The sequence below is a fragment of the Triturus cristatus genome, chromosome 6, assembly GCF_964204655.1.
Source record: "Triturus cristatus chromosome 6, aTriCri1.1, whole genome shotgun sequence".
Taxonomy (NCBI): domain Eukaryota; kingdom Metazoa; phylum Chordata; class Amphibia; order Caudata; family Salamandridae; genus Triturus; species Triturus cristatus.
Window position 1 is genome coordinate 1,171,512,934 of NC_140589.1, and position 144,179 is coordinate 1,171,657,112.

Here is a 144,179-nt window from a genome sequence, read left to right on the forward strand (position 1 = left end):
CCGTCCCGCATGCCCTGTGTGGTGTATTGTACTGCTGCAAACCCTGATGCCTGCCCTGCAGGGTCAGTTTGGTGCACCTCTCCATGTCCCTCCTGTCCTCTGTTATCCAAGTCCATGTCCCTACCCCATTTCCTTCCATGATCCAATGTACCATACTTGCGAACATTTTGAACTTGGTAAGAGGGAGATTTTGAAAAAAAACTGGGGTATTGATTTTCCCCTTTGAGTTACATTGAAAAAGAGGAGATTGCAGACAGGAGACAGATCAAATAAAGCCCATTTGAGCTTAAAAACATTGGACGTTTCCTGGCTGAATCGGGTCTGTTGGCATGTATGGTTGTACTACCATTGCCTCTTCCTTCTGCCCACAATGGTCTATTACATTGCCACAGCCTCTCTTGCAAGTCCTGTATTGTTGGTTTGTTGCCCCTGCCCCCCTTTCCACTGCCCTCCATAGTCTGTTGTGCTGCCACTGCCCTTCCTGCCTGCTCAGTGTGGTTAAATTGTTGCCTTTGCACCCTCCTACCTGCCTTCAATTTTCAGAGTCCGTGCCCCTGGCCTCTGCCTCTCAACAGTATCCTAATGAACAACTAGATTGCTAACATTCTATATTTATTACAAAAGTGTGGAACGCCTGACGACATCTTGATGTAATCAAAACTGTAATACCTAGAGCATTTCCTTTAGAAATTACATATATGAGAGGGTCTTATTGGCATCAAAATTATGGTTAGTGCTCTAAAAGACTAAAATAATGACATATTTTCTGAGTTTTCAAATAGCGACAAAGCACTTTTAAATTATTTGTTATCTTTATGTTTTTTTATCCAGTTGACCACTTGATTAAATGTTGCACTTAGGGGAGAGGATGTGGTGTTACTTCCAGAACTGCAGACTTTGCAACTGGGGAACCAGGTTGGAGTTTCTTTTCAGCTCGACATTCTGTGATTCTGGTCAAATTACTTAGTCTCCCCATGTCTACAACTAAAATGAATTTGTTCTTGTGTGATGTAACCAATGCTCATGTAAAGCACTCCAATACCTGACAAGTCTGCACTATATAACACTGCAAAAACACAAAATAATAAATGTTTTGCACACTTCTGTCATTGGGCTATATTTGGGCTACATCTGGGTGATTTTGGGCTACATTTGGGCTCTTTTGTCTCCGGTGGCCATCTTGGGAGATTTATTTGTTATGAAGTTTCCTAATTTCCTCATAGTCCCCTCAGTAGGAAATGCTTTCAGTTTTTTACTTTGATTCCATCATGAAGGTATTCAGATATGCCACACATTTGCCAGAAATTCTGAATGTTAGCACTCTAGTTGCTCATTAGATCACTGTAGTAAAACTACTGTTCACCATGGAAGTCTGCTCCTGGTATTAAAAGTGCATGTTTCAGTCTGCATGTCAGAATTTATTAATGAAATAGAAGAGGATTTGAGAAGTCACTCAAAATGTGCCCTCATTTTCTTTCTTCAGCATTAATCATAATTTCTATGGCAAAATGAACCCCCTCATTGTGTTCCTTTTTAAATTAAATGTTTTAAGTGTTACCATTTTATTCCAATCAAGATGGCTTCAGGTGTGCCATACTTTTGTCATAATGAAGACAGTAAGCGCTCTAGTTGGTTTTAAGAACACTCTGGGACATTCTGTCATTGGGCTATACTTGGGCTACATTTGGGCTCTTTTGTCTCTGGTGGCCATCTTGGGAGACTTATTTGATATGAAGTTTCCTAATTTCCTCATTTACTGCAGTCTCCTCAGTAGGAAATACTTTCAGTTTTTTACTTTGATTCCATCAAGAAGGCATTCAGATGTGTCACACATTTGCCATAAATTCAGAATGTTAGCACTCTTTTTGCTCATTAGATCACTGTAGTAAAGCTACTGCTCACCAGGGAAAACTGCTGCTGGTATTGAAAGTGCATGTTTCAGTCTGCATGTCAGAATTTTTTAATGAAATAGAAGAGGATTTGAGAAGTCACTCAAAATGTGCCCTAATTTTTCTTTCTGCAGCACTAATCATACTTTTTATGGAAAAATGAACCCCCTCATTTTGTTCCTTTTTAAATTAAATGTTTTAAGAGTTACCACTTTAATCCAAGCAAGATGGCTTCAGGTGTGCCATACGTTTATCATAAGTAGGACTGTTAGCACTCTAGTTGTTCTTTGGAACACTCTGGGCAGCTGCAGTAGAACACAAAGGAATCAACTGACAGTCTCTGCCCTTGTTGGATGTACATGTTTTACTGAGAATGTCAGACTTCATTCTCACATGACTGAGAAAGATAATGTGAATTTACAGAAAATAAGCTCTCAGTTTAGCTTATAGATCACCTTCCAAACCTCTGTGGGAAAAGCATGAGAAAATATTTTTCTCTCAATCATGATATCCCAGCAGAAGGCTTTTTCACATGGTGAAATCACCTTAGAACATACCACAATTCCTAAAATGAGTATGGTACCATCAACAAATGATTTATAATGTAACTAAAGTCTTAAAACCTTCTATTAACTGCAATGCTTTTTAATGAGGTGCTATCATGTATATTGGTCCCAAGATGGCTGCCAACACTTCTTGGATGAAGTGCTGACAGCCAATCAGATCTCAGGATGAGATGTGTGGTTAGGCTCCGCCCACATATATATATGATTTTACTTTTGATTTTCTCAGGAACTACTGAACAGATTAACACCAGACCTACAAAAGGCACACCCCTGAGCTGAGGATTACCTCTCTGCCAAATTTCAAGTAATTCTGTTCAGCCGTTCGGGCTGTACCTTGGACTAAAGGTCCCTATGGAAAATTGCATGGGGAAAATGTGTTTTGGGACCCCCCTGTTTTCTCAGCCCCCGCTTGACGAATCCCCCCGAGACTTTTAGGGTAGGAGCAGAGCGAAGCGCCCCACGTATTTTGAAAATTTCGCGAGGATTCGTCAACCGGCGCCAAAGTTATTCCAAATAGAATGTTGCGGATTTCCTATGGAAACACATTCCTAACTATAACTATCTACTGGCGACCGCCAGTAGATAATGTATATATGTGTATATATATATATATATATTCACTTAAAAAACCATAGGTTTCACACATGTTATAGTTAGGTGGACATTTCACTCATAAAAAACCAATGAAATTCCCCCGTTATAGTTAGGTCAGATCACTATAACTCGTGCGCCCGCAATCCAGTGCTCATGACGTCACATATTACATCACTCATGACATGGTCAGTGGCATCACTCATGACATCACTCATGACATCATCCTTGTGATAGAGTGGCGGTCGCGCGAGTTATAGTTATCTGACCTATCTATAACGGGGGAATTGGGGAATTTCATTGGTTTTTTGCGAGTGAAATGTCCACCTAACTATAAAATGTGTGAAACCTATGGTTTTTTAAGTGAATTTGCAAGGTTTTTTAAATGTTAATTCCTAACTATAACGTGTGTGAAACCTATGGTTTTTTAAGTGAATTTGTACGGTTTTTTAAATGCTTAGTTATGTATGGTTTTTTTTGTTTGTTTTTTAAGGTTTTTCACCGTGCGCGCACCGTGCGCGCACCCCGCGATTTTTATCATAAAAAAATAAAATGTTTTTTCACCCTTCGGGGTCCTTTAGGGACCCCCTGACAAAAGCTAGGGGGTCAGGAACTCTCTACCCTGCCCCCTTTTCACGTTCACCACCTCTATTTTTCACTCTCGCACCCACAACAAACAAAATGGCGGCCGACACTTCCTGATTTCGACCGATTCGAACATTGACTGACATGTAACCACCAATCAGAATTACGCTTGCGCACGTTAGGGTGCGCGCACCGTGCGCGCATATAGATATTTATGTGCTTTAACTGCAATTTTCTCAGGAAATACTGAACAGATTTACTCTGCAAAGGGCACATGCCTGACCTGAGTGCTACCTCTCTGCCAAATTTCAAGTAATTCTGTTTGACTAAAGGTCCTATGGAAAAATGCATGGGGAAAACGCGTTTTGGGACCCCCCTTTTTTCTCGGCCCCCGCTTGACGAATCACCCGGAGACTTTCAGGGTAGGAGCTGCATAGAGCGCCCCATTAGTTTTTAAACTTTCGCGAGGATCCGTCAACCGGCGCCAAAGTTATTCAAAATAGAATTTTCAGATTTCCTATGGAAACACGGTCCTAACTATAACTATCTACTGGCGACCGCCAGTAGATAATATATATATATATATTCACTGAAAAAACCATAGGTTTCAGGGGCGTTATAGTTAGCTGGACTTTTCACTCGTACAAAACCATAGAAATTCCCCCGTTATAGTTAGTTCAGCTAACTATAACTCGCGCGCCCGCAATGCACTGCTGATGACGTCACATATTACATCGCTCATGACATGGTCAGTGACATCACTCATGACATCACTGATGACATCTCAAATGACATCACTGATGACATCATCCAGTGAATGTGTGTTTTTCTGAAAATTACATATGTTTTATATATGTATATCTCAAGGTCGATGGAAGAATAAATGGGTATATAAGTGTCTAAATGGATGATTTGTTTTTGAAAAATTGATTGTATAACTGAATGATTAAGTGTATCTTAGTGAATACATGGCTTAGTGAGTAATGTTTAAATATGTAAATATCTGTATCAGTCTCTCACTTTGTGTATAAGTGGCTGCATGGGTTAGTGAGTAGCTACATGAGTGTCTATATAGGTTATTAGTTGGTTTTTTGAGTATCAGTATAAGTGTCTGATGTCTGTATGGTTCGGTGGGGGTATTAAGTAGTGCATAGGTGCATGAATGAGTGACTCACTGTTTGTATGTTTTGAAGACAGCATGTGTGCAGGACTGTATGGGTGGATGAGTATGTGCATGGGTGTGTTAGTGAGTGAATGACTGTCTCAATAGTGTCTCTATGAGTAACTACATATGTTTTAAACTAGTATATGTGACTATTGGTGTATATAAGTGAGTATATGTGAGAGTGAGAGATTGAAAGAGTTCTTGTATGAATAAGTATGTGTTTCTATAAGTGATTGTTAAAAAGACTAAGTATGTGTAAGTTTCTGTAGAAGTAAGTGTGGTGGTGTGTGTATAACTGTATATGCAGGTAAACGGATGTTTGATTCTTTATTAGCATGAGTGACTATGTGTGTGAGTAACTTTATGGATGAGTGGCGTTGTGTAACAGGATGTATAGGTGTATGAGTACATATGATGAGTGAGTACATGTATGAGTAATTGTATAGGACTGTTGATGAATGAGTGGATGTGGATGTGGATCTTACAAATACTGAATAGGTTGTTGTAACTGGTATTAGTATGTCCATTGTTTTGAAAATTTAAATTTCTATTTTTGAATGTGTGTATCAAAGGTTATATTAGGGGGAGAGGAGGTCTGCCACTCTATCACAAGGATTATGTCTTCAGTGATGTCATCAGTGATGTCATGAGTGATGTCACTGACCATGTCATGAGTGATGTAATATGTGACGTCATCAGCAGTGCATTGCGGGCGCGCGAGTTATAGTTAGCTGAACTAACTATAACGGGGGAATTTCTATGGTTTTGTACGAGTGAAAAGTCCAGCTAACTATAACACCCTTGAAACCTATGGTTTTTTCAGTGAATTTCTAAGGTTTTTTAAATGCAAATTCCGATCTATAACGTGCCTGAAACCTATGTTTTTTTCAGTGAATTTCAAAGTTTTTTAAATGCTAATTTCTAGCTATGCCTACAGAGGTAGGACATGTGAAGAAAGAAGGAAAAACGCACAGAAAGAAAAAAAAGAAATGCAGAAAGAAGCAACAGAAGTCCTCAGAGACGAAGAAAAGTGCAGGAAGAAGTATAACGTGCAGAAAGAACAAACAGAAGAGCAGAAACAAGCCTTGTTGCAAAATCATCCTGTACCCTCAACTTTTTCAGACGGACACTGGTGGTAACTGAGTCTGACTAACCAGTCCTAGAGCCAGTGCTATGTTAAAAGACACTCAGAATACAGTGAAAACACCTACATACACTAGGGCACACTATGTGTTGGGGTCCCCCTGTGATTAGCATGACCTCCTCTGTAAGCCCCTAGTATATAATAGGGCAGGGGATTAAAACTACCTCTTAAAACGCACCACAGGGCGTGTTTGAACACGTCACCTCATGCCCCGTCCCCTCCCTTCCCCACTGTGTAAACACGCCCTGTAGCCGTTTTAAGGTGGGAGATTAAGTCCCCTTGAATCCTGAGGGTCCCTAGGGTCCAACTAGACCACTAGGTACCTCCAGTAAGCGCCACAGAGCTGCGTTGCAGAGAGGTGTAAAAAGTGGCACGGCCTGCACCACCTCTCTGCAACGCAGAGCAGTGGTGCTTACTGGAAGCACCTGGTGGGCTAGTTGGACCCCAGGGTCCCTCAGGATTGAAAGGGAATTATTTCCCCAACTTAAAAAACGCCCCACAGGGTCTGTGGGCGTTCTGAGTTGAGAGATTAAGTCCCCTTGAATCCTAAGGGTCCCTAGGGTCAAACTAGCCCACTAGGTACCTCCAGTAAGCACCACAGAGCTGCTTTGCATGGAGGTGTAAAAAGGGGCGTGGCCTCAGAACACCTGTCTGCAACGCAGCTCCCTGGCGCATACTGGAGATACCTGTTGGGCTAGTTGGCCCTCAGGGACCCTCAGTATTGAAGGGGAATTAATTCCTCAACTTACAACTGGCCAGGGGGCGTGTTTGCAGTGTGCTGCAAGGAGGGGGCGTGGCCTCTGGCGCGATGCCGGTCTTTTATTTATTTATTTTTGAGAAGGAGGGCTGTGTGGCCCCCTTTCTTTTTCTAATTTATTAGCCCTGGGGACCCAATCCCCCAGGGCCTGCACCCTAATTTTTTTTGTTGAAAACAATTAATTTGGCCCTCCCAAGGCCTTAATCGGCCTCGGGGACCCCAACCCCCAGGTCATGGCCTTTTATTTATTTTTTTATTCTTTAGGGGGGGGCTGTGTTGCCCCCCTCCTCAGGCCACTTATGGTCCCGGGGACCCCATCCCCCGGGGCCGGCCTTTATTTTTTATTTTAAAAAAAATATATATATTTATAGAAACACCTAGGACATGCTGGACAAACCGTATGTACCTATCACCATGACGATTTGCGTGATATTCATTAAAAGGCGACTATGCATACAATGAATCCACATAGAATGTATTCACACCGCTAGTGAAGCTCTGACATGTCTGACACCCGACCGTGCCTAATCCCGGCACGCCCGCTGGTGGGTACTCTCCAAGTAGACACCCTTGTTGTTTATTTATACAAACATGGGTAGCTATTGATGGGCACATTTAATACACATGCACACCAAGCCATTCAAAGGGGATTCGACAAAAATTCGACCAAACTATGCAAGAAACCCCCTCACAGTTAATAAAACACACATCCACCGCCGGATGTGTAATACTTTTTATTTTACTCTCTGGAAAGGAGACAAACCTCACTTGACAGTCACAGAGTGCTCCTGGCTGAGCCCAATGCTGTGTTACACCCACCAGTGCCCGCCGAGTGCCACACACCTCTGTGTTGTATTCCACCAGCTAGTGCGTCTGCTATGACACTCTCTAGCCCATGTGCACTGTAACACCACCCCGTGAATATGTCATGCCACACTTGCCTTCGCACGGGTTATATTGCCCCATCTAACGTGCCTTCCTCGATGCCTATGTTATAAAGCACAGCGCTATGCCATACATATTACAATCTGGGATCCATATCTTTGTCACAGTGCATATGCAATGTTACACTACCCAGCACATATTTTATATTATAACTTTAGAGACTACTTAGGTTCTACAACACTGCCCTGTGCATATTACACTCCAAGGTGCATATCACATAGCAAGCGCTAGTGCCTGTGCTATCTCGCGCTCTCCAATGAATCTGTCATTGCGCACAATGTATTGCATATTATATTTCACGCCCCGGTTCATCTTATATCACACTTTTTGGTGCATAGTTTATACCATATACTATATCTAGTTTTCATTTTCAATCGTGCTCTGAGGACTATGTTCTATATAACACTGCGTCCACCTACCCTTTTCACGGGCATTACATTTTGCGATGGGGGTGGAGGGTCAGGGGATGTTTCTGCCAAGAGAGCCCAGAGTCACAGTCCCAAACGTCTTCTTCTTCCTGAATAAAAATGAGATTATGCTGCATACTTGTTCATATTTTAAGTAGTTCGCACAGACACACATTTTAAAAACAATAAAGTTCGTAATACCCACCTTCTATGAACAGTTAGCTTGCTGCCCCATCCACCTCCTCCCTATCCTCTGTTGTCTGAATCCATGGACTAGCCTCCTCCCTCCTGCCATGCATGGTCTGATGTGCTGCCACTGCCCTGCATTTAGCATGATGTACCAGTCCACTTATCCTGCCCTCCATTGCCCAATTCTATGGCCCATCATTGACCTCCTGCTTAGCCTCTGTGCTTTGCTTGCTGCCCCTATTCTCTTTCCCCCTGCCCTCCGATGTCTTTGTGCATGCCCCTGCTCCATCCTTTTTGACCACCATGTTCCATGGACCTGCCACTCCTATCTACTCTGAGTGTTCTGTTGAGCTGCCACTCCCCTACCACCTGCCTAGCATTGTCAGATGACTGTAACCTGTCCCTGCCACCTCCACCCTGCCTGTCCACATGCCATGCCCCTATCCCCTTCCTCCTGTCCTCCATGGTCCATTTTACTGCCACACCCTTCTGCCCTCCCTGGTCTGTTGTGCTGCAACTGCTCCTCCTGCCTGCCCCGCGCGGTCTGTTGTGAGGCCCCTTCCCCTGAACTCTCTTGTCTGTGCCCAGGTCCTGACCCTCCCTTCTATCCTCCATGGTCCTTTGTGCATGCCCCTGCACCCTCCTTCTTGCCCATCATAGCCATTATGCTACCACTAAACCTCATGCTTGCCATGCATGGTCTTCTGTGCTGCCATGGCCCCTCCCACCTTTCCTGTGTGGTCAGCTAGCTGCTCCTGATCCCCTCCCACCTTCCCTCCATGGTCTGTGTGTATGCTATCATAGTCTCACTGTTGCTCTCCATGGTGTGTCTTGTTTCTAGTGCCCATCCTGCCTGACCTCCATGGTCATCTTGCTGCTCCTGCCCTTCCCCCTTGCCCCCAGCCCTCTGTTTCCATGTGCAGGCCCCTATTCCCTCCCTCCTGGCTTGTCGGTTCCATTGTAATGCCCCTGATCCGTCCCTCCTGCCCTTTATGGTCTGTTATGCTGCAGCTTTCTCTCCTGTCTGTCCATTATGGTCAGCTAGCTACCATTGCCTCTTTCCCCTCTGTTGTCTGTTGTCCATGTGCATGGTCCTGTCCCCTCCCTATTGCTTTCTATGGATTGTTGTGCTGCACTCCCGTCCCGCATGCCCTGTGTGGTGTATTGTGCTGCTGCAAACCCTGATGCCTGCCCTGTAGGGTCAGTTTCGTGCACCTCTCAATGTCCCTCCTGTCCTCTGTTATCCGAGTCCATGTCCCTACCCCAATTCCTCCTGCCTACCATGATCCAATGTACCATACTTGCGAACATTTTGAACTTGGTAAGAGGGAGATTTTGAAATAAAACTGGGGTATTGATTTTCCCCTTTGAGTTACATTGAAAAAGAGAAGATTGTAGACAGGAAACAGATCAAGTAAAGCCCATTTGAGCTTAAAAACATTGGACGTTTCCAGGCTGAAACGGGTCTGTTGGCATGTATGGTTGTATGACCACTGCCTCTTCCTTCTGCCCACAATGGTCTATTATATTGCCACAGCCTCTCTTGCCAGTCCTGTATTGTTGGTTTGTTGCCCCTGCCCCCCTTTCCACTGCCCTCCATAGTCTGTTGTGCTGCCACTGCCCTTCCTGCCTGCCTAGTGTGGTCAAATTGTTGCCTCTGCACTCTCCTACCTGCCTTCAATTTTCAGAGTCCGTGCCCCTGGCCTCTGCCTCTCAACAGTATCCCAATAAACAACTAGATTGCTAACATTCTAAATTTATTACAAAAGTGTGGAATGCCTGACTTCATCTTGATGTAATCAAAACTGTAATGCCTAGAGCATTTCCTTTAGAAATTACATATATGAGAGGGTCTTATTTGCATCAAAATTATGGTTAGTGCTCTAAAAAACTAAAATGAGGACATATTTTCAGAGTTTTCAAATAGCGACAAAGAACTTTTAAATTATTTATAATCTTAGTTTTTTTATCCAGTTGACCACTTGATTAAATGTTGCATCCAAGGGGAGAGGGTGTGGTGTTACTTCCAGAGCTGCAGACTTTGCAACTGGGGAACCAGGTTGGAGTTTCTGCTTCAGCTCAACATTCTGTGATTCTGGTCAAATCTCTTAATCTCCCCATGTCTACAACCAAAATGAATTTGAGCTTGTGTGATGTAACCAATGTTCATGTAAAGCACTCCAATATCTGACAAGTCTGCACTATATAAAACTGCAAATACTCAAAAAATAAGTGTTTTGCACACTTCTGTCATTGGGCTACATTTGGACTACATCTGGGTGATATTTGGGCTACATTTGGGCTCTTTTGTCTCTGGTGGCCATTTTAGGAGATTTATTTGTTATGAAGTTTCCTAATTTCCTCATTTACTGCTGTCTCCTCAGTAGGAAATGCTTTCAGTTTTTTACTTTGATTCCATCAAGAAGGTATTCAGATATGTCACACATTTGCCATAAATTCTGAATGTTAGCACTCTAGTTGCTCATTAGATCACTGTAGTAAAGCTACTGCTCACCACGAAAGTCTGCTGCTAGTATTAGAAGTGCATGTTTCAGTCTGCATATCAGAAGTTTTTTAATGAAATAGAAGAGGATTTGAGAAGTCACTCAAAATGTGCCCTAATTTTTCTTTCTTCAGCACTAATCATCATTTCTATGGCAAAATGAACCCCCTCATTGTGTTCCTTTTTAAATTAAATGTTTTAAGTGTTACCAGTTTATTCCAATCAAGATGGCTTCAGGTGTGCCATACTTTTGTCATAAGTAAGACAGTAAGCACTCTAGTTGTTCTTAAGAACACTCTGGGACATTCTGTCATTGGGCTATACTTGGGCTACATCTGGGTGATATTTGGGCTACATTTGGGCTCTTTTGTCTCTGGTGGCCATCTTGGGAGATTTATTTGTTTCCTAATTTCCTCATTTACTGCAGTCTCCTCAGTAGGAAATACTTTCAGTTCTTTACTTTGATTCCATCAAGAAGGCATTCAGACGTGTCACACATTTTCCATAAATTCTGAATGTTAGCACTCTAGTTGCTCATTAGATCACTGTAGTAAAGCTACTGCTCACCAGGCAAGTCTGCTGCTGGTATTCAAAGTGCATGTTTCAGTCTGCATGTCAGAATGTTTTTATGAAATAAAAGAGGATTTCAGAAGTCAAAATGTGCCCTAGTTTTTCTTTCTGCAGCACTAATCATAATTTATATGGCAAAATGAACCCCCTCATTTTGTTCCTTTGTAAATTAAATGTTTTAAGTGTTACCACTTTATTCCAATCAAGATGGCTTCAGGTGTGCCATACTTTTGTCATAAGTAAGACTGTTCGCGCTCTAGTTGTTCTTTAGAGCACTCTGGGAAGTTGCAGTAGAACACAAAGGAATCAACTGACAGTCTCTGCCCTTGTTGGATGTACATGTTTTACTGAGAATGTCAGACTTCATTCTTACATGACTGAGAAAGATAATGTGAATTTACAGAAAATATGCTCTCAGTTTAGCTTATAGATCACCTTCCAAACCGCTCTGTGGGAAAAGTATGAGAAAATAGTTTTCTCTCAAATATGGTTCATGATATCACAGCAGAAGGCTTTTTCACATGGTAAAATCACCTTAGAACACACCACAATTCCTAAAATTAGTATGATACCATCAACAAATGATTTATAATGTAACTAAAGTCTTAAAACCTTCTATTAACTGCAATGCTTTTTAATGAGGTGCTATCATGTATATTGGTCCCAAGATGGCTGCCAACACTTCTTGGATGAAGTACTGACAGCAAATCAGATCTCACGATGAGATGTGTGGTTAGGCTCTGCCCAGATATGTATGTGATTTTACTTTTGATTTTCTCAGGAACTACTGAACAGATTGACACCATATATGCAAAAGGCACATGTCTGACCTGAGGACTACCTCTTTGCCAAATTTCAAGTAATTCTGTTCAGCCGTTCGGGCTGTACCTTGGACTAAAGGTCCCTATGGAAAATTGCATGGGGAAAACGTGTTTTGGGACCCCCCTTTTTACTCAGCCCCCGCTTGACGAATCCCCCCGAGACTTTCAGGGTAGGAGCGGAGCGGAGTGCCCCACCTATTTTGAAAATTTCGCGAGGATTCGTCAACCGGCGCCAAAGTTATTCCAAATAGAATGTTGCGGATTTCCTATGGAAACACGGTCCTAACTATAACTATCTACTGGCGACCGCCAGTAGATAATATATATATATATATATATATATATATATATATATATATATATATATATATATATATTACCTACTGGCGGTCGCCAGTAGGTAGTTATAGTTAGGACCACGTTTCCATAGGAAAACCTCAACATTCTATTTTGAATAACTTTGGCGCCGGTCGACGAATCCTTGCGAATTTCTCAAAATAGGTGGGGCGCTACGCTCCGCTCCTACCCTGAAAGTCTCGGGGGGATCCGTCAAGCGGGGGCTGAGATAAAAGGGGGGTCCCAAAACGCGTTTTTCCCATGCATTTTTCCATAGGACCTTTAGAACGAGCTACAGCCCGAACGGCTGAACAGAATTACTCAAAATTTGGCAGAGAGGTAGTCCCTAGGTCAAGGAAGTGCCTTTTGTAGGTTTGGTGTAAATCTGTTCAGTAGATTCTGAGAAAATAGCCTTTAAATCAATATATATATCTGAGCCCGCTTACGGTACGCTTACCGTACGCTTACGGTAAGCGTACGGTGGCGTGCGCGAGCGCGATTCTGATTGGCTCTTAGATCTTAGTAAACATTCGAATCGGCCGAAACCAGGAAGCGGCGGCCGCCATTTTCTGTGTTTCACTCTGAAAAAAAAAGAGTGAAAACAAGAAAAGGGGGCAATGAGGAGAGTTACAGACCCCCTTACATTTGTGAGGGGGTCAAAGAAGGACTGTAAAGTACAAAACAAACATTTATTGATTTTTAAAAAAAATCACGGGGTACGCGTACGGTAAGCTTACGGTAAGCGTACGGAAGAAACATGGCGTGCGCGAAGGAGATTCTGATTGGCCCATAGATCTTAGTAAACATTCGAATCGGCCGAAACCAGGAAGCGGCGGCCGCCATTTTGTGTGTTTCACTCAGAAAAAAAACAGAGAAAACAAGGAAAGGGAGCAATGAGGAGAGTTACAGACCCCCTAACATTTGTAAGGGGGTCAAAGAAGGACAGAAAAGTACAAAAAAAACATTTATTGATTTTAAAAAAAATCACGGGGTACGCGTACGGTAAGCTTACGGTAAGCGTACGGTAAAAAAAATAAAAAAAAATAAATGAAAAGCAGATTTAAGAGTTTAGAAATTAGGGAGCTCTAAAAAGAGCTGTTGTGTTTATGAAACCGTACAAATTCACAGAAAAAACCATAGATTTCACACACGTTATAGTTAGGAATTAGCATTTAAAAAACCTTGCAAATTCACTGAAAAAACCATAGGTTTCACACATGTTATAGTTAGCGGAAATTTTACTGATAAAAAACCAGTGAAATTCCCCCGTTATAGTTAGTGCAGGCAACTATAACTCACGCGACCGCAATCTTCTGCTGATGACATATGTGTCTTTATGAAAAAAAAATATTTGTAATATATGTATAGCTAAAAATGTATGGAAGAAGACATGGGCAAATAAGTGTCTAAATACAGTATTAGCATCAGCAGAGGATTGCGGTCGCGTGAGTTATAGTTGCCTGCACTAACTATAACGGGGGAATTTCACTGGTTTTTTATCAGTAAAATTTCCGCTAACTATAACATGTGTGAAACCTATGGTTTTTTCAGTGAATATATATATGAATGAATACTCCTCTCCCACCAGGAATGACGACGCCATGTCTTGACAATATGGATCAGAATTTAATCAACGGCAATGCCGTTGATTAAAATCTGATCCATATTGTCAAGACATGGCGTCGTCATTCCTGGTGTGAGAGGAGTATTCATTCATATTCCGGACTTAGTTTGCGAGGTCTGCGCGACGACGCACCTGCTGATCAGGAGCGCGGTGGCTGTTCGCAAACGTTGTGGAAATATATATATATATATATATATATATTATCTACTGGCGGTCGCCAGTAGATAGTTATAGTTAGGACCCTGTTTCCATAGGAAATCCGCAACATTCTATTTGGAATAACTTTGGCGCCGGTCGATGAATCCTCGCGAAATTTTTAAAATAGGTGGGGCGCTACGCTCCGCTCCTACCCTGAAAGTCTCGGGGGGATTCGTCAAGCGGGGGCTGAGAAAAAAGGGGGGTCCCAAAACGCGTTTTTCCCATGCATTTTTCCATAGGACCTTTAGACACAGCTACAGCCCGAACGGCTGAACAGAGTTACTTGAAATTTGGCAGAGAGGTAGTCCTCAGGTCAAGGAAGTGCCTTTTGTAGGTCTGGTGTAAATCTGTTCAGTAGTTCCTGAGAAAATAGCATTTAAATCAATATATATATGTGGGTGGAGCCTAACCACACATCTCATCCTGAGATCTGATTGGCTGTCAGCACTTCATCCAAGAAGTGTTGGCAGCCATCTTGGGACCAATATACATGATAGCACCTCATTAAAAAGCATTGCAGTTAATAGAAGGTTTTAAGACTTTAGTTACATTATAAATCATTTGTTGATGGTACCATACTCATTTTAGGAATTGTGGTATGTTCTAAGGTGATTTCACCATGTGAAAAAGCCTTCTGCTGGGTTATCATGATTGAGAGAAAAATATTTTCTCATGCTTTTACCACAGAGGTTTGGAAGGTGATCTATAAGCTAAACTGAGAGCTTATTTTCTGTAAATTCACATTATCTTTCTCAGTCATGTGAGAATGAAGTCTGACATTCTCAGTAAAACATGTACATCCAACAAGGGCAGAGACTGTCAGTTGATTCCTTTGTGTTCTACTGCAGCTTTCCAGAGTGTTCCAAAGAACTACTAGAGCGCTAACCGTCCTACTTATGATAAATGTATGGCCCACCTGAAGCCATCTTGCTTGGATTAAAGTGGTAACTCTTAAAACATTTAATTTAAAAAGGAACAAAATGAGGGGGTTCATTTTTCCATAAAAAGTATGATTAGTGCTGCAGAAAGAAAAATTAGGGCACATTTTGAGTGACTTCTCAAATCCTCTTCTATTTCATTAAAACATTCTGACATGCAGACTGAAACATGCACTTTCAATACCAGCAGCAGTTTTCCCTGGTGAGCAGTAGCTTTACTACAGTGATCTAATGAGCAAAAAGAGTGCTAACATTCTGATTTTATGGCAAATGTGTGACACATTTGAATGCCTTCTTGATGGAATCAAAGTAAAAAACTGAAAGTATTTCCTACTGAGGAGACTGCAGTAAATGAGGAAATTAGGAAACTTCATAACAAATAAGTCTCCCAAGATGGCCACCAGAGACAAAAGAGCCCAAATGTAGCCCAAATATCACCCAGATGTAGCCCAAGTATAGCCCAATGACAGAATGTCCAAGAATGTTCTTAAAAACAACTAGAGCACTTACTGTCTTCATTATGACAAAAGTATGGCACACCTGAAGCCATCTTGATTGGAATAAACTGGTAACACTTAAAACATTTAATTTAAAAAGGAACACAATGAGGGGGTTCATTTTGCCATAGAAATTATGATTAATGCTGAAGAAAGAAAATGAGGGCACATTTTGAGTGACTTCTCAAATCTTCTTCTATTTCATTAAAAAATTCTGACATGCAGACTGAAACATGCACTTTTAATACCAGGAGCAGACTTCCATGGTGAACAGTAGTTTTACTACAGTGATCTAATGAGCAACTAGAGTGCTAACATTCAGAATTTATGGCAAATGTGTGACATATCTGAATACCTTCATGATGGAATCAAAGTAAAAAACTGAAAGCATTTCCGACTGAGGAGACTGCAGTACATGAGGAAATTAGGAAACTTCATAACAAATAAATCTCCCAAGATGGCCACCGGAGACAAAAGAGCCCAAATGTAGCCCAAAATCACCCAGATATAGCCCAAATATAGCCCAATGACAGAAGTGTGCAAAACACTTATTATTTTGTGTTTTTGCAGTGTTATATAGTGCAGACTTGTCAGGTATTGGAGTGCTTTACATGAGCATTGGTTACATCACACAAGAACAAATTCATTTTGGTTGTAGACATGGGGAGACTAAGTGATTTGACCAGAATCACAGAATGTCGAGCTGAAGCAGAAACTTCAACCTGGTTCCCCAGTTGCAAAGTCTGCAGTTCTGGAAGTAACTCCACATCCTCTCCCCTAAGTGCAACATTTAATCAAGTTGTCAACTAGATAAAAAAACATAAAGATAACAAATAATTTAAAAGTGCTTTGTCGCTATTTGAAAACTCAGAAAATATGTCCTTATTTTAGTCTTTTAGAGCACTAACCATAATTTTGAAGCCAATAAGACCCTCTCATATATGTAATTTCTAAAGGAATGCTCTAGGTATTACAGTTTTGATTACATTAAGATGATGTCAGGCGTTCCACACTTTTGTAATAAATATAGAATGTTAGCAATCTAGTTGTTCATTAGGATACTGTTGAGAGGCAGAGGCCAGGGGCACGGACTCTGAAAATTGAAGGCAGGTAGGAGGGTGCAAAGGCAACAATTTAACCACACTGAGCAGGCAGGAAGGGCCGTGGAAGCACAACAGACTATGGAGGGCAGTGGAAAGGGGGGCAGGGGCAACAAACCAACAATACAGGACTTGCAAGAGAGGCTGTTGGAGGGAAGATCTATTACGGGTCAAGGAAGCTAGGGGCGGTCCCCAGAGCCCCGGGAGCCACCACAGAACTGAGCAGGAGAGTGAGTCAGGGACAAAAGGGGCACCTTAATTTGAGGCGGGGTGCCTAGGAACGCTTGCTCCAAAAATGAAGAAAACAGACATATGAGACATGGAATTGGAGGCAGAATACAATGGCAGTTTAATGAGAAGATGCAACTTCAAAGAAACCGCAGAATAGAGACATAAAGTACAAAATACAGAATCCAGATAATCATACAGCTGTCATGATATTCTCTGTATCTCAATTAATGGACTGACAGAGAGAGAGAGAAAACACATCTATAAATGCATCATGAGAAACAAGTTACACCAAGGAAAATGTTACCTAGGGACACTCACATTTACTCTTAGAGCAAGCATTCCTGCAATTACAATACAACATCTTTTAAATGCAAAAGTAAAGAGAACAATGGTTAAACATAACATGACATTTCATATAGGTAAAATAGAATAAGATACTTCAAGCAAAGCAGAGCAAGACATTTTAAGCAAAGGAAGACAAGAGCTCCCAGTTCTTGGGGAAAACCTGCACAGCCTGTTAACCTACATACAGACGGCGAGGTTGTCCGTCGATATCTGTGGGTGCTCCCTTTTTATATCATTTTGTGGGCTCCTTTGCACGCTACATCTACCTACGTATGCTACCCAAAAGCTTCGTCTGCAGATTTTACCAGACATTTCGTCATTTACCCACTTAATGCTGACAATGGACTGGGTGAAAAGGTCAGTCTCTCAGGCCAATCGCTTATCGTAAGTTCCATAGAGCAAGCAGAAAATAATGGGTGTTGTACAGGAATTCAATATATTCATGTATAAAATCTCCTCAGTTCTCCTAACTTGACGCTCTGCGGTTGCCACTTCCTTAAAAGCGGGAAACCTGCCCAGGAAGCAAGTACCAGTCCAGGATGCAGCCTACTGTATGTCGACAGCTTCAGGGGGATGTTGAACTTTGATACCGAGCACGGAGCACTCGGGTAGGGTGGGGGCTACTAGTTTGGAGCAGAAGGCCTCGCAGACCTGCCTTCAGACTGCTATACACTAAAATTGCAGAGCTATGGTCAATTTAACAAAGAGGCCTACATATTGAACAGAAGGGCCTACACAGGGGTTTTATGCTGGCTGAGTGGTAAGGATGTCTCAGGATAATTATATAGCAACACAGGACCCGCTGGTCAATTTAATACGGCCTACAAATGCGGCTGGCAGGGCAAGGACAAGGGTCTCATACTTCAGGTGTGGACAGAACGGGCCAGGGGCCCCCTGTGATACAAAATCTACCCTCCTTCAAGGCTGTGGCAATGTAATAGACCATTGTGGGCAGAAGGAAGAGGCAATGGTAGTACAACCATACATGCCAACAGACCCGATACAGCCAGGAAACGTCCAATGTTTTTAAGCTCAAATGGGCTTTATTTGATCTGTCTCCTGTCTACAATATCCTCTTTTTCAATGTAACTCAAAGGGGAAAATCAATACCCCAGTTTTTTTTCAAAATCTCCCTCTTACCAAGTTCAAAATGTTCGCAAGTATGGTACATTGGATCATGGAAGGAAATGGGATAGGGACATGGACTTGGATAACAGAGGACAGGAGAGACATGGAGAGGTGCACCAAACTGACCCTGCAGGGCAGGCATCAGGGTTTGCAGCAGCACAATACACCACACAGGGCATGCAGGACGGGAGTGCAGCACAACAATCCATAGAAAGCAAGAGGGAGGGGACAGGACCATGCACATGGACAACAGAGAACAGAGGGGCAAGAGGCAATGGTAGCTAGCTGACCATAATGGACAGACAGGAGAGAAGGCTGCAGCATAACAGACCATAAAGGGCAGGAGGGACGGATCAGGGGCATTACAATGGAACAGACAAGCCAGGAGGGAGGGAGTAGGGGTCTGCACATGTAAACAGAGGGCTGGGGGCAAGGGGGCAGGGCAGGAGCAGCAAGATAGCCATGGAGGTCAGGCAGGATGGGCACTAGAAGCAAGACACAACATGAAGAGCAACAGTGAGACTGTGATGGCATACACACAGACCATGGAGGGAAGGTGGGAGGGGGTCAGGGGCAGCTAACTGACCACACAGGGAAGGTGGGAGGGGCCATGGCAGCACAGAAGACCATGCATGGCAAGTGGGAGGGTTAGTGGCAGCACAATGGCTATGATGGGCAAGAAGGAGGGTGCAGGGGCATGCACAAAGGACGATGGAGGATAGAAGGGAGGGTCAGGACCTGTGCACAGACAAGAAAGTTCAGGGGAAGGGGCCTCACAACAGACCACACGGGGCAGGCAGGAGGATCAGTTGCAGCACAACAGACCAGGGAGGGCAGAAGGGTGTGGCAGTACAATGGACCATGTAGGACAGGAGGAAGAGGATAGAGGCATAGCATGTGGACAGGCAGGGTGGAGGTGGCAGGGACAGGTTACAGTCATCTGACAATGCTAGGCAGGTGGGAGGGGAGTGGCAGCTCAACAGAACACTCAGAGTAGATAGGAGTGGCAGGTCCATGGGACATGGCGGGCAAAAAGGATGGAGCAGGGGCATGCACAAAGACATCGGAGGGCAGGGGGAAGGAGAATAGGGGCAGCAAGCTAAGCACAGAGTTTAAGCAGGAGGTCAATGATGGGGCATAGAATTGGGCAATGGAGGGCAGGAGGAGTGGACTGGTACATCATACTAAATTGAGGGCAGTGGCAGCACATCAGACCATGCATGGCAGGAGGGAGGAGGCTAGTCCATGGATTAACACAACAGAGGATAGGGAGGAGGGGGATGGGGCAGCAAGCTAACTGTTCAGAGAAGGCGGGTATTAGAAACTTTATTGTTTTTAAAACATTTTGTCTGTGCAAACTACTTAAAATATGAACAAGTATGCAGCATAATCTCACTTTTATTCAGGAAGAAGAAGACGTTAGTGACTGTGACTCCGGGCTCACTTGGCAAAAACACCCCCTGACCCTCCACCCCCTATCGCAAAATGTAATGCCCGTGAAAAGGGTAGGTGAACACAGTGTTATATAGAACATAGTCCTGAGAGCACGATTGAAAATGAAAACTAGATATAGTGTATGGTATAAACTATGCACCAAAAAGTGTGATATAAGATGAACCAGGCGTGAAATATAATATGCAATACATTGTGCGCAATGACAGATTCATTGGAGAGCGCGAGATAGCACAGGCACTAGCGCGTGCTATGCGATATGCGCCTTGGAGTGTAATATGCACAGGGCAGTGTTGTGTAACCTAACTAGTCTCTAAAGTTGTAATATAAAATATGTGCTGGGGAGTGTAACGTTGCATATGCACTGTGACAAAGATATGGATCCCAAATTGTAATATGTATGGCATAGCACTGTGCGTTATAACATAGGCATCGAGGAAGGCACGTTAGATGGGGCAATATAACCCGTGCGAAGACAAGTGTGGCATGACATTTTCACGGGGTGGTGTTACAGTGCACATGGGCTAGAGAGTGTCATAGCATATGCACTAGCTAGTGGAATACAATACAGAGGTGTGTGGCACTCGGCAGGCAATGGTGGGTGTAACACAGCATTGGGCTCTGTCAGGAGCGCGCTGTGACTCGCAAGTGATGTTCGTCCCCTTTCCAGAGAGTAAAATAAAAAGTATTACACATCCGGCAGTGGATGTGCGTTTTATTAACTGTGAGGGGGGTTTCTTGCATAGTTTTGGTCGAATTTTTGTCGAATCCCCTTTGAATGGCTTGGTGTGCATGTGTATTAAATGTGCCCGTCAATAGCTACCCATGTTTGTATAAATAAACGACAAGGGTGTCTACCGGGATTAGGCACGGTAGAGCATCAGACATGTCAGAGCTTCACTAGTGGTGTAAATACATTCCACGTGGATTAATTGCATGCATAGTCGCCTTTTAATGAATATCACGCAAATCGTCATGGTGATAGGTACGTACGGTTTGTCCAGCATGTCCTAGGTGTGTCTATAAATATATATTTTTTAAAAATAATAAAAAACAGTGGCCGGCCCTGGGGATTGGGGTCAAAAAAATATAATTAGGAGACAGGCCCTGGGGGATGGGGTCATCAGGGCCAATAAATTAGAATAAGAAGGGGAACCACACAGCCCCCCTTCTTAAAAAAATAAAATAAATAAAAGACTGGCATCGTGCCGGAGGCCATGCCCCCTCCATGCAGCACTCTGCAAACGCGCCCCCAACAGGCATCTCCAGTATGCGCCAGGGAGCTGCGCTGCAGACAGGTGTTCTGAGGCCAAGCCCCTTATTACACCTCTCTGCAACGCAGCTCTGTGGCGCTTACTGGAGGTACCTAGTGGTCTAGTGTGACCCTAGGGACCCTTAGGATTCAAGGGGACTTAATCTCTCAACTTAGAACAGCCACAGGGCGCGTTTACACAGTGGTGAAGGGAGGGGACGGGGCCTGAGGTGACGTGTGCAAACACGCACCATGGCACGTTTTAAATTGGGGATATAATTTCCCTTCAATACTGAGGGCCCCTGGGGGCTAACTAGCCCACCAAGTGCTTCCAGTAAGCACCACTGAGCTGCATTGCAGAGAAGTGGTCCAGGCCGTGCCACTTTTTACACCTCTCTGCAACGCAGCTCTGTGGCACTTACTGGAGGTACCTAGTGGGCTAGTTGGACCCTAGGGACCCTCAGGACTCAAATGAACTTAATCTCCCAACTAAAAACGGACACAGGGCGTGTTTACACAATGGTGAAAGGAGGGGACGGGGCCTGAGTTAACGTGTGCAAAAACGCCCTGTGGCCTGTTTTAAGAGGTAGTTTTAATCCCCATGCCCTATTATATACTAGGGGCTTATAGAGGAGGTAAGGCTAATCACAGGGGGACCCCAACGCATAATGTTCCCTAGTGTATGTAGGTGTTTTCACTGTATTCTAAGTGTCTTTTAACATAGCATTGGCTCTAGGACTGGTTAGTCAGACTCAGTTACCACCAGTATCCGTCTGAAAAAGTTGAGGGTACAGGATGATTTTGCAACAAGGCTTCTTTCTGCTCTTCTTTTTGTTCTTTCTGCACGTTATCCTTCTTCCTGCACTTATCTTCGTATTTGAGGACTTCTGTTGCTTCTTTCTGCACTTCTTTTGTTTCTTTCTGTGCATTTTTTCTTCTTTCTTCACATGTCCTATCTCTGTAGGCATAGTTAGAAATTAGCATTTAAAAAACCTTTGAAATTAACAGAAAAAACCATAGGTTTCAGGCACGTTATAGTTAGGAATTAGCATTTAAAAAACCTCAGAAATTCACTGAAAAAACCATAGGTTTCAGGGGTGTTATAGTTAGCTGGACTTTTCACTTGTACAAAACCATTGAAATTTCCCCGTTATAGTTAGTTCAGCTAACTATAACTCGCGCGCCCGCAATGCACTGCTGATGACGTCACATATTACATCACTCATGACATGGTCAGTGACATCACTCATGACATCACTGATGACATCTCAAATGACATCACTGATGACATCACTGATGACATCATCCTTGTGATAGAGTGGCAGACCTCCTCTCACCCTAATATAACCTTTGATACACACATTCAAAAATAGAGACTAAAATTTTCAAAACAATGGACATACCAATACCAGTTACAACAACCTCTTCAGTAATTCTAAGATCCACATACACATCCACTCATTCACCAACAGTCCAATACAGTCACTCATACATGTACTCACTCATCATATGTACTCATACACCTATACATCCTGTTACACAATGCCACTCATCCATAGAGTTACTCACACACATAGTCACTCATGCTAATAAAGAATCAAACATACATTTACTTGCATATACAGTTATACACACACCACCACACTTACTTCTACGGAAACTTACACATACTTAGTCTTTTAAACAATCACTTATAGAAACACATACTTATTCATACAGGAACTCTTTCAATCTCTCACTCTCACATATACTCACATATATACACCAATAGTCACATATACTAGTTTAAAACATATGTAGTTACTCATAAAGACACTATTGAGACAGTCATTCACTCACTAACACACCCATACACACACTCATCCACCCATACAGTCCTGCACACATACTGTGTTCAACACATACAAACAGTGAGTCACTCATTCATGCACCTATGCACTACGTAATACCCCCACCGAACCATGCAGACACTCAGACTGATACTCAAAAAACCAACTAATAACCTATATAGACACCCATGTAGCTACTCACCAACCCATGCAGCCACTTATACACAAAGTGAGAGACTGATACAGATATTTACATATTTAAACATTACTCACTAAGCCATGTATTCACTATGATACACTTAATCAGTCAGTTACACAATCAATTTTTCAAAAACAAATCATCCATTTAGACACTTATATACCCATTTATTCTTCCATCGACCTTGAGATATACATATATAAAACATATTTAATTTTCAGAATAACACACATTCACTGGATGATGTCATCAGTGATGTCATCAGTGATGTCATTTGAGATGTCATCAGTGATGTCATGAGTGATGTCACTGACCATGTCATGAGTGATGTAATATGTGACGTCATCAGCAGTGCATTGCGGGCGCGCGAGTTATAGTTAGCTGAACTAACTATAACGGGGAAATTTCAATGGTTTTGTACAAGTGAAAAGTCCAGCTAACTATAACACCCCTGAAACCTATGGTTTTTTCAGTGAATATATATATAGATAGATAGATAGATAGATAGATAGATATAGATATAGATATATAAAGGCTCCTAGGGGTGTCCACATTAAAGCAGCACTCGAACATGGCTTAGCTTTCCCCCTGTAAAAGCTTTTTTTGGTATGCAGGCAGCTTTCCTCAGTTCACTCTTCCAAGGCACACGACCACAGCCTTACGCGTTTCGTTAGAATAACTTCCTCAGAGGCATCTAGGTCGAAAGAAGCATTGCAGGCCACACCTCCTGATTTAAACCACATCATACGCTGATATTCAGCTGCTCTAGATGAGCCTGTACGTGAGGGTTTTCTGGGAAGTGTAGTCCATTCGTAAAAGTCCTCAGATGGATGCCTCTTAAAATAAATGCCGATTAAAAAAGCTCGCCCTGAGCCCCAAGGAAAGGTGTGCTGCTAAATCCAAAAGGCGCGTTCCACTTCTGAGTCCGCATTGAGACCCGGTGACTCGCTTAAGGTATGGGGTGGTGCTCGCTTCGCGGCTGGACGGCCGCTTGTTACATAAAGGCTCCTAGGGGTGTCCACATTAAAGCAGCACTCGAACACGGCTTAGCTTTCCCCTGTAAAAGCTTTTATTGGTATGCAGGCAGCTTTCCTCAATTTACTCTTCCAAGGCACATGACCACAGCCTTACGCGTTTCGTTAGAATAACTTCCTCAGAGGCATCTAGGTCGAAAGAAGCATTGCAGGCCACACCTCCTGATTTAAACCACATCATACGCTGATATTCAGCTGCTCTAGATGAGCCTGTACGTGAGGGTTTTCTGGAAAGTGTAGTCCATTCGTAAAAGTCCTCAGATGGATGCCTCTTAAATAAATGCCGATTAAAAAGCTCGCCCTGAGCCCCAAGGAAAGGTGTGCTGCTAAATCCAAAAGGCGCGTTCCACTTCTGAGGCCGCATTGAGACCCGGTGGCCCCCTTAAGGTATGGTGTGGTGCTCGCTTCACGGCTGGACGGCCGCTTGTTACATAAAGGCTCCTAGCCTTTAGATATATATATATATATATATATATATATATATATATATATATATTACCTACTGGCGGTCGCCAGTAGGTAGTTATAGTTAGGACCACATTTCCATAGGAAAACCTCAACATTCTATTTTGAATAACTTTGGCGCCGGTCGACGAATCCTCGCGAATTTCTCAAAATAGGTGGGGCGCTACGCTCCGCTCCTACCCTGAAAGTCTCGGGGGGATCCGTCAAGCGGGGGCTGAGATAAAAGGGGGGTCCCAAAACGCATTTTTCCCATGCATTTTTCCATAGGACCTTTAGAACGAGCTACAGCCCGAACGGCTGAACAGAATTACTCAAAATTTGGCAGAGAGGTAGTCCCTAGGTCAAGGAAGTGCCTTTTGTAGGTTTGGTGTAAATCTGTTCAGTAGATTCTGAGAAAATAGCCTTTAAATCAATATATATATCTGAGCCCGCTTACGGTACGCTTACCGTACGCTTACGGTAAGCGTACGGTGGCGTGCGCGAGCGCAATTCTGATTGGCTCTTAGATCTTAGTAAACATTCGAATCGGCCGAAACCAGGAAGCGGCGGCCGCCATTTTGTGTATTTCACTCTGAAAAAAAAGAGTGAAAACAAGGAAAGGGGGCAATGAGGAGAGTTACAGACCACCTAACATTTGTAAGGGGGTCAAAGAAGGACAGAAAAGTACAAAGAAAACATTTATTGATTTTAAAAAAAATCACGGGGTACGCGTACGGTAAGCTTACGGTAAGCGTACGGTAGGAAAAAAAAAAAAAAAAAATGAAAATCAGATTTAAGTGTTTAGATATTAGGGGGCTCTAAAAAGAGCCGTTGTGTTTATGAAATGATTTTTTAGTGGTACCTACAAGTAAGTACCGATGCAGAGTCTAAGGTTCAAGAGGAAGACTCTGTTCCCTTCATCATTGAAGTGCACACCATCTCCTCTATAAATGTCTTGCATGTCATAACGCAAGTTGTTGTGGTAAATGGCACCCATACCATAGTCACGGAGGAAAGCAGAAACAGATTTGTTGACGTGCTTTCTTGCTTTGTCATCGCACTGCGTGCCCACCGTGCGTGCACGGCACTAACTGCGTAAAGTGGGCGCGCGGTGCGCGACGCGCACCGCGTGCTCACTGTGCGCGCACGGTGCGCGAAGCGCACCGTGCGCGCACGGAACGAACTGCGTTAAGTGGGCGCGCACGCCACGAATGGCGTAAAGTAACTTAGCATTTAAAAAACCATACAAATTCACTGAAAAAACCATAGGTTTCACACACGTTATAGTTAGGAATTAGCATTTAAAAAACCTTGCAAATTCACTGAAAAAACCATAGGTTTCACACATGTTATAGTTAGCGGAAATTTTACTGATAAAAAACCAATGAAATTCCCCCGTTATAGTTAGTGCAGGCAACTATAACTCACGCGACCGCAATCTTCTGCTGATGACATATGTGTCTTTATGAAAAAAAAATATTTGTAATATATGTATAGCTAAAAATGTATGGAAGAAGACATGGGCAAATAAGTGTCTAAATACAGTATTAGCATCAGCAGAGGATTGCGGTCGCGTGAGTTATAGTTGCCTGCACTAACTATAACGGGGGAATTTCATTGGTTTTTTATCAGTAAAATTTCCGCTAACTATAACATGTGTGAAACCTATGGTTTTTTCAGTGAATATATAGATAGATAGATAGATAGATAGATAGATAGATAGATAGATAGATAGATAGATAGATAGATAGATAGATAGATAGATAGATAGATAGATAGATAGATAGATAGATAGATAGATAGATAGATAGATAGATAGATAGATAGATAGATAGATAGATAGATAGATAGATAGATAGATAGATATTATCTACTGGCGGTCGCCAGTAGATAGTTATAGTTAGGACCGTGTTTCCATAGGAAATCTCAAAATTCTATTTTGAATAACTTTGGTGCCGGTTGACGAATCTTCGCGGAATTTTCAAAACTAATGGGGCGCTCTGCTCAGCTCCTACCCTGAAAGTCTCGGGGGGATTCATCAAGCAGGGGCCGAGAAAAAAGGGGGGTCCCAAAAAGCGTTTTCCCCATGCATTTTCCCATAGCACATTTAGTCGAAGGTACAGCCCGAACGGCTGAACAGAATTACATGAAATTTGGCAGAGAGGTAGTCCTCAGGTCAGGGATGTGCCTTTTGCATATATGGAGTCAATCTGTTCATTAGTTCCTGAGAAAATTGCATTTAAAAACACATACATATCTATAGCCGTGCACCGTGCGCGCACCGTGCGCGCATGGTGCGCGCACCCTAACGTGCGCAAGCGTAATTCTGATTGGTTGTTACATGTCAGTCAACGTTCGAATCGGTCGAAATCAGGAAGTGTCGGCCGCCATTTTGTTTGTTTTCAGTGCGAGAGTGGAAAAGGAAGGTGGCGAACGTGAAAAGGGGGCAGGGTGGAGAGTTCCTGACCCCCTAGCCTTTGTCAGGGGGTCCCTGAAGGACCCCGAAGGCAGAAAAAAACATTTACATTTTTTTTTTTTTAAATCGCAGGGGTGCGCGCACCGTGCGCGCATTGTGAAAAACCATTAAAAAAAATAATAATTTTTAATACGTAGTTTATTGAAAAATAAATATATAAAAAAAATAATAATACATAAATAACTTAGCATTTAAAAAACCATACAAATTCACTGAAAAAACCATAGGTTTCACACACGTTATAGTTAGGAATTAGCATTTAAAAAACCTTGCAAATTCACTTTTAAAAACCATAGGTTTCACGCATGTTATAGTTAGGTGGATATTTTACTCGTAAAAAACCAATGAAATTCCCCCGTTATAGTTACTTCAGATAACTATAACTCGCGCGACCGCCACTCTATCACAAGGATGATGTCATCAGTGATGTCAAGAGTGATGCCACTGACCATGTCATGAGTGATGTAATATGTGACGTCATGAGCAGAGGATTGCGGGCACGCGAGTTATAGTTATCTGAAGTAACTATAACGGGGGAATTTCATTGGTTTTTTACGAGTGAAATATCCACCTGACAATAACATGTGTGAAACCTATGGTTTTTAAAGTGAATATATATATATATAATCTACTGGCGACCGCCAGTAGATAAATATATATATATATATATTATCTACTGGCGGTCGCCAGTAGATAGTTATAGTTAGGACCGTGTTTCCATAGGAAATCCGCAACATTCTATTTGGAATAACTTTTGTGCCGGTTGACGAATCCTCGCGAAATTTTCAAAATAGGTGGGGCGCTCCGCTCCTACCCTGAAAGTCTCAGGGGGATTTATCAAGCGGGGGCTGAGAAAGAAGGGGGGTCCCAAAATGCATTTTCCCCATGCAATTTTCAATAGGGACCTTTAGTCCAAGGTACAGCCCGAACGGCTGAACAGAATTACTTGAAATTTGGCAAAGAGGTAGTCCTCAGGTCAGGCATGTGCCTTTTGCATATATGGTGTCAATCTGTTCAGTAGTTCCTGAGAAAATCAAAAGTAAAATCACATACATATCTGGGCGGAGCCTAACCACACATCTCATCGTGAGATCTGATTGGCTGTCAGCACTTCATCCAAGAAGTGTTGGCAGCCATCTTGGGACCAATATACATGATAGCACCTCATTAAAAAGCATTGCAGTTAATAGAAGGTTTTAAGACTTTAGTTACATTATAAATCATTTGTTGATGGTACCATACTCATTTTAGGAATTGTGGTGTGTTCTAAGGTGATTTTACCATGTGAAAAAGACTTCTGCTGTGATATCATGAATCATGTTTGAGAGAAAACTATTTTCTCATGCTTTTCCCATAGAGGTTTGGAAGGTGATCTATAAGCTAAACTGAGAGCATGTTTTCTGTAAATTCACATTATCTTTCTCAGTCATGTGAGAATGAAATCTGACATTCTCAGTAAAACATGTACATCCAACAAGGGCAGAGACTGTCAGTTGATTCCTTTGTGTTCTACTGCAGCCTCCCAGAGTGTTCTAAAGAACAACTAGAGCGCTAACAGTCCTAATTATGACAAACGTATGGCACACCTGAAGCCATCTTGGTTGGAATAAAGTGGTAACTCTTAAAACGTTTAATTTAAAAAGGAACAACATTTGGGGGTTCATTTTGCCATAGAATGTATGATTAGTGCTGCAGAAAGAAAAATTAGGGCACATTTTGAGTGACTTCTCAAATCCTCTTCTATTTCATTAAAAAATTCTGACATGCAGACTGAAACATGCACTTTCAATATCAGCAGCAAACTTCCCTGGTGAGCAGTAGCTTTACTACAGTGATCTAATAAGCAACTAGAGTGCTAACATTCTGAATTTATGTCAAATGTGTGACACATCTGAATGCCTTCTTGATGGAATCAAAGTAAAAAACTGAAAGCATTTCCTACTGAGGAGACTGCAGTAAATGAGGAAATTAGGAACCTTCATAACAAATAAATCTCCTAAAATGGCCACCAGAGACAAAAGAGTCCAAATGTAGCCCAAATATCACCCAGATGTAGCCCAAATGTAGCCCAATGACAGAAGTGTGCAAAACACTTATTTTTTGTGTATTTGCAGTTGTATATAGTGCAGTCTTGTCAGGTATTGGAGTGCTTTACATGAACATTGGTTACATCACACAAGATCAAATTCATTTTGGTTGTAGACATGGGGAGGTTAAGTGATTTGACCAGAATCACAGAATGTTGAGCTGAAGCAGAAACTCCAACCTGGTTCCCCAGTTGCAAAGTCTGCAGCTCTGGAAGTAACACCACACCCTCTCCCCTTGGATGCAACATTTAATCAAGTGGTCAACTGGATAAAAAAACTAAGATTACAAATAATTTAAAAGTTCTTTGTCGCTATTTGAAAACTCAGAAAATATGTCCTCATTTTAGTTTTTTAGAGCACTAACCATAATTTTGATGCAAATAAGACCCTCTCATATATGTAATTTCTAAAGGAAATGCTATAGGCATTACAGTTTTGATTACATCAAGATGACGTCAGGCATTCCACACTTTTGTAATAAATATAGAATGTTAGCAATCTAGTTGTTCATTGGGATACTGTTGAGAGGCAGAGGCCAGGGGCACGGACTCTGAAAATTGAAGGCAGGTAGGAGAGTGCAGAGGCAACAATTTGACCACACTAGGCAGGCAGGAAGGGCAGTGGCAGCACAACAGACTATGGAGGGCAGTGGAAAGGGTGGCAGGGGCAACAAACCAACAATACAGGACTGGCAAGAGAGGCTGTGGCAATATAATAGACCATTGTGGGCAGAAGGAAGAGGCAGTGGTCATACAACCATACATGCCAACAGATCCGTTTCAGCCAGGAAACGTCCAATGTTTTTAAACTCAAATGGGCTTTACTTGATCTGTTTCCTGTCTACAATCTTCTCTTTTTCAATGTAACTCAAAGGGGAAAATCAATACCCCAGTTTTATTTCAAAATCTCCCTCTTACCAAGTTCAAAATGTTCGCAAGTATGGTACATTGGATCATGGTAGGCAGGAGGAATTTGGGTAGGGACATGGACTCGGATAACAGAGGACAGGAGGGACATTGAGAGGTGCACAAAACTGACCCTACAGGGCAGGCATCAGGGTTTGCAGCAGCACAATACACCACACAGGGCATGCGGGACGGGAGTGCAGCACAACAATCCATAGAAAGCAATAGGGAGGGGACAGGACCATGCATATGGACAACAGACAACAGAGGGAAAAGAGGCAATGGTAGCTAGCTGACCATAATGGACAGACAGGAGAGAAAGCTGCAGCATAACAGACCATAAAGGGCAGGAGGGACGGATCAGGGGCATTACAATGGAACCGACAAGCCAGGAGGGAGGGAATAGGGGTCTGCACATGGAAACAGAGGGCTGGGGGCAAGGGGGAAGGGCAGGAGCAGCAAGATGACCATGGAGGTCAGGCAGGATGGGCACTAGAAACAAGACACACCATGGAGAGCAACAGTGAGACTATGATGGCATACACACAGACCATGGACGGAAGGTGGGAGGGGGTCAGGAGCAGCTAGCTGACCACACAGGGAAGGTGGGAGGGGCCATGGCAGCACAGAAGACCATGCATGGCAAGCGGGAGGGTTAGTGGCAGCACAATGGCTATGACGGGCAAGAAGGAGGGTGCAGGGGCATGCACAAAGGACCATGGAGGATAGAAGGGAGGGTCAGGACCTGGGCACAGACAAGAGAGTTCAGGGGAAGGGGCCTCACAACAGACTGCGCGGGGCAGGCAGGAGGAGCAGTTGCAGCACAACAGACCAGGGAGGGCAGAAGGGTGTGGCAGTAAAATGGACCATGGAGGACAGGAGGAAGGGGATAGGGGCATGGCATGTGGACAGGCAGGGTGGAGGTGGCAGGGACAGGTTACAGTCATCTGACAATGCTAGGCAGGTGGTAGGGGAGTGGCAGCTCAACAGAACACTCAGAGTAGATAGGAGTGGCAGGTCTATGGAACATGGTGGTCAAAAAGGATGGAGCAGGGGCATGCACAAAGACATCGGAGGGCAGGGGGAAGGAGAATAGGGGCAGCAAGCAAAGCAGAGAGGCTAAGCAGGAGGTCTATGATGGGCCATAGAATTGGGCAATGGAGGGCAGGATGAGTGGACTGGTACATCATGCTAAATGCAGGGCAGTGGCAGCACATCAGACCATGCATGGCAGGAGGGAGGAGGCTAGTCCATGGATTCACACAACAGAGGATAGGGAGGAGGTGGATGGGGCAGCAAGCTAACTGTTCATAGAAGGTGGGTATTACGAACTTTATTGTTTTTAAAATGTGTGTCTGTGCGAACTACTTAAAATATGAACAAGTATGCAGCATAATCTCACTTTTATTCAGGAAGAAGAGGATGTTTGGGACTGTGACTCCGGGCTCACTTGGCAGAAACATCCCCTGACCCTCCACCCCCCATTGCAAAATGTAATGCTCGTGAAAAGGGTAAGTGGACGCAGTGTTATATAGAACATAGTCCTAAGAGCACGATTGAAAATAAAAACTAGATATAGTATATGGTATAAACTATGCACCAAAAAGTGTGATATAAGATGAACCGGGGCGTGAAATATAATATGTAATACATTGTGTGCAATGAAAGAATCATTGGAGAGTGCGAGATAGCACAGGCACTAGCGCTTGCTATGCGATATGCGCCTTGGAGTGTAATATGCACAGGGCAGTGTTGTGTAACCTAAGTAGTCTCTAAAGTTGTAATATAAAATTTGTGCTGGGTAGTGTAACATTGCATATGCACTGTGACAAAGATATGGATCCCAGATTGTAATATGTATGGCATAGCGCTGTGCTTTATAACATAGGCATCGAGGAAGGCAGGTTAGATGGGGCAATATAACCCGTGCGAAGGCAAGTGTGGCATGACATATTCACGGGGTGGTGTTACAGTGCACATGGGCTAGAGAGTTTCATAGCATACGCACTAGCTGGTGGAATACAACACAGAGGTGTGTGGCACTCGGCGGGCACTGGTGGGTGTAACACAGCATTGGGCTCAGCCAGGAGCACGCTGTCACTCTCAAGTGAGGTTTGTCTGCTTTCCAGAGAGTAAAATAAAAAGTATTACACATCCGGCGCTGGATGTGTGTTTTATTAACCGTGAGGGGGTTTCTTGCATAGTTTGGTCGAATTTTTGTCGAATCCCCTTTGAATGGCTTGGTGTGCATGTGTTTTAAATGTGCCCGTCAATAGCTACCCATGTTTGTTGTTTGTATAAATAAACGACAAGGGTGTCTACCGGGATTAGGCACGGTAGGGCATCAGACATGTCAGAGCTTCACTAGTGGTGTAAATACATTCCACGTGGATTCATTGTATGCATAGTCGCCATTTAATGAATATCACGCAAATCGTCATGGTAATAGGTACGTACGGTTTGTCCAGCATGTCCTAGGTGTGTCTATAAATATATATTTTTTAAAAATAATAAACAGTGACCGGCCCTGGGGATTGGGGTCAAAAAAATATAATTAGGAGACAGGCCCTGGGGGATGGGGTCATCAGGGCCAATAAATTAGAATAAGAAGGGGAACCACACAGCCCCCCTTCTAAAAAAATTAAAATAAATAAAAGACTGGCATCGTGCCGGAGGCCACGCCCCCTCCTTGCAGCACTCTGCAAACGCGCCCCCTAGCGAATTGTAAGTTGGGGAATTAATTCCTCTTCAATACTGAGGGTCCCTGAGGGCCAACTAGCCCAACAGGCATCTCCAGTATGCGTCAGGGAGCTGCGTTGCAGACAGGTGCTCTGAGGCCAAGCCCCTTTTTACACCTCTCTGCAACGCAGCTCTGTGGCTCTAGTGGTCTAGTTTGACCCTAGGGACCCTTAGGATTCAAGGGGACTTAATCTCTCAATTTAGAACAGCCAGAGGGCGCGTTTACACAGTGGTGAAGGGAGGGGACGGGGCCTGAGGTGACGTGTGCAAACACGCACTATGGCACGTTTTAAATTGGGGATATAATTTCTCTTCAATACTGAGGGCCCCTGGGGGCTAACTAGTCCACCAAGTGCTTCCAGTAAGCGCCACTGAGCTGCATTGCAGAGAGGTGGTCCAGGCCATGCCACTTTTTACACCATTCTGCAACGCAGCTCTGTGGCACTTATTGGAGGTACCTAGTTGGACCCTAGGGACCCTCGGGATTCAAATGAACTTAAGCTCCCAACTAAAAACGGACACAGGGCGTGTTTACACAGTGGTGAAGGGAGGGGATGGGGCCTGAGTTAACGTGTGCCAAAACGCCCTGTGGCCTGTTTTAAGAGGTAGTTTTAATCCCCCTGCCCTATTATATACTAGGGGCTTACAGAGGAGGTCATGCTAATCACAGGGGGACCCAACGCATGATGTTCCCTAGTGTATGTAGATGTTTTCACTGTATTCTAAGTGTCTTCTAACATAGCACTGGCTCTAGGACTGGTTAGTCAGACTCAGTTACCACCAGTATCCGTCTGAAAAAGTTGAGGGTACAGGATGATTTTGCAACAAGGCTTCTTTCTGCTCTTCTTTTTGTTCTTTCTGCACGTTATCCTTCTTCCTGCACTTTTCTTCGTCTTTGAGGACTTCTGTTGCTTCTTTCTGCACTTCTTTTTTTTCTTTCTGTGCATTTTTTCTTCTTTCTTCACATGTCCTATCTCTGTAGGCATAGTTAGAAATTAGCATTTAAAAAACCTTTGAAATTCACAGAAGAAACCATAGGTTTCAGGCACGTTTTAGTTAGGAATTAGCATTTAAAAAACCTCAGAAATTCACTGAAAAAACAATAGGTTTCAGGGGTGTTATAGTTAGCTGGACTTTTCACTTGTACAAAACCATCGAAATTCCCCCGTTATAGTTAGTTCAGCTAACTATAACCCGCGTGCCCGCAATGCACTGCTGATGACGTCACATATTACATCACTCATGACATGGTCAGTGACATCACTCATGACATCACTGATGACATCTCAAATGACATCACTGATCAATATATTCGGCAGCTCCCGCTCCACTCAAACTGTACAATGCAAACAGCAAGCGGACCCGCGTGGCTCCGGGGGTGGAACTCCGATGTAGCAGCAGCCACACAGGAATTACCTCTTCCGCGTAGCTGACCTGTTGTACAGTGAGGCGGACAGCACACAATTATCCCATTTTGATTGTTTATAGGAGTGACTCTGACGACGCCCACATGGGTTAGCGATATTTTGCACTACCAGTCCCAGTATGCATTGGGTGATTAACAACATGCTGATTGTGAAATAAAAGAGGGATTTTACTGGCAGTGCTTTCTTGTCGTCACCTTCACTCACAGCCCATGAAGAAGGGCGTTCCTGCCCGAAACGCGTTGGCTGAAGCTAAGAGGTTGTGGCTGAAAAACCTACCTGTAATGAAGGAGCGATCCCGAGTGTGCACTCCACCTGAAGGGGTAACTTTTGAAAACATATATATATATATATATATATATATATATATATATATTCACTGACAAAACCATAGGTTTCAGGGGTGTTATAGTTAGCTGGACTTTTCACTTGTACAAAACCATTGAAATTCCCCGGTTATAGTTAGTTCAGCTAACTATAACTCGCGCGCCCGCAATGCACTGCTGATGACGTCTGTTGGACCTGCGATGGGCAAGCCCAGCACAAAGGGGGGTAGCTTGGCTCGAGTGACAAGGCGGTAGAAGGCTGTTGTGTTAAGCCGGCTATGACCAAATAATAACTCCCTGCACACCACATAAAAAGAAGGACACCACACCACTGTTATAGAAAAATACGTTTTGTTTATGTAAAAGTTCTCTGGGTTGGAAGAAGTTCAATTAGTTAATCACATTCACCTTTCTTACATGGGTTTGATTAGCTGTGTACTGGTTGCGTAGGAATAAATGGTTGGACTCTAATAAATAAATATACTGGATAAATATCAGGATTCAATACATTTGGAATAAATATCAGCAATGACTGGAATAAATATCAGCAAAACATCACAGTTGCATAGCAAGTTAGAATCCGATCGTTTCACATAAATATCTCAGGGTCATACTGGTATCGCTGCCACCAATTAATCATTTTCAGGGTAGCACCTCACCTTCTGTCCACGATCAGCGCTTCGACGGCGGTGGGTTCGGGACGTCCGAACGCCCGCCAGGAGGCACTTAAGTTGAAGGGGCCCTGTCAAGGGTCGCAGTCGCGATCTCACCACTGGGGGAGGCGGGGAGGCTCTAACTATGGCCAAAGTCTCTGAGGGGCAATTGGGCACTCGCTGGTCAGGCGCTGAAGGCGAGAGGTCACTGCTCGCGCTTCTGACTGGAACGCCAGTCAGGGTCCACGCCAACAACCTCGGCTGTACTTCTGCCTGCGCTATCAGCTGCCTCAGGGGGGGGGAAGAGGGCAGGTGTCAATCTGGTGTCAAGTCCTCTTCTATGTTTCTTCTCTTCTCCACTTTTTCTCCTCATGGCCGCCAGGGACTGGGCCTTTTATAGCCAGTGCCCTGGGGTGCCAGCACGAGCCAGAAGGTTCTAGAACCTTCCCTGGCTGTGTCAATGACATGGCCCTTCCAAGGTGTCTTTTTGGTCATTAGGAGCCACCATACTGGGCTTCCTAAGGCAGCCATTTTGTGTACTTGTAACTTCTGAGGGGATTCCTGTCAGGTTTGCAGGTTACACAAAGTGCTCCAAAACCTCTAAAGGGTCAGAGGTCAGAAGGACTCCAATGGGAGTCACTCTCATAGGGGACAATGGTGTCCACCATTTTAGGGTTGACAACCTCCGTGTGTAATGCCACCGGTTCCGTCAGGCGCCTTGTACATAGGTGCCAGGAACTTGGTGAGCAACTGAGCGTCAAGGAGCATCTAACCCCATGGGACAACACACAAAAAGGTCCTGGTAGACAAATAAAAAGCGACAACTTTTAGGAGGCACGGGGGAACAAAATAAATCATGGTGTGAGGGGACTCTCAGAAGCAGACAGGTCTAACACGCGTCCCCCCCAGCTGAAAGTGGGGAGAGCTACCCAACTCCTTGGGAGTCCTCAACACTAAGGCGGAAATACCTGGAGAGACCGTCTGCATTGGCGTGGTCAGCTCTGGGCCGATGTTCCACCCGAAAGTCCATTCCCTGTAGGGAGATAGACCACCTCAACAGTTTTGGGTTTTCCCCCTTCATCTGCATGAGCCAACGAAGGGGTCGGTGGTCTGTCTGAACCAAGAAGTGCGAACCAAACAGGTATTGTCGCAGCTTCTTCAGTGCCCAGACCACCGCAAAGGCTTCCCGCTCAATGGTACTCCATCTCTGTTCCCGGGGAAGTAGTCTCTGTGACAGGAAGATCACGGGCTGATCCAGACCCTCTTCATTGAGTTGCGTTAGCACCGCCCCAATGCCAATGTCGGATGTGTCTGTCTGGACAATGAATTCCTTCGAGAAGTCTGGAGCCTTCAAAACTGGAGCGTTGCACAATGCCTGTTTCTGAGTGTCGAAGGCTCGTTGGCAAGCCTCGGTCCAGATGACTCTCCTGGGTTGCTTCTTGGCCGTGAGTTCAGTAAGGGGAGCCACGATAGTGCCATACCCCTTCACGAACCGTCTGTAGTAACCTGTGAGGCCCAGGAAGGCTCGGACCTCAGTCTGGGTCTTGGGGGGTTCCCAGGCCACGATTGCCTCAATCTTTGCCTGAAGGGGTTGCACCGTTCCCCGGCCCACCAAGTGACCTAAGTACACCACCGACCCCTGCCCAATCTGACACTTGCTGGCCTTGATCGTCAGACCAGCTTGTTCCAGGGCCTGGAGAATGTCTTGCAGGTGCTGCAAGTGATCCTCCCCACTGCTACTGAAGACAGCAATGTCGTCAAGGTAAGCAGCAGAGAAGGATTCCTTCCCAGTGAGGATCATGTTCACCAGCCGCTGGAAGGTTGCAGGAGCGTTCTTGAGCCCAAAGGGCATCACACAGAACTGGTAGTGTCCATCAGGTGTGGAGAAGGCTGACCTTTCCCTCGCTCCACCAGTCATAGGAATCTGCCAGTACCCTGCTGTGAGGTCAATGGTACTCAGATATTGGGCAGCTCCCAACCGGTCAATTAGTTCATCCGCCCGAGGGATCGGATGAGCATCGATCTTCGTGACCGAATTAAGTCCTCGATAGTCCACGCAGAATCGCAATTCTGGCGTGGTGCCAGGTGGTGCAGCTTTAGGAACTAAAACCACCGGGCTAGACCAAGGGCTATTTGAAGGTTCAATAACTCCGAGCTCCAGCATCTTAGCTACTTCACTTCGGATGCTGGCCTTCACCTTGTCCGACAGCCGGTAAGACTTAAACTTCACAGGTGGGCTGTCGCCGGTGTCCACGTCATGAACACACAGATGGGTCTTACCCGGGACAAGGGAGAACAGAGGAGAGAATGACCCCAGGACCTGGCGGCATTCCTCCTGCTGCTCCGGAGTTAGGGATGGTGAGAGTTTCACTCCCTCCAATGACCCATCCTTTTCTTGAGACGCCAACAGGTCGGGGAGAGGCTCAGTGTCCTCTTCCTCCGATCCATCAGTCACCAGGATCAACATGACTTCGGGCCTCTCATAGTGGGGCTTGAGGCGATTGGCATGCAGCACCCGACGTGGATGCCGTGGGGTCTTGACGTCCACCAGGTAGGTAGACTTGCCCATCTTTTCCAATACCTCATATGGGCCTGTCCAACGGTCCTGAAGAGCGCTTAGCTCTCCCGGTTCCATCACCCACACCTTCTGTCCAGGCTCCAGCTCCACTGGGTGAGCGTTGTGGTCATACCACGCTTTCATCACTGCCTGGCTGGCTTCCAAGTTGTCAGAAGCTTGCTTCCACAACTTAGCCATTTGGCTCCAGAAGGCCAGCATATAGCTCACCACGTCCTGGGGAACTTTCCGGGGAGACTTTTCCCATGAGTCCCTCACCAGGCTGAGAGGTCCACGTACAGGGTGCCCATACAGAAGCTCGAAGGGGCTAAAGCCCACTCCCTTCTGTGGCACTTCCCTGTAGGAAAAAAGTAAGCAGGGTAGGAGGACGTCCCATTTCCTCCGCAGGCTTTCGGGTAGACTTCTGATCATACCCTTCAACGTCTTGTTGAACCTTTCCACAAGGCCATTGGCCTGTGGGTGATAAGGAGTGGTGAACCGGTAGGTCACTCCACACTCCTTCCACATTGCCCGCATGTATGCTGACATGAAGTTGGTCCCCCTATCAGACACAACTTCCTTGGGGAAACCCACTCGGGTAAAAATCCCCATCAGGGCCTTTGCCACCACCGGTGCAGTGATGGTTCTCAGAGGAATTGCCTCTGGATACCTTGTGGCATGATCCACCAGTACCAGGATAAACCTGTGACCGGATGTTGTCGGTGGATCTAAGGGCCCAGCAATGTCGATGCCCACCCTTTCAAAGGGGGTGCCAACGACGGGAAGTGGTTCCAGGGGAGCCTTCAGCTTCGTCCCTGTTTTCCCACTGGCTTGGCATGACACACACGACCGACAATATGCGTCGGACGCCACCCTCATTCGAGGCCAATAAAAGTGGGGGACAAGCCTGGCAAAGGTCTTGTCCTGACCCAAGTGTCCTGCCAAGGGAATCTCATGAGCCAACTCTAACAGGAAGGCTCGGTAACACTGTGGGACTACCAGGGCCCGTGACAATCCGTGCACTGGCGCCCTGGGTTCACTGTAGAGGAGGCCATCCTCCCAGTAAATACAATAGTTCCCAGACTCATTACCCGCTGCTTGGGCTTCAGCCTGTTGCCTCAGACCCTTGAGGGTGGGACATTCCCTTTGTCCCCTGCTCAGTTCCTCCCTGGACGGACCTCCCTCCACTCACCAATCAGCGGGGATAGGTAAGTTCTCCAACGGAACCATGTCCTCCTCTGTGGACTCAGGGTCCACCTCCGTAGGTGGCCTATCCGTCTCACGGGGCACGGACGTCGAGGCAGGCTCCTCCTGTCCTCGGCATGCTCCCTCATCAGCAGCTACGGGGTGGGCCATTGTTCCAGACTCCGAACCCTGCGACTTCTCCTCCCGAGCAGTCGCCGACCTGGTACTCACACAGGCCCAATCAGGTGTACCCAGCATCTCCGAATGAGTCCGGTATTCCACCTCCTTCCAAGCATTGTGCTCCATATCATTGCCCAGCAAACAATCGACTGGCACGGCGGGGCTTACGGCGACTCGAAGTGGACCTGCAACCCCTCCACACTCAAAGGGAACCTTGGCCACAGGATAGTGGCCCATTCTGCCGTCAGCCAGTGCGGCTGGATGAAGTACGCCCGGAATCACCTGCTCCGAGGACACCAGATGACTCCTTACCATAGTCATACTGGCTCCTGTATCTCTCAGAGCTTCCCCTCTATGGCCATTGATGGTGACCCACTGCCCATACTTGGTAGTATTCGAGGGCACCTGGATCTTTGGAACCATCTCCCGATCACCCAGGGACACTAAGGTGACTCCCGCCCACTCCCTTCCCTCACTTAAGGGCATCTCCTCCCGAGCGCTACACTAGCGACTCCCGGGGCCTTTCCTCCAGCGGGAGGGGGTGGTCTCTTTGGGCATTTCGGGTCTCCTTTGTAATGTCCAATACCACTGCACTCAAAGCAATGGACAACCCTTGGCTGCTGACTCTGGCCAGGGTTAGGGTTCTTCTGCGGGTTAGCCTTAGAGTTGGAAAAGGTGTTTTTCCCCTTAAAGTTATTTTGGGGGCCTTTGGAGAACTCCTGTTTCTTGTTATCTCCCCCCTCTTTCCTTAGGGGAGCGCCCTGTCCGGACTTCTGAGAATCTCCTCCAGTCCCCTTCGTGGACACTCGGGTACTTGCCCAAATGTCCGCCTCCTCAGCAAGCTTACGGGGGCAAGTAAGTTTGCTGTCTACCAGGTGTTGCCTCAGCTCGGGAAGGCATTTCTCGAGTAGATGCTCCTTGAGGATTAAGTCATACAACCCTTGATAGTCCTCCACCTCACTACCTTGGACCCACCCTTCCAGGGCTTTCTTGGCAAAATCCAGTAAGTCAACCCAATTTTGTGAGCTCAGCTTGTGGCTACCCGTAAACTTTTGCCGGTATTTCTCCGGGGTCAACCCAAACTTCCTAATGAGCGCCACCTTCATGGCGGGGTAGTCTACCTGTTCCTCCCGGTCTAGGGCCAATAGGGCATCCCTTCCTGTCGGAGGCATGTACCGGTATAATCCATCACCCCAGTGCTTCTCATGGATCCCATGGGCTCTTAAGGAGACCTCATAGGCTGCCAGCCACTTGGCTATGTCGTCCCCAGCGGAATAACTGGTGACTACGTCCTTTGGTAAATGGGGCCTGGGCTCCCTGGCAATTTCCTTGGACTCGACACCCACCGGAGTATTGTTAATGGTCTTGAGGTTGAGTTCTCGTAACTTGAACTCATGTTCCATCCTCCTCCCTTCCATCTCCAGCTTGGCCAACTCCCACCTTAACTGTCTTTCCTCTCTCCTGTCGGCTAACTCGGTTTCTGATAACCCTCTTGATGACACACTACTGCCCTCCCGTGAGGCTACCTTGGGGCTGATAGACATCGCACCCACCCCCAGGGGACATTCTGTAATCATCTCCATGACAGTTTCCCTGTCTGATTCCTCCTCCTCTACCGTTCCCTCCAAGTGTGCTTCCACCCAGGCTCGCAGACTAGTACGGAGCTCTTCTCTCTTGGCTCCTCGCCTAACGAACACTCCCCTTTCCTGACAGAACTCCCTGAGCTGTGCCACAGTATAGGTCTCCAGCTCTGACATTTTGAATTCCATTTTTGTCAGTTGAAAGTGTGGACCACCACCCCGAAGTAGGTTATGAAGATAGGAACTTTCTCTGAGGATCACCTCCACCCACCTCCAGGAAAGAATTTAAAAAAAACAAAATCACAGAATTAGAAGGCCGCTGGGAGAATACTCCGGGTGTGTACCTGTGATGCACACTGAATTATTATGAGGTTCACAACAGCACGGCTCGAAATCCCACCGCTGCCACCAATTTTATGTTGGACCTGCGATGGGCAAGCCCAGCACAAAGGGGGGTAGCTTGGCTCGAGTGACAAGGCGGTAGAAGGCTGTTGTGTTAAGCCGGCTATGACCAAATAATAACTCCCTGCACACCACATAAAAAGAAGGACACCACACCACTGTTATAGAAAAATACGTTTCGTTTATGTAAAAGTTCTCTGGGTTGGAAGAAGTTCAGTTAGTTAATCACATTCACCTTTCTTACATGGGTTTGATTAGCTGTGTACTGGTTGCGAAGGAATAAATGGTTGGACTCTAATAAATAAATATACTGGATAAATATCAGGATTCAATACATTTGGAATAAATATCAGCAATGACTGGAATAAATATCAGCAAAACATCACAGTTGCATAGCAAGTTAGATACCGATCGTTTCACATAAATATCTCAGGGTCATACTGGTATTGCTGCCACCAATTAATCACTTTCAGGGTAAACACATTTGATTGCCATTTAATGCGGAATGCGCGCTCTTACAGTTTTTGAAGTGTTCACGGGTTCGGGCTCTCTGGGCACAAGATACTCGTGATAATCCTTTAGTTGCACTTAAGCATATTGCGCGGGTATCTGGAAGATAAAGACATACAATGACTACGGCAATTACACTCCGCGGCCAGCCGGTTTAATACTACTGCGGCCGGAGGAGTCTGTGCGCTTCTGTCAATGCAGGCGGGGTCTCCGAAGGCGGCTTCAGTTCACGAGTCCTCAGACCATTGAACGGGCTGCCGGAGGGGTCAAACTACCTGCGCGCACAGTTCAAAATTGGAGCCGCACCTCAGTCCCGGAACAATGCGGCAACTTCAGGGGAAGAGACGGTCCCACCTCACTTTAGCTGCACCGGTAAGCGCTCCAGTCAGTATGGCCCTTCTCCCAAGGGCGAAGGGGGGTTCCAGGGGCTCCACGATCCTCCCTCCGATCTCACTCACGGGGGGGCTCCCGCCCACAACAACAGTCCCCAAGTCACTCGGGCAGGGCAGAGACGGTACTCTCGCCCAAATGAAGGCCAGCCTTTCCCCGCCCCAGCGCAGCACCTCACCTTCTGTCCACGATCAGCGCTTCGACGGCGGTGGGTTCGGGACGTCCGAACGCCCGCCAGGAGGCACTTAAGTTGAAGGGGCCCTGTCAAGGGTCGCAGTCGCGATCTCACCACTGGGGGAGGCGGGGAGGCTCTAACTATGGCCAAAGTCTCTGAGGGGCAATTGGGCACTCGCTGGTCAGGCGCTGAAGGCGAGAGGTCACTGCTCGCGCTTCTGACTGGAACGCCAGTCAGGGTCCACGCCAACAACCTCGGCTGTACTTCTGCCTGCACTATCAGCTGCCTCAGGGGGGGGGAAGAGGGCAGGTGTCAATCTGGTGTCAAGTCCTCTTCTATGTTTCTTCTCTTCTCCACTTTTTCTCCTCATGGCCGCCAGGGACTGGGCCTTTTATAGCCAGTGCCCTGGGGTGCCAGCACGAGCCAGAAGGTTCTAGAACCTTCCCTGGCTGTGTCAATGACATGGCCCTTCCAAGGTGTCTTTTTGGTCATTAGGAGCCACCATACTGGGCTTCCTAAGGCAGCCATTTTGTGTACTTGTAACTTCTGAGGGGATTCCTGTCAGGTTTGCAGGTTACACAAAGTGCGCCAAAACCTCCAAAGGGTCAGAGGTCAGAAGGACTCCAATGGGAGTCACTCTCATAGGGGACAATGGTGTCCACCATTTTAGGGTTGACAACCTCAGTGTGTAATGCCACCGGTTCCGTCAGGCGCCTTGTACATAGGTGCCAGGAACTTGGTGAGCAACTGAGCGTCAAGGAGCATCTAACCCCATGGGACAACACACAAAAAGGTCCTGGTAGACAAATAAAAAGCGACAAAGTTTAGGAGGCACGGGGGAACAAAATAAATCATGGTGTGAGGGGACTCTCAGAAGCAGACAGGTCTAACAACGTCACATATTACATCACTCATGACATGGTCAGTGACATCACTCATGACATCACTGATGACATCTCAAATGACATCACTGATGACATCACTGATGACATCATCCAGTGAATGTGTGTTTTTCTGAAAATTAAATATGTTTTATATATGTATATCTCAAGGTCGATGGAAGAATAAATGGGTATATAAGTGTCTAAATGGATGATTTGTTTTTGAAAAATTGATTGTGTAACTGACTGATTAAGTGTATCATAGTGAATACATGGCTTAGTGAGTAATGTTTAAATATGTAAATATCTGTATCAGTCTCTCACTTTGTGTATAAGTGGCTGCATGGGTTGGTGAGTAGCTACATGGGTGTCTATATAGGTTATTAGTTGGTTTTTTGAGTATCAGTCTGAGTGTCTGCATGGTTCGGTGGGGGGTATTACGTAGTGCATAGGTGCATGAATGAGTGACTCACTGTTTGTATGTGTTGAAGACAGCATGTGTGCAGGACTGTATGGGTGGATGAGTGTGTGTATGGGTGTGTTAGTGAGTGAATGACTGTCTCAATAGTGTCTTTATGAGTATCTACATATGTTTTAAACTAGTATATGTGACTATTGGTGTATATAAGTGAGTATATGTGAGAGTGAGAGATTGAAAGAGTTCCTGTATGAATAAGTATGTGTTTCTATAAGTGATTGTTTAAAAGACTAAGTATGTGTAAGTTTCCGTAGAAGTAAGTGTGGTGGTGTGTGTATAACTGTATATGCAAGTAAATGTATGTTTGATTCTTTATTAGCATGAGTGACTATGTGTGTGAGTAACTCTATGGATGAGTGGCATTGTGTAACAGGATGTATAGGTGTATGAGTACATATGATGAGTGAGTACATGTATGAGTGACTGTATAGGACTGTTGGTGAATGAGTGGATGTGTATGTGGATCTTAGAATTACTGAAGAGGTTGTTGTAACTGGTATTGGTATGTCCATTGTTTTGAAAATTTTTGTCTCTATTTTTGAATGTGTGTATCAAAGGTTATATTAGGGTGAGAGTAGGTCTGCCACTCTATCACAAGGATGATGTCATCAGTGATGTCATCAGTGATGTCATTTGAGATGTCATCAGTGATGTCATGAGTGATGTCACTGACCATGTCATGATTGATGTAATATGTGACGTCATCAGCAGTGCATTGCGGGCGCGCGAGTTATAGTTAGCTGAACTAACTATAACGGGGGAATTTCAATGGTTTTGTACAAGTGAAAAATCCAGCTACCTATAACACCCCTGAAACCTATGGTTTTTTCATTGAATTTCTGAGGTTTTTTAAATGCTAATTCCTAACTATAACGTGCCTGAAACCTATGGTTTTTTCTGTGAATTTCAAAGGTTTTTTTAAATGCTAATTTCTAACTATGGCTACAGAGATAGGACATGTGAAGAAAGAAGAAAAAATGCACAGAAAGAAAAAAAAGAAGTGCAGAAAGAAGCAGCAGAAGTCCTCAAAGACGAAGAAAAGTGCAGGAAGAAGGATAACGTGCAGAAAGAACAAAAAGAAGAGCAGAAAGAAGCCTTGTTGCAAAATCATCCTGTACCCTCAACTTTTTCAGATGGATACTGGTGGTAACTAAGTCTGACTAACCAGTCCTAGAGCCAGTGCTATGTTAAAAGACACTTAGAATACAGTGAAAACACCTACATACACTAGGGAACATTATGCGTTGGGGTCCCCCTGTGATTAGCATGACCTCCTCTGTAAGCCCCTAGTATATAATAGGGCAGGGGGATTAAAACTACCTCTTAAAACAGGCCACAGGGCGTTTTTGCACACGTTAACTCAGGCCCTGTCCCCTCCCTTCACCACTGTGTAAACACGCCCTGTGTCCGTTTTTAGTTGGGAGAATAAGTTCATTTGAATCCTGAGGGTCCCTAGGGTCCAACTAGCCCACTAGGTACCTCCAGTAAGTGCCACAGAGCTGCGTTGCAGAGAGGTGTAAAAAGTGGCACGGCCTGGACCACCTCTCTGCAATGCAGCTCAGTGGCGCTTACTGGAAGCACTTGGTGGGCTAGTTAGCCCCCAGGGGCCCTCAGTATTGAAGGGAAATTATATCCCCAATTTTAAACGTGCCATAGTGCGTGTTTGCACACGTCACCTCAGGCCCCGTCCCCTCCCTTCACCACTGTGTAAACGCGCCCTCTGGCTGTTCTAAGTTGAGAGATTAAGTCCCCTTGAATCCTAAGGGTCCCTAGGGTCAAACTAGACCACTAGGTACCTCGAGTAAGCGCCACAGAGCTGCGTTGCAGAGAGGTGTAAAAAGGGGCTTGGCCTCAGAACACCTGTCTGCATCGCAGCTCCCTGGTGCATACTGGAGATGCCTGTTGGGCTAGTTGGCCCTCAGGGACCCTCAGTATTGAAGAGGAATTAATTCCCCAACTTACAATTCGCCAGGGGGCACGTTTGCAGAGTGCTGCAAGGAGGGGGCGTGGCCTCCGGCACGATGCCAGTCTTTTATTTATTTTATTTTTTTAAGAAGGGGGGGCTGTGTGGTTCCCCTTCTTATTCTAATTTATTGGCCCTGATGACCCCATCCCCCAGGGCCTGTCTCCTAATTATATTTTTTTGACCCCAATCCCCAGGGCCGGCCACTGTTTTTTATTATTTTTAAAAAATATATATTTATAGACACACCTAGGACATGCTGGACAAACCGTACGTACCTATCACCATGACGATTTGCGTGATATTCATTAAAAGGCGACTATGCATACAATGAATCCACGTGGAATGTATTTACATCACTAGTGAAGCTCTGACATGTCTGATGCCCTACCTTGCCTAATCCCGGTAGACATCCTTGTCGTTTATTTATACAAACATGGGTAGCTATTGACGGGCACATTTAATACACATGCACACCAAGCCATTCAAAGGGGATTCGACAAAAATTCGACCAAGACTATGCAAGAAACCCCCCTCATGGTTAATAAAACACACATCCACTTCCGGATGTGTAATACTTTTTATTTTACTCTCTGGAAAGGGGACGAACATCACTTGAGAGTCACAGCGCGCTCCTGGCAGAGCCCAATGCTGTGTTACACCCACCATTGCCTGCTGAGTGCCACACACCTCTGTGTTGTATTTCACTAGCTAGTGCATATGCTATGACACTCTCTAGCCCATGTGCACTGTAACACCACCCCGTGAATATGTCATGCCACACTTGTCTTCGCACGGGTTATATTGCCCCATCTAACGTGCCTTCCTCGATGCCTATGTTATAACGCACAGTGCTATGCCATACATATTACAATCTGGGATCCATATCTTTGTCACAGTGCATATGCAACGTTACACTCCCCAGCACATATTTTATATTACAACTTTAGAGACTAGTTAGGTTACACAACACTGCCCTGTGCATATTACACTCCAAGGCGCATATCGCATAGCACGCGCTAGTGCCTGTGCTATCTCGCGCTCTCCAATGAATCTGTAATTGCGCACAATGTATTGCATATTATATTTCACGCCGGTTTATCTTATATCACACTTTTTGGTGCATAGTTTATACCATACACTATATCTAGTTTTCATTTTCAATCGTGCTCTCAGGACTATGTTCTATATACCACTGTGTTCACCTACCCTTTTCACGGGCATTACATTTTGCGATAGGGGGTGGAGGGTCAGGGGGAGTTTCTGCCAAGTGAGCCCGGAGTCACAGTCACAAACGTCCTCTTCTTCCTGAACAAAATTGAGATTATGCTGCATACTTGTTCATATTTTAAGTAGTTCGCACAGACACACGTTTTAAAAACAATAAAGTTCCTAATACCCGCCTTCTCTGAACAGTTAGCTTGCTGCCCCATCCCCCTCCTCCCTATCCTCTGTTGTGTGAATCCATGGACTAGCCTCCTCCCTCCTGCCGTGCATGGTCTGATGTGCTGCCACTGCCCTCAATTTAGTATGATGTACCAGTCCACTCCTCCTGCCCTCCATTGCCCAATTCTATGCCCCATCATTGACCTCCTGCTTAAACTCTGTGCTTAGCTTGCTGCCCCTATTCTCCTTCCCCCTGCCCTCCGATGTCTTTGTGCATGCCCCTGCTCCATCCTTTTTGCCCACCATGTTCCATGGACCTGCCACTCCTATCTACTCTGAGTGTTCTGTTGAGCTGCCACTCCCCTCCCACCTGCCTAGCATTGTCAGATGACTGTACCCTTTCCCTGCCACCTCCACCCTGCCTGTCCACATGCCATGCCCCTATCCTCTTCCTCCTGTCCTACATGATCCATTGTACTGCCACACCCTTCTGCCCTCCCTGGTCTGTTGTGCTGCAACTGCTCCTCCTGCCTGCCCCGTGCGGTCTGTTGTGAGGCCCCTTCCCCTGAACTTTTTTGTTTGTGCACAGGTCCTGACCCTCCCTTCTATCCTCCATCGTCCTTTGTGCATGCCCCTGCACCCTCCTTCTTGCCCATCATAGCCATTGTGCTGCCACTAACCCTCCCACTTGCCATGCATGGTCTTCTGTGCTGCCATGGCCACTCCCACCTTCCCTGTGTGGTCAGTTAGCTGCCCCTGACCCCCTCCCACCTTCCCTCCATGGTCTGTGTGTATGCCATCACCGTCTCAGTGTTGCTCTTCATGGTGTGTCTTGCTTCTAGTGCCCATCCTGCCTGACCTCCATGGCTATCTTGCTGCTCCTGCCCTGCGCCCTTGCCCCCAGCCCTCTGTTTACATGTGCAGACCCCTACTCCCTCCCTCCTGGCTTGCTGTTCCATTGTAATGCTACTGATCCGTCCCTCCTGCCCTTTATGGTCTGTTATGCTGCAGCTTTTTCTCCTGTCTGTCCATTATGGTCAGCTAGCTACCATTGCCTCTTGCCCCTCTGTTCTCTGTTGTCCATGTGCATGGTCCTGTCCCTTCCCTCTTGCTTTCTATGGATTGTTGTGCTGCACTCCCGTCCCGCATGCCCTGTGTGGTGTATTGTGCTGCTGCAAACCCTGATGCCTGCCCTGCAGGGTCAGTTTGGTGCACCTCTCCATGTCCCTCCTGTCCTCTGTTATCCAAGTCCATGTCCCTACCCCATTTCCTTCCATGATCCAATGTACCATACTTGCAAACATTTTAACTTGGTAAGAGGGAGATTTTGAAAAAAAACTGGGGTATTGATTTTCCCCTTTGAGTTACATTGAAAAAGAGGAGATTGTAGACAGGAGGCAGATCAAATAAAGCCCATTTGAGCTTAAAAACATTGGACGTTTCCTGGCTGAATCGGGTCTGTTGGCATGTATGGTTGTACTACCATTGCCTCTTCCTTCTGCCCACAATGGTCTATTACATTGCCACAGCCTCTCTTGCAAGTCCTGTATTGTTGGTCTGTTGCCCCTGCCCCCCTTTCCACTGCCCTCCATAGTCTGTTGTGCTGCCACGGCCCTTCCTGCCTGCTCAGTGTGGTTAAATTGTTGCCTTTGCACCCTCCTACCTGCCTTCAATTTTCAGAGTCCGTGCCCCTGGCCTCTGCCTCTCAACAGTATCCTAATGAACAACTAGATTGCTAACATTCTATATTTATTACAAAAGTGTGGAACGCCTGACGTCATCTTGATGTAATCAAAACTGTAATACCTAGAGCATTTCCTTTAGAAATTACATATATGAGAGGGTCTTATTGGCATCAAAATTATGGTTAGTGCTCTAAAAAACTAAAATAAGGACATATTTTCTGAGTTTTCAAATAGCGACAAAGCACTTTTAAATTATTTGTTATCTTTATGTTTTTTTATCCAGTTGACCACTTGATTAAATGTTGCACTTAGGGGAGAGGATGTGGTGTTACTTCCAGAACTGCAGACTTTGCAACTGGGGAACCAGGTTGGAGTTTCTGCTTCAGCTTGACATTCTGTGATTCTGGTCAAATCACTTAGTCTCCCCATGTCTACAACCAAAATGAATTTGTTCTTGTGTGATGTAACCAATGCTCATGTAAAGCACTCCAATACCTGACAAGTCTGCACTATATAACACTGCAAAAACACAAAATAATAAGTGTTTTGCACACTTCTGTCATTAGGCTATATTTGGGCTACATCTGGGTGATTTTGGGCTACATTTGGGCTCTTTTGTCTCCGGTGGCCATCTTGGGAGATTTATTTATTTTGAAGTTTCCTAATTTCCTCATGTACTGCAGTCTCCTCAGTAGGAAATGCTTTCAGTTTTTTACTTTGATTCCATCATGAAGGTATTCAGATATGTCACACATTTGCCATAAATTCTGAATGTTAGCACTCTAGTTGCTCATTAGATCACTGTAGTAAAACTACCGTTCACCATGGAAGTCTGCTCCTGGTATTAAAAGTGCGTGTTTCAGTCTGCATTTCAGAATTTTTTAATGAAATAGAAGAGGATTTGAGAAGTCACTCAAAATGTGCCCTCATTTTCTTTCTTCAGCATTAATCATAATTTCTATGGCAAAATGAACCCCCTCATTGTGTTCCTTTTTAAATAAATGTTTTAAGTGTTACCAGTTTATTCCAATCAAGATGGCTTCAGGTGTGCCATACTTTTGTCATAATGAAGACAGTAAGCGCTCTAGTTGTTTTTAAGAACACTCTGGGACATTCTGTCATCGGGCTATACTTGGGCTACATCTTGGTGATATTTGGGCTACATTTGGGCTCTTTTGTCTCTGGTGTCCATCTTGGGAGACTTATTTGTTATGAAGTTTCCTAATTTCCTCATTTACTGCAGTCTCCTCAGTAGGAAATACTTTCAGTGTTTTACTTTCATTCCATCAAGAAGGCATTCAGATGTGTCACACATTTGCCATAAATTCAGAATGTTAGCACTATTTTTGATCATTAGATCACTGTAGTAAAGCTACTGCTCACCAGGGAAAACTGCTGCTGGTATTGAAAGTGCATGTTTCAGTCTGGATGTCAGAATGTTTTAATGAAATAGAAGAGGATTTGAGAAGTCACTCAAAATGTGCCCTAATTTTTCTTTCTGCAGCACTAATCATACTTTTGATGGAAAAATGAACCCCCTCATTGTGTTCCTTTTTAATTAAATGTTTTAAGAGTTACCACTTTAATCCAAGCAAGATGGCTTCAGGTGTGCCATATGTTTATCATAAGTAGGACTGTTAGTGCTCTAGTTGTTCGTTGGAACACTCTGGGAAGCTGCAGTAGAACACAAAGGAATCAACTGACAGTCTCTGCCCTTGTTGGATGTACATGTTTTACTGAGAATGTCAGAATCCATTCTCACATGACTGAGAAAGATAATGTGAATTTACAGAAAATAAGCTCTCAGTTTAGCTTATAGATCACCTTCCAAACCTCTGTGGGAAAAGCATGAGAAAATATTTTTCTCTCAATCATGATATCCCAGCAGAAGGCTTTTTCACATGGTGAAATCACCTTAGAACATACCACAATTCCTAAAATGAGTATGGTACCATCAACAAATGATTTATAATGTAACTAAATTCTTAAAACCTTCTATTAATTGCAATGCTTTTTAATGAGGTGCTATCATGTATATTGGTCCCAAGATGGCTGCCAACACTTCTTGGATGAAGTGCTGACAGCCAATCAGATCTCAGGATGAGATGTGTGGTTAGGCTCCGCCCATATATATATATGATTTTACTTTTGATTTTCTCAGGAACTACTGAACAGATTGACACCAGACCTGCAAAAGGCACTTCCCTGACCTGAGGACTACCTCTCAGCCAAATTTCAAGTAATTCTGTTCAGCCGTTCGGGCTGTACCTTGGACTAAAGGTCCCTATGGAAAATTGCATGGGGAAAATGCGTTTTGGGACCCCCCTTTTTTCTCAGCCCCCGCTTGACGAATCCCCCCGAGACTTTCAGGGTAGGAGCGGAGCGCCCCACCTATTTTGAAAATTTTGCGAGGATTCGTCAACCGGCGCCAAAGTTATTCCAAATAGAATGTTGCGGATTTCCTATGGAAACACGGTCCTAACTATAACTATCTACTGGCGACCGCCAGTAGATAATATATATATATATATATATATCACCAAGAACCCTCCTCAAAGAAAAGGCGGAGGCCACGTTAGAGGACAACAAGAAGGATTTTTATTCCAAATTGCAACAATGCGGCGAATGCATTTCGGCTGTGTAGCCTTCGTCAGCGCCTGGAATAATCAGGAGGTTTGGAAGCCAACACGACTGTTTAAGTCCTGTCACCCCCGGATTGGTTTGTAGTCCGCTCCGCCCATGAATCTTCAAACGCTCACCTGAAGTAGTTCTCCAAATGTTCAAAAGAACCACCAGACCCAGAATGCAGTGGTTTTGACCGGGTAAGTATAGCGTGGGTAACCGACTGGTTATACGGGTTGCAGGCGTCGTGAAGCTCCCAAGCCAATATCCTGTGTTGCGCTCAGAATATTGATACCTCCTTGTGTCCCCAGACCACATGACCAACACATCCAGGAACGTACTTGGCGGGGGCAAAAAGCAAACAATGTTCCTCGCCCAAGGTGGAGCCATGAATGACCCCAACACCACCTCCTCTCCTCCCAGATGCGGCGGGGGCACTGGTCCTTCCAATAACTTGGAACCAAAAAAGAATTCGCCGAAGCAAAAGCCAGTGAAGACCAGGCCCATACCATGCAGGGGTCTCCGTGGCACGTCTCTGGCTCACGTGCATAACATCACCAAGAACCCTCCTCAAAGAAAAGGCGGAGGCCACGTTAGAGGACAACAAGAAGGATTTTTATTCCAAATTGCAACAATGCGGCGAATGCATTTCGGCTGTGTAGCCTTCGTCAGCGCCTGGAATAATCAGGAGGTTTGGAAGCCAACACGACTGTTTAAGTCCTGTCACCCCCGGATTGGTTTGTAGTCCGCTCCGCCCATGAATCTTCAAACGCTCACCTGAAGTAGTTCTCCAAATGTTCAAAAGAACCACCAGACCCAGAATGCAGTGGTTTTGACCGGGTAAGTATAGCGTGGGTAACCGACTGGTTATACGGGTTGCAGGCGTCGTGAAGCTCCCAAGCCAATATCCTGTGTTGCGCTCAGAATATTGATACCTCCTTGTGTCCCCAGACCACATGACCAACACATCCAGGAACGTACTTGGCGGGGGCAAAAAGCAAACAATGTTCCTCGCCCAAGGTGGAGCCATGAATGACCCCAACACCACCTCCTCTCCTCCCAGATGCGGCGGGGGCACTGGTCCTTCCAATAACTTGGAACCAAAAAAGAATTCGCCGAAGCAAAAGCCAGTGAAGACCAGGCCCATACCATGCAGGGGTCTCCGTGGCACGTCTCTGGCTCACGTGCATAACATCACCAAGAACCCTCCTCAAAGAAAAGGCGGAGGCCACGTTAGAGGACAACAAGAAGGATTTTTATTCCAAATTGCAACAATGCGGCGAATGCATTTCGGCTGTGTAGCCTTCGTCAGCGCCTGGAATAATCAGGAGGTTTGGAAGCCAACACGACTGTTTAAGTCCTGTCACCCCCGGATTGGTTTGTAGTCCGCTCCGCCCATGAATCTTCAAACGCTCACCTGAAGTAGTTCTCCAAATGTTCAAAAGAACCACCAGACCCAGAATGCAGTGGTTTTGACCGGGTAAGTATAGCGTGGGTAACCGACTGGTTATACGGGTTGCAGGCGTCGTGAAGCTCCCAAGCCAATATCCTGTGTTGCGCTCAGAATATTGATACCTCCTTGTGTCCCCAGACCACATGACCAACACATCCAGGAACGTACTTGGCGGGGGCAAAAAGCAAACAATGTTCCTCGCCCAAGGTGGAGCCATGAATGACCCCAACACCACCTCCTCTCCTCCCAGATGCGGCGGGGGCACTGGTCCTTCCAATAACTTGGAACCAAAAAAGAATTCGCCGAAGCAAAAGCCAGTGAAGACCAGGCCCATACCATGCAGGGGTCTCCGTGGCACGTCTCTGGCTCACGTGCATAACATCACCAAGAACCCTCCTCAAAGAAAAGGCGGAGGCCACGTTAGAGGACAACAAGAAGGATTTTTATTCCAAATTGCAACAATGCGGCGAATGCATTTCGGCTGTGTAGCCTTCGTCAGCGCCTGGAATAATCAGGAGGTTTGGAAGCCAACACGACTGTTTAAGTCCTGTCACCCCCGGATTGGTTTGTAGTCCGCTCCGCCCATGAATCTTCAAACGCTCACCTGAAGTAGTTCTCCAAATGTTCAAAAGAACCACCAGACCCAGAATGCAGTGGTTTTGACCGGGTAAGTATAGCGTGGGTAACCGACTGGTTATACGGGTTGCAGGCGTCGTGAAGCTCCCAAGCCAATATCCTGTGTTGCGCTCAGAATATTGATACCTCCTTGTGTCCCCAGACCACATGACCAACACATCCAGGAACGTACTTGGCGGGGGCAAAAAGCAAACAATGTTCCTCGCCCAAGGTGGAGCCATGAATGACCCCAACACCACCTCCTCTCCTCCCAGATGCGGCGGGGGCACTGGTCCTTCCAATAACTTGGAACCAAAAAAGAATTCGCCGAAGCAAAAGCCAGTGAAGACCAGGCCCATACCATGCAGGGGTCTCCGTGGCACGTCTCTGGCTCACGTGCATAACATCACCAAGAACCCTCCTCAAAGAAAAGGCGGAGGCCACGTTAGAGGACAACAAGAAGGATTTTTATTCCAAATTGCAACAATGCGGCGAATGCATTTCGGCTGTGTAGCCTTCGTCAGCGCCTGACAATAACATGTGTGAAACCTATGGTTTTTAAAGTGAATATATATATATATAATCTACTGGCGACCGCCAGTAGATAAATATATATATATATATATATTATCTACTGGCGGTCGCCAGTAGATAGTTATAGTTAGGACCACGTTTCCATAGGAAATCCGCAACATTCTATTTGGAATAACTTTGGCGCCGGTCGACGGATCCTCGCGAAATTTTCAAAATAGGTGGGGCGCTATGCTCCGCTCCTACCCTGAAAGTCTCAGGGGGATTCGTCAAGCGGGGGCTGAGAAAAAAGGGGGGTCCCAAAACACATTTTTCCCATGCATTTTTCCATAGGACCTTTAGACACAGCTACAGACCGAACGGCTGAACAGAGTTACTTGAAATTTGGCAGAGAGGTAGTCTACAGGTCAAGGAAGTGCCTTTTGTAGGTTTGGTGTAAATCTGTTCAGTAGATCCTGGGAAAATAGCCTTTAAATCAATATATATATCTGTGGCAGCTTACGGTGCGCTTACCGTGCGCTTACGGTAAGCTTACCGTACGCGTACGGTGCCGTGCGCGAGCGCGATTCTGATTGGCTGATAGATCTTAGTAAACATTCGAATCGGTCGAAACCAGGAAGCGGCGGCCGCCATTTTCTATATCGCACTCTGCGGGGGAGGAGGAAAAACAAAGGCAAAAAACATGTAAAGGGGCTGTTTAGACTGCTCCCAACCACCTAGCCATGATGATGGTGTCCCCTAAGAACCCCCAAGACCAAAAATTCAATTTTAATTTTTTTTCAAAAATCGCCGATTACGCTTACCGTACGCGTACGGTAAAAAAACATAAAAAAAAAAAAATTATCCACACTCTCCACTCCCCGTGTGCAAATGGTGCCCGAAGGACACCATTTGTGCATGGAATATCAGTCAACTTTAAAAAATCAAACATTACCTTTCACAACGAAGCGCATAATATGTCCTCCATGTGCGCACGGTGCGCGAAGCGCATCGTGCGTACATGGCCCATCCAGCGTAACGTGGGCACGCGGTGCACGTAGCGCACCGCGTGCCCACCGTGTGTGCACGGCACTAACTGCGTAAAGAGGGCGCGCGGTGCGCGAAGCGCACCGCGTGCTCACTGTGCGCGCACGGTGCGCGAAGCGCACGGTGCGCGCACGGAACGAACTGCGTTAAGTGGGCGCGCACGCCACGAATGGCGTAAAGTAACTTAGCATTTAAAAAACCGTACAAATTCACTGAAAAAACCATAGGTTTCACACACGTTATAGATAGGAATTAGCATTTAAAAAACCTTGCAAATTCACTGAAAAAACCATAGGTTTCACACATGTTATAGTTAGCTGGACATTTTACTGATAAAAAACCAATGAAATTCCCCCGTTATAGTTAGTGCAGGCAACTATAACTCACGCGACCGCAATCCTCTGCTGATGCTAATACTGTATTTAGACACTTATTTGCCCATGTCTTCTTCCATTAAATTTTAGCTATACATATATCACAAATATTTTTTTTTCATAAAGACACATATGTCATCAGCAGAGGATTGCGGTCGCGTGAGTTATAGTTGCCTGCACTAACTATAACGGGGGAATTTCATTGGTTTTTTATCAGTAAAATGTCCAGCTAACTATAACATGTGTGAAACCTATGGTTTTTTCAGTGAATATATATATATATATATATATATAGATACATATATAAACATATATATAATCTGCATATCTATCAAAATATAAATGTATGCATACATATACATATATGCATACATATGCATGTTATGTACATGGAAGTTTGAAAAACACTAATACAAGCAAAGCTAAAAAGCCACCTAATTACAAACAGAATTGCTTTAACTTAAACGAGGGCGAGACCTATTGCATTTTCAATGCTTGTTTACTTTGGTTCCATCAAGAAGGCATTCAGATGTGTCACAAATTTGCCATAAATTCTGAATGGTAGCACTCTAGTTCCTTCTTAGATCACTGTTGTAAAGCTACTGCTCACCAGGGAAGTCTGCTGCTGGTATTCAAAGTGCATGTTTCTGTTTGCATGTCAGAATTTTTTTATGAAATAGAACAGGGTTTGAGAAGTCAAATTGTGCCCTAATTTTTCTTTCTGCAGCACTAATCATAATTTCTATGACAAAATGAACCCCCTCATTTTGTTCCTTTGCAAATTAAATGTTTTAAATGTTACCACTTTATTCCAATCAAGATGGCTTCAGGTGTTGATTCTTTTGTCATAAGTAAGACTGTTTGCGCTCTAGTTGTTCTTTAAAACACTCTGGGACATTCTGTCATTGGGCTATATTTGGGGTACATCTGGGTGATATTTGAGATACATTTGGGCTCTTTTGTCCCTGGTGGCCATCTTGGGAGACTTATTTGTTATGAAGTTTCCTAATTTCCTCATTTACTACAGTCTCCTCAGTAGGAATGCTTTCAGTTTTTTACTTTGATTCCATCAAGAAGGCATTCAGATGTGTCACACATTTGCCATTAATTCAGAATGTTAGCACTCTAGTTGCTCATTAGATCACTGTAGTAAAGCTACTGCTCACCAGGGAAGTTTGCTGCTGGTATTGAAAGTGCATGTTTCAGTCTGCATGTCAGAATTGTTTAATGAAATAAAAGAGGATTTGAACCCCCTCATTGTGTTCCTTTTTAAATTAAATGTTTTAAGAGTTACCACTTTACTCTAATCAAGATGGCTTCAGGTGTGCCATACGTTTATCATAAGTAGGACTGTTAGCGCTCTAGTTGTTCTTTGAAACACTCTGGGAAGCTGCAGTAGAACACAAAGGAATCAACTGACAGTCTCTGCCCTTGTTGGATGTACATGTTTTACTGAGAATGTCAGACTTCCTTCTCACATGACTGAGAAAGATAATGTGAATTTACAGAAAGTATGCTCTCAGTCTAGCTTATAGATCACCTCCCAAACCTCTGTGGGAAAAGCATGAGAAAGTAGTTTTCTCTCAAACATGATTCATGATATCCCAGCAGAAGGCTTTTTCACATAGTAAAATCACCTTAGAACATACCACAATTCCTAAAATGAGTATGGTGCCATCAACAAATGATTTATAATGTAACTAAAGTCTTAAAACCTTCTATTAACTGCAATTCTTTTTAATGAGGTGCTGTCATGTATAATGGTCCAAAGATGGCTGCCAACACTTGTTGGATGAAGTGCTGACAGCCAATAAGATCTCACGATGAGATTTGTGGTTAGGCTCCGCCCAGATATATATGTGATTTTACTTTTGATTTTCTCAGGAACTACTGAACGGATTTACACCATTTAAGCAAAAGGCACAACTCTGAACCAAGGTCTACCTTTCTGCCAAATTTGGTGTGATTCCATTCAGCAGTTCAGGCTGTAGCTGCGGCTAAAGGTCCTATGGGAAATTGCATGGGGAAAACACATTTTGGGACCCCTCTTTTTTCTCAGCCCCGCTACACGAATCAACCCGAGACTTTCAGGATAGGAGCAGACCGGAGCTGGCCAAAAGATTTGAAAATTTCGCGAAGATTCGTCAACGGGCGCCAAAGTTATTCCAAATAGAATGTTGTGGATTTCCTATGGAAAATAGGTCCTAACTGTAACTACCTACTGGCAGTAGTTTATATTCACTGAAAAAACCATAGGTTTCAGGCCTGATATAGTTAGGAATTAGCATTTAAAAAACCTTAGAAATTCACTGAAAAATCCATAAGTTTTAGGGGTGTTATAATTAGCTGGACATTTCACTCGTACAAAACCATTGAAATTCCTCCGATATAGTTAGTTGTACTAACTAGATCTCGTGCGCCCGCAATCCACTGCTGATGATGTCACATATTACATCATTCATGACATGGTCAGTGACATCACTGATGACATCTCAAATGACATCACTGATAACATCATCCACGTGACAATCAGATACACCTCATCATACACTAGTATAACCTTTCATCACTCACTGTAAAATACAGAGTGCCATATTTGAAACCATTGGCACACCAATACAAGTTTCTAAACACCCACTCAGGGATTCCTAGATCTATACAGACATCTAATCACTTACCTATAGATTCACTCATACATGCTTCAATGATCAATAGAACACTATCAAATATACATATACACCTATATCGACATTACACACCAGCACACATCCTAATCACTTATGAAGTCATCCTACTCACTTATGCAAACAATGGATCATACTTACTTTTACTTAGCTACACACTTATACAAACACCACTTCATCTATTCATATAGATAGTAACCCATACTTAGTGTGTTATAAAATCACTATTACATGTATACAGTTATCCATACAGTCACTGATACAATCACTGAGTCTTATGTATACTTATTTATATACAACTGACACATACAATGGCTTTCATTTTTCTAGTTTGTTGGATATGTACCATTGAGACATATATTTGCTCATCACCACACCCATAAAGATATTCACTCACCCAAACAACTGTTATAACATGTAATTTTAACTTCATATACCTACTGAATCAACTATTCACACATCTTTGGGATGTCACACCCCCCCACCAAACCACACACACATTCACTCTCCCATACAAATACTCAGTTAACTAATCAATAACTAATATAGACTTTCACGTAGCTAGTAACCAACTGGTGCAGCAGTTTACACAACAACTGACAAAGTGATACAGATATTCACACAATTTAGTCACTATCCAATATATTTAGTGAGACACTATAAATTAGTCAAGTGAAAAGCCAGTCACACTGCTACTAAATCCTCCATCCAGATATTTATATTTATATATCCACTCATTCTTCAATGCAAATTGCTATATATATATATAATACATATTTAAATAACAAACCAAACCACATTCACTGGATGATGTCATCAGTGATGTCATCAGTGATGTCATTTGAGATATCATCAGTGATGTCACTGACCATGTCATGAATGATGTAATATGTGACATCATCAGCAGTGGATTGCGGGCGCGCGAGATGTAGTTAGTACAACTAACTATATCGGAGGAATTTCAATGGTTTTGTATGAGTGAAATGTCCAGCTAACTATAACACCCCTAAAACCTATTTTTTTTTCAGTGAATTTCTGAGGGGTTTTTTAAATGCTAATTCCTAACTATATCAGGCCTGAAACCTATGTTTTTTTCAGTGAAAAAAAAATAATATATATATATATATATATTCACTGAAAAAACCATAGGTTTCAGGGGTGTTATAGTTAGCTGGACTTTTCACTTGTACAAAACCATTGAAATTTCCCCGTTATAGTTAGTTCAGCTAACTATAACTCGCGCGCCTGCAATGCACTGCTGATGACGTCACATATTACATCACTCATGACATGGTCAGTGACATCACTCATGACATCACTGATGACATCTCAAATGACATCACTGATGACATCACTGATGACATCATCCAGTGTATGTGTGTTTTTCTGAAAATTAAATATGTTTTATATATGTATATCTCAAGGTCGATGGAAGAATAAATGGGTATATAAGTGACTAAATGGATGATTTGTTTTTGAAAAATTGAATGTGTAACTGACTGATTAAGTGTATCATAGTGAATACAAGGCTTAGTGAGTAATGTTTAAATATGTAAATATCTGTATCAGTCTCTCACTTTGTGTATAAGTGGCTGCATGGGTTGGTGAGTAGCTACATGGGTGTCTATATAGGTTATTAGTTGGTTTTTTGAGTATCATTTTGAGTGTTTGCATGGTTCGGTGGGGGGTATTACGTAGTGCATAGGTGCATGAATGAGTGACTCACTGTTTGTATGTGTTGAAGACAGCATGTGTGCAGGACTGTATGGGTGGATGAGTGTGTGTATGGGTGTGTTAGTGAGTGAATGACTGTCTCAATAGAGTCTTTATGAGTAACTACATATGTTTTAAACTAGTATATGTGACTATTGGTGTATATAAGAGAGTATATGTGAGAGTGAGAGATTGGAAGAGTTCCTGTATGAATAAGTATGTGTTTCTATAAGTGATTGTTTAAAAGACTAAGTATGTGTAAGTTTCCGTAGAAGTAAGTGTGGTGGTGTGTGTATAACTGTATATGCAAGTAAATGTATGTTTGATTCTTTATTAGCATGAGTGGCTATGTGTGTGAGTAACTCTATGGATGAGTGGCATTGTGTAACAGGATGTATAGGTGTATGAGTACATATGATGAATGAGTACATGTATGAGTGAATGTATAGGATTGTTGGTGAATGAGTGGATGTGTATGTGGATCTTAGAATTACAGAAGAGGTTGTTGTAACTGGTATTGGTATGTCCATTGTTTTGAAAATGTTAGTCTCTATTTTTGAATGTGTGTATCAAAGGTTATATTAGGGTGAGAGGAGGTCTGCCACTCTATCACAAGGAAGATGTCATCAGTGATGTCATCAGTGATGTCATTTGAGATGTCATCAGTGATGTCATGAGTGATGTCACTGACCATGTCATGAGTGATGTAATATGTGACGTCATCAGCAGTGCATTGCGGGCGCGCGAGTTATAGTTAGCTGAACTAACTATAACGGGGGAATTTCAATGGTTTTGTACAAGTGAAAAGTCCAGCTAACTATAACACCCCTGAAACCTATGTTTTTTTCAGTGAATATATATATATATATATATATATATATATATATATATATATATATATATATATATATATATATATATATATATATATATTTTTTTTTTTTACTTCAGGATTGGGAACTTGGTTCCCGAGTCCTGTAACAGCTGCAAGTAACAGTTTTCTAATGTTGTTGGCAGCCAAACACAGTGCTCACTCCTGCGTGGGTCTGACTTCCAAGGGTGCAAATTGGCATAATGGAAACAATGTTCCTTAGCCCAATCAGAATACTCATGTATTTATAATGGGTTCAAGGGACTTTTGAGGGAGTCCCTTAGACCCAACAGTTCAGCTATACAAATAGTTTTATACATTAATTCCTCAAAAACTGCTGAATGTATTTACACCAAAATCACAAAAGAACAATCTACATACCAAGATCTAGCTTCCTGCCAAATTTGGTTTAATTGTGTTCACCAGTTTTTTTTTAAAATCACCTGACAAAAGTCTGTGGAAAATATATGGGGAATTTGTGTTCTGGGACACCCTTTTTTCTGGCTCCTGCTTGACTGATCAACCTAGAACTTTTCATTCACAAACTAGATGAAAAAGAAGAATTTGGGAAAGATTCCTGAAGATTCCTCAAACAGTGTCAAAGTTATAAGCAAAACAAAAAATGACATTTCCTATGGAAACGCTGACCTATCTATAACTACCAATTAACAGCGATACTACAAAAACGGTAGAACAGATTTACACAAATGCATGTGCGTATGTTTATTCATATATGTAGATTAGTTATAGCTACATACATACATAAAAAGTAATATTTATACATTTTAAGCAAATGCATATATATATTTCTATAAAATTACACCCTCACATGTGTGCACACATGGACATTCATGATTTCCATTATCAGGTGACACCTTCATTTTTATTTGTGACCCATGGTGTGCCTGCCCGCCAAGCTAAATAAAATCACTTCTGGAGACTCCATTGAGAATGGTATAATATGATTAATAAATACCACAATAATTAGATTCAGCAACATCTGTGTACATGATAGGTAAAGCTAAAACAATTGCTTAGAATAGTGTGTAGATGTGTCTTGACATCATTGTCAGGATGTATGAAACTGTCATGTGTTACTGCTAATTACATGTCACTGGAAATGATTGATGCACTAATGGGCATCACTCGCAGTCATTAAAGTTGCATTGCTTGTGATTTGCATGAGGACATTTTTCAAAAGAGAATCTTTTTGGTTGAATCAATCTACAAGGAGGTCTGACAGCTCATTACAGCAAGGTGACAAATATGTCTGCGAATCACTTTTAGAGAAATGGATTTTCTTTGAAACCAACATTAAATATTTATAAGGATATTTTTTTGTATGCCATTCAAATGTGTTTATATCTTCAATCAGAACATTCAAAAACAAATAACCTTATGTTCATAACACATTTTCAAACATAATTAATTACTGGACACAAAAATGCACACTTTAAATCAATTCCTAAATAATTCCCCTTATTCCAAAAGTGACCATTACTCGTAAAGGTTGAAAAAATACTCATTGTAATGTGCTTGACTTTATCCTTCACAGTCAATTGGGGAGAGGAGTTGGACTAACGGCTAGGGCAGTCGGCCTCGAATCTGGAAAACTGGGTTCGAGTCTTGGCAATGATGCTGAACATCCAGTGATTGTGGGCCAATCACTTAATCTCCCCGTGCCCAACAAAAATGAATGTGTCCTCATGTAATGCAACTGGTGCTATATAAAGCACTCTAACACCCAATTCGAGTCAAGTTCTCTCTGTATAAAATTCTATACAAAATTAATGACAATATGCACGCAGTTTGCTAAACATTTCACATATTTCTTTCTCTTCTCCAATATTTCACTACTTACTTAGTTTTGAGATATTATGGGGCATATTTATGAGCCCCTTTGCATTGCTGTTGCACCACACAAAGTGGTGCAAGAGTGATACAAATGTAAAATGAGATGATGGTGTCACCCAGTGCCACCTTGCATGGCCCTGCATTTCTCCAATCTTGAGTACTGGAATGCAGCACACTTCACTGCATTGTATTACTCTGCGCCAGGGAGGAATTACCATGGGTGTTGCATGGGTGTTCCTACTCAGCAAACATTGATTTTGATGCATTCCCGGATTTAGAAGAACAGGGAAAACAGGAAATGCACCAAAAAGATACACCTCCCCCCAAGAGGCATTGCGAGGAGATATATGTTTATTAATCCTCGTTTTTTTCCTCTTTCTATGTGTACGGCAGTATGCAGCACACATAGAAACAGGAAAAAGCCTTTCTGGGTTGTTTTTGTTCAGGAAAGTGCCCTTTCTGCACAAAACCAATCCTGTCTACAACACAGGCACCCTTGCAACATGGTGCAAGGGTGCCTGCATTGGATTCAGTCTGCCAACACGGCACCAGCGCAAAGTGAAAGGGCAGGAATGTGCCAGATTGGATAAATCAGGTGCATTCCTGCCCTGAACCCTGTGATGCAGGGCAGCGCAGCAAGGTGACGTCTGGCATTGCATCAAAAAAGTCATAAATATGCCTCTACATTTGCTGTCTTGGAAAATACTTAGGGTCATATTTATGACCCAGTTTGCGTCTCTCTTGCACCATGCAACGTGCAAGAGCGACACAAATGTTAAATCAGATTTTTTAAGCCATGCAAAGTTTCTTTCAGGAGTAACGCACGTCAAAGCAAATTGCTGCGTTGCGGTATCCTGCCCTGGGTAGGCATTTCATGGGCATTGCATTCCATGCAACTCCGATGGTTTTTGACGCAGCCCCAGATTTAGAAGATCTTGTAAACCTAGAAATGTGACAAATATGCCTCCTCAGGAGAGGAATAGTTAGGAGAAATATATTTATTTTTACTCGTTACTTCCTCTTTCTATGTGGGCTGCATTGTGGAGCAAACATAGAAATACGAAAAAGCCTCTCAGAATAGTTCTTCCGCAGGAATGTGTCTCCTCTTGCACAAAAACAATACTGCCTAAAACACAGGCACCCTTGCACCATGGTACAAGGGTACCTGTGCTAGCGCTAGGCTGCCAAAATGGTACACGCAAAAGGGAAAAGGACAGGAATGTGCTGTATTGGATAAATATGTTGCATTCCTGCCCTTTCCCTGTGATGCAGGGCAGCACAGCAAGGTGACTTGATGCACTGCCCTGCGCTTCAAAATTCATAGATATGGCCCTTAATCTGTACAAATTGATGGATTTTCAAATTAAGCTTATAAGTGATTTGTTTACAGACCTGCCCACTCACACGGTGCCACTGTGTGTCACACGATGCCACTGTGTGTCACACGATTTCATCTAAACAGTTGATTTCTAGTTCGTTTTTGGGGGCTGTAAGCAGTCGATGTCCATAAAAGGGGTAAAAACACCCAAGGGCATCGGCGACAGCCTTGATGAAACTTTGTTTTTTGTTATTTTATGCAAGGGGTGGGGAGATTGGTGAGAGGCAGAGGGCTTTTTCGCTCCTGGCACCAGGCTTGCCCCCCTCAAAGGCCATGCTCCCTCCTCACACTGTGAAAATATTTTGTAAGTTGGCAGGTATGCAATCATCATTTCCTCATATGTGTCTTCAGTGACAATTGCAGATTGTAAAACCTTTTTGCAAGCACACACTAAGCATGGTCCTTTGCAGTTCAAATGTGGGTAAATATAAAATGTATATTTAAACATTATATTTTACGCGTCTTTTGATGCAGTGTTTAGGCGTGATGAAAATTAAATTTTACAGAATTAACACAAGTTTGCATGTAATTTTGACTAATTTTTCTCCACAGGGTTGGCACAGAAAATGTCTATCCAAGAGACATTTTCTATTCCACTCAGTCTCTTCCCAGTGTCTTGTGTGACTTTTTCACAGGAGGTATGTCCTTGCATGATAAAAGTCACATATGATATCAGCAAACACCATTTTAAGCTAATATCTTAATTTCACATGTTTTTCATGATTTTATTTTAAATGTTGCCGCCCCTAGTTTAGTTGTACACGTGTTTTAGTGAATATTTAACTCATCATAAAACTGTGTTTACCATCACAAAGATCTTTTAAAGTACATACACATAAACTCTTGATCATGCCATCCTTTTCATTGCTGTAATCCATGCAGGGCCATTTGTGTCATTGTGCTGGCTTGTCTCTTTGACAAAAGGTCAATTGAAAAGGTTATTTGTTGATAGTTTTGAAGTTAGAACCAGCACTGGTTATGCAGGATACTTTCCCTACAGACAAACTAAGAACCTAGGGCCTTCTTAAAGGTTTTAAGGTGCTGGATTCAATTCAATCCACTTTAATCGATTAATTAAAATCATAAAAGTACAAGACAACAATTACATTAATAGACAAACACAAATACGACAATTAACAGTAATATACTCATCATAAAAAAAATAAAAAAAAATCCATAAAAATTATTTCATCAGCATCAGGGCTAAAATGCATACAAATAACATGATTACTAATGACCTACCGACTCATCCAAATACAACACATTTTTAGAGCTACTAATCTAAATCATTGAGTTAAAACCTATATAAAAATACCAAAGGTACCAAAATTCATTATGTAATCCATCTAATATGGGTCTCCCAAATTTCAACTAGCTATAGTTCTCCCCTTCAACCTGACTGCGGCCACTAAAAAGGAAGCTGGATTCATATTTCACCAGATAGTGTAGGGATGTGCTCCAACACCTCCTTGTTTAGATATGAATGCCAGGATGGTGGCGATCTCGGCAAAAGGCAATGAAGATTTGCTGTTTAGGGCCACGTTAATTGCACCTGGTGAGCGAAGTTTTTTGTTCTTTAAAAAACCCCAAGTAAGAGTTTATTATTGTAAAAAAAAATCTCATTAAACGGATTTATTTACTTTCTTTTCAGTGCCACCAGGCTGCCGAAGGTTGTCACCAACAGGAAGAAAATTGCATTGCAAAGTCTGCCCTGCGAAGGGTGGACGGCCTTAGCTACTTTGACAAACAGCTGGATGCATGCAGGGCCGTTGGTCAAATGTTTCTGCTGGAGAGACGCCCTCAGCAGGGACATGGCAATTTCCCCAAACTGTAACTATAGCAAGGGAACCACAAATTTCGCAGGCACAGCACTGCTAAATTCCAAATAAACCCCTTACATATGCTGGGAACAAGATCATATTTAATACAGTGATATGCGAAGATGCTAAGTTTTACGCTGTGCAGGGTTTTCAAATTTTGGAAGAAGAAAAGGCTGCATTGGCAGCCCATCAGTCAGAGACATCATTTCTGCAGCCACTCAGGACTGCAGGTGGCAGCAAGTGAGCTACAGGCTCTTGACATCAGTGTAGTGCTTAATTTTAAAAACAATTAAGTGCCAGGGCTCTTCTTTGAAGGCTACTCCAGCCTGCACCAACCAACCCATTTCAGAGCTGCCATTGACAGTACCAACATAACTGACATCCAACAAGTTTGACTATCCAGACAATGTTCGGCCAAACAACGTTATAATAATGGCATAAGAGACTGGTATTTTTCGTTTTCAGTGTATAATGACATCATAAACACATTGCCGTGTTCATCTCACAATTAACCTCTTCTGTGCCCATGACGAGATAGTCTCGTCATGGAGCACGGTCGCGCTGTGCCCATGACGAGACTATCTCGTCATGAACCCCACCCACTAATGAAACGCCCGGCACAGGAGGGGGAAAGGGCGTGGCACAGAAGGGGTTAAAAAAGAAAACGCCACCATGTGGTGCACTGTCACTAGAGCAGATGCTGACAATTAAGTGCCACTGCTGAGCACCGGAAACCACTGCAACAAATTAAGCACTTCATCAGTGTCACATATCCGGTCCTTCCTGTGCACATCTCCCACTGCATCCTCTGCAGACTTCTAAGTTTGTGAGCTCCCTCCTCCTCTTTTACAGGAACAGGTCCCTTATTTTGCCCTCTCTTCGTTGCACCATTCCTGTCTCTGCAGACAGTATATTTTCATTGATTTGTAAAGTGCATGGTTACACTACTGCTGTGTCCCCGTGCTAATATGGACTTCTGAGTGGAGCAAGCGGGAAGCTATACTGGCTAAGAGTTCCCTGAACATAAAGAGACTCTAGTGTTCTAGTTTGAAGATGGGAACAGTCAGGACTTTAATCCCTCGCCAAAAGTACTTTGGCAAGGTTCAGTTCTCAAAATCACTGGCAAAGTATTCCAGCTGTTGGCTGTCAGGTATCCAAAAGATCGAGCTCCCATTCTAACTTTTTGAATTCTTGGTACTGTAACCAGGGATATTCCTTTAGATCCTAAATTGCGTGCCAGTATATAGGAGGTTAACATAGAACGAACGTATCTCGGACCTTGGTTCCATAGAAGTCTGTAACAATAGCACATGCCTTAAAAGTAATCCTCTTCTCCACAGGGAGCCAGTGGAGAGTGGCCAAAGCCTTTGCGGCCGATGCTTTTTTTGGAAGGTTCAGGACTACGTGTGCAGTCACATTTTGAATAGATTGGAGCTTGGTTAGGCCTTTTTTTGATGCTCCTAGATAGAGAATATTACCATAGCCCATCTCGGATATGACCAAGGCATGAACAATAGTTTTTCTGGCAGCAACCGGTAACAGATATCAGAGTTTCCTTATGACTTTGAGAGTAGCAAAACATTTCCCCGCAACCTTCCTGAAACATTAGTTTGGAATCCAACCAAACCCCTACATTTTTTACTTCTGGTTTCGGGGCAGGAGTTTGCCTCAACACCTCAAGCCACAATGCTGATGACTATATAAAGGGGGCTTTCTCTACTATAATTATTTCAGTTTTTTTGCCATTTACTTTTAGGTAATGGTTGGATATTGTTAAGGCTAGCTTCTCTAAGCGTAAAGAGAACTGATTTGCAGCCGTTGCCGAGTCCTGAGATAGGCTTACAATAAGTTGCGTATCATCGGCATATGATATGGCAGTTACATTGTGTTTTTCAACTAGTTCTGCAAGGTGGCCTATATAGAGATTAAATAGAGTGGGACTTAATATTGAGTCCTGTGGGACTCCCTGCATAAGAGGGATACTCTTTGACATGTACGGGTGCTGAGTAACTTGAAAACTCTGTGATGTGAGGAAGAAGGTCATCCAGCGAAGGGCTGAGCCCCTCACCCCACAGTTATCTAGTCTATTGAGGAGAAGGTTATCAGATACTGTATCAAATGGTGCGCTAAGGTCCATTAGGAACAGCGCAGCAGTCTGTCCTCCGTCAGCACATTTCCTTAGAGTCTCGGTTGCAAGGAGTAGGGCCGACTCTGCTGAGTGGGAGGCTCTAGAACCGGATTGTGAGGGGTAGAACAAATCATTTCAATTATAATGATTTACAAGTTGTTTATTCACCACTTTCTCCGTGATCTTTACGAAAAATGATAGCAGAGCGATAGGACGTACATTTTCTAGCAATAATGGATCTGCTGAAGGTTTGTTCTGTAAAAGAAATGCTATTGCTTGCTTCCATTTTTGAGGAATTTCCCCTTAGATAAAAGATTGAGCTATTAACTGTGCAACATAGGGCAAAATGATGTTTACTCCTTGCATTAGGATTTTAGGTGGAGCTGGGTGAAGTGGAGACCCTGATTTAATAGGCATGGCCGTGTCTTTCAGATCTTCCAGCAACAGCACCCTAACTTCATTAAGGTTAATCCCCCCCCCTAATGTCGTTTTGGAGGAAACTGTCAGAATTTATGCCAATACATGCTTCTGATGGAAAGGTGTCATATATTTTTATTAATTTAGATGCCAAAAAGTCAGCAATTTTATTGCAGTCCTCAAGGGAAGTAGATGCTGGGCTGTTACATGTTTAGGTGAGGTCAGAGATTTCAGAATGGAAAAAAGTTCTTTAGAGGTTTTATTAGCCCTTTCAATTGTTCTGGTATAAAAGTCATTGTGCTTTCCTAATTAGCATGTGATATTGTTTGAGCTCGTTTTTTTACTTATCCCTACTAATAGAACAATAGTTCTTCCTCCACCTAAGTTCTAATTGTTTGCATTTTTTGTTGTTGCCATTCTGAAGCTGTTGTTAAACCAGGGCGCTGATATCTTCTTTCTTTTAGTGTTCAGAATAGTCCAGGTTGCTGTTAAATGCATTTGATACCCAGTTTTCAACATTCCTGTTTGCTAGATTAATATCCTCCTCAAGTTTAGGGCTTGTGTTCGAAAGCGTCTGCGAAAAGATATCCAGATTAAACCTAGCCCACTTCCTATGAGTAATTACCTGACTAGGTATAGTAGGGGCAGGCCTATGAAAAGGCACATAAAAGCCACCAGACGGTGGTCTGACCAGGGAACCGTTAACGGCCCCTCCACCTTAATCTCAGAGAATTTGGCAAATATCAGGTCTAGAATATGTCCCCCTTGATGAGTAGGAGAACTCACTATTTGCGACAGGTTCAGGAGCTCCTTACATAAAGATTGTGCTTCTAAGTTAGACTTATTATCAAAGTGCAAGTTAAGATCACATAAGATTAACATATTGTTGTGGCGTAGTGCTGGCTGAACCAAATTCTCTACAAGGTTAGATATAAATGTTGATACCGGACCTGGTGGCTGATAAATTTAAAAACTCGCTATCGTATGATCTTCTGCTGCAGAGAGGGTAAAAAAAAAGGCCTTGCAGTTCTCAAGATTGGTCTCCTTAATGTAGCATTTGAACGATAATGTGTATATTATCGCAATTTCTCCTCCTCTTTGCATTGAGCAATCCTGTCTGAGTATCCCAAATCCTTGTGGTAACGCATCTAGGATATCGAGTACATGGCACTTATTCATCCATGTTTCAGTAAGAAACAGAGCATCAGGCTGTTTATCCATTAGGATCTCAAAAATCTCATTTTTATGTTTGACTAATGAGCGAAAGCAGCTGCAAATTCGATTCATTCAATACAGCTTGTTGCTTGGGTTCAAAGTTAGCATTACAATGAGGACACTTGAGTGGAAGGGAATCTGCTGTCAGTTTGTGCCAACACCCTTCCGATGTATTAGGGGCTAAGTCGCTGGAAGAATCAGGTGAGTAATAGAGGTGTGAATGGATGTTCCCACTAGCAGGATTTCTGGCCCCTGGATCCGGCCAGATGCGGATGGGCGCAGACAAGCTTGCCTTTGGCACGCCTAACTACACCCCCACCTCTGCCCACTCGCCTGCCCTTCCCCCTTCCCACCTTGCATTCTCTACTGTTCTGTGGTGTTTTACAGCCTACGGAGTGTCTTGCTAACATCTGTGGCTTGGAAAGCAGTCCATTTGTGACCGCAGGCTTGGAAACTGCACTTTAGTGAAGAGGGTGATGGTGCGGAAATTTTAGCCACCCCCACTATACCTTTATCCGCTAGGCTGTACTGTTTTCCATTTCATTCCTCAATGATGTTGACATCCGCTGGCTAGAAAGCAGCCTAGTTTTGCACCATTAATAGGGAAATATGCCTTGGTGAAGATGAGTGAAGGCAGGGGATTTTTAACTAACATTACTTAACAACTAAACAGATTTTCTCTGGCAATGGGTTATCCTTTGCCCGTCCTTAATATAATGTTCATCCTTAGGCATTTTACCAACCCTCAAACAGCACAGTAAGAAACAGTCATTGGATGCATATAATGTGGCCAATAAAACCCAAAATACCATACCATACCATGCCACGACAAGCCACTCTTTCATACCATACCATACCGTACCCTCCTATACATGCCAAATCACACCATAATGTACCATACCATATATTTGCACTGAATACTGTGTCACATTACTGAGACCCAGAAAACAACTCTGAACATATGCATATCCTTATCCAAAACTGCTAAGTGATTAATAATGTTGTTCTATGAAAACCGTTTATTCGCTTATAATGGAGTTAGTTACAGATTTTTTGCTTACATGTGGTTTGTCGTGACCAGTTAAAGTTTTCTTTAGTCCACACCTAATAACACAAGCAGGAAAGTGGTGATGAAAGGCAAAAACTAAGTGAAGACCAAAAAAGGTAGGCAAATAGTGGGGTCACTGTCAGGGAATAGGATGTGTGTCTTTGATGTTTTTCCAATTGCCTGATTGAAGGTATCAATCTCTTCAGCAAAAGATTTTAGTAACTAACATGAAAAGAACCAGAAGTACTATATGGAACAATGGCTTATAAAAAATAAAACTAACTTTATGGATACAACTCTAGCTGTTGTTCTCTTTTGATTTTTCCAAATATATTTGCATGCTTATGCTACTTGTCGTTGCTGTTAGCACCAGTTTATGTTTTACTAATACACACAGGAGAAGCAAAGGTCTCCATAAAGTATCTGTGTTTAATCTTCAGTTTCCATAACCTCAATTTAAAACCTACTCTTAGTATACTGATGGATGGGCCAAAGAGTCAACAACTCAAAAACTGATGTGGATAAATCGTTAAAGAGTTAAAGTAAACCTCTGAACATAAATTTTTATATAAAGCTGAGAACTCACCCTTCGAGACCGTCTTTCGACTGTGGCAGAAAAGGGGTCTGCGCCTTTTTTTTTTTATTTTAAGCTTGTCCATTGTTCAAGATTGCACAAGCACCGCATTACATGTTGTCCCACAGGGTCACAAAGCAATGAAAAAAGAATCCCATTTTACCTTGCATATCAGGTAGTTAGTACAGGATATCACAGCGGCCTCAATGTTTGCCCAAGTACTCGGCTCCCATGCGTCATTGATGGGCGACCATCTTCATATATAACACACAGGACAGCTCCCATAACAATAAGCTATGTGCAGAAAACAAAAATAACAACTACAAACAATAACAAAAAACTTGGCAGCGACAGGCAGTCGATACACAACCTTGACTAGATGGAATTGGGCAGGGCCAGACTGCGAACCACAACCGGCCCTGGCAGAGTGCTCGGCCGGCCCAGGGTGAAAGCAAAGAAAATGGGCCCCATCTCCAGGTTTGAAAGTAATAGTGCCGTTATAATTGGCATGAAGCAGACCCCTAGACTCCTGGTGCCCTGTGCCCCGGTACCCGTTCTTCCATTGTGATGCCTTTGAAAACAGTCCAGAATTATATCTTTGATATCCAACAGTAAGTGCAGGTGGGAACTGCAATCTTACACATTTTCAAGATTCCTGACGGTCATTTACCCATGTCTTTGGGCATATTTACATGCCCCTATCGCCACCAGAACGTCACTTTTATTGATGTTGTGGTGACGATACGGGCTTTGCCTTATTCACAAGGCAGTGTTAAGCAATTTAACGTGGCTTAACGCTGGCTTGTAAATAATGTTACAACAAACAAATGATGGACGGAATGCTGACAATGCAGACATTCTCCCCCAGTCAAGAGATCTGGGTTAAATCCATCATATTTATCCGTCCATCACCACCCCCTTTTGTACCGCTTTGTTCGCCATAAGTTGGCAGGGTATGCTCAGACGTGAGTCCCTTGCTCACTTTGCCACTGGATTCAAGCAAGCCTGGCTGACGACGGCTGAAATGCCAGAAACCGGTCCTAGGAAGCTTGTTTCCGGTCCAGGGAAGGCATGGCTTGGCAGTTCGGGCTGGACAGTTCCCATGAGGCACAGGGTCAGACTGATTTGCATATGGCCATGTCTGAACTGGGGTGGCAGAGTGGGCCAAAGAACGGTGATGGATCAAACCCAGATCTGCTGACTGGGTGTGAGTGTTTGATTGGTTCGGATGCTCCGTCCATCACCACCCCCTTTTGTACTGGCTTGTAAATAAGGCACCCTTTCGCGCTATACTTAACAAAAAAGGGGTGGGCAATGTGTTTTGCGATGGGCGTTCCGCCGCATCACACATTGATTTCGACCCTGCCTATATTTACAAGAGTGGTGTGAATATGAGATAGCGCCAAAATTAAGCCCATGAGAAGCCTTGTGTTAAGAAATGCTTATTTCGCCTCGTTTTTGCTGCTTTTATTTGTGCTGCATTGTGCAGAACACATAAAAACAGCAGAACACCATGCATTATTGGTTATGTGCAGGAAGGTGTCCCTTTCTGCACATAAACAATCATTTTAAAAATGATGAGTTGCAACTTCTAGGTGTGCTGCACAAAGGGGGCCTGTGTTGGCACTAGGCAGCTAAATTTAGCACCAGCGCAAGGGGAAACTCAGCGCTGCACTGTATTGTTGTAAATATGGTGCAGCTCTATATTTCAGAAGTGGTTGAGCGTGGCGTTAAACCAAGAAGGCTAACGCCGTGCTCCATCACTTCTTTGTAAATATTTCCCGTCATTTCAAATCATTCCTAAGTTCTTTTATTTTATTCTATCGCTTGATAGAACACAGAGAAATCCTGCAGTACTCAGTTTGCAGATTTTGAATACCTGTGAGGAAGCATCACCTTCCACCTCCCAAACCCAGGGGTATAGATACAAGCCCCTATCGCCACGGGAACGTCACTTTTTAAGACGTTCCTTTGGTGATAGAGGCTCTGTCTTATTTACAAGGCAGCGTTAAGCCACTTAACTTCGCTTAACTTAGCCTTGTAAATAAGGCCCCCTTTCATGCTATGCTTAGTGAGAAAGGGGTGGGCAATGGGTGTTGCGGTGGGCGTTCCACCGCAACACCCATTGATTTTGACGCTGCCCCCTATTTACAAGGGCAGCATATTTAGGAGGCAGCACCAAAATTAAGACCAGGGAAAACCTGGTCCTAAGTTGTCAAAACAAGGAGAAATGCTATATTTCTCCTTGTGTTTGCTTTTTCCCTTTTATTGTTTATGTGTAGGAAGGTGACCCGTCCTGCATATAAACAATCCTTTGAAAATAATGACATGTTGTAACTTTCAAGTGTGCTGCATTAAGCAGCACACACAGAAGTGACAAAACGGCATTTCAGGATTGTTTATGTGTAGGAAGGGACACCTTCCTACACATAAGCAATCCTCGCCTGCATGCAGACACCCATGCACTAATGTGCAAGGGTGCCTGCATTGGCGCTACACGGCTAAGTTTAGTACCAGTGCAGGGGGAAACGCAAGGCTGCACGATATCCTTGTAAATATAGTGCAGCCTTGTGTTTCTGATGTGGCAGAGTGAGATGCCAAGCCATGAAGGCTAACGCCTCACTTCGCCACTTCTTCGTACATATGCCCCCAGTTCGGGTATCACAATTTCCCTCTCAAGTCATGCTCAGCTTCACAGTACCACCAGGATTCCCATGACAGAGTTGATCCGTGGCAGCACTCAGCAGGGTCTCTTCTTGGTAACCTTCCTTAGGGGAGCACGTTCTATCCTATCTGACCTGAAGATGGCAAAGAGGGGAGGAATGGGTAGCCAGGCTAGCTGAAAAAGATTTCCAATCCCATGACAAACTAGCAGGCAAAAGGATCAAACCACAGGCGTGGTTCAGGCTAATCTAACTCACAGAAGAATTCCTCCACTAGTAGAGACAAAACACACTTGTCAGGCAGCTAATTAGTGAAAGGGGTGGCTGGGGCCAGAGACACCTCTCCATGTTACACATATAACTTTAAACATAGAGAAAGGAAGCAGAACAGACCTGGAATCTAACAATGTGTCCTGACTGCTGATTTATTTCCTAAAGGCAGAGAAGGAATTTCAATCCATAAATAAAGCTGAAGGGCAAGAGTGGGACCAGGAAAGTGGGCAGAAAGTGACCCTACAGACAAAGACTACAAACATATAAACTCTTCACCATCTTGGCAATATGAAGTATTATCCCTAAGGAGAGAGCCTCTCAAAAAATACAGAGACCAAAATGATTTTTTCAACCATGAACCAACAGTGTCTGGTGATGTCTTTACAATGGTGTCAAAAGTGGGATTGGCTTGTGACACCGCCAAGTGGAAGCCTTGCTTCATAAACTGAATGAATGACAAGAAAAACGAATCAGTCTGTACACATCTAGCAACAGCAGGCAGACCAGCAATCACTTAAACTGCCCATTCCAGTCCTAGACACACAACAAATAAACCATGAATAAATATTAGGAATTATATCTTTAATTGGCAGAGGTCACTGCAGTTGCCAAATTCTACTCCAGTGTACATCATTTCTACTTTAAAGACATATTTCTTGAGATGATCCAGAATATTTTTACAGTATTTGAATTGTGTTTCAGAATGTAGATTGACCATAGGAGTGATGATGTCAGTACATTCACCCAGTGCACATAGAGCAAAAGCAACAGACCTAACAGACTGTCAACCCAGATGGGTCACTAATTCAGCCATTAAATGATAGTGTAGAACAATTGGTAAATAATGGTGAGCTAAAAGGAGGTCAGGAACCTGCATTAAAAAACATAAGAATTTCCCAGACAACTAGGCCTGTGCATAATTTTCGCTTCATGAGAGTAATTCTGCTTCGTGTTCTGTATTTAGCGTTGAAGAGATGATGTGTAATGCCTGTGATTTCACCATTATGCCACGTCGCATAAACAAGATTGTTGTTTGGGTTAAATCCTGTCAGTCTAGCATAGTAACAATGTAATTGACATGAATGCGAGAGGCAGTACTGCTAAGGCACTGCTAAAATTAACAGCAAATTCATTTTGAATTGATTTTTTTACCTAGTGGACTACTTGAGTACTTTATTTTACTGTGAAATGCATTGTTTTTTGTTTACAGGGGAAGTGCCATAGAGAGCGTGGCTACTGTACATAAAGCATCATTTTCCCAGTGGCGGCTGGTGAACTTTGAAAGTGGTGTGGCGTAAATACCTTCTTCAAATTTGAATAAAGAGACACGCAAACCTAGAGAGCACAGCCTACTTCAAGGATTAACCGCTGCAAACGTTTTGTAAAACATTAGCACAAAATGTTCACTTTGGAGCCCAATTGCCACATTAATTAGCTGAAATCTGGAGGTTTTGAAAGGACACTGATGACATATTCGAGTATTCTTGTAATGTGCCAGTATGCCTTGGCTTTTCTAGGAATACAAGGACTTACCTGCTGCATTTGTTTGTACTAAGTGCACCAAGCTACCATGATGCCCTTTATAATTCACTTTACTAAGTCAGTTATAGCAGGACCAACACGGCCCTTCAGTTATCTGGTGATGTAACAATGGCTGTTGTACATGAGTCAGAAGACATCCCGCTTAGCGCTGCATTGGTACATAGTAGAGGTGGACAAGGCAACAAATTAACAGGGAGAGTTGGCTCGCATTTCAGAGCCCATGCACGAGCCCATCTGTGAAAATTTGTGTTGTGTAAATCACACAACAAATAACGTCAAGTATGATAAAGTCTCTTAAAAGTTAAAAAAAAAGTATATTTCTATAACAGATGGATGATTTGACATTCATAGGGCACATTGCAGCACTGCACTCTTAAAAGTGATCATATTATACAACTGGTAGCCTAAACACACATATTTATTTGAAAGTGATTTCTTTCAATCATGATATTGAAGTAAAAAGAGTTTTGGTGAAATAAAATATTTGCCCAAGAAAACACATGAAACCTAACAGGGCCTGTAGCTGAGCCAGAGCCAGAGCCAGGCTTGTGCCTGACTAGAACTTCTAGTAAATAGTAAAATCTACATCTCTGATCTGTTTAGAATTTTTTTTAAATCAGATTAACTCTATATGATGGTGGTGTCACTGCAGACCCTCAATGCTAATGTTGCAACACATTCCAAAAAAGAAAAGCAACTTTGAATATGAATTTATACACTTTTCATGCGCCCTGTCAATAATGAGGAAAACTCAACATTAACTAAAAAGAAACTAACCTGAATGCCATCTTTCCAGTTCATTTAGTGCAGACCAGCTCCTTCGTGGATTCTCTCCCTTCTACTGGCCTCTGCTTCTACGGGCCTTTTGAAGCCATGTAAATGTTGTCAATTTATAATAAAGCTCTGTTCAAATGCTGTTTGGTGTACTGTGTGGTTGAAGTGGCCGCAGCTTCGCTGGAAGTGATTTATGTGTACATGTCGGTTTGAACGTGCACATTAGTAAGTTGTGAGGTTCCTTTGTTGTGTGCATTACAGTTTTGGACGGTTGCATACCGAGTGTCCAATTCAAACCACATCTCTGCTCTCTCCCTGCAATGTGTCGAGACCTGCAACAAAGTCCGTCACATTTGTGTTAAAAAAAATCCATGTTTGAGAGTGTGGGGCCTCCTCCTGATTTATGATGTGGTTTCCTGCAGACTTCTTTTTTCCAGATGAGAAAAGGAGGGAGCTCAGCCCAGCGTGACTGTCATTCATGCAGACATGAATTGCCTACCCAGCCTGGACTTGACACCTTCCAGATGCTTCGAGCCTTCTCTATTCTTGACAGCATATCTGAAGCTCTGTTTACGTTTTCACACAGTCATAATTTTAAAGTTTCAGATTATTTTTTGTTGCCAGCTAAGAATTTAAAAACATAAACGAACTATCACTTACCACGTGCATTACAAAGAAAAAAACAGGGTGCAAGTTTTCATCTGGGGAATTTACCTGGAGTGAGAGCACGTGATTTCCAGCTTCATCTTAAATTAAGTGATTGCTATTTCGAATTTTATCGCTACCGAAATTGTGCAGTGGTTACTCAATTGCCATTTTTAAGAGTGCTTAAAATCAAACATTAAAGTATGCAGGAAATATGCATAGAATATGTACGAGGAATCTGGAGATTTTTTCGAGATCACGTGCTGATTTCAGACTGGATGCGACTGGAGATGGCTGACCCTTGTTTACTCGGCTGTATCCCGGCATTTGACAGGGCATGGGTCGACACTGTCAAAAACACGTCAATGCCCGACCAGGATGATATCTTCAGACATGCTGCACTACACTAGGCATGCGCAGCATATCTAATGGTTTGTGAATTAAAATTCAAAGCGCCCCTCCCTCACATGAGCAGACTATCTAGACTCCTGCTGCTGACAAGCACACTTTCACCTCTGTGAAGCACAAGCCCAGAAAAGTAAACTGACGAATTGTGAAAGCTGTCAATTCATCTGCTTACATATCTGTTGCCCGAACTGGAGTGAGCAGTTTCTTTTTTTGTTGATGCTAGTAGGGGGAGGGGGGGGGGTCTCAAGCGCCCCTATGGACTAGCCACAACTGCATCTTCCTCTCCCTGTCGTGAACACTCCTTCTTGTGTTTTGTTCATCCCTTATTCATTTTTTATTTGCATTTTTAAGGCAAAGCACCACTCATACTTTGTCTGCAATCTCTGCTGCATCACCCACCTTTGAAATCTTTACGCTTTATTCAAAATTAAGTAAATCCAGTGCAGTACTTTGCAAAATGTCTGATGTTGCCAGTCATTTTTCATTTTCTTTGTTTGTTGCTGGAAAGCCTGTAGTTAGAGTAAAATGTGCAAGCGGGCCCTTGGTGGTTCAAGGGATATGAATGTAAGAGCATTGGATATTTTAGGATCGTTGAGTGAAGAAGTTATGTATATATCTATATATATATTTCCTCCTTTCCCGTGTTTTTGTGATTTCTTTTCTAAATTTGTCATTATACTGGGGTTTTACTGTTTGGGGCTTAGTTTGCTCTAGGCCGTGGATGTATTTTTAATGGGTTTTTTCACATTCTCGCTGCTGTTGTGCTAGAGACATTTGTTTTATTATTTTAAGGGCTTGTGTATGGCTGTGAATTAATTACAAATTTGGATTATTTTTGTTCGCATATGCCTAATGATAGCTGGGGTGTGGGTGGTCCCAGAAGTCTAGACCCATGCCGCAAGCCATTTTCCTTTATTCTCTCACAGCCTTTTCTCCATATGCTTGGCCACCACTTTGTGTGTATGTGAGATGGTTAATTAATGTGCATTTTCTGCAACTTTTAAAAGTTATTGGCAGGAAAAATTGTTGCCTAGGGCTATTCGGGGCATTTTTTAATTTTGTTATAATCCTCTCAGACATTTTACATGTTGAAGAACTATTATTATATTTTGTATCTTATTTCTTTTTAATTACTTTTGCTGACTGACTGATGCTGTGCAAAGGCCCACACATGGGCCAGGGTGTCTGAATATAATAGGAAGCCATTTTTTCTTTATTTGCCATGCCTCCTTATTTACTTGCAAGGTGTATAATCAGCTTTACCAGTTTGTCAAATCTAAAAAAAAGACTCCGTCCAGTTCAAGCTGTTTTTCATGCTGGTTGCAGCATGGAAGGAATTTTGGCAGCTGTTATGGATGATCTACAATCCTGTGTTGATCAGAATATGCCTGCAGCTTTTATGGTACTTGACCTATCCGTGGCTTCAGTGTTGTTAAAACACATGATGGGCTTTGGTAGTACTGGAATAGTCTTGTCCTGGCGCCAAGATTTTTTAACTAAGCAATGGATATATCATAGTTATGAAATGTTTATTTAGGTTAAGTATACAAACCTAACTTAAGCTCCGCAAACAGTAGAAATTCCACAATTATAGTTATCTCACAATTTATTAACTATAAACCACTTACGCACTTATTACTAACTTATTTCTCCCAAACACACCTTATTTTTTTTTTTTTATTTATAAAGTTTTGTATATGGCGAACATGACCCAAGTGGGTATCAGAGAGCTTCGCAATTAGGAATTCAGGATACAATAGAGGAAAAAGAATATTCATTACATAGATGTGTATAGCATGGTAATGTTGGGCTTCCCAGGTGTACAACAAGGTAGTAATTAATGAGGGCATCAGAAGAGAGAATAAGCAGAGGAGCCAAGGCTCTTAAGGGCAGAAACTTGCTCATTAGTATTTTGTTCACTTCCTTTTTGAAAGAATTCGATGAAGTTCCGGCGTAAGTGAGTTCCTAATCTTCGGGGCAATGCCTGAGAAGGCTCTGTGACTCATTCTCTTTTTGTGGAAGTTCTGTGGTTTCAGAAGCAGTGAACTTGAACTTTGTGATGATCTGCAAACCTGTGATAATTCTAGCTTTTGCACCAGATAAAAGAGGTATTGAAATGTAGGGCTTTGTGAGTCATGTAGGCAATATTTAGCTGTATTCTTGCTTCGTAAGGCAGCCTGTTTAGGGTTTTTAGGGCTGGGGATATGTTATTGTTTCTTTTTGTACCAGTAATCAATCTAGCTGCAGCATTAATGGAAGCCTTTAGCGGGGCCAGGCTATGTTTGGGAAGACCACAAAGCGTGGCACTACCGTCATCTAGCCTTGGTAGTAGAAGAGCTTGCACCGCCTGCTTAAAGTCTTCCTGTGGGAGGAATGGTTTGAGATTCCCAGGTTTACTTATCTGGTATTTAGCTCCCTTGGTTGCCTTTCGGGTATGACTCTTCATGTTCAAATGCATGTCTATTGTAATTCCAAGGGATTTCAATGACTTGATAATGTGGGTAGAGCAGTTGAAAGCTGTAAGATGTTTCATCTAGAGGTCAAACTTGGGTGTGTGATTGGGGGGAGAGATGAGGAGGAATTCCGTTTTGGAGGTGTTGAGCATGAGGTGGTTCTCAATGAGCCAGTTTTGCTTGTTCATCAGGGTAGAGTTGAGTGTAATAAAGTCTTCTGGGGAGGTGATTTTCAGATATAGTTGAGTGTCATCTGCATACATATGAAAAAGAATGTTCACGGAGTTCAGAGCATTTGCTATTGGTTCCAAGAATAAATTGAAGAGTATGGGTGACAGAGCGGACTCTTATGGATTCCCCATGGTTATTGTAGAAGGATGAGAGAGGGATTGATTCATCTTGACTCTTTGGGATCTGTTGTGGAGGATTAAAGTCAACCATTGCAGAACAGTCCCTGAATCGCTCATCCTGTGTTCAAGAATGGATGGTAGTTTGTGGTGATTAACAGTGTGAAATGCAAATGATAGGTCAAGGACAGTCAAGAGTCAAGATTCATTTTGGTCTAGCATTTTTAAAATGTCATCCATAATGTGGATGAGTGCAGATTCCATTCTGTTATCTCACCGAAAGCCAGATTGATTGTGACCCAAGAGTTGGAATTTCTCAATGTGTACTCAGAGTTGCGATCGCATTTTCTAGACGTTTCACCAGAGTGGGGATGTTGGAGGTAGGGTGGAAGTTATTGAGATCAGCGCTGTCTGCGCTAGTTTTCGTTAAAATGGCGGTTACCTATGCTACTTACAAGGCAGTCGGGGATAGTGCCTTGCACTAGTGAAACGTTGACAATCTTTGACCATAAGGGGAGGATGGCAGCTTTTATTTCTTTGAAGATGGAAGGTGGTAGTTGGTCACTGAAGTGGTTAGAAGGTTTGATCGCTAAAAGAGTGTAGCAGATGTCACCTTCGTTGAGTGGAGTGAAGATGTGCCAATAGGCATTATTCTTGGGATTAACGCTAGGGGGTACAAACCGCTCCTGGGGGGCAAGAGGAGCAGCGAACCCAGGAATTGGAAGAAGAGCCCTCTTTGATTCTAGGTCCCTATTGATACTTTTTGTTTTCTCAATGAAGAAGGCAGCCAATTCATCACAGGTTGGACAGCGGTCACCAAGATCAGGGCGGTTGGGTGTGTTGGCCAATTGTTTAACAATTTCAAAAAGTTTCTTGGGTCAGTTTTTAGCTTGATTAAATTGGGTTCTGAAGAAGTCGGCTTTGCCATCTTGATTTTTCTGTTATTTATTTATGTTTTCTCCTCATTACCTTAGATAGATAAGCATTCTCCTGACCACTACTGTCTCAGTTGCTTATATCTTGGGGGTCTAATCTCAGCTAAAGTCACTGTGGGTTACCAACCAGCGCTATACATCATAAACTGAGCAAGAGGTATAATCATTGGACTTCATGATCATTGTGTTCGTAGTCCAATAAGTTCCAGAAGAACCCGAGCTCTGGCTTTTTTCAATACCTGTTAGTCTTTTGATCCAGATCTCTAAAAAATCTCACAGAATTCCACCACTCTCTCCATGTAGGGGGTGCAGCCTGGAACAGCCTTTTACATATCTCCCTTCTTAACAGAAGAATTAAGTAAAATATTAACTCATGCTGCACCTTCAGAGAACCCTCCAAACCAGGTATTGGCTGCATGATACCAAACAAGATTAAAGTGGGTCTCAACTTTATGGTCACAAAATCGCTTCTAAACGAATCGGGTCTAATGAGTCCGAACGACCGATTACGATGCTTCCCAACGTTGTTCAGTCAGACTTGCATAGACTTCAATGGGAGCCTGTGTTCCGAACAGGCTTCCATTGAAAAAGGGGTGGTTGGGGAAAACCTTGCACCCTGTGGCTGGCACCCCTCTGGTGCCTGCCACATTGTGTACGGTTGGGAAGAGGTGTCCCTTGTGTACCCCATGGCCCCAATCAGATGCCTCTAGGTGAAGGGAGGCCCACAACAGGCCCCCAAAGACATATTCCAATGGTCATTTTGTGTCAGGCAGACGGAATCAGAACGTCTGTCTGAATTGGTCATCGTAATCGCTCGTTTGGAAACTGTGTACATAGAGCTGTACGATTCAGATTCGAAAGACTCGGGCTGTCCAAATGCCTTTCGGAACCGATTCGGACTGCCCAAATGGTTTCCTGGCATCGTAAACAGTTGTTGGGAAATGTGTATGATTCATTCGGAAACAAAGGTTCCGAATCAGATTCTACGGTACCGAATCCCATTCGGAGCCTTTCCGAACAATATCGTAATGTTCCCCATAGTCTTACCCACACTATCCCAAACCTTTTACAGCACCAGACAGCTGGCAAACATGGATATCGTCTGCTTCCTGACCTCCATACCTTTTACATTTGGCGTCTACTCCACCTCTTATTTTAGACAGCTTCAGCGGTGACCAGTAGATTCTGTGTAGAGTATAGAAATTATTTCTCCTTAATACAGCGGATTTAATCACAGAATAAACCATACCTAAAGAACCTTGCCATAAATGTTCCAGCTCTTCATCTGTCAAGAAACCTTCCCAGACCAGATGGGGGTCTCATGCTTTCTTCCCTTGCTGCGAACAGGTATCCATATCAAAGAGCCACATCCTTCTTTCTAGGTCTTAGGTCTTGAAGGTCTTTCTTCATTGATTTATCAGATTAGACTAGCCACTGCTGATTTCTACACCACAATTTGATAGAATTTGAACCTCAATAGCATGCCGTTTGTCAGTTTTCTCCAGACATCCCAGGAAAGGCACCTATACCCTTCCACTATCTCCCCTCAACGTGAAATAGCACAGGTTTTCAGAGGATTCCCAGAAAATCCCTCACTGGGGCCCATTCGCTATAATAAGGGATACCCAAATGAGAGCGACATTCGTACTATACTTTTGCTACAACTTTCGAGACCTCCAGCCAAACTTTGTTTAAAAATTTGTACATGAAGCCCTCCTCCACACTGGCAGCCAGCATGGTTTTATACATACGGCCAACAGGGGTACCGTCAGGCCTAAGTACAAGCATCCTACTATTTTTCAGCTGGTATGCTCAACATAAATCTGAGATCTCCGAGACTGCAGTGTACAAGCTTCCTTCTTAGCTTCTTCCAGGAAAGTTTGATCCCCTTTCCTGCCCAATTAAATGATGAAATTCTTCCCTGTATTTTCATGAGACACTTCTTGTCAAACTCTAAAGGGATGTTACCAAACAGGTAGGCAAACTTGGGCAGGACAGATATTTTAACCAAATTAAACTGCCCTTACAAGGTGAGCAGAAGATTCTGCCAGTTCTTTAGTAACTTATCCACCTCTTTAAAGAATTTACTAAATTCGCTTTAGGAAACTCTTCTAGCTTTTGTAATATTTTTACACCTAGATATCATATTTCTTTTGATAACCTAATATCATGGACATCTTGGTTCCAAGCCATAACTTCAGTCTTGCTACCATTGATCTCATGTCCAGACATTTTCCCAATGCCTGCACCTCTGATGATAATTACGGGAGAGCCTGATTGATGTCAGGGGTGAACAGAGTCCGATCATCAGCATATAGAGCCAACTTCCTAAAGAAGCAGCCCACTGTAAAGGGGATTATTACCTTAATATGCCTTAAACTTTGTGCCAAGGGCTCAATATAGTGGTAAAAAAGGATGGGAGATAGGGGACACCCTTGTCTGGTCCGTCTTCCTAGCTGTACGGGGTACGTGAGGCTGCCATTCACTAGTATTTGTTCCTAAGCTTTTTCCGCTCAGGGTTCAATTTAAAGTGGTCACGATGTACACTTTTTCAGATTCCAGGGTCGCGGCAGGGGAGACATGTGGGAAGGCTTTGGTCAAGAGGTCTATTACCAAAGGCTTAACATCCCCTTCTTCTGCCCCTTCCTTAATTTCTTATATCCGGATGTTATTCCTCCTGGAGTTATTCTCCAGGCTTTCTAGCGTTTCCGATAGATCCTTCTCCCTTTGTTTTAACCTTGTCACCTCCCGGGTATTGTCATTCATGTTTAACCCCAACTCCTGAACTTTACTTTCCAATTGGATTGGATTAATACCAGTAGATTTTCCTCTAGGCTGCTAAAGATGTCCTGAATCCTTCTTTGATTAGATTCTGAAGTTGAAAATCGCTCTTTAATTTCAGTAGAGATCTGATTTAACATCCCTTGAACCGTGGCCAAACCTGTTGTATCATAACTAGCCTCGCCATCTAGGTGGCTCAATAGAGGATTTTACACACAGGCTTCATGCACATCTGCCGGTCTTCCTCTCTCACCACCCCCTCCATTGTTGCCTGGTGGGGGGAGAGCCATCCAGTAGCACCTCTGGGTGGAAGCGAATGCCCTCCTCTTCTCTAGGCAATTCCTTGACAAACCCTCAGTCACCCGGGGGACCTCGATATTGGATGTGGTTTTCAATTTGAAGTATGATCTAAGAGAAGGTGTTACTTTAGGCCCCCTTGGAGCAGAATTCATCTTTCTCTCTTTTAGGAGGATGTCCTTTTTTGTTGTTTAGAAGGCCTTTTACTTTACTGAAAGAGGGATCTAATGGCAGTATACTCTGCCCTTTTATTGACTCAGCCTGTGATTTTCACTCTTTCAAGAGAAAGGTATTTGACCTAAGCTTATATCTTTTTCCTAAAGTTAGGTCATTTACGGGCAAAAATAAAGGGCCCGAGAGCCTGCACTCACCCATCGGTCCCCCCACCTCAGTCTATACACTCCTTACCCTCAGGTCTGGGGATCATGGGTTCCATAGGTGCAGCACTAGCACCACACTTTTGCCTCTTTTACCTTCCTTGCTTTTGCTGCGTGATTTCACAGGGTGAATCCAAAGCAGGCTCTTCTCCAAGGAGAGCTAATGCCCCAGGCGACCACATGCCCGGTTCCCTCCAGCTTCTCTAACCTGTGCTGACTCTGCCTGGTCCCGCCCCCCATGAAACTGCTTCCAGGGAGGCGGAGGGCACGCCGAGCCACTCTGATGCCAGAGAGCGTGCCCTCAGCCCTGAACCAGGACAGAGCCGAGCCTCCACAAATCAGCCTCCCCCACAAAGCGACAAGAAAAAGCAAAAATCCGCTTCAACGGCGGAAAACAGGACCGACTCTAATGGCCCCGACCCACAACATCCACAAAACGGAGGTAAGCTGCGGCGGTGCACAGCAGATTTCAATCACACTCCATGGTCCAGGGAGCCGCTCTAATCAGGCTAACTAGCAGACCACCATGTTCCCCTCTCCCCCCTTGATTTTCTGTTGTAACAGATCTAAGGCGATTCAGATGTTCGGTGGAGGGTATGGATCTCCAAGACCTTTTAGTTGCCCTTAGGTTGTGAAGTTCCGAGTTTAAGTTGTCATTGAACCAAGGTTTGGGGATTTTGGAGGAGGCATTTTTATGTTATAAAAGGCCTATAGAGTCCAGGATACCAGAGATAGAGGAAATATAAAAATCTGTGCCTACATGAACATCTTTCATGTCTACTTGGGAAGTCAAGGAATTTTTACATCTGATTTCTAGCACTTCTGTGTTAATGTTTCTGAGGTTCCTTTTCCATTGCTTCCTTTTCCTGGGTTGGTCCCACTTTGTTGACACCTCAGTGTTGATAAAGAAAATGATGTAATAGTGTTCAGACCAGTGACATGGGATAATGGAATCCAGTGTGAAATGTGTTTCCTTTGGATATGATGAGGTCCAGAATTTCACCATTATTATGAGTTGGGCTGTAACAGAATTGAGTCAGTTCATGGTCCATTAGGAAGGATTTTAGACAGTTCACTGCGTGATCATTTGCGTTAGACCAGTGGAGGTTGAAGTCTCCTTTAATGATTTGGGACAGTAAAGGGTCATTGTTGAAAGAGATGATTTCCATTAAATGTTCAATGAAGGAAAGATTGTCTCAATGGGGTGGTGGAATGTGTGTAGTTTGCATGTGATTTTGAGGCATAGATATTCACTACAGGTCAGAGTGATGGTTTCTGAGTGTGAATCCGAGAGTGTATTTTGGTGTATGCAAGCTATTCTTCCACCCCGTTTCATAGTTCTGTCCAGCAGTATGATGTCGTGGTTAGGCGGGACTAGAAGGTCAAGGATAGGGGTGGAAGAGCAGTTCAGCCAGGTTTCTGTGAGGATAATGATATCAAGCTCATTAGTAAAGATGAGATCATAGATATTGAGGGCATGTTTACTAGCTGATCTGGAGTTGAGTTTTACACATTACAATTTGTCAGTAGAATGGGAAGTAGGCATCTGAAGGATGTTAACGCGCTTGAGGTTGTCACTATTTATACCTCTGAGGTTGTTGGCGGTTTCTCTGAGAAGGTTAGCGTGAATGGCTTGGATTTGACCAGGTAGGGACTTTCAAGTGTCTAATGGGTGATAGGGGAGGAGTAGATCGCTGATATCAGTGGCTGACAGATCAGCCTTCAGTCTTCTGTGGCAGGAGGAGGTACTTGGGAGGGGTAACATTTTCAAGATAAGGTGAGAGGTATGCGGATCAAGGGCAGGAACTGAACCTATATGGGCAAAGGGTAAGGTCCCAGGGGTACTAAAAGTTCTGAGCAGAGGTAAATGTTCGATAGTGATGGCTTTCAATTTCTTGATTTCATTTGAGAGATGGCATATGTGGATAGAGACCTCATCAAGATGAGCGGTCCAGTCTGGGTGTTGGTTGTTGGATGAGGGTTGTGTGGAGAGTTCCTGGGGGAGTGAGCGAATCACTGAGGTCTTGTGGAGTACCAGTTACAGTGGAGGGATGAGCCGGGGATGGGTGAGTGTGAGGGGGCATAAGTGTGGCAGATAGGAAGTGGGCAAAGAGAGGATGAATAGGTTGGGTGGGATAGATTCGATGGAGGGCAGTAATCTGGTCTCAGCCTGGGCTCATGGCGTGTTAGGGTAGATCATGCAGGTAAGTTCCCTAGGAGAGAGTAAAGCAGGGGAATGAGAGGGGATGCCCTTGCAGGGGACCCAAGGTGTAACCACTAATAGATCGGGGAAGTGTGTGTCACAGTATAATCACTAACCACAAGATTCAGTGGCTGCATGGACAGTGAGGGCTCAGGTGATACTAAGTCTGGGGATTGAACAGGGTAGAAATCGCTTATGGAGTGAGGAGGGTTATGTGAAGATGGAGTAACCCCAGAAGTTAGGTGGGGTGTGAGAATGACATCATGGGGGATAGGATCGTTTAATAGGGGATGAGAAGACTTAAAAATTACCGGGTTCTTGAGAGTAGGAAATATATTATCCATCGTAACTATCTGGCACATGCATCAAGAAAAGCTTTTGCGAGTCCCTAATTGCGAATATTAAGGAATCGCAATTAAGGACTCGCAAAAGCCTATGCATGTAGGAATCGCTATTAAAATAGCGATTCCTTAACATTCATTAATTGCGACTCACAAATTGCGAGTCGCAATTAATGAATGGCTTCCCATTCATTCCTATGGGCCTCCCGGCCCATAGGAATGCATTGGAGATTGTGGGAGCAATTTGCGAATACCAGTAGGTACTCGCAAATTGCTCCAGCAATTTCTAGGGTGCAAGGGTGTCAAAATTACACCCTATTGCACCCATGTATTTGAACTCTGCACACATGTTGCATACACACATGCTCCAAGGGCATGTGTGTGTGCAACATGAAACTTAGAAAAATGCAAATAAGTGCATTTTTCTAAGTTTTAGAAAAATTACCATGAAGTCCAGCTTCATGGTAATTTGCTCCCGCTAATAGCGAAATTGCTATTTTTTAAACTTTAATGCATTGCATTTAAGGAATCTCAATTAGGGATTCCTTAAATGCAATCGCTATTTAAGGAATCGCTATTTTGAGATTACTTAAATTGCGATTTTTGCATTTGGGATGATGCATCCCAAATGCAAAAATACCGGTCGCAAAGGGGCAGATTCTGAGAATCTGCCCGTTTGCGACCGGTTTTGTGGTTGATGCATGTGCCTGTAAATTGTCATCTGTGGCTTTAATTAGGATAATACCGTTGTTGTACAGGGAGATGGTAGCGTTCGCATTGTAGAAGGGCGAGGGCGAAGCTGAAAGTTTGAGGCCATATGGAGATTTCCTGGTACCGGTTATCTGCTTCTTATGGTTACCCCCACTGTTTGCTAAATGTGATACTGTTTTGACTAGTCTCACTGGGATCCGGCTAATCAGGACCCCAGTCTATCTGCTTTCTCCCTAAACTGTTATGTTATGTACTTAGGTACACTCCAGATTGGATACTGGGGTACCCTTGTCAGTCCCTAGTATATGGTGCCCATGTACGCAGGGCATAGGTAGCCCAGAGGCCTCCCATGGGCTGAAACATGTATTAAGCCACCCATGAGTGGCAATGCAAAATGGAATTACAGTCCTGCCATTGCAGCCTGTGCAAGTTGGTGCATGCACCACTTACATAAGACATAGGTTTACTATATCTAAGGGTCACTACACTTAAAACGTATGTCACCCCTATAGCAGGCCTAAACAATCCTGAAGGCAGGGTGCTTGGTTCTATGTGTGAGGATGCCACTGCATGAGCAGGACACCCCTGCAGTCTATGGAGTCCATTCTCCCAGGTTGTCAGTGAGACAGCCATTTACGACATATAGAGTGGCATTATGCAATTGCGTGATCACCAACTCTAAAACGGATGAAACAAACCCTATCGTGTTTGGTGTCAAACATGTTGGAATCATACCCCCACAACAGTAACAGGTCTGGGAGGTAAGATTCCACCCCTCAGAAGCGTGCTTTGTTGGGTCCCATGTGTTCCCGGAAGCAACCTTCTAGCCCCGGGCACAAAATGGTTGCTGCTGACCAGTGACACATTCCTGCCATCCTGCTGCTGAGCCAAGCTCAAGCAGGGAAAGGCAGAACAACAGGCATCCTGTCACAGGGAGGTGTGACCACCTCTCAGACAGGATTTAGTGTATTATGGCTGGGTGGGTGTGCTTGACTGTGACCAAAAGTCTGCATGAGCGGCACATTTGGTGTCCCTGTGCATAGTCCTGTTCAAACCAGTACTGGGCACGACACTGGACAAAGGGACATGGGAGTAACCTCCCCATTGTCCAGACTCTCCCATGGGTCCCCTGAATCTGTTCAACCCTCTCTTGTGGGTACAAAAGTGCTTACCATCGCACGCCGACACAACCTCAACATCATCTCCTACGCGGACGACACTCAACTAATCCTTTCTCTCACCAATGACCCTAGCACCGCCAAAACTAACCTACACGAAGGAATGAAAGAAGTTGCCGAATGGATGAAACAAAGCCGTCTGAAACTGAACTCAGACAAAACTGAAGTCCTCATCTTAGGTACATCCCCCTCTGCATGGGACGATTCCTGGTGGCCTGAAGCCCTCGGAAAGGCACCCATCCCGACAGACCACGCACGGAACCTAGGCGTCATCCTGGATTCTTCACTCTCAATGAACAGACAAGTCAGCGCCGTATCCTCTTCCTGCTTCAACATTCTTCGCATGCTCAGAAAAACATTTCGCTGGATCCCCCTTGAAACAAGGAAAACAGTTACCCACGCTCTTGTCACGAGCCGACTGGACTACGGAAACACCCTCTACGCGGGTACTACCGCAAAGCTCCAGAAGAAACTCCAACGAATCCAAAACGCATCAGCCAGGCTCATATTAGACATCCCTCGCAATGAACACATCTCTGATCACCTTAAAGACCTCCACTGGCTACCCGTCAATAAGAGGATCACCTTCCGACTGCTTACCCACGCACACAAATCACTCTACGACATCGGACCAGATTGCCTCAACTCTCGACTGTCCTTCTACACCCCCTCCCGCCAACTACGATCTTCCAGCCAAGCCCTCGCCACTATACCTCGCATCAACAAGACCACCATGGGAGGCAGATCCTTTGCATACCTGGCTGCTAAAACATGGAACTCACTCCCCGCCTACCTTCGCCTCACCCAGAACCACCTAGCGTTCAGAAAGCAGCTTAAAACGTGGATATTTGACAAATAACCCTCCTCCCCTTCCTAAGCGCCTTGAAACCCTCTGGGTACGTAGTGCGCTATACAAATTCTATGACTTGACTTGACTTGACTTACCTGGCTGTAGGACCATAGATTTGACGTGCACAAGATTCTGAACCAAAAACCACTGAACTTTGACCGTCACTCCCCTGCATTCGCAGGCACTGCAACACTGTTGTCCAGTCTGCTGACCCCAAGCTCCTACAGACTCCGAAGGCTTCAGCAACACAGGAGGTGGGTTTCTATGTCCCTTGAGGTCTGAGCTGCCCTCTCACCAAGTTTGAGGGCTCATTCTCTTGTGGGAGCTGCAATACCCAAACCCCTGTGCACCGTGTACATTTGCAAGTGCATATGCTTGTTGGCTTTTCCCGAACAAGTGCATTGGGCTACGAGTATTCCTAACCTCTGGCACCATTTGCTACCAGGAACTCCAGCCTCCTCGCACCGAGTGCTCCGTGGGCTGCTGTTTGGTAAAATCGCTTGAGGTCCCCTTGCGACTCCTGTGCCTCTGGCTTGTGGGTCCACTTGAGGGTCAACTTTTCTTTTCTTGGGCTCCCCTAGTTACTCCAGGCCTGCCCTGACTCCCATTGCTGTGATGAGTGTCCTAAATTATGATGATCCAAACTGTACCCATGTTGACCTTCTGCGTGAGTTGCCGTTGCCAAGGCTTGTTAGTGCTCCAGCCGGACACCGATCCCTCAGTACTCAACATCCTTTGTGGGACGGTTGGTATCTGGATCCTGGTCATCCTCGACATCTCCTGGTCCCCATAGCTGCAGAGTCAAGAACTTCATCAACGCACCTTTAGCACCCGACATCGGTGGGCATTTGTCTATCGAGCCCTGGTCACTTCTGAGTGACCCAGACTCTGTCCCATCTGCTTTCAGGTACTCTTTGACAAGAATTCACCTTTGGATTTCAACTGACACTTTTCTTCCTTCTAGCAGCGGCTCTTCTTCGAAGTACTCCATTGGGTTGGATGGCAGTTTCTGACGCCACTTCAGACCTATGCACCCGGCTTCCCTGTCATAGGTAACGCGGGTACCTCAGTATCCACGGGTGGGGTAGCTCTCCAACCTCCTATCTTCCACGGGGTTTCTTCGAAGTCCACTGGGAATGGGTCCTTAAACTCTAAAACTTCAACTGCGACTGTCCCAACGAATTGTACGGAGCACACGGTTGCGTTCCCACACTGCACCGGTCCTCTGTGGGGTCCCTACTTACTCACCTTGGGTGGTTCCTTGAGATCCCAGTGATTCTACGTCCTCTCAACACTGTCTTGGCTCGAGTAGTGGTTCTTATACCACTATTTTAGTATATGGTTTGGTCCCCTCTGGGCCCACTGTGTATTAGTGCTATTTACTGTCATTTCTGTGCCTACGTATTGTGTGTTTTGTGATTATCTCCATGTAGGAGATACTGTGTTGTACCAGAGTGTTATATGAATAAATACATATTTTTATAACTTTACTATGGGGTTCTCCTTTCATTTAACCAAAACTTTAACCCCTTCAGTGCCACGCCCTTTCCCCCTCCTGTGCCGGGCGTTGCACTAGTGGGTGGGGTTCATGACGAGATAGTCTCGTCATGGGCACAGCGCAACCGTGCTCCATGACGAGACTATCTCGTCATGGGCACTGAAGAGGTTAAGGTTGCATTCTGGTAAAACAAGCTGCTTAACATTCCGGTAAAACAAGTTGCCTAACAATCCTTCAAGACTAAGCCTGAAGGCTGCTTTCCACAGCTACCACTTGGATAGCTTTCTAAGGTTATCTTTGACCTCTTAAATCACCGTAATGGTTGTTTGGACTGGTGCAAGATGCCCACTTTATTTAGTGAACAGCATATACAAGGCCAACCTCTCACAAATATGAAGTCATTTGTTAGTTTATCCTTGTTTGCACAGAAGTAGATGTCTGAAATAAGTGTTTCGGGTAGGGTTTTGAGTAACCAATGTTTGTGATTTTTGGCCACAGTTTTAGAAAGATTAGGAGGGTAGTTAATAGTGAAGGCCTTGAGACCAACAGGATCAAGCTTTATATTCATTATGAGAGGGTCCAAGGTGTCCCAGGTGGGAGAGTCAGTTTCCACAGTGAAGGGAGAGAAAGAAAGAAACAGGCTTTTCATATTCTTCCCTTTCTCTACACCCTTCTCCCTCGCTTTCTCTTTCTTCTCTCCTCCCCTTTTCCTCTTCTTTCTTTCTTTCTTCTTTTTATTAGTAATTCCTCTCTCTAGCTTCGTGATTTCCTTCCATTCTCCAAATATAGTTCAATTTTCAATTTTGCTTGAATTAACATGATCCAACATACCTTCCTTCAATTATAACTGACCAGTTAAAGATGGCCACCACAAAATAAGGGATGTGAAAGGTCGGGCGATGGTCCTCTTTTAATTTCTAATTCCCTCTGAGATAGAGAGAGGGTGTCATCTTCTGGGGTTGAGCCCCAACTACGAGCAAAATGGAGGTCTGTGCCTTCAAAACCCTTTGGAAATGCATAGCAGAGTCAGCCCTGCCAGCTGTCCCCTGCCCCTGTGGGGCTGAGCACAGTGGGCCCATCAGTTCAGGAAGTCAGATACCTGCATCATAGCCTAGTCAGTGGGAACAAATCGAATAGAAGCCGCCGAGACCTTATATTGCACAACCATAACAAAATCATAACTTAGACTTATCTGTTCAAATTATCATTTACACAACACTTTATTTCACGGTAAGTCATACTTATCACTCACATTTATGCTTACGCACCACCTTTCAATTCATATTATTTACTCACTTCCATACACAGTCTTGTCACCTCACTCGCCACACTACAATAACTATATCTCACCACTTCTCCATGCACTACGTATTCCGTTGGGTATTACCTAAGTTATAGGCTCTGAATTTATTGCAGTAAATAAAACACATATGACATGAAAAATTATAATATTAGCCAGAACACAGTGCATGGTAGAGTGTAGAGTTATAGTTAATGTAGTATGGCGAGTGAGGTGACAAGTCTGTGTACAGAAGTGCGCAAGTGAATCATAAATGAGCATCTGGGTCCCCTCATTTATTAATCCCTTTTTTCATTTTTTTCATTTTGTTTCTGTGTGTCTCAGTCTCACCCAGGATACCCACTTTTTTTAATGAGGGACTATGGTGGGATCCTCAGTGCCCCCACTACCCGCCAGCTCTCTGTTCCTACAGGAGAAGGGTTTGTCATTTTTAGGTCCAGCCTGGCTGCGTTCAAGCGCTATCTGCAAGACCAGTTGTAATTAATAAAACCACTCTATTCACACCTCCTGCTTACCATTGGACCTCTCCAGTGTTGCTCTTCTTTACAGATTCCTGTCTCGTTCCCTCAGCCAATACCTCACTTCCTTTCAAGGCTCAGGAGCACTGGTAAAGTACAGTGTACGTACGCTTCACTTCTTTATCTCCTGTTGGAGAGAATTTGTTTTTTAAATTAATGCTTTCAGCCTGTTGCTGCTTGTTTCGCCGTCCGCGTTAATGCAGGTACACCTTGATGTTGTCGTTTCGAAGAACGCTTTAGATTTTTTTTTTTGCTTTTACACCAATTGCTGCTTGTGGCTTTTATTATATTTTTTCCATATTGGCCCATCCCTCACCCTCCGTTACTCCATCCCCGCCTCTGCAGCACACACATCGCTGCCTCTCCTCTGTTCAAACTAACGAGGGCGGCTCAAAACACAAGTGCCATTTCCTTGGGTTACATGCAATATATATATAGCCATTTTGTTGAGTTTGCAAGCACTTCTGTTTTCAGCTTATCCTCATTAGTTAATTGCAAACTAACAAGTATTGGCTAAAAACACAAGCTCAATTTCCTTGGGTTAGATGCAATATACTGCATAGTCACACCCTTTGAGGAATAGAAATCCTCCGCTTGAAACAATACAAAGCCTCACAAAAACAATGCAAATATCTTTATTAAGGGAGAGCACAAATCTGGACAGACAAATTCTACAAATTAACTTGCACATGAAGTAAAATGCTTCCTTCGCCTTGGTTCCTTGCTGGCTCTAATGAGCTTCTTTCCCATTTGCAAAGCAAATAGCTATCTATTTCACTGATGCGAGACCTATTGCATTGAAAATGCTTGTTCAAATATGTTATAGTGGCATGCCTCAGTACCCACCAGGGTCCCGCCACAATTAGTTCCCTTTTTGAAGGCTGCAAGGGAGGTCCAGGGCCACAGCAACCCCACCGTCTCCCTGCTCCTGCAGTAGCCAGCATGTTTTTGTTCAAAGTGGCATGAACCAATACCCACCAGGGGCATGTTACAACTAGTCCCGCTTTCTTATTTTTAAGTTGGGGTGTCACCATGTCCTCATGGGGTACCTCAGAAAATTTATTTTTGGCGCCGCAGCGGAAGCCCCAGGGCCACTGCCGCCCCACCGGCATTTTCTTCTTTCTTTAAATATAGTGGTGGGCCCTGGTGCCCACCCTGGCAGTCCACAACTTCTCACATTACTTTTTTCTTAGGGGAGTGCCCTGTTGGCTATCCAGGAGCCTCACAGTGCATCCATTATTGGGGCTGTGAGGGGAGGCCGGCTTGCACTCATCGCAGGTGCAACAGGAGCAGATATTGTTCCAAGTGTGGGAGAAGTTTTCTTTTGCTCCTGTGATGTGGGAGCAATCAGATTACTCAAAGAATACCGAAAACACAAATATTGTTTGGACAGAACATTGTGTTAAAAATATCGAGGACAAACATTTTGAGAAGGTAAAACATTTTTTAAAAACAAACATTTCGAAAATGGAAAAAACACTACAAGACAGTATCTTTTGTGAATATAGTGTGCTAAAGTGCATTTTCCAATTTTAACACATTTAAATATGCTGAAAAAGGGTACAGATTAGCGTGTTAATTACAAAAAATTACTGCGCTACTTAAATTCAAATGCCATTGCCCCTACAGTGCTACAAAAATATAAAGACATTTCAAAATATTAAATGGTAATCTTACAAAATTATTGTGTGGTACCGCTACAGTACCGCACACCTCCCTGTTTATACAACATTATTTTTTTAACAAACTTATAAATATTTTGCTAAATCGATTACCACTTTAGTAAAGATTTAACAGGTAGGGCAAAAATACCAAACCACTTACTTACCCATTTCCAAAGCGTAATGCAGAACACCAGAAAATTCTACCTAAAAACAACATGCATGCCTTCAACTTTTGTAAAGGCAGTAATTAGCCAATCAGCTAATGATTTTACATCATTATGCACCGTAAAATGCACCCATATTTCACAAACATACCCTTCAAACTGATCTCACACACTTTACATAAATTATAAGTTCTGAAATAGTTGCACTACTTACCTGCATTATCCAAAATAACCATCTGTGCACAAAAATATGCAATCTAGTCAGGTTTTCCCCAAACCGAATGACCGATTTAGCAATACAGATATTGAAATAAATAGAGCAGCATGCATTGAAATTAATCACTTTTTGGGACCCTCACAACATTCACGTACTATAGTATATATTTTGGACAAAAAACATTTCCATCTTTCCATACACTTTACTCTACATTTTTTGTAATTTAAACAGGGCACTTTACGCCACTCCATTGTCTAACTGCTTAGTTTACGCCACTGCACTGTATGACATTTACGACACTACAATCTGCAGAATCCCACTGTAATTTACTCAACTCTACTCAATCTAACTGTACATCACACCATTGCAATGTGTACCACTATACTCTATGCTATGATACTGTTCACCATTGTATTCTGTTACACTTCCGAGTATGTTGGTTTACTCAATACCCCTCAACTGTAGTGTTCGCAACTCAACTCTTTTCCACTGTACCCAACTCCAATGTACCCAATTTCACTTCATCCTACTCCACTACAGCGCTCTTTATGATACACTTCTGGAGTGTACACTGTTCCAGTGTCCGCTACTGTATTGTACTGAAATATACTATACGACACTGCACTGTAACACAATCAACTGTGTGCTCTTTTGCTCTACAGGAGTACAGTCTGTGCCACTCCACTTTCTTGACCACACTGTACCCTTTTATGATTAACCAGACTGAGTTGGACCACACTGTACTGTACGCTCCTCCTCTTCATAGCACTCCACTCCACATCTAAATAGTTAACACAACTAAACTCTACTTTATTACAGAAACACAGCTAAATTCTACCATACTTCACTCTATCTGTCTATAGTATATGCTTCTCCACTATACGCTATTGCACTCTACTGTATTACACTCTACCCCACTGTAATCTGCAGTATACTGCTCAGCACCACTGAACTATACAGCACTCCAATATAAAGATAGCCCGTCGAGTAAAAGTCTGAAGGGGAATTACCTGAACATGCTAACCCACCCAAAGTTTGTGACTGCGTGTAGTATAACACTTGATGCTGTCTGGTTGTGTGTGATATGCCTGTCGCAACAAATAGGTATTGCTTGGCATCTAAAGCTGTATTTTTAAAGATCCAATAACTTAATTTAATAATTGAGCCAAAGTGTAGGCAGAATCCTAAATTACATTTTGCATTTCTGTTTGCCTATCCATATTTCCGCCCTTCATCCAAGAAAGACAAAGTGATTTTATTGATAAAGCTCTCTTAAACTAAATGGCATCAGGATCACTTAAAAAGAAAAACTGTCAGTGATCAATAACCAGATTTAACCGAAAGAGTGGTTCTCAATTTTCAATGATTTCAAAGGCACATCATTCCAAAGCTTACATGTCGAAAAATTTAAAGATAAACCGCCGTCGCAAGCTTTCTTCACTCTAGAGACAGAGAACAACTATGAGGATTAGGAGCGAAAATATATGGTGGGTTTGCATGAGTGCAAGTTGTGTGAGAGCGCAGAGTTTTCTTATCTACCACATGCCTAGTGGCACAGTGAGACAACTGAATTTAACTCTTTAATCAATGCCCAGCCAATTAAGTCTTTGTGAACATGATAGATGTTGCACAAATTACTAAACCAGTCTCTCAGGAAAACGTTGATCTTGATGGAAAGATGTTAGCAGGTAATGGGTGGATGAAGGGATAAACTTTCATTAACATGCAGAAGAGTTAAAAAAAATCATGAAATGAACACAGATTCCACTTGTTTTTATTGTACATTGGTGGTCATAGTAGATTCTAAAGGTCTTTGTGTGAGCTAGCGGGCAGAGAAGAGCAACTATGCGGATTTGGTAGAGTTCGGCATATCTTTGATTGGTGCCATTTCAGACAAAAAGCAGTTTTATCTTGGTGTTAAGCGTAAGAACCTGAATTTCTGCAGACAATTGGTAAATCTAAAGGCAGAGAAGAGAATATTTTTAATAGGGGTGGGCGGAATTTGCGAAATCCACTTTCGCAAATTATCGTGAAAATGTTAAAAATTATCGCAAACACGCGGAAATATCGCGAAGATGCGGAAGATTTTTCCCGCATGTTTGCGAGATTTTCTGCATGGTTGCAGCTCGCCAACTTACCCATGTGGTTGCTCGCGGGCGCGGCCATCTTGTTTTCAGTTGTCTCGCGGTGCATGATCGCGAGAAGAAAGACGTGATCGCGCGACGTATGACGTCACTGCGGGCGCGAACTGTCGCGAGACAGCGCAAATGGCTAAAAACAATACAACATCTCATGGAGAACGCAACCGGATCAAGAAAACTTGTCGGTGAACGCGTGAGAATGTATTATTTTACAACGCGAGCAAGAACCAAATTATCGCTAAGCTGCGGAATGCGGAAATTTTGACATTTTCGCGCTTTCCGCGGAACGAGAAAATGTCAAATTATCGCAATTTCCGCGAACGGAACAAAATTTTCGCCCAGGCCTAATTTTTAATCAATCTGATAATGAGCTGTATATAATCTACTTAGGATAATGCTCTGCAGCTGTGATGCATTATAAACTCAAACAGAGGACGAATTTGGGGGCATATTATCAAGCCAGGCGATAAAATTATCTCCGCTTTAGCGGCAGAAAACTGGAAATTGAAGCCCATGTTAGATGTGAAGGACATCTAACATGGGTTTCAATTGGAATTCCATAGAGCATAGTATCAAGCCCATTATAGCCGTTTTAGCGGCAGTTTTCTGACGCTAAAGCGGCGATAATTGTATCGCCTGGCTTGATAATATGCCCCATAGATAGTAAATATCGTATGTGAAAGTCATATGGGGCATCGGCATCAGCAGATCTACATGGACGAATAGATGGAACCTTTTAGAATTAACCGCAACCAGTTAACCACTGTACCATCAAACGCTCATTCTGTTATACAGTGAATTAGAGTGAGCCACGATTTCGATAGCAACAGAGAGATCATAAAGTATTATTCATGTCATATCACTGTCATCAATAATGCGCCTGATCTGAGGCAATGATTAAAACAGACTAAAGCCCAGATTTGCAAACATCTTTGGCTGTGAAAGTGATGCAAACCAGCCCAAAATGATCTTTTACGTTACTTTTTACTTTGCCTTCTAGCACTTAACATGGTTTGCACTGCTTTGTTTTACGCTGCCTTAAGGGGAGGTTCCAAGAGTGATACATGTACGTTCCCATGTGTAAGAAATTGGGCTTCTGGTTGTGGGGTATGAATTCCTTCTCAAGCAGCAGCCACAATTCTTGTCTTGGTGAATTCACATGTAGACTGCAAATTAACCTCTGCTCAACCCTCTGGTAGCTTGGCATAGGGCAGTCAGGCTTAACTAAGAGGCATTTAGAGGATGTGGCCTAATGGCTAGAGTGGTGGACCTCAATGCTGGGGAACCGGGTTCGAGTCTTGGCAGGAACACTCAACATTCTGTGATTCTGAGAAAATCACTTAATCTCACTGTGACTAACAAAATGAATGCGTCTGTCTGTATCGCAACTGGTGCTCATGTAAAGCTCTCTGATACCTTCGGGTCTGGTTTGCGCTACATAAAACTCGGAAAACACATTATTCATGCAGCACTTCAAATGGCAATAAAGTGAAAACACAACTCAAGAAAATCCCACACCAATTTGTAAAAATAAAGTTACATTTGTTAAATAAAACAAGAACAAATCAACAAAATACAAATTAGTAGACCCAGAGATATGCAATTTTAAAGATTTAAGTGAAAATAGCGCCAAAGTGACAAGTGCCACTCAAGGTTATCTGGTCATGCGGGCCCAGGAGAAAGTCACAAGTTCAGCCCGACCTCGATGAAGGATAAGACTGATGCAGGGCCCAGGTTATTCTCACTGAAAAGTTACCTTCTCAGTCCATCACAAAAAGTCCCATTTGCAGTGAAGGGGGGATGCGATAAGCAGGGAAGCATTGTGGATGGTCGTCAAAGTAGCATGAAGCAGGCTAAGCGTTGCAGACAGGCGTTGCGGTAGCGTGAAGATCCTCTTGTCGTTGTGAATGATCAGGCCAGTGCTTCATGATGGCACTCCCCGTGAGCAGTCAATGCTGTAGCACGAAGGGTTGGGTTGGTGGGCAGTGCGAGCGACAAGGTTTCGGCACCAACAGGCCTGTTTGCGGTTGTGAATATCCCAAACACTTCATTTTTGCTCCACAGCGCCCACTTCAACATCCTGGATTGAGTGGCACCACTTGGGGGTCAGGGGCTTGCTCCAGCTGGATCTGGATGCTGGTTCAGGTAGTTGTGAGCCTGTTATGTCTCTGTGGCTCTGAACAGGAAGCCAGCAGACTAGCCCTTGGAGACACTCTAGGTGTCCTACGTTCATGTCTAGGTCCAATCCCACTGTCTCAGGTAGGAGGGCAGAAGGGCAGCAATCTAGCAATGCAGCAGTCTAGCAAGGCAGTAGTCCAGCAGAGCAGCAGTCCAGATAATTATGAGTGCTTTCGGCAGCACATCGGTCCTTCTTCTAGACAGAGTATCCACAGGTGTACTGAAGAGTTGGTGTCTGAGGTCAAATATTTATACCAGGTACCTCATTTTATGTAGGAGATGTTTCTAGAGGTTTCCTTTTGAAGTGTTAAGGTTTCCTGTCTCCCCTTCCCTGGCTTCAGATTAATTGGAGGGAGTGTGCAGCCCTTTTTATGGAGACAGGATGCAGCCTATTCAAGTGTAAGTAGGGCTGTGCTCAGCTCAGCCCTCCCATCCTGTCATGAATGGCCTATCCATCACAACTAAGTCCTCTATTGTGTGGAGTTGCCCCTTAGAAACACACACATACCTAACTGCCAGCTACACCAAGTCCTGTGACCCAGAGACATCCTGCAGGCACGACATGGCTAAGAGAAAAAAATGCCACTTCCTAAAAGTGGCATTTTCAAAATTGTAATTAAAATCTGACTGTACCATAAGAGATTATTTTTCATTACAATTCCAAAAACATCAAACATGAACTAGTTACTGTTCCATTTTAAAAGTTACAGCTAATTAAATGTAATAAGGTAACTCCAATATTATACCATGGGAGAGGTAGGCCTTGTAATAGTGAACAATGACTGTAAGAGTGTTTTACTATCAGGACATGTCAAACATAAAAATACTTGTCCAACTTTTTAAATACACTACACCCTGCTGTGTGGGCTGTTTAGGGACTACCCTGCATGTCACTTACATGTATTAAAGAGGAAGGGTTTGGCCTGGCATAAAGGTTTATTTTGAGAGGTCGAAATGGCAGTTTAGAACTGTATATGCAAGATGCAATTGCAGGCCTCAGACATGTTTGAAGGACCACGTAGTTGGGTGGCACAATAAGTGCTGCCGGCTCACTAGTAGCATTCAATTTACAGTACCTGGGAACATGTAGTACCAATTTACTAGGGACACATAAGTAAATTAAATGTGCCAATTGGGGATAAGCCAATGTTACCCTGTTTTAAGGAGTAAGCCCTAGCACTTTAGCACTGGTTAGAAGTGGTAAAGTGCACAGCATCCTATGGCAGGCAAAAACACTGTTTACAAAAATTGGAGGAGTAAGGCAAAAGGTTTGGGAGAAGAACACCCTAATACAGGTTCAATACCATGTAACCACCCATAGTTTTTTATGCAAAACCCTATCTACTAACAATAGTAGACACTGTTTTGCAACAAAAAATAACAGCACTTTGAGGCAGGTGGTAAAAGGAGAAATGCTTTCATATCCCCTAAGTTTTCTATCTTTGCATGTGTGCTGCACTGTACAGCACACGTCCGAAGTGGGAAAACTGTATATAGGCAGAGTATTTTGTATTGGAAGGGTATCCTTCTAATACAAAACCTATGCGAAACATCATGCACACAACCTTGCACTATCTTGAAAAGATATGTGCGTGGAGCTAGGCAGTATGATTCTGCGGCAGCGCAAGGGAAAGAGGAGGACTGTACCATATCTCTGTAAGCATGCTTCTTTCCTGGTCACTCCCTGTCATGCAACGCAGCGCAGCAACTTTGGGTGCACTGCTGCATTCTGTGACACATTTCAAAATTTGGGCCTTAATTTCCCTTTCTGGTAGGAATCCCTATAGCCATACATCAAGGGGCATCTTATTAGTACAGGATATCGGAAAACTGGCACATATTTGTTCCTGGATTTTGCCCAAAGATAGAAGGAGAGTTGCGGGATGATAGCTGATAGTATTTTTAGGGTCCGAGTTTGATTTTCTCAAAATTGGAGAAACAACCTCTCTCTTACAACAGGCAGGTACAATTCCATTGCAGAACATGGAGTTGATAACATCTGTTATTCTGTCACATGCTATAAGGCACCTCTTTTAGCGCCCTGCGACCTTTGGTGATTTGTGCGCTATACAAAAATCTTTGACATTGACATTGACATTTTAAGAATGGTTTTTGGCAGAAGTCTTCATTGGAGCCATACTTATTATTACTCATAATATCTCTTATGCTAACCTCGTCAGAGACAGTGCGAAATGTCTCCTGGACCGAACGTTGGCTCGAAGGTGGGACTTCTAGAGCAAATTCAGCTTCGGCTGGAAAAGTTTTATAACTTCATGTACATATTTCATCTTAGAAATAAGCCTGCTAACGTGCTTCTCGAAAGGAATTTAGACTTTGCAGCAAAAGCGCTGAAAAAGTTTTAATTAGACTAAAGGTTTTCCTATTCACCTTCGATTATATTCTCCTGAATGCTCTGTCAGTCCGCCTAATAGCTAATTTCCTGGAATTCATCTGTTGGGAAAAACAAATTGCATAGAATGTTTCTTTGAAACATACTTTCAAGAGAAGATGTTACATTTTCTTGTGTGCTTGGGCTGGTCAGTTAATTAGGCCTTGATAGTCTTATTTGCTTTGATCCATATATAAAGCATACATTGTGTCAAATTGTAGTCGATCCAGCCTGAGGGATTTGGGCTGTCTACTATGCTATCCTTGAACATGGATATATGGAAGGTATGTAGGTTTACCCACCAATAGAGTGAGGCCAACAAGCCTAGGGGCATATCATCAAGGTCCGGCGATAATTATCGCTAAGCTCACTTAGCGCTAGGATAATTATCGCGGGGTAAAGTGGAATTTTATCGCTAAGATAGTGTGCTATTAGCAACGCTTATCTCAAAAGCGATAAAATTCCAAGCGCTAACTGCCAAATGTGAGATTATCGCTGGAAATCCAGCGATAATCTCACAAATGTTGGCAATAGCTTGATGATAGGGAAAGGCATACTTAGCCATGATATCCACCTTACATAGGATATCATGGCTAAGTCAGTCTTGAAGCAGGCGTAAGGAAAGTAGCGATAACAGAGGTTATCGCTACTTTGCTTGTCGCTCTGCAGGTTAGCGTGCCCATTGATAATTGGAGAAATGTTGCTTAGCGGCATTTCTCCAGTTATGTCGGGGAGGGAACGCCCACTTTGCATCTCATTAGATATGCACAGCTGGGCGTTCAGAATACAGGCGCTAATGCAAGGTTTCACGCAATAGCGTGACCTTGCTGATTAGGCGATGAAATTATCGCCGCTTTTCGTCCGAAAATGGATGCAAAAGCAGCGATCATTTTTTATCGCCTCATTGATGATATGCCCCTTAGTGAGTAGAATAAAATTACCAAGAACTCTTATGCATAGCTAGAACGCCACAGAGATCTATCAGAGAATTGGCAGCATCATATTTGAGTCACTGAATTTCAGTCTCATGGCAGCTAGCATTCAACACTACTATGAAATATTATTACTTTTCCGTCAGCACAACGTTGGTCTATTCAGGAATCAGTTACAAACAGCATATATCAATTGGAGGCTACTGGTAAATCACATACTTACCATATTTAATCAAATAGCATTTAAAGGAATCATTGTGTTGCCTAGAGTTAATGTTAAATATTTCTGGTGTGATGGTCATTGTTAACCAGTGCAGTTTGAAATGGCATTGTAACAGTAATGGCATGGGAACTCTTTTCTGCTGGTAAGGTGGAGTATGATTCATTGCAGGGATTTGGTATGGAGCTGCAAAGTCAAGTCAGGCAGTTTCTTGTTGGTACATTTGAAATGTAACATCTGATTTTTCTGAGGCCTGACAGGAACTGTGACACAAAAAGAGAACTTTCTCTACCAATATGTTTCAATGTGTACTATGTATCATGTATTGAAATATTGACACTCTGACTGGACCAAGGAAACAATACACCTAAAACAACATAGAACAACTGTTCATATTTGATTCACTTTATTTTTCATATTTTTTCTTATGCAAAGAGAACAGTTAATAGATAATGGTACATTAAAATTTCATTAATACAATCAAAATCAAAGGAAGGTCCCATAAACAACCAGTCATTCACACCAATCACTCTCACCCGATCCACTATCAAACAGCACCATCAATACAAACGTCACATTTATACAGAAGGCAAAACAAAATATTCATTAGGGCCCCACACAATGTGAAATCAATTTTCAAAAATCAATTCGCGAATATTCAACTTTATACATGATGGTAGATATTTTGTTGTAATTTAAACAAAATAATATTTGAAAAATACAGAACAGAGGGGGGTCTCGTTCAAAAACGCCTGACAGGAACTGTGACCACACAAACCCAGCATGGATGGAAGCTGCTGTGGGCATCTGATACGTGGTGCAGTGATATGCAGTTTAAATGTAGGGTGGAGGGCTGGCACATGACCCTGAAGTAGGCCTCTGACTTGATCAAATTGGGCGAATGACAGCATCATCAGAAACAGATTGTACCTCAGCACTAAACTGCGACTCATTTAGTCACAGCGGGAACACGTTTATATCTGTGAAGACCATTATTTATTATCCATCACCACGGAGTCTAAAAATGGACACGTGCTTTGGGATGTCCTGTTGGTAAGTGCTAGACTTGACCTCTCAACTTCTTCTCTAGTCAAGGCTGATTACCCTAGCCACTGTGTTGCTTAATACATCCAAATACCACATGGCTCTCTGAAGGGTTTCTAAATGGACCAAAAGCCAAGTGTCATAAAAAACCTCCAGGTAGGCAAGAGAATCCAAAAAAGAGAATGGCGTAGGAATCTGGCTCTCACAAACTTTAGACCATAGTAGATTAGGATCACCTCCAGATGTAGCTGGATGAAGCAGGGTCCAGATGGTCCAAAAGATGGAACCGAGTTCCCGGATGAGAAATAGGATTTTGGAGATAAGCAAGATTCCAGGAGATGGAGCAGGATTCAAGAGACAAGTAACGAGGAGGGAAACATCCACTGCCACAGTTACCAAAGCATTTGCTACTCATGGAATGGCAGGTTTAGGTTCCTGAACAGAGGGAAACAAGGAGTTGGAAGGTAAATAAAATAGGAATTGGCGTGTAGGAAATAGTTTGACATGATGGACTGGGGTTGTGCTCTTAGTAAGGAATGTAGAGTGAGCCATACCAGTTTGGGAATAACAAACTTCCCCCTTTCTGTGTATAAACAAAATGGCTTGTTTTAGGGAAAGTACCATGTAGGGTATTACCAGAGGCATTAAAACTAATGCTGGGGACCTAAGAATACTGTGGCTAATCAGCAACGAACATCAGGTGACTGGAACCTAGAGTTTGAATAAGAGCTAGAAATGTCATTCTGCTTCAAAAGCTTTTGCAGAACCACCATGTTCTTTTCCACCATCCACACAGAAACACTGGAGCTCAACTACCTCTGGTGCTTGGTCAGCATGGTGAAGAGAATTGGTGGTTCCGCACCTTTGAAGTATCAAGCCTGACAATGTCCTTGGTCAGAACGTGGTGGGGATGGCCGCATGTTAAGAGACATGTCATGCCAGACTGGATTTAGCAACAATGAAGGATGAATTTGAATGTGTTGCCTTCCTCCAAACGTACTGCAATGTCTGACAGGTTTTTCTTGCAACAAGTGCTACAATATTTACAATATCCGACGGCAGACTCCAGTGTTTCATGAGGGTTCCACTCCTTTTAAATGAAGAAGCCAGTACATATTCAAATTCGGGGTTCACAATAGTGTAGGAACACTTCCACTACTCAGATCTGCCCAAGCAATGTTGTGTATGGACTGCGCTCTCTTCGCTTCTCACAGGCATTGCACTACCCAGCGCGAAAAAATGTAAAACATCATTTCTTTCTAAAGTTGGATTCAATAAACACCTGAAGTAATAGCTAAATTGATGTATGATCCATCTCCCTGTTGAATATTTCTGTGCAAAAGATGAAGTGTTCTAGTTCTCGTATACTTTGTGCAGATTAATTCTTGCTGACGGGCATTCCGTTGCCTGCACTGCAGTACATGATTAAACAGCGCTGCAGTGGTAGGTGGCAAAATGCCCATCGTCAGTGTGGGAAGGGGAGCAGGGGTATGGGTGGTACATCAAGTAAAAAGCAACAGCAATCACAGTGTTGCAAACACCAGCATAGAGAGTGATCCTCTGTTTGCCCTCGTGAGAAATATCAACAAATCATCCAAAAACAGTCGCTTCCCAACTGGATTATGCCAATGATGTCTATTTAGGTTTCCTATGTCCACTACTTATTCTTTACAGTTTGTTCAAAACGCTGAGCTCGGTTAAAGCTCAACCTCCTATGCAGGACTGCATTTCTAGCCATTTAAAGAAACCCCACTGGCTTCCTGTACACAAACATGTTATGTTCAAAAGTCGCTGTATTTAAAGCTCTGAATTGTAACAAATCATCTTTCACTCAGAACACTCCTTCATGCTCTCTGAGATCTGAAGATACTTCCTAATTGAGCGACCATGCTTTTTCCCTTATGATGTATGTTTGGAAAACCGTGCCTTTTGATCAATGACTAGTTACATGACTTTTAGAAAGATCGTAGAAATCTAGCTTAGCTTTGATTTGGCTGGTGTTACCCTCTTTTTGTCGGAAAACAGTTTGAACAGCACGGTCTTAACCACCCGTGTTCCGACTATGCAAGCTAAACCACACTTGCCTTAACCACGGATATGCCTTAACCACACATATGCGTGGCTAAGGCAGTGCGTGGTCTGGCTGCTGGCTGTTGGGGACAGGAGAAGGAAGACCGTGCCAGGAAGAGACTGCAGTGAGGTAAGTGGGGCTGGGCTGTAGTTTCCTGGGCTGGGGTAGTTTTCTAGGCTGGGGGTCGTTTTCTGGGCAGGGGGATCGGGGGAGTTTTCTGGGCTGGGGCGGGTCAGGAGTAGTTTTTGAGCTAGGAGTCGGGGGTAGTATTCTGGGCTGGGGGTCAGAGGGAGAATTCTGGGCTGGGGGTGGGGGTAGTTTTCTGGTCAGAGGGTCGGGGTTAGTTTTCTGGGCTGGGGGTTTGGGGCTAGCTTTCATGGTTGGGATGGTTGGAGGAAGTTTTCAGGGCTGGGTGGGTTTGGGGCTAGTTTTCAGGGCTGGGGGAGTCGGAGGTAGTTTTCAGGGCTTGGGAAGGGTCTGAGTACTTTTCAGGGCTGGGGAGGTTTGGGGTAGTTATTTTTAATTAGGGGTTAGGGTATTAGACTTAAGGGCAGTGGAAGGGGTTGGGGTAGTCTTAATGACAGCGCGGGGTGGAAGGGGATGGGGATAGTGCTTGTTAAGGGACTGGGTTTTAGGCCACAGGGCAGGGAGAGGGAAATGGGTAGTGGGGCAGTCTTTAAGGCTTTGGGGAGAGTGGGGTAGTTTTTAGGGCTCAGGGTAGTTTTTTACAATAGGGGTTTGGGTTTTAGGCCTAAGGGCAGTGGAAGGGGTTAGGGTAGTTGTAGGGACAGCGCAAGGGGGTGTGGTATTTGGACCTCAGTGTGGGCAGGGGGGAGTTTTTACCTTAGGGTGGGGGGAGGGGGTTTGTGACCTTAGCCATGCATACCCATTTACTATTCATACCTTTACCAGTAAATTATGTGGAAAAGGCATGCGCAGTAAATAGGCATTTATGGTTTAGGCTGCATGGCAGAGTCATGCGTGGTTTAGACAGGTGTAATGCCAGGGCAATTTTGGGCATCACCACTTTCTATAAATCTTACAATAAATAAATAAATTAAAAAAATATTAAATAATGTCCAAACAGGTTGAAATTGACACTCAAGACATACAGTCACTTGGAATATAGGCCTCGTAATTTCAACCTATAAGAGGTCTTGTTGGGCTCCTCAAACAATTTAGAGTTTCATCAGACTTTAATGCTTCTGTCACACATTAAAAAGTACAACTGAGTAGGGTGCAAAGTTTGCTCAGTTTACAATAAACCCTTATTGATTTTTATTATTTTTTTAGGAAGTTTTTTATAGGACGAGCATCACTCACCGTGTATTAGAGAGCTGTACATCAACAAAAAAAAAACACAGCAGAAAGTATCCATACAACAGACAGCAGCATTAAAGACATAGTTTGTTTTCGTTAGTCGCTTTCCAGGCTGGGTAGTAAATGTGCTTTGTGATAAAAACAAATAGTTAGTTTTCATTGATTGCTCTCCAGGCTGAGCAGTTGCTTGCCTAGTTATAATGTGTCTCGAGGCGAGGGGCTTCGGGAGTCAGACCGCAACATACTCTTCCGTAGTCCATATTCTTATGTTCAGAATCTGTTTAGTAAAATACCTTTGACCTCCTTTTTGAAAGTGGTGGTCAGTGGGCTAGAACGAATCTCCACCAGTAGATAGTTCCCTATTCTTGGGGCAGTTCCATTGAAAGTGCAGGCGTAAGTTTTCTTTCTATCTCAGATGTTCTATTCTAGAATTTTGAGCTTCTTTGCAAGGTACCTGGGTTCGGCATGATGTAGGGCTTTATGCATCAAGCACACTATTTTTAGATGGATCCTGGCTTTGAATGTGGGCCAATGGAGAGACTCGAGGGAAGGTTTAATGTGGACGAACCATCTCATTCTGGTTATCACTGTTGCTGATGCATTGAGGGTCGCCCTGAGTAGAGCCATTCAGGAGTTTGGTCATCATATGAAGGTTGTTCTACCATAGTGCAGTCCTGAAATTACTAGTGATTGAATACTAGCGAAAGTAGCAAGTTAAAGGACCAAGGGCCTCGGAATACCATCACCGATTCAGAGATAGCTAAGGTGGTCCTTATTAGCGAGAGCCCACAAATCGAGGTACTTTGTGGTGGGGAAGCATCTCTTAATAGTAACAATGATTTAGTGGATGATCAATTTAGTGTGGAGGTTTGGTCCTTTCTGAGTTGGAATATCGCAGGTCTGAGATCCAAATTGGGTAATGAAAATTGGGAAAAACTGGTAGGCAATTTTGATGTTATTAGCCTCCAGGAAACATGGACAACTGAACCCATACACATTAATGGATTTAAAACATATTTTTCCCCAGCAGTAAGCTCAACTCATGGTAGGGCTAAAGGAGGTTTGTGTACTTATGTTTCGAATCTGCTAGTAGGAATTAAAATTGAGTTCGTTTTTAATAATGTGTATTATCACATTATAAGGATCACAGTTAATAAGGGGTTTTCCATAGTTTTGATTAATTTTTATGATAACATCCAAGGAGAAGACCCAATGGATGTCTTCAGATCATTAGGTAGTAATATCACCTCAGCAATTGGGAGGAGGACAGAGGACACCTGCATTATTTGGGTAGGAGATTTTAACTGTCAATTATGCAGGAGTGCAGAGAGTGGGTTATGTGGGGTAAAATTAGATAGAGACATTGGCTTTAGTCATTTTGAACATCCTGGACGAGGGGATTATTTAAATGAATTAATATTTGAAAATGATTTGGACTTTGTAAATAGGTTGATTAGTCCAGAAATCCCCTTTTTACCAACGTTCAATGGCAGAGGGGCAAACACAACTATTGATTATGCCCTAATGACCTCTAGACATAGGGATATGATACGGAATTATAGAATTCTGGATTGCCCGCTTAGCGATCATTTTCCTTTAAGCTTCAATATAACTATGAGACTTAAGAAATATCGTGGTAGGGTCAAATCTAAAGTGATAATAGATAACATTACTATGGCCCGTAAAAATGGTTATGCTTTAAAGTGGACAAAAATTTGCCCCGCAGATTTCCAGGAGAAACTAATAAAAAGTATGCTGCCCCAATTTTATGTATGTACAGATGAGAATGCCAATCATTCTGATTTCATTAATAATTTTTTATTGATTATTGCCCAAATAAGGAAGTTATTGTGGGTTGGTACTAGAGGTGGGAATACAAGGCAGAAGAGGTGGTTTGATTCAGAATGCACCAAGGCTTATAGAAGTCTAAAGCGTGCTATACATGCTACGGAGAAAGATACTGATTTAATTAGGAATTGTAGGAATGTCTATAAGCAGACCCTTAAAAACAGGAAAAATGCTTTAAAGCTGGAAGCATGGGATGCTTTATGTGACGCCCCGCTAAGTAAAGACTCTGCCTTATTCTGGAAAGTTGTTAATGCCCCTTTTTAAAATTTTAGCCACACGGACCCACTAGATGTGGCAATTACTGAGAGTGAGTGGGCTGAATATTTTGCCAAGTTGTATTCCATTGTACAGGACAACATGGAAAGTACCAACGATAACACCCAATTGAGAGACTGTACACAGAGTAGTAGCCAACTTGAACTTGAAATAACAATAACAGAGGTGCAGAAATGTATTGATGCATGTCTGGCGGGGAAAGCACCTGGCCCAGATGGAGTCCCTGTTGATTTATTTAAAAACAACAGGGAACTATGGGCTCCAATCCTCACATGCTTGTTTAACGCCACTCTGAAAAAAGGCGTCCTCCCATCATGGTGTGAATCCCTGATAGTCCCAATTTTTAAAAAGGGTGACCGTGAAAACTGTAAGTGTTACCGCCCAATATCACTCCTGGATTCTACTATTAAAATTCTAGGAAGGGTAATTTTAGATAGGTTACATGTATGGGCTAATGAAGCTAATATTCTAAGTGACCTGCAGTATGGCTTTAGGAAAGGTCTTGGTACCATTGAACAGTGTTTGAATTTGCATATTTTAATTGAAAAATACACCAAAGTTAAAGAGGGACGAATGTTTTTAACTTTTGTGGATCTTACTTCTGCATTCGACTCTGTAACACATTGTAAACTTTGGGTAGTTATGAGTAAACTGGGTGTGGATAAACAGATTATTAACTTCCTGAGAGATCTTTATGCAGGAGCATCGGCCAGAGTAAGATATGGAAAAAATGGCGAATGCACTAGATCCTTTGCAATCAAAAGGGGTGTACGACAGGGCTGTGTCCTGGCGCCGTTCCTTTTTACACTCTATATCAACAATGTGGAAAAGACATTGATAACTGTGTGTAGGGACGTGCCAATGGTAGGGAAAAGATCAATCCCTATTTTGCTATATGCAGATGACGCGGTCCTGATGGCTAGAACACAGCAGGCCATGCAAAGAGTAGTTACATCCTTTTTTGATTTTATGAATCAGCTTGATCTAAGTATAAATTGTTCTAAGACATTTACCATGCACTGTGGGCCGGGTGCACAGAGGAAGAAAAAAGCAATTTATATTGGAACTACCCCAGTAGAGGACACTTTAACATTTCCCTACCTAGGGGTCGTAATTGATAGTTCCGGGTTATGGAACAATACAATTAAGACAAGGAAATTGTTGTACTGTAAATCTATCATGGCTTTAAAAAATTTTAGTGGAAAAATAGGGAGGAAACCAATTAAGGAAATGTTGACTGTTTACAAAGCAACTTGTGTAGCTATTGTCACTTATGGGGCAGGCCTATGGGGATACGCAAATGTCAGCAGTTTACAAGTGGTTGAAAATAACTTTATGAAATATCTCCTAGGGGTCCCACAGAGTGTTTCGACATATGTTTGCCATGTAGAACTTGGGGAACCATATTTAGAAGATATAATAAAAACTGCACCAGTTCTATTATGGCACAGAATATGGACCGCAGATGAATCTGGTTTAAATCGAATGATCATGGAAAATGCGATGGGTCTAGAGAAGTGTGGGAAAATTAGATGGCTGAATTATATTAATAATTTTCTCATGCTACTAGGGCTGGGGGACTATTACACAGACCCGCCCACTCTTTGTAATATATCTAGGAAATGTTTAAAAGATAGATGTATGACCTATTTGCAAGAGACCAGAACTAGAATTGAGTTCAAGAAAACTACGGTGGTAGCTCATGAGCAAATTGTAATCTGCAATAGTTTACAGCCATATTTAAAGCTACTAATGAGTGACTACGAAAGGTTTTTATTAATACGTTTTAGATTTAATTTACTATTTAGATCACTCAGCTTTCCAGTTATGAATAATTGGTCAAAAATTTTGAACAAATGTCCCTGTGATGATCTATCAGTGCAATCTGATATGCATATACTTTTCTTTTGTAAATTTTATACCAGACCTAGACAAATGTTTGTTGTTCCTTTGCTAAAAATGATGGAAATTAATCGATGTCGCCCTGCTTTTTTAGCTGTACAGAAATTGGATAACATTTTAACAGTCGTATTTATTTCCTCATTCCTTAAAAATGTTTTTAAATTACGGAAAACAATTGAGATCTGAACTTACTCGGTTTTTCCTATGTTTGGTTCCTATAATTGTCATTTTAATATATGTGTAATTTTGTGTTTGTACTTTTATGGTTATTCTGTTTTAATAACCGAATAAAGATCAACTTGACTTGACTACTAGTGATTGACAATTGGCATGAAATTTGGTGGTGGGATAAACGATTCACCTCCTTGGAGAGATTACGTTGGAAAAATTCACTGTATGTGGATGCGCTGTGTGCGCTTGCATGTTGAGGGTCTGTTCTAGAGCTCTCCAAAGACATTTCTCTTGATTCATTGGTGACTGGATTGCAATTGAGGGAGTATAGGTAGTTGATCCATTCATGAACAGAGAGGGAGCTGTGAGGTGGAGGGATGAGTAGGAATTCTGTTTTTGGGGATCTTAGCTTGAGGTGGTCACTTGACAGCCAGGTTTGAGTTTTCAATTAAGTGTTTTTGAGTTGGGTGAGATAGTTGAGTGTTTCGCTGCTTACATGTAGTAATCAAGGTTGGTTTGTGTGAGGATCTCAGTTAGAGTTCCCATATATAGGTTGAACAGTGTGGGTGAGATGGTGGATTCTTGGGGAACTCCAAGTGGGATTTGAGATGTGTTAAATAATGATTCACAGAGTTTAATTAGTTGAGGCTCATTTTATATGATGCAGATGAATCATTTGAGGATGTTTCCTGATAACCCAATTCTGTGTCTTATCATCTCTAAGAGGATGTTGTGATTCACTTTGTTAAAAGCCAAGGATTAGAAAGCAGTTGTCAGTATGATCCAAGATTCTTAGTGCGTTGTCTCTGATGTATAGGATGCATGTCTCTGTTCTGTGACTTGGTCTCATGCCCGATTGGTACTCATCAAGCAGTTTGAACAGTTCAATGTGCTGCCAAAGTTAGTTGTGTACACATTTTCCAGCAGTTTTGCCAGGAAGGGGATGCTTGATACTGGGCAGAAATTATTTAGATCTGTCGGTTTGGCCCCTTTGTTTTTTCAGGAGGGGTATCACTTGTCTGATCTTCATACTGCCTAGTCTATGGCAATAGATTTTTAAATTATCAATATTTTCTTCCTAAAAAAGGTTAAGAAGACCCAGAATTTTCCCTGGAGGTGTTTGTGATCACCGTCAAATTAGTAGACCCAGTGAGTTTGTGTGGGCAATTCTTTTGTTTTATCTACTTGGGATCTTGCCTTAACCTTCACTATGGCCTTTTGATAGGTTTTTCTTCTCTTCCATATCTGTTGTAGATGCATGGGGGGAGAACTCTCAACGCCTTTCATCTTTTAGTTTGTAGTAGTACCATAGATGGAATAATTTATTTTTGTGTCTTTTGAGGGTCAGTCAGGCTACTACATCCATTATCACAGTCATTGATTGGTTGCAGTGCTCAGTTAGTTATTGTATGCCCTGCAATTTACTTGGGGGTAGCTGTGCATAAGTGTGAGGTGCTGAGGAAAAGTATGGGAAAAGATGTGGTTATGCATGCAGGTACGTATAATCTTCCTGTCTAGGAGTTGACTTTGTCATATTAATAAGTGGATGTGAAGAGTCAGGTTTCAAACTATTTCTGAAATTTGAGATGATCACCAATTTTTCATGTTCTTCTAGAAATCGAATTCTTACAGTGCAAGACTTTTGAAAAAAAAAGGAAAATAAATAGTAGGTCCAACATAGTGGTTAACTATCTAATTTTGTGTCATATATAGAGGTTATAGTGAAATAAGAGGTGTCCAGTACGACAGATAGATTGATGTGTGATGCACATTCCTTTAAAGGTGATGGGTATAGACACATGGTGTTTACTCAAAGACTGAAGGGTTGGTGAGATAAAAGTCTAGAAATGTACATTGAAGGGTTTTCTGGTAACTGCATTCTGGAGTCTCTGCAGTCATCAATGCAGTTAAAGAGGATATCCAAGTAATATAGTAAACAGTGGGACATGGGAAAGTACTAACTTAATGGTGGCTTATTCTATGTAGACAGATCATTTGCTAAATTGATGTGTGCCACAATTGAGATTCTTGAGTTAATAAGTACCCCGTATATTTCTGAAGTGTGTAGAGGCTGTGGTGATGGACCTACCTCTTTTGACTCAATGGTTGAGGGTTGACATTGGACCATTTGTGTCCTGCCAAGTATCTCAGTTTTTGATATGTTCAGCTTTAGGTGGTTAGTTAGCATCAAGTGGTTAACCACTTGATAGCTTCAGCTGATGGCCCAGAATTAAGATTTGATATAGTTTTGAACTTTATTATTGTACCATCAAATAGTTTCAGTTGAGGTTGAAGGAATAAATGAGGTTAGTATGAGGACTGAGATATACCGTGAAGAGGAGAGTGGTGATGGTAGAGCACAGAAGGATTACACCTGTGAAGGGGTATTGTGCCAATGCAAATTGGGAGGATATGTTAGTGAGAGAGGAAGCAGTTTAGTGCAGGGTATACTGTACTCCTTTGTTGTTAGGTTGAGTAGAGTGATAAACAGTGTGCTGGGCAGAGGAGAGGTCTAGTAACAAAAGTGATGTGACTCCATTTTAATCAATATAGCTTTAATTTTGTTCCATGTTGCAACCGTTGCTATGGCCTCAATTAAAGAAGATTGTTTGCTTCCATGAATGCCGATATTAAACAAAATAGAAGACTGGCTCCCCTGCTATTGTGGGTTAAAATATGGACGACACTTGGGCTAGATTTTTTTAACACATCCTCTTGGACTGTCTGACCTTATGTAATGCTGAAAAATATCCCTGGCTGGGGTACATCAAACACGCTTTTGGTGAACTGGGCCTTATTGAGATTTTTGATGCCCTAGCTCATATCCCCCCATCAGCTATAGACCAGATTATGGCAGCATATTTAGAATGGGTGATGTTTAATGGCGGCAATTTTCCACTCAGCAACATGCATTAGTTACTTTTAATGATGCCTTCTTTAGACAAGAGATGCATTTTGTTTGTTTCTTACCCTAAATCCACAGCATAGATTGTATTTGACCAGGTTGAGCCTCGACACTGTACATTTTTTAGTGGCATATCTACTCAAGCCGGAAGGTTGGAAAATCTCTGTCATGTCCATTTGATAATAATTCAGAGCAGTCCACATTACACTTTGAACTTTTCTGTGCACTTTATAAAACCCTAAGAACAACCTTCTTTATCTCTCTCTTGATATTACATAGCCCTGGCTCATATCAAGAAGGCTTAAGATTCTTGCATTCTCTTGAATCTCCAGAAATTTGTAATGCTGTTGTTCACTTTGTGAGAGGGGCACTTTCCATTAAGAAGCCCTATGGTCAAGTGTAGTTTCTTGAATATTGAGGAAATCGCTGTTTTATTTTTGCTTTTTTTGCATTACGAATGACATTTCTTTGTTAACATCTTCCAATAACGTACATTGCACTTTTATCCTAGTGTTTGTTTTCCTTTAGAAACTGTAAATCCAATGTATGTGTCTCTCCTTAGATTGAATAACTCGTTGTTAACAATTAGTAAAATGCTGTCTTATTGTCACATTTTCTGTATCATAATTGAAATTTGAGTGTTAACATTTTGCACTAATGCACATTGCGCTTTTTAAAAAATGTTTTTCTCTTTTTCACAATTTTAAACTTAATTTAATATTGTCTGTCTTGAGACTGAGCAATCTGTTGTTAACTTGAATTTTAGTATCGGGTTATATTAGTTTTTCAAGTTCCTTGAAATTCGGAAAACTAATGAGAGCTTTAAAAAGTTGGGCTTTTTCTATTGGGATAAGATATGTTTCGGTTTAAATCATGTTTATGGATTTTATATAGTTGTTAGAAATGGGATTTCTGGTTGGCTAGGGCTTGCGCCAAAGCCAGGCAGAAACCACCACTCTAGTCAGGGCAAGGAAGGTACACGCCAAAGATAACCCCTGCTCACCCCCTTGGTAGCTTGGCACGAGCAGACAGGCTTATCCCTGAGGCGATGTGTAAAGCGTTTGCACGCGCACCCAGCTACAACACCCAAGGCCCACCACAAAGGAAACTCCACACAAGGTATTCTATAAAAATAACCTTTGTATTATACCACAACACATTAGATAAAAACACACACTTTACAAGGTGCCAACAGGCACGGGCAGAATTTACAAGGGATTATATGTACAGGGGACAGGGCCACATGGACCACTGCCAGGAATTAGCACTTTGTAGAAATTAGCACTTAGGACACAGAATAATACTTTAGAACATAGCACATACAATTACTGTAGCACTAAAAATAGAACATATATAGCACACAACCAGTAACTACTGGTATCAGGTAAGTACCACCTACGCAACCCTAACCACCTTAGGAAAATATTGCGCAGGGAATCAGGACCTCACTAGCACCACCTGTACTAGGGAGAAAACAACCACCTAAGTATCACAATACCTGTAGGGGTCTAAGCACATAAACACATGATGCATAAAATACATTCAGAGGTGTAAACACAATTTAGGAAAGAATATATCATGAAGGCCTTGCGCAGGCACAAAAAGTACATGTATGAAAATCACCAGGCGCCCTAGGGGAGGGCACAACACAAGATAACTGTCCCCAGGCCAACTGGCCTCTCAGGATGCAGAAATACCCAATATCCAGCGATATCAGGGTGCGACTGCGCAGGCGGCGCAAGCCAGGCGCACAATGCACAACCTAAACGTTGCAGCTGCCCACTAAGTGCTGGGCAGCTGTAGGGACTGGGGCCTGGGCACCTCTGGGCCCTTAGGACAACTAGGGCCTATGTGGGAGCCTCGCAGGGCTCTTCAAACAAATCAGTGTGCCCCCCAATGTGGGAGCGTGCAACGCGCTCAGGGAATGCTGCCCCCGGGGTTGGAGTTCCACTGAGGGGAACTCGTGAGCCTCACAGGCTCGTGGAACAATGTGCCCCCTTCGTTGGAGCCTTCACGGCTCTAGGACCATGCGCCTCTTTGAAGCCTCGTGGGCTCTTAAAACAAATATGCCCCCGAGTTGCTGGAGCCTCAGGGGGCTCGAAAGGAATAATGCCCCTGTCTGTTGGAGCACACAAGCTCTATAAAGCAACCAATGCTGGGGACGTGGGAGCCGACGGTGGAGCTGCCGCCTCGGTCAGCAGCAGGGGAAGCGCTAGGAAATACGGAGGAGGGAGCGGCCCTCTGCCTTCCGGGGCCGCTCCGATACTAATAGGATGCCCCCGCACGTTGGAGCCCAGGCGCTTTATCCCCCTCTGGCCCCCACTCACCGGGACCGTCGGATCTGGAGGCAGCAGCACGCACGGGGCTCTTTTCCTCGTTGCTGGGGATCCGGGAGCCGGGACTTCCTACTTCCGCTCAGCGTCGGGATGACGTGGCAGTTGGAGTCCCGGTTGCCGGGCAACCCCGTGGCTTCCCCAGAGTCCTGCGTCACTTCCCTTTTCTGCGGCTCGGGCTGCGGCGGTGATGCGGTGACAATGAGGGGTAGGCTCCCTCGTCCTTTATCATACGAGCGGGGTGGGCACCCGCTCGAGGTCGCAATAATGCGGGGTGGGCACCCACCAACCAAATAATTAAATAAGCGGGGTAGGCACCCGCGTAGTACACGTCATCTACAGCGGGGTGGGCTCCCGCTGTAAAAATAATCAATTAAGCGGGGCAAATGCCGGGTGGGCACCGGCCTCCAGAAATAAAGCGCTCCTAGCGCTACGGCCAAAAGTGAAAGCGCTCTAGAAGCGCTGGGGGTCCAAATAAAGCGCTCCTAGCGCTATAAGCCAAAGAAAAGCGCTCCCAGGCGCTTAGGGATAAAAACAAGGTCCAGCAGAGTTTTAGGAAGGTAGGCAGGGGGCAAGGCTGGGCCCAGAGCCAGCTCACTGGGCCTCCAGGCAGGGAGGTAGTCCAAGTGGCGGTCCTCTGGCCCAGCAGCAGCAGCAGCCCCCTCAGGCAGGATCCTGGGAGAGAACAAATTGTAAGGGGACACAGCCCCTTTTTATACAGTAAAAGTCTTTGTCTGAAGGTGCAGGGAAGGGGTGAACCAGTTACAACAGGTTCCTGAGCACTTTGTTTTGCTCAGCCCCTCTCCCTATTCACTGGGCAGGCCAGGGTCATCAGACGCACCACAGGGGCCGGAGCCAGCATTGTGTGGGGAAAGCCCTGTCCTATTCAGGACCCAGGTGTACTCCTCCCCAGCCATCAGTATGCTAAACTCCCCATTCACCACTGGGTGACTCCTCCTGACCCTGGGGATTTCCCTAGTCCGTCACATGACCTCCACCAGCCAATCGCCAGACAAGCCACACATTTTACACTGCACACCGAAGTGCCCACTTCTAGAAGTGGCACTTCCACACTAGGTACATGCACGCCACACACATCATCGCGCAGCATTCAATCACACGAGTCCGCACATACCAAACTCCGGCCTGCACACCCCACGCATCAGGAACTACTAGGGACACATACATTCCCCATGCATTCCTATGGGAGGACAGGCCTATCTCACCACATGCACTCAGAATGCGCACGCACTTTACCCTGGGACACAGGGAAAGTGCGCAGAAACCAAAAATCACCACACCAAGTCACCAATAAAAAGCAAAAAGTTCAGGGGTGAACCTGCCAGAAGGGCCAAGTCCAACAATAGTGTAACAACAATACAGCATAAGCCACCTAGAAACCTTGGCCGGTGGAATGCGCAGTTGGAGGCTTGCTCAGTAGGTAGTGAACCACAGAGGAAGAGCAAAGATTATAAACAAGTATAATAAGTGTAAAGGAGTGAGGAGGATAAGAAGGGGGGAGGTGGACACGTCAATCACCTAGCGCAAGTGTGTCTTGGGAAGGTGATTGCTGTCTAGTGTTTTGTGGTGTGTTTGGCTGTTAATCACAGGATCCGTAAGTATTGGGGGCAGGATAGCTCGCAGAACTCGTCCGACAGGTACTGTATGCAAGGTTGCCACATCTTGTTGAACCCGGGCAGTTGTTGTGTTGTCGCGGCAGTCAGCTTCTCCATTCCCAAGATTTCCCATACTTTATGTAGCCAGTCTTGGTGCGCGGGTATCTTGTCTGTCCGCCACTGGGCTAAAAAGCTGCTTCGACATCCCTAAAGTAAGAGTAATAGCTTTGCCTCTAGGCAATTTTAATGGGTAGGTGAGCGGGCTGGGCAGTCCTAGTAGTATGTAGCTTGGAAATTTGGGTATATCTGTATTAAACATGATATTTACAGCATCTAAGACCTCTGCCCAAAATGATTCTATCCTGGGGCACTGCCATAGGAGGCGTGTGAGTGTGCCCTGTTGGCCGCATTGCCGCCAACACAGGCCATTCCCTCTAGGGTCCCAAGTGATGACTCTGGCCTGTGTGAGGTACCAGTAGTGAGCTATTTTGAGGAGCATTTCTTTACTAGGGGTGTTGAGGGCGGATGTCCGTTCTTGGTGTAGGATGTCATTCCACTTTTTGTCCGAAAAGGGGTGTTTGCACTCTTTCTCCCATCTGGCTCTTGCGGGGGAGGGTAATGGGTGCATGGGTAGTGTTAGAAACACGTATATATCGATAAGCAGTTTCTTGTCTGTACTCTGTGTGAGGATCCACTTCTCAAAGGGCAGTAGCGGTCTGCTAGCATGTGGTTGGATCCACTGACAGGTCACCCAGTGTGCCACTGCCACAAATTGCCACCTCACCAAATATGGGAGGGTGTAGCATCTCTGTAGTGTGGCAAAATCCATGAGCCCATCTGCATCAAAGAGGTCACCGACACGCTTGCAGTTGGCCTCCTGTCATACCCTAAATCCTGATCCCGCAGTCATAGGGGAGAAGTCCAGGTTGCCTATCAGCAGTGTCTGTGGGGCTATCGGGGTGGAAAAGTTATGTCTCAGCTGTACCCTGTCCCAGACACCGATCGTTTACCTCTAGGCCGGTGAGATTTAAACACCCACTGGTCAATGTGGGTTAGGTAGCCACTGTATTTTCCAAATGTGCGTGCCTGCTATGGCTTGGTCTATAAAACACCAATGTGTTTCCGTGAGCATGCAGGACCACTCCACCACCTATCGCAGCTTGGCCGCCTGATAGTATTTGCAGATGTTTAGGACCCCCAGCCCTCCCTCAGCCATTGTGAGAAAGGCCCGTGTTCTGGACATTCTCGCCCACTTACCATCCCAGATGAAGTCCCAGATCAGAGCCTGCAGTTTATCTAGTTGGGTGCTGGAGTGGCAGGGTTTGCATAACATAAAGTAGCTTAGGGAGTAGTGTCATTTTGACGGCTGCCATCCTGTATTTCGGATATCCTCTGTTCTGTTACCTGCACCTGGATGCGATGTGCTAACATGCGTCCTGCCTTATTGCCCCCAGAGTAGTATTTCTGGTGCAGCTGCAGCCGGGCGTACTCTGCCCGCCCCATATCTATGGCACATAGCTGCTTCTGGGTAGCTGTCAAACCGCCACCGCCACTGATTGGGCAATGTGCTGTCTCCAGCTTCTTTAATTAGGTTTCTAGGTGGCAACGCTAATCCTGCAGCTCACTATTACAGCCTGTCACAATTCCAATGAAGTGGAGACTGAAGGACCACCTTTAAAGTCTCCCACAGTGTGCCAATGTTCGTCTTGGCATTTTCATTGTGCTCCAGGAAGGAGGTCAATGCTCCTGGGTTGGCCATTCATACCTTATTGTATGTGAGCAGTTTTGTATTAAGGCGCTAGCGGTGAGGTAATGTGGGTTGCATTCTGGGGCGGAAGTGCAAACTAATGGGAGAATGATCAGAAAGGGGAGCTACCCCTTACTCCACCGTTATTGTGTCCCTCGTTATCCTTGTGGTTGTGAGGAAGTAATCAATGCTTGTGTATGTTTGGTGCACAGCTGAGAAAAATGTGTAGTCTACTTCCATCGTAAGTGTGTGGCACTGTTGGACAGGCCACATGAAGGGCTTGCTCCCTCCCCGCATGACAAGGCCCAAGCCCCGGACTCCCAGGTGTTACCCACAAGGGCAACCCGCACCCCGTCTCCCAACGGAACTCCTGCCCCCGGACATCCATGTATCATGGGGCCGAACCACTACCGGCTCCCCCGGCCGGATCAACCGCCATCTTGGACACTGCGCCACGAGGCCGCGTGGCCTCAGCCCGACCCTAACCCTGGGCCTGGCCCGGCCCCGACATCCCGGCACCACCATCCACCCAGGAGGTGAACGGACCACTTGGCAGGTCAATGGGAGAAAGAAGTGTCGATGGCTCTCCCCCGCCAGGTGCCGATTGCCCTCCAGCTCCCCCAGGCGCTGGCTCCACCCCCTGCTGGGTGTCTGGACTCCCTCATCCCGGACCCCCCGACCTCCAAGTGCGAGGGTCCGGACATCAAAGGGCGCCAGACCTATAACTAGGGCAGCTCCAGAGCAGGAAGGCAGTTGTATCCTGGAGTCGAGAGACACCGAGAGAACTCAGCCTTGACGGACTACTGGCGCTGCCGTAGCTCTGCCTTGTGAAATATCGTCCTGCCTGCTGGCGCTGCCGCGGCCTTCTGCATCATCCATCCTCGTCGGGACCTGCTGGCGCTGCCGCGGACCGTTGTAACGACCACCTTCATCGGGACCTGCTGGCGCTGCCGCGGACCGTGTAACGCCCACCTTCATCGGGACCTGCTGGCGCTGCCGCGGACCGTGTAACGACCACCTTCACCGGGACCTGCTGGCGCTGCCGCGGTCCGTCCAAGCTAGAACATCGAGCTCGAGGATTGTGAGCTATCCACCATACCATCTCAGCTACCAGATTGGTGGCCAGACTGTCCCGCTACCCCCTTTTCCCAAACCAAGAGACTAGAATCGAGGGGACCCCTGAGTCCATACCTCCTTGTACCATTTCATCGTACCTTAAGAAATCACCTATAAAGAACGTTAAATCCTATCCTTGTGTGGTGTATATCTGTGGGGGGGAAGTTGCTCACCTGTACGATCGCTGGAGACGGCTCTCCCCGGAGACCTCTCCCCTTGTCCTCGGCCGACCCTCCCGGTCCGTCTAACATTGGTGGCCAGCGGCGGGATCCGAATCAACACGTAATCATACAGAGAGTAGCTCACCCCACGACAGAACCACGATGTCAACCAAAGAGAGCGGATCCACCGAGAAATTCCAGATGGATAAATTGGAAAAGTATAGCCATCGTGAACTGAAACAATTCTGCATGGAACTAGGCATTGCTACCACCGGCCTGAGTACCAAAGACGATCTTAAGCATGCCATTGAGTCGTGGGCGGAAACCGGGGTCGCCGGATCCCCAGACCAAAACGGTGCAGCATCGGAGAGGAACGCCACGGCTCCCGAGGAGCGAGGAACGGGCCTCTCGCAGGAAGAGATCCAAGAAAGAGAAAAAAACAGATTACATGAGTTGGAAATGGCACGACTCAAAATGGACGGTGAACTAAAATTAGCCGAGCAAATACTGAACCTAGAACATCTGCGGCTCCGAGAAGAATGGGAAGAAAAACAGAGGCAGAGAGAGCTCGAAGAAAAAAGACTAACATTCGAACACGAGCGCAAACTGGCAGAAATAGAACTACGGAAGCAGAACAAAGAACCGGAGGTGCCCGAGCGACCGCGCACCCCGGGAGCAACCGAAAAGAAAGTCCACATCCCCAAGGATGTTGTCCGAGAGTATGTCCGAGAGGACGACATACAACAGTGGTTCAAAGCCTACGAGATCGCCATGACCTCCCACCGGATCGATCGGAGTGACTGGGGAGCCGGCCTATGGGGGAGGTTCGTCAACAAAGGCCGCGATGCCCTACTGCAGCTCCCAGACCATCAGATGTCATCCTATGACCACATGAAGGCTGCCCTCCTCACCCGATATGGGCTCACACCCGAAATGTACCGCCAGAGGTTTCGGGACTGCACCCGGATCCCGGGTACAACGTGGGTGGAATATGTCAACTATTTCAGCCGAGCCTTCGAGGGTTGGATCAAGGGAAGCCACGTAACGACCTACGAGCAACTTTTTAATCTCATGGTGTGGGAGCACCTGTCTAACAACTGCTTCGTCGAGCTCCGGCAGCACCTCCTCGACAGTAAATTGACTGACCCACGGCAACTCGCCGCCGAAGCTGACCGGTGGGAAAGCACCCGAGTGGGCCGGAGAGGGCCACACAAGCAAAACCGGAACAACCAAGGTCAGCACCGTCCCCGAGGAGGAGGAGGAGGCCAGGGGCGAGGGAGAGACACCGTCCCGGCCACTCCCGTGGCCAGCACCCCGCCCCCGGCCGGCCGGGGCAACCCCCCGATGCGCCCGGGGTTCCGAGCCAACGTCACGTGTCACCGATGCCAGCGAGTCGGCCACTACGCCAATGACCCGAACTGCCCGCAGAACCAAACACCAAAACCCCACCAGGTAGCTGCCGCCGCCCTGGGGGGAGAACAAATCTCCGAGGAACAAGAAGAATATGAGCAGGCACAACAGGAGTGGGAACCGGCCGCCATGGTTCTAGCGTGCCTAGGGGGAAAAGACATGGTCCCGCGGGCCCCCCTACCCGCCAACACCAGAAAATATAGCCAGTGGGTGAACATTAATGGGCGCCGGGCCGAAGCCCTACGTGACACAGGGGCCAGTGTGACGGCCGTCCGCTGTCACCTGGTAAAACCAGAGCAGATCCTGCCGAACATTCTCTGCCCCGTCCGCTCAGCCGACAATTCCGAGAGTCTATGTCGGATGGCCTGCGTCCCCTTCGAATGGGGAGGGGTCTCCGGCATGTTGAAGGTGACGGTCCGGGATGATGCCCCCGTGGACTGTCTCCTGGGGAATGATCTTGAGAGTTCCCCGTGGGCCGCCGTCGAAAGAAGAGAGCACCTGGGGATGCTGGGCCTCCCGGACTGGGCGTGCGTAACCACCCGGTCCATGGCCGCCCGTGCCATCCCCCGACCAGAAGAACCAGAATGGCCTGCACCTCCTCCACCGATCGCTCCAGTAGAGGACACCGACGATACCGACCCCCCAGAGCCAACCCCCGAAGGGGTCGCCCAGCCCCAGGACCTTCCCGGCCTGGCTCAGTGGCGTCAAGAAGGGGGGCCCACCCAGGAAGAGTTCCGCCAGGAGCAGAAGACCTGTCCCTCCCTCGAGGGACTCCGCCAGCAAGCCATCGCCCAGAGCGCAGGGGACTCCACCGGAGCCCATTGGGTCTATTGGGATAACGACCTGTTATACAGTGAACAAAGAATCGCGGAGTTAGGGGCCAGTCGAGTGCTGGTGGTGCCCCTCCGTTTCAGAGACTTCCTGCTAAATCTGGCCCACGATGTCCCCCTGGCTGGACACCTGGGCCAGGACAAAACCTACAGTCGCCTGGTGACCCACTTTTTCTGGCCGAGGATGCGAAACGACGTCCTCAACCACTGCCGGTCCTGCCCCACGTGCCAGGCCAGTGGGAAGAGCGGCCGCAAGCTCAAAGCACCTCTGCAACCCTTCCCAGTGGTCACCACCCCGTTCGAGAGGGTAGGAATAGACATTGTGGGGCCCCTGGACCCCCGCACAGCACAAGGACATCGGTTCATCCTGGTACTGGTGGACCACGCCACCCGCTACCCCGAGGCTGTGCCCCTCCGAACTGTAACAGCTCCGGTGGTCGGCCGGGCCTTAATGGGGATCTTCTCCCGGGTGGGCTTCCCCCGAGAAGTCGTCAGCAACCGAGGCACAAACTTTATCTCGAAATATATGAAGTCCCTCTGGCAACAGTGCGGGGTCACCTACCGATTCACGACCCCCTATCATCCTCAAGGGAACGGACTAGTGGAGCGATTCAACCGCACCCTCAAGGGAATGATTGGGGGATTGGAAGAGCCCCTCCGTCGCCAGTGGGATGTACTACTTCCGTGCCTCCTCTTCGCCTATCGGGAAGTTCCCCAGAAGTCCCTCGGATTTAGCCCTTTCGAACTCCTGTACGGGCACCCTGTGCGAGGGCCCCTCAGCCTAGTCAAAGAAGGGTGGGAGATGCCCCCCCTAAAGACCCCTCCAGACGTCTTCAAGTACCTCCTGGCACTACGCAATCAGACCCGGCGATTCAGGGAAATGGCAAAAGCGAATCTTGAGGCCAGTCAGGAGGACATGAAAAAATGGTACGATCAGAATGCCTCCTCCGTCGAATTTGAACCTGGTCAACAAGTGTGGGTGATGTCCCCCACCGAACCATGTGCCTTGCAAGACAAGTGGACGGGGCCCTTCAAAGTGGTCGAACGCAAGAGCCCCGTCACCTATCTCATCGATATGGAGTCTCCCCGGAACCCCCTCCGGGTCCTCCACACCAACAGACTCAAACCCCACTTTGTGCGCTCGGAACTCAGCCTCCTGATGGCTACAGACAGTGGGGCGGAAGAAGACTCCGAGCCTCTCCCTGATCTCCTGAAGACTCAGGAGAAAGACGGTTCCGTGGACGGGGTCCGGCTCTACGATGCCCTCACCCCAGAGCAACGCCAGGGCTGCCGGGACCTCCTGCTGCAGTTTGCTCCTCTGTTTTCCCTCACCCCAGGGGTCACCCCCTGGTGCTTGCACGACGTGGACACTGGGGACAGTCCCCCTATCCGACACCGGGCCTACCGCGTACCAGATCGGGTGCGGGCCTGCATCCAAGCGGAAGTGTCCAAGATGCTCACGCTCGGGGTCATCGAGCCCTCGGACAGCCCCTGGGCCAGCCCGGTCGTGCTGGTCCCCAAAGCCGCTGCCCCCGGCACCACTCCTGAACTCCGATTCTGCGTCGACTATCGGGGCTTGAACGCTGTCACCAGGACCGACGCTCATCCCATCCCCCGAGCGGATGAATTGATCGACCGCATGGGGGCTGCCCGCTACCTCAGCATCTTCGACCTAACAGCGGGCTACTGGCAGATCGGTCTCACACCCCGGGCCCAAGAACGGTCCGCCTTTTCTACCCCCGATGGCCACTACCACTTCAAGGTCATGCCCTTCGGCATGAAGAATGCCCCAGCTACTTTTCAGCGACTAGTGAACCAGGTCTTGGCGGGGCTCGAAGAGTTCAGCGCCGCCTACCTGGACGACATTGCTGTATACAGCCGCCACTGGTCCGACCACCTCCACCACCTCCGAGAGGTCCTGCAAGCCCTCCAGCGGGCCGGCCTCACAATCAAGGCCGGCAAGTGCCAAATTGGTCAGGGGTCCGTGACCTACCTCGGACACCAGGTGGGAAGCGGTCTGGTGGCCCCTCTGCAACTCAAAATTGCTGCCATCCAGTCCTGGCAACCCCCAGTCACGCAGACCGAGGTCCGAGCCTTCTTGGGACTCACCGGCTACTACCGGCGGTTCGTGAGGGACTATGGCAGCATTGTGGGGCCCCTCACGGGTCTCACGTCCAAAAACCACCCGAAGAAGATTAACTGGACCCCCGACTGTCAATCGGCCTTCGAGAAGCTGAAAGCCGCCCTGTGCACCGCCCCTGTGCTCCAGGCCCCCGATTACAGTCGGGAATTCATTGTGCAAACGGACGCCTCCGACCACGGCATCGGGGCGGTTCTCTCCCAGCTGAACCCCGAGGGTCTTGACCAGCCGGTGGCCTTCATCAGCAGACACCTCCTGGCCCGAGAACAGCGCTGGAGCACAATCGAGAGGGAGGCCTTCGCAGTAGTGTGGGCCCTCAAAAAGCTCCGGCCCTATCTCTTCGGTACCCACTTCCGGGTGCAAACCGATCATCGACCCCTGCAGTGGCTAATGCAGATGCGGGGGGAAAACCCAAAACTATTGCGCTGGTCCATCTCCCTGCAGGGGATGGACTTCACTGTGGAACATCGACCGGGCCAAGACCACGCCAACGCAGATGGCCTGTCACGCTTTTTCCGCCTCGACGAGGAGAGTCCCCAAGAGGATGGGTGACTCTCCCCGCCTTCAGCTGGGGGGGACGCATGTTGGACAGGCCACATGAAGGGCTTGCTCCCTCCCCGCATGACAAGGCCCAAGCCCCGGACTCCCAGGTGTTACCCACAAGGGCAACCCGCACCCCGTCTCCCAACGGAACTCCTGCCCCCGGACATCCATGTATCATGGGGCCGAACCACTACCGGCTCCCCCGGCCGGATCAACCGCCATCTTGGACACTGCGCCACGAGGCCGCGTGGCCTCAGCCCGACCCTAACCCTGGGCCTGGCCCGGCCCCGACATCCCGGCACCACCATCCACCCAGGAGGTGAACGGACCACTTGGCAGGTCAATGGGAGAAAGAAGTGTCGATGGCTCTCCCCCGCCAGGTGCCGATCGCCCTCCAGCTCCCCCAGGCGCTGGCTCCACCCCCTGCTGGGTGTCTGGACTCCATCATCCCGGACCCCCCGACCTCCAAGTGCGAGGGTCCGGACATCAAAGGGCGCCAGACCTATAACTATGGCAGCTCCAGAGCAGGAAGGCAGTTGTATCCTAGAGTCGAGAGACACCGAGAGAACTCAGCCTTGATGGACTACTGGCGCTGCCGTAGCTCTGCCTTGTGAAATATCGTCCTGCCTGCTGGCGCTGCCGCGGCCTTCTGCATCATCCATCCTCGTCGGGACCTGCTGGCGCTGCCGCGGACCGTTGTAACGACCACCTTCATCGGGACCTGCTGGCGCTGCCACGGACCGTGTAACGCCCACCTTCATCGGGACCTGCTGGCGCTGCCGCGGACCGTGTAACGACCACCTTCACCGGGACCTGCTGGCGCTGCCGCGGCCCGTCCAAGCTAGAACATCGAGCTTGAGGATTGTGAGCTATCCACCATACCATCTCAGCTACCAGATTGGTGGCCAGACTGTCCCGCTACCCCCTTTTCCCAAACCAAGAGACTAGAATTGAGGGGACCCCTGAGTCCAGACCTCCTTGTACCATTTCATCGTACCTTAAGAAATCACCTATAAAGAACGTTAAATCCTATCCTTGTGTGGTGTATATCTGTGGGGGGGAAGTTGCTCACCTGTACGATCGCTGGAGACGGCTCTCCCCGGAGACCTCTCCCCTTGTCCTCGGCCGACCCTCCCGGTCCGTCTAACAGGCGCCAAATGTAGGTTAGCCCTGCTTCATCCAGCGGGCTCTTAGTACCTGGAGTGACTCCTCGGTCTTGGCCAGCTCGGCAAAGTTATCTTGTCCTTCTGCCCATCCATTATGATGTTGTCCCCCACCACCACCTCCCTGTCTGGGGTGCAGATCAGGCGGCCCAAAGCGCCCCTGAAAAAGGTTTCTTGATTATCATTGGGTGCATACACAGTAGCCATTTTTTACCGGATACCTGAATATGTATCTGTAGTGCTAACAATTGACCCAGGATGTCCATAAAAACCGCCTCCATCCTCCCTGGAAAGTGTGTGGCAAACATGATGGCTACCCCAGCTTTCTTGGCGGGCCCAGATGAGAAATACTGATGATCAAACCAGCGACAACCTAACCGTGCCTGTCTTGTTGAAGCAGATGGGTTTTTTCAGCATGCATATTTCACACTTTGTGTCTTTGAGAATTGAGAGTACCGCTAGCCACTTCATTGGGAGGTTAAGACTTCTAACATTGAGACTAAAGATGGACACCATGGTCAATGCCCATGCACAGCATTATCCACTCATTCAAGTGCCCCACTATTCCACCCACCCCCCAGATTGGAGAACTGGGTTGAGCAACATAGGGAGGGGGAAAAGGAGAAGAGGGAAATTATAACACAAAGTAACACAGTAGAATCAGTATATCTAATAACTTCTTCCACCAAGGAGCCATTAAAGCATCAAGTTTTGGGGTCCATGTCACAGCCGGGTGTTGGAGTTGAAGTTGGGCTAATCGCCCCAGTGAAGCTCTGCCGGAGAAACCCTCTAGCTAGGGTTTAAGGGCATAGATCCAGTCATTCCCAGCAGCCACTATCTAGGAGTCTGACATGGGGCCCAGGGGGCCGGCGGGAGCCAGGCACTCCAAGGCATTCAATGACCATCGGTGGAGGGCCCAGCTTTGTTGGATTTTTTCAGAGTTTACCGTCCACAGCTAGAAGAACGCCTTGTTCTCTGTTCCTCATCCGTGGGCTCGCGCACCAGCGACTCATACGACATGGATTGTCGAAAGTCTTGTGCATCTGGTAGTTCACGAGTGTCATCCAACATGCGAAATATCCAAGCTTCTTCTTATCATACGAACTAGAGGAGAAAAGGGTGGCCCCATTTGCACCGAATTTCCCAGGCTCAGAGAAAATTAGTTAGGGGCTTGAGGGCCCTATGGAGCTGCAGCGTGGTTAGGGATAGGTCTTGATAAAGCCAAACCGTAAAGCCCACAAATTCGATCGACTTGAGATCCCTCGCTGAGGACATTATGGCTTCTTTCTTTCTGTAGTGATGCAAACATGTGAGTATGTCTTGGGGTTGGCCCGGCGTGCTGGCTGGTCCCCTGACTCGGTGTGTGCGGTCCAGGACACCCTCCTAGTCTTGTAGGGAGGGTGTCACATGTTTGCAGAGCCAGTTCAGGAACCCCTCCAGATCATTTGGGTCGGCCCGGGTTGGTACGCAGTTGATACGTATGTTGGAGGGACAGGACCTGTTTTCCTGATCTTCAACCTGATAGCGCAATTCTGAGTTCTGGTCCCGTAGTTTTAGTAGCTCCCAGCGAAGACCCTCCAGCTCTTCCTCCCGGGTGTCCTGGTTTTGCTCCACCGACGTCAATCTTTGGTCAATGGCGATGACATCTTGTCTGATTCCTTTGATATCCGATGTGATGTCAGGCTTGAGGCCTGCAAAGTCATCACAAAGGGTGCTAAACAGCTGTTTCACAAATGCTTTTGTGATTGGGGACTCTTCCCTGCCACCATGTTCTCCACTAGCTTTATCCAGGGGCATCCTGTGGTCCTCGGCCTCCTGTGCTGTATCCATTTTTTATGTGTTAGAGCGGGCAAACATGTCTTTTACTGAGGGATCATTCTTTGATTGTCGATGGGTAGACATTCCTGCCAGCAATTGAATCCCCCTCCGCGAATGACACACCCCTCCCGTGCACTGCTCCTTGTACATACCGCCGGGTGGAACAGCTCGAGGTGGCATGGCTCCTAAGTCTGCAGCCCTGAATGAGAAAATGAGGTGATGCCTAAATCAGATTTCAGTCAGAGTGGGGCGGGCCGGCCCACCACCAGTGGGCAGTTGAAGGCCACAGTCTAATGCCCTTGCCTCCCATTCTGGTTTCCTGGCCCGGCGGGGTCAGTTCAGGCCCACAGGGCTGGCTGGTAAATGAGGAAGGAGCAGGGGTGGGATGTGCCACCAAGGCCCATGGCCACTCGCCGGGGTGGGACGGGCAGGTCCACCCAACGCAGACCGCAGCCAGCCTCCAACAATGGCCCTCATCCTTGTCCCCTAGGGGAAGCACCGCGCAAGTGCCGATGAGGCCGCATTGCCTCAGGCCCCTGTGTGCCACGTGCTCAGTCCAACAGTGATCCGTTCGCCGCCCAGGGAGATTCACAGGCATTAGTGTGACCAACGGTCCGTAAATTTCACGGACCGTCCGTAAATTGGACCTCATGTCCGCTGTCCGTTAGGATCCCTTTTACGGACGCCTTTTGTCCGTAATTTTGGGCCTTTCAGGGAACAGAGCTGTTCCCCTGTGAAAGGCCTCAGCTCCCTGATGGGGCCCGCCTCGCACTCCTCTGAGCACAAGAGCGGCCCCACCCCGCCCATTGTCATTTTGTCTGGGGCTGATTGCCACATACAGAATGACAATGGGTCAGTCTGGGCTGGCACAGCATGTGGTGGCCTCCTCCAACCTTGGGCTAGGGCAGGGCATTCTGTAACCTGGAAGTGCAAAAACGCCCATGCTGCTGCTACCTGAGAATCCCGTTAACCAAAGGAAGGCGGTGAAAGAAGTTCAAAGGGAAGGGTTATAGTTCTCCGAGTCTCATCGGTTTAGAACAGACGCATTTTCAATATTATATTCAATGAAGCCATGGTTGCTGCTGTTTTATTTTATACAACTAACAACTATTGACAAAGCCAATAGTTCTGGCTTGTTGTAGGTGTAATGTTTACTTGTTCTAGGTGTAATGTTACTTGTTGTATTATATATCTGGAGGCAATGACAGAAGCAATAAAAATTCCAGTTGGGTGGCACATTATACTAAGCACAGATTTTTAGCTTATGTGTTTTAAGCCATGCCCTTAATTACATCAAACTCCGTTTTGGAGAGAATCCTAGTATTTTCACCCGCTTAAAGCTCTGGAAACAACACCATGTCACAGTCGCCCCACGTCCAGGCACTGTGCATCATGCATGACTCATGCCTTCCACTTTTTCATATTGCCTATGTGCAGGGGCATAGTGAACCCTGCCCGTCCCACCCCTTGCTTTAGTAACGACAGCGAGGGTAGAGTTCTTGATGGGTCTCTTCTGTCTGCAACTCTGCAGACAAAGGCTCAGCTCATAATTAATGTGAAAAGGTGAGTGAGTAAGTAAGTGAAGGGATGGGTGGATGGATGAGTGTAATGATGGATGAGTGAATGATGGGCGAGTGATGGGCGAGTGAATGGGTGGATGGATGAATGAAATGATGGATGGATTGATGAATTGATAAGTGAAAGCGCGGATTGATGAATTGATAAGTGAAAGGGTGAATGGATGGACGGATGAGTGAAAGGGTGGATGTAAGGTTGGATGAGTGAGTGAAAGGGCTGGTAGATGGACAAAAGGATGGATAGATGAGTGAAGGAGTGAAAGGGTGGATGGATGAGAGAAAGGATGGATGGATGGATGGATGATTGAAAGGATGGATGACTGATAGGTTCAGTGGATGGATTCATGAGTGGCTGGGTGGGTGGATGGAAGGATGGATGGCTAAGTGAAAGGGGAATTGAGAGAGAAAGGGAGGATGGGTAAATGGATGACTGAATGGGCGAATGGGTGGAAGGATGAGTGACTGGGTGGATGAATGAGTAAGTGATAGGATGGCTGGATGGATGAGTCAATGGATGGATGGGTGGAAGAGTGGATGGAGGAGTGTACGGATGGATAGGGTGAAAGGGAAGATGGATGGATAATGGATGGATGAGTAAAAGGGTGGATGGAGGGATGGATAAGTGAAATGATGGATGGAAGGATATGTTTGTAAATGGTTGAATATGGACATGGATGGGCACACAGATGGAAGGACAGAATGAATGGTGAAAGACTGAATCATGGATGAAAGTATGATTACACATTGTAAGCCCCATTATCTTAAGCAACATTTCCTATACATTGACTTTCACATTTATATGAGTGATTGTCTCTATATAATATGTGTGTGTTGTAACGCACTCCAACACTCTGCCCCACATACTTGGGATGAGTAGCACTATAGAAAAAAATAAATACACATGAGAGAGGGTCTGTGTGAAGATGAGGGGCGCCATTGGAGGGTGGTATCAAGGCCAGACTGGCCGGACCGGGCATCAGGCGTTTTCTCTGGGACCTGGAAAGGTGGGGTGGGGGCGGTTTTGTTACCACAAAAAGACCTGCACATTTGCTTAAAGCTGCGCGCATACTGAAAAACCATGCAGTGCACAATTGTCTCAATATAAACTTATATTCACGTGTACTTAAGTGGTTGTCTGTTTACTTACTTATATACTATTGTGCAACCTCCTCTGATGTGTCCGTAAAACTTACCTTTTGTCCTGAATTTTGACCTCCTGTCCTGAATTTTTGTCCTGAATTTTTACCATTTGTCCTCAATTTTTACACTCACTGCCCTGAATTTGCACCCATGTCAGTTGGTCACCCTAACAGGCATGTAGACAGGTATGCTCACACACTGTGGTGACCGGTGGGCCGCTCCCTCACCCTGTCGGCCCTGATAGTATCACTTACTGTAGTGAGTGCCAGTCTCGGGGCCCGCCGGTTGGCCACACCACGTCAGTGCCCGGAGGTCGGGCCAACAGGGCCAGGCGTGTCCGGCCCGTCTCGGGCAGCCCTGGGCTAGAGTTCTCCACACGCCCCCAGACGGCTCCATGCCGGGCGGTCTGTTGCTGTGTCCCCTGATGTAGTCCTGCCAGTGTCCCATGTGTGGATGCCCGCCGCTGCTTGGTCTGTTCGCCTGTTTTTGCTGCTATGTCGCAGCTGGGCCTGGAAATCCGGTGGAGCTCCAAGATGTGCACCTTTTGTCCATTGGACAGTGGCTTTATAAATTCTGCAATTATGTGACAGTGAAGATTTGGTATTTTGATTTTTTTCATTATCTTTGAAATATTCTTTTACTTCAGAATAAAAATCCACTTTGTTTAGCTATGAAATAGCCATAAATGCATAGAAGATATGTACAAAAAAAAGCAATAGCACCGAAGGTACACAGCCCATCTATAAGGCATAAAACGTTAAAATATACAATTTCTGTGCAAAAGAGCAGTAGCACCATCATTCACAACCCATCAATAGAGTATTGGGACACATGATAAATGACGACAAACTGCATGACATCAGATGAATCAACAGCATTCTTAATTGTGCTAGGCCCACGTGCTTCGTAAGTGAGCTACTTTAGCATGCAGACAGAAGAATCAACAAGAAAATAACTCCATCAACAATGTGCTCCTGGAACATACTGCAGCTGGGAGAAACATAACTACACACCAGCAAGGTTCATCATCTATCAAAGTTTGTAAAATGCAGTAGGCCTGCAGACAAGATTGTATCTTTCTAAGTCTCATAAAAGGCACAACAAATGTTTTCGTGTACAATTTGTAAGAGCCACAGAAAAAGAGGAAGGTCATAATAGTTTGTTTAGACAGATTATTACATGGGCATGTCCTAGAATCAAGCTTATGCTGGTACCCAAGCAGGAACCATAGGGTGTATTTCATAGTACCAGTCCTAGAGCTGACCAATAGAAAGCGTTCCCACCTCCTGTTTGTGTTTCACTGATAATTAATAGGGATCTCCCCTGGGTTAGCCTACAAGTGATTCAAAATTCTTGGTTTCTGACTTTCCACCTGTAACCTCTCAATCTGAGCTTTTTCTAATAATTAAAACTGTGCTTACTTCCTTCCAACGGCTGTCTATAGCGCTCTATCTTAGAACATGTCAATTAAGCCAATTTCGTCCAGAGATTTTTTAACGTACGACAACCAAGGAATAGAGAGTCCCTTATTGCAAGCCAGGCAGTCAGTAATTATATTCTTTGTTGATAACGTATCTGCCGAACTCCAAATAGATAGCCCCAAAAGGGCCGGGCAACTACGGATATAGTCACTATGACAAAAAAATAGGAAGTTGACAAGGGACTGAAAGTATTCTCCTACAAAAGCGATTTCCCTCCCTCTAAAGGTTTGTAGGGTCACCTAAACCCGAGATTCCCACCGCAGAAGTCGCAATGGGGCACACTGAGCAGAGAAGATTTGCAACAGGGGTTTAAGGGGGCCTCCCTTCCCTTTTTCGACTGCAGGCTGAGTATTAAACTGACTGCCTTGAAAACTTGACCCTATATTGTAGAATATGGGGGGCCATAACCCAGATGAACTGAAGGTAAACCCCAAGTAGGAGAAAGTGCTGGTGCTCAATAAAATATTCAGGCCCAAGGTAATAGATTGTAATTTTGTAGGCTTCGGGCAGCAACTCATTACTAATTACTTCGTAAAATTGGTCGATACATTCAGATTTGCCATTACATTAACAAAGGATTTGACTAAAAAATGCAATGCCTTAAAGGTGTGGGCACATAAAACTACATCATCCGCATAAAGTTCAGCAGGAAGGGTGGTGTCGTTCACCATAGGTACATCGGGGGTGCTCCTAATAAGCTCTGGGCTTAGATCCTTTATGTATAAGATAAAAAGAAGCAGAACTGGTATACACCCCTGATAGACCCCCCAACCAATGCTAAATCCAATCAAAACTTACCCCTTATTTCCAATCCTCACTCAGGCTACATGAAAATCAACAAATGTATCATTGATGGGTCCATTTTCAGTTTGATGAGATGCTGTCGCAGCTTTGCATGATTGACACTGTCAAAAGCCATTGACAGGCCCATGAAGGCAAGATGGAATGTTGACTGTTTGGCCTCAGTATATGTCTCCAATGGTCAAGTTTAGGTTTAGGCATTGCTCGACCATCCCTATACCACTTCAAAAATCATATTGGCATGCCTTTAATACCTTGTTTTCATTGGCCCATTCTACTATTCTGTGATACAGAACTCTACCCAGAATTTTAGCTGGGATATCAGTCAGAAAATTGGGGCAGTAACATTTGGGCTCTGCCCTATTCCCTAGCTTAAAGATAGGGATGCTGATTGAGGTGACCCATGATCAGGGAATTAAAGACTTTGTCACACTGTTATACACAATTGTCAACAGTGGAGCCCCAAGATTTATATTGCATTTGATAATGTCAATTGGGACGTCATCAGGCCCTGGTGCTTTTCCCACCTGTGCTTTCCTGAACTGCAGCTGTGACTTCCTACAAAGAAATATTTAGAGGAAGTGGGACATCCCTATACAATGAGTGTGGACAAATGTGGTTACCATCTGTGAGAATATCAACAAAGTGTGCCACCTACTCCTCCCCACTTATGTGGCAACTAACCGTCGAGCCACCCTGAACACATGCTAGACACAGCCTTCCAAAACATCTTGCTGTCTTGTTTGCGGGCGATGTTAGTTAGTAAGGATCAACGCAATTCCTTCTCTTGCTTGTCTTCGTAAAAGATGATTAGCCAGTGAGCATTCGTGTTCAAACCAACAAGGGCACTGGGGCACCAGTTTTACAGGTGCTAGACCGGAGAGTCTCATTTTATTACCAAAGGCTGTAAAAGAGGTGACTATTGTTCCACAATTGTTATTCTGTAATAAACAATTCATGACCAACTGTAAGTTCTCAGCTTTACCTTATTGAGAAACCTTTTGGGATCGGGTTGCTTTCAGCGCAGCCTTAGATTGTCTGTAGTTGGTAGTAAATTTGTAAGACCTGGCAGCTCTGTGTGAGTCTCTCTATAAGGTGCAGCAAAAGTTATCTCTATCAGGTTATGGTCCCAGAAGTTGGTACTAACTATTGTGCCATGTGTCCATAATTGCCTTACGTTAGAGAGATAAAAATATAATCTATAATAGAGGAGCCATTCTTATCTCTAAAAAAGCCAACCCATGTGGGCCATTACCAACCCTCTCTAAAACAATGTGTAATAATAACTTTATTGTATGATTATTTAAAATCTTTTACAAAAGCAGCAGAAGTGCGAATTAAAAACATAAAATCTGATTAAGACAGCGTGTTTGAAATGCAAGAATACTATACAGTCACTAAAAACAGTCTGTTTAGTAGCAGCGTATGCAGAATTTGACATGGGGGGTGTGCAAAGTTCAAGTGTCGGTGGTACTGAGGCGTAGTTTATTCAGCTGAGTCTTCTCTAGCTGATTGTATGAGCATTCCAGCAGCCGCATAAAACTTTCCAATTAATGCCAGCTCCATCGGGACTGTGGTGGTGTAGATATGCCTTAAGGCCTCCTTGCATGATCTAATGCAATGTGTAAATCAGAGGAGACAACAAATGACTGCAGCTCTTTACTCTGTTCATCTGCTTTACTGATGCCAATTAACCCACCCCCGACCTCTGGCAAGGTAGCCTAATGTTAAAATCTCCCCTAGGCAAAAGTGCAGCTGCTGTTCCTGCTGGGATGTATCCTCTATAGAAGTTGTAATGAATTTAAATAAACCTTGACATTTAAAAAAAAAAAAAAAAATTTTTTTATTAGAAACCGTTATTACACGATAAAATACAGACAAGGGCCTACAACCACCAAGGCCGGCCGCTATAGAGCCCGAGGGCCCGCAATGTGACGCCACACATTCAAATGAATCAGAGGCAAAGCTCCCGGCAGTTCGGAAGCACATATAACAGGCCGTGGCCATAGGCCAGGAGCAATCGGAAAAAACAGTTGCATTGTCTATTAAATACAAAACACACTCAAGGCAATGAGAGTCCGAAATAGCAGCGTGCTCTTCCCAGGACGGGGAACAACGTACAGTGTCCAAAGCAGTTCTTGTCTGGAAGCGGTAGTAGGGGGCAACGGGAAGACAAAACATGGAACACACCTCACACAATCCCGCAGAATGTGTGGCTAGGGGGACAAAGCAATATCGACCTCTAATGGCAGAGGCGGGGTGCAGATACGTCTACGATATAAATTCCATGGACCCCATACCTTAGTCCATTTCCCTGGCTTGCCTCTCGCCACATACACCGTCTTTTCCCTAAACATACACCAGTCCATATACTCCTTCCATACCTCGATCGTGGGGGGCCTCGGGGAGCCCCATAGCTGTGCAATGTTACGCTTAGCCACCATGTACCCCAGAGTCACCCACTGCGTCTGTGCCGCATTATAATCATTCGGTTCCCAGACATTCAACAAACACCTCCTAGCCTCTGGCAACAGAGCGACGTGCGTGACCTCCTCCATTACGGTGTGGATACCATTCCAGAATCGCACAACCTCCGAACACTCCCTTAAGATATGAAGAAAGGTACCCGGCAGGCCACATCCACGCTTACACAGTCCATCCATCGAGTAGCCCATACGCAGCAAACCGGGCCCCGTGACATACACTCTATGAAGGATCTTCAGCTGTACGAATCGTAAGCGGGCCGGGATCGCCACCTCTTTCGGGGAGGCTACCGCCGATACCCAGTCCTCATCGTCCAGTTCCAAGTCATCGCCCGTCCATGCCTCCCTCAGACGGAGCAGCAAGTCCGCGCGATCATTAATGAGTTTCTTATAAATCAGAGAAATAGTGCTGTCGGGCACGTAGCCATCCAACACTCTATCCTCCAGTGGGGAATACTCGGGGATCGCAGCAACGTCCGGAAAAACCGAACACAGCGCATGGTAGACTTGCGCATACCGGAAGTACTCTCTATCGTTTAATTTATATTCAGTTTTAAGCATTTCAAACGTTTTGAAAGACCCCTTCGCCCAAAGATCACCCACCTTACATATACCAATCATATCCCATTCCTCAAAGCCTTTCGATCTCCACAAACAACCCAGCCGCCCGGAGGCATACAATGGCGTCGCCCGAGTCAAGCGATCCCTCCACCCCATTGCAGCATTCGCCGCGTGCCACACACGTACCGCAACCTGCGTGGGTCCTGTCAACCGCGTGTCCGGGGTCACCGAGTACAGCGCCCTATTATAATCCCCACCCGGGAGCAGAAATGTATCCATCTCGAAGGCCGGATTCAAGGCAGGACCGTATATCCCGTGGTTCACCGCCGCCAACTGAGACGCCCAATAGTATCGTTTAATATCGGGGAGGGCGACCCCCCCATCGTACCAAGGAAGCGTCAACTTGGCGAGAGCAATCCGCGGCCGCCCGTCCCAAAACAGTTGGCGCTGAAGACCCTCCACCTCCCAGGAAATAACGGGCCGGCACGACATCTAGAGTATTTTGCAAAGCATACAAGAAGCGAGGTAGCGTCATCATTTTAAACAATGCCGCCCGTCTGAGCGGCGAGAGCGGAAGTCGTCGCCACCTCGCGACGGCGGCCTTTAATCGCTGGAGGGGAGGGAGAAGGTTTCGCTCATAGCGGACCGCGGGATCCAGAGAGATAAAGATTCCCAAATATTTGAACCCCAGTGTAGCAATCTGGATGGGGCAATCCCGTGGCAGGGGGGGGGCCTCGCCCGAGAGGACGTAAACACAGGACTTGGCCCAGTTGATGACCAGGCCAGAGTTGCGACCAAAGGAATTCAGTACGTCCACCAATACAATTAGCGACTGTCGGGGAGAGGTGAGATACAGAAGGATGTCATCCGCGTAAAGGGAGACACGGTCTTCAAACTCCGGCGTCCATCTAATGCCTCGCAGCGACGGCTCCCAACGCAACCAGGCGGCGAGAGGCTCCAAAGAAAGTGCAAAGAGAAGGGGTGACAACGGACATCCCTGCCGCGTACCTCTCCCCAGTGCGAAGGGAGCCGACACCCTACCATTCACCACCACCTGAGCCAGTGGGTCAGCATATAGTAATTTTACCCAACCAATAAACTCAGGGCCGAACCCAAATTTCGCCAACACGGCCCAAATATACGGCCACTCCAAGGTGTCAAACGCCATAGTAGCATCTAAGGATGCCAAGATGGCCGGCTCACGTATAAACTCCGCTCTAGCAAGCACGCCGTGCAACCGCCTCAAATTCAGAGCGGTATTCCGATGGGGTATGAAACCGGACTGATCCTGATGAATCAAGTCGCCCACGACCTGAACCAGTCGATTAGTCAGTACCTTAGCCAGAATTTTGGGTTCTGCGTTCAACAGCAAAATGGGCCTATAGGAGGCGCAGCGATCTCGCGGCTTCCCCTCTTTGTGTATCACAACTATGTTGGCGAGGCGTTGGTCAGGGGGGAGGAAGCCCGCCGCACGTGCCGCGAAAAACATGTCCCGAAGATACGGTGCTATCGTATCCGGACGCAACTTATATAGTTCGATGGGAAGACCATTAGGACCCACAGCCTTACCCGATGCGATCGAGCGAATGGCCAGGGCGATCTCATCTGACGACAACTTCGCCTCCATCAACACTGCATCAGCCTCCGATAGGGTTGGCAATGCAATGTCTCTAAGCAACAGATGAGAGTCCTCCTCCGAACGCACAGAAACCGGAGAGTATACCCCGCGGAAATAATCCGCGAAGCAGTCAATGATCTCCACCGGGTCAGTCACACGCACTCCATCCATTCTCTCCACAACGAGCACCACCCTGCTCGCTCTCTCCTTCTTATCCAACCAAGCAATCAACTTTCCGGCCTTATCCCCCACATCATACAGTCGTCCTTGCTGCTCTCTACTCATCCCTTTAGCGGCTTCTGTGACTAGCGCTCTATAATCTGATTGTTTGAGGCTGAAAACTTGCAATTTCTCATCAGTAACTCCCCGCTCCAAGTCCTCCTCCATTTCAGCTATTTCAGTTTCCAGGCGAACCACCTCTGCTCTCTCGCACCTCTTAGCATGGGAGATAAGGGACAAGGCCTGCCCCCTGATCACCCCTTTATAAGACTCCCATAGGGAGACGGCCGACGACACCGACCCCACATTATCATTGAAGTAGTGATCAGTGGACTTGACCAGTTCCGCGCGGATCTTAGGGTTACGTATATACCAGGGGCTAATGGGTGCCACTCTCCCCTCTGCCCCAGGGACAACCTTCAATTGCAACCATATAGGGGAATGGTCAGAAATACCTCCGGCCAAATGACGCACCTCCCCAATCATACCAGCTTGGATCGCCGGCATAAGCATGTAATCAAGTCTCAAGAGACTCCCATGGGCCCCCGAGTGAAAGGTATATTGCGCCTGTCCCGGGTGCATCAATCTCCAGCAATCTACAAGTCCCAAAGTGTCCAAAAAGCCACCCAACCAGGCCTGAGCCCTAGGGAGATCCCTGGGGGGGTGACGGTCCTCCAACCCGGAGACAACAGCGTTAAAGTCACCCCCCAACACCAGAACCCCCCCAGGGAGTCCCAGGACCAAACGCCCCAAATCAGCAAATGTAGCCGTCTGTAACCCCGGAGGCACATACACAGCAACGAGCGAAACAGTCCTACCCTCCCATCTCCCCACCAGTGCCACATAGCGCCCCCTATCATCGTGGAGCACCTCGTCCACCTCCAAGGGGAGAGAGGCCCTAACCAAAATGCCCACTCCCCTAGAGCCAGAAGTGAAACCAGAGTGAGCGGCAAGGCGATAGCCCCTCCTATTTAGGGCATGGAAGGAGTTCCCAATCAAATGTGTCTTCTGCAGGAAAACAATGTCGGGCGAGATCCGTTTCAAAAACTGCAACACCACCCCGCGCTTGATCCTGTCCCCCAGTCCATTCACATTCCACGAAAGGATTCTCCATCCCCTACCCCCATCCCACTCCCATGCATGATACCCACATCCCAGAAAGCACAATCCGGATAAGTCAGCAGAGAACTTCACATTGCCTTGCGAAACAAACAAACAATCCCCAACAACCCCCAACAACCCCCCTCCCCCACAATCCCCAAACCACAACTCCCCCCTCCCTGCACCCCTGCATGAGCCCAAACAGCCCCTCCAACTCACAGTGTGCCTGTCGCCCTAACATATACCACAAAAAGAAACCCAGAAGGAGGAAAGGGCCCCAATAAGCTCCCCACAACCCCCGGGCATTTGGAGGGCATATTGTGCCAAACTAGGGTCCAGTTGAGCCAAGGTACAAAACGTCACCAGTCCAGTCCAACACCAGGAACCAAGTTCTAGTCCTGCTCCACCAAATCCCGTCCGCTCTCCGTCGTCCGACTGTCTTGATCTTGTCCCCGAGGCAGGGCATCCAACCAGTCTCCAACCGCCTCCGGCCGGTCGAAAAAGTGTGAGCGACCCCGGAACTCAACCCGCAGCCTAGCCGGGAATAACATCGCATATTTCAGCTCCATGTCCCTCAAGCGCCGTTTGACGCCCAGAAATCCCAGCCGTTGTTTTTGGACCGCTTGCGTGAAGTCCGGGTAAAAGCTGACATTAGAGTTCTCAAACTTCAGCGGCCCGGCCACCCTCGACGCCTGAAGGATAGCATCCCTATCCCGAAAGTTAAAGAGCCGGGCGATTATAGGCCGCGGGGGAGCACCCACTTTGGGCGCACCACCCGGAATCCTGTGGGCCCGCTCCACCGCAAAGAACTTGCTCAGTCCCTTGGGCGCGAGACGATTGGTCACCAGGTCCTCCACAAAAAGATCCGCAGTAGATTCCTCCGATCTTTCCGGCACTCCAATGATACGAACGTTGTTCCGTCTAGCCCTGCTCTCGGAGTCCTCAAGTCGCCGGTCCGTCAGGTCACTGGCTAGCCGCAACCTACGGACCTCCGTCTGCAGGGCGGCCACGTCCACAGTTAAGCTCGACGCCGCTTGACTCAAGGAGTCGACCCGCTCGTTAGTCTTGGACAGGTCTGCCCTGACCAAATTCACATCGATCAGGACCGCATCCAATTTATGAGCCAGGGTATCAAACTGCTGACCCACAGCGGTCTTCATCTCCTCAATGGCGCCCATGACGTCTAGCAAAGTCAATTCTGACGATGGGTCTGAGACCTCTTTAGACCTCTCAGGCGATTTATGCGAGCCACTAGGTGATCCCTTTGCCTGCGCATATCGATCCATATTATTGACCTGGGTATAGGCACCCCTCCGGGTTGACTTGGGTTTCGACTTGTCTCCGTCTAGTCTCGCCGCCATCGTCCGGAGGCCACCTAGGTTGGCACCCGCCCGCACCAGGAAAAAGGGAACCAGGTGGCTAATTCAATTAAACACAGCCGTCGCCGACAGTAAGCCCATGTAGAGTCCGAGAGTGAGGCCAGACACTCCGCCGTCCGCACCCCTCTGAAACACCAAAGTCTCTCAGCCGATATCAGAAAACAAGCTTGAAAACGAAAGTGAAAGTGCGGGGTCCGTGACAGGTCAAGCCCAGCCAGCCGCTGTTGTTCACTTCGTACCCGGGCACTTCACCAGCTCGAGATCGGGACCAAGGCAAGAGCAGGCCGCAAACTTCGGAGTGCAACCATTCCGGCTCCCGGCGTCCGATCTGAATTTGGAAAACGGGTGGCACCTCAGCGCAAGTTCATCTGCAAAAGCCCGTCAAATAAACCAGGATTAAGTCAGGATAGACGTGGGAGGTTGCGGAGGCCCTCGAGAGCCGTAAGCCTACGCGGCCATCTTGGTTGCGTGCTAGGCTCCAAACCTTGACATTTTTGATTGGGGACATTCAAACATCATTGTTATTAACATGAATAAATAGTAAAGTCAAAACCCCCTTATATGAGACTACTTGAAAGTTAATTCCATGAGTTTTCACTACTTCTGCTGTGCCTCCAATTAAGATAATACACCAGAAAGACAACCCACTTGAGGCACGTCCAGAGCAAGATGGAACTGCTGAGAGGCTAAAGCACATATATCCTTCAAAAACTATGAGATTCATTTCCCAGGTTTCCTGCAATTAAATAATATTATATGTTTTAATGAACTTTTGCCAGTCAGGTGAAGATATCTTGGAGCAGAGCCCTGCAATGTTCCAACCCAATAGTTTCAACTCAGGAGTTGAAATGAAGCATCATAGATCCTGCATAGGGACCTTATTCAAATAATTTTCTGGACTGTTGATGATGATACCATCAAACTCATCGTGCACTGTGGATGGTAATCTCACTGCTATGGTTTTGGGACCAGTTTCGAAGTTCTTTGAGTTGCAATATGACTGCCCGATGCCACAGGCTGCCCCTTTCCCCTCCCCTTGGGGACCATCAGTCAATCCACCTCATTAAAGACTGAAGATGCTGCAAACCCATTCTCACCCAGGCTAAGGGTGATGGCCATGGGTAGTCTGATGAAATGTAGACATCCAATTGATTCCTTACACTTTCAGGGTACCTAAAATTGACTACAATACAGTCCCTGGCGATGTTTTTCCTGGATGAACTAATCCAACCTACTCTTCGGGCCATGATGATTTCACAACTTTCTGCAGGATTAAAGTTCTTATGCACGCCAAGTCAATGTATAACCTTATTTCGTAGCTCAGCCCAGGTCTCTGTCTGGTTTTCAGGCAAGGGTGGCACCTCTGCCATTATAAATACATAAATAGGGACAGCACTCATGGGGCAAATTTAAAGTTATGGAGCTTGTAATTTTCTTCTCGTGTCCACCGCTTGCTGGTAATGGTCTCTGCCAGTTCATCAAAATTGCCAACTGAAAGCAATTCTGCCTAATTCATAGAAACTGTCCAAAAGGGAGGCTTTCCCTGAGGGCCAAGGGGTGGAAGCTATCCTTGTGTAATGGCGGTCAATCAAATTTCAAATGTTGATAGGGCTATCATTTTATCACTTTCTACAAGTATGCTCTTGTTTTCAGTGGGATCTTAAGCACTAGATTGCCCATCAGACATTTGTTGTCTCTTGTTACCTACTAATACATGACCGCCAGCTCAGGATCTGTAAATTTGAAATTCCTAACCCTGCTGGGGTAATTATGGAATATTTTGGCCGGTTTCCTCTTGTGATGACTGAGTGATCTCAGAGAATGGGAATACATTCTGTCTGCCATATTTTAAAGCACGTTGGCCACACAAAATGGCTGTTTGCACACTTCCACACAGGAAGTAAGTATTAGTATACTTTGAGGGTCTCCTGTTCTCCTTCTGTGTGCTGCCCTGGCTGTTTTTGTTCACCATGGATTATTTTTCTTAATGAAGGGGCTTCCAGTTCCTGAAAATGGGCACTCTCTAGTTCCACATACACACACTAATTATGAGGTGAAATACTTAGTGCACCGGGAAATGTGATGTTGGGTGTTCATTTTTTATCGTATGTGTCAATCTCCACTGGACATCATAAAACTCATAATCAGCAATATTTAATTGTGACTTTTTTCCCGAACCCTGGCGAATTGGTATTTACTGAGTGTGCAAGTTTGATAGTTTTTACCACCAAACATATAAGTGAAGCCTTTATATCGTATACATTCAGTTATAGGCTTCTGCATTATCATTTGGCTTTAGACACCAACAAACAACGCCGGCTTTAGGCAGTGTGACTGGCGTGGCAGCACTGGGAGCTGACCTGTG